Source organism: Marmota flaviventris, chromosome 6 (assembly GCF_047511675.1).
Source record: "Marmota flaviventris isolate mMarFla1 chromosome 6, mMarFla1.hap1, whole genome shotgun sequence".
NCBI lineage: Eukaryota > Metazoa > Chordata > Mammalia > Rodentia > Sciuridae > Marmota > Marmota flaviventris.
In genome coordinates, this window is record NC_092503.1 from 40,515,963 (window position 1) to 40,660,141 (window position 144,179).

The window sequence follows — 144,179 nt, forward strand, 5'->3', positions numbered from 1 at the left end:
CAATTTATAAAGACTTCATGAGGAAATCAGTTCATTAAAAAGGTACTCTGAAAGGTGTCGACTTCCAGAAACAAGATGCTTTATTATGATCATAGTTGATGCTCTGTGTTTGCCTTTGTAAATCTAATAAACCACTTGCTGGTGGCCTGAAGTGTTCATTTATGAAAACCATTATGTGAAAAGAGAATCATGCTATCCACCCCACTCCACCCTGACCTCCTGTTTTCCTCTTAATTTAATCATTTGTCACAGGAGCGTATGTGCTGATGAGATTCCAGCTTTATGTGTTTTGTAAATAACGTGTCAGCAAGGGAAGGAAATCACTTCTTATGCTCACTAATTAACACAGCATCAGCTCACCCTAACACAGGTAGGCACTCTGGTTTAGTGATCTGCGTGAAGCCAAATACAGACATTCATGTTTCATGGAGACAGAGGTTGTCTGCTGTTTATTTCATAAGAATTTTTTTTTATTTGTGGCTTCTCCTAGATGAATGATGATCAGTATTCATAGTATTCTTGTACTTTTCCCATACTTAAGAGATTTTACTTGATTTGTTTCTCAAGGTATATCATGATATGACCACTTGATACAGGACAAAAATTCTCATTAAATTTCACATACAAGCAGGAAATGATCCTTTCAATACTGCCCAAACTAGCACCTTTGGAACCACAATGGTTGAAGCTTTCCTTACCTGTGTTCCATATAATGTACCTAAACCCATCAATGGAAATCATAGGTTTGTGGTCTGCCTATAGAGCCGGGGAAATAAGAGACTAAATCAAAAGAGTAAGTTGTGAAATCTATCAGGATTTTTCAAACCTTTTTTATCTTTTCTGATAGAAAAAACAATGTTTATTTTCTAGTTATAATGAATTAAAGAAGTATAAAATTACCCTAAGAGAAAAAAAAAAAAATTTGTCCAGAAGCTGGTAGCCCTGGATGACCCTGAAAGAGACTGACTATGATTTGCCTTTGCCTAAGCATCTGCGAAAAAACCACCATCAGCTCCTAGAATAAAGACAGGAAACACAGAACTACAGTAGCTTTCCCAAGCTCTCTTAACAGCCTGGATAAGAGAGATTACATTGAGTTTCTTCATGAAAGGGAAGAAGTCAGGTTATCAAAAGGATACATGACAAAATCTAGCTCATACTGTTGGTGAAAATAGTGTCCTATTTTACAGGTGAGAAAACAGTGCCCAAGGTCACACAATGACATTAGTAAGTCTTAAACCCACATAAGGCTCTTATGTGTGTGTGTGTGTGTGTGTGTGTGTGTGGTGTGTGCTAGGGATGAACCCAGGGCCTTGTACATGCTAGTTAAGCACTCCCAGCCTGCTCTTTATCTGTTTATAATGTGTCATCTCCATCAGAATGTGACTTTTTGGGTGACTTTTTTATTTTGTGGTTTTATTTACTCCTATGCTTGTGACACGGTTAAGTGCTCAATAAATTTGTAAATATGAAAACGAAATAGGCTGAACTCATCACCCTATCTACTCCACTGCTTTCAGAGCAACAACTTAAAAGTGACACTGTATTGTATCTATTCTATTATCCTTAGAAGACAGGACAGTCTTCCTATAGATTTGAAGCTTATATAAATATTATCAGATATTTTTGATCCAATAAACAGTAAATTCAAAACAATATTATAACATATCCACATATGTTCAGAGTCAGTTTTAAAAGCATTTTATGTTTCCATATATTAACATCAATTTCATGTCTTGATACTTTAACATTTATTTACAGTTATTTGATATGTTTCCTACTGGTAGGAATTTAGCGTCTGATGAAAAACTGTGTAGACACATACACACCCCTATATTTGCAAATCCAGAATTTCATTTAGTGACATTTTATTTAACAGAACTCCATTTATCCTCACAAATCAGCAAAGACAACAAAATAGTTTCTTTTTGAATAGGAAATGAAATATTATCATTTTAATAACATAATAAACAGTGACCTGGTTTGGAAAAATTTTAAATCCATTAGAAGGGGATGTAATTAATAAAATTCACCAAAGAACATATTCTTAGGATTCAAACATAAAGATAATTATAAAAAGAAACAAAATTCAGTAAAAGAGACAATGAATGGCAGTATCTTCCACGTACTGTGTATACTTGAGCTTGAACTCGTTATTTCTGAAGTGATGCTAAACGCATTCTTAAACGCTGGCAATGAAAAGGACATCACAGAGGGAAATGGCTTCCATCATACAGACTGTCAAGGATCAAATAGTAAGAAACACAAGAAAATTCTGCCTTTTTCCTGAGCAAGAGCTATTAAACTCTTCTCTAGAGAAGGTTTTCCCAAAGTATCTTTTGACCCTGATTGCCGTGTATTCCTTGTGAATGACAATGCACACAAGTGAAACTGATTATTGACATCCTATGAAATACTCAAGGTGAAACCCCTTAGATCCTAAAGCCACTGAAAGTCTGGTTGACTTCTGAAAACTTTTTCAAACATCTATCCTTAATCTTCAGGTTGAGCTTCCTTCATCAGGACCGCCTGCCAAGTCTTTATTTTCAGTGTCTTTTTCACAGAAGGCCTGGTAGGAGATGAAAACTGAAGGTCTGAGCTATCACATTGAGGGAAAGGCACAAAAATGTAGGCGAGTAAAAGAAATATAAGGGTTGGTAAGAACAAAAAGATAAACAGTGAAGGATGAAAATCTGAAACCCCTCATCCAAAAATCAGTATCTAGGATATTTAATTAGTAAAAATATGGAGAATACAGAACAAGTGGTAGGAAATAAAACTATGGAGATAGGTGAGAATAACAAATAAGACTGTAAAATTCTAAAAAGTATACCTAGAATTAAAGAGGGGAAGGAAGTTGGGAAGCCAGTTAGAATATTATGAGGGTAAACAATGCCTGTTATTGTACATCGGAACTATAGATTTTCAAAATAAAAATATATGCGAAATATAAAACCCATTTGATATGAGACTTCTGTTAAAAGGATTTATAGACGAAATGGCTCCAACATATATATTTCTAGATTATGGATAGATCTTTAAAACACCAAAATAATTTCCTATTCATCTTATAATTATGACTCAAAGGGAATGATCATAATTTCTGTTCCTTCTCCTCCTCCTTCTCCTTTTCCACATCCTTGTTTTCTCCTTTACAGTAAAGTAACTAACTATATGGCATAGTTTTTAAACTAGCTTCTAATGTTGGAGGAATTATGGTCTTTAACTCATGGCAACTTTTAAATTTGAAATGAACTGGAATATTCAACATAGAGCAATTCAGTATGGTTTTGATCTCAAAATGATGTTCTACATGAAGATTCTAGTCTCAAAGAATAAATATAAGCTATGTGCATGATGGGTATAGGGCCCAATTACTTTAGAGTCATTTTCAAAGATAAACCTGAAAAAAAAAATGTAGAAGTTAGGCCCTGGGATAGAGATCAGATTTAGAGAGCGGAAGATATAATTTCTGTTTCATGATTTCATCATTTTCAGAGGCAGGTTTTCCCTTTGAAAGAGGAATAAGATTTTTTAAGTTAAAAAAAACAAACTACAAAAGTTCCCCTTAAATGCATGTTATTGGTTACTGTATAGTGTAACTTGAATAAACCAATTAAAATTTTGATGAAATCTTTTTTGGATCTGCTACTATGTTCCAGGCACTATTCAAGGCACTGGTAATGCATGAGTAAACAGACTGACAAAAATCCCTGCCCTTGTGGGGTTCATATTCTATAGGACAGAGATGTTAAGTAAGATAAGTGAATGAGCTATGTGGTGTATCAGGTGATTAATACTATGGAGAATGAATAGAGCAAAAAAGGAGAATATGAACAACTATAGGGCTCTTTCATTTTAAATTAGAAGAGAGAGATCTCACTAAGAAGGAGATAATTGAACGTAGACCTGAAGGAGATGAGGGAATGAGCTATGTAGATATCTGGGAGAAATATAAAGACTATAGAAGAGTGAAAGTCTTGAAGCAGAGGTGCATTTGGCAGGCTCATCGAACACCAAGATTCGCCATAATCTTGAGCTCTTCTCAAGAATAATAAAGGAGCTATTCTTAAGAGATGGTGTAAGAAAAGTCACAGCCAGGAGAGAGAGGTCTTTAGAAACAAAATATAAAAGTATTTAACACTTCTTTTGCCTCCTATAGGTAAAAATGCCAGCCCAATCAGAAAATATGCTATTCTGCTACACTGGTGCTTAATGACTTCATATCTACTCTCCTCATACACGTTTGTAAGGACTTCGGGTTTTGTTCTTTCAAAGGGGTTTGAGAAGAGTATAATGAGTGCTTACATTTTAGAAGGCTTATGTTAGCTAATGTTTTGATAATTGACTCTAGCAGCTAAGGGCATAAGAAAGGAGAATCTTGGCCTAGTGTACTGATGATGGTTAGAAGAGCTGTCAGTGTGGGTGTATTTTGAAAGAGAGAGACAGTGTGGGTGAAATGGGTGGATGTGATTTTGAGGAGGGATATTTCAAAAGATTTAGCTCTAGAAACTGTAATGTTGGAGTCAATACTTGGTGAGAGGGAAAAGTAAAGGGAAGCAGGCTCAGGATGAAAGTGGTTTTGTAAATTTCAAAACCAAGATGTCTTTACACATCCAAGAAAATGGCATATGACAGCAAAAGAAAAGATATTCACAGCCTTCTCCATGAATCCCAGATATAAAGAACATGTAATAATGTTCGAGCACTAAAATGTTATGCTCATACTATTTTTAAAAACTTTTAGGTCATAATTTATAAACCATCATGCAAATATTTCAATCATATGCAGCTAAGTAAATTGTGTTTATATTCAAATGATATGGAATTTTTTTTTAAAGGCAGCAAACAAAGTATGTGTGGTTCTGACTGATACTTTGGTAATAGTGATTAGGAAAAAAAAGGAAGAAGAGAGCATACTACTTTTTATTTTTAGGGGAAGAAGTGATGCTCAGACATAAAGCATTTGAGTATAATGTTGCTATGGGAAAACCCTCCACACCTGAGCCCTGACTAGCACTTCCTCATGTCTCTTTCCATTGGCCAAACATTGAACACATGATATCAGAAACCCCTGACCTTCTTAAATAGATTTCTGTATTAATTATAAATATTTTCCATTGTTGCTCCTAAAGAAGGAGGTAACAAAAGGTCAAAATGCATCTCTGACTTTTTTCTTGCATTTTCTGATTACCCTGGGTGTGGTCTCACTTGGGATACTTCCCCAATCCCTGCTCGAAACTGGTCCCTTCCTAGCATGGCTTTAGAAAGGAGCAGCTGTGTACAGGAAAATCCTCTGTGGTTGGGCCAAACAGTGCCATGGTCCACTATAGAAGTTTTTAAGTAAATTCAAGTGTCAAGGAGTCTTTTACTTCATTAGCTGAATTTTCATCCACAGGTAAATTAACAGAAAGTCACTAAAGATGTAAAGTTGTACTGACTCAGTAAGCATTCTTTCTTAAATCAGACTGAATGGTTTTATTTATTTTACTTAATATTTTTAACCTGTGATTATTTTTAGCAGATTAAAAAAAAAAAAAAACAGACGTAGATTTTCTTTTCTTTTTACTCTATTTTCTCTCTTCCTTTATTCTTCATTTTTTTTTCAATTCAAACTTTTGAATTTAGTCTCTCATCTAATCTAATAGTTTTATGAAGGGATATTAAAATCTTAAATTTTTATTTAATGATCAGTCCTCTGTTATATACAACTTAAAGGTTGACTTCTTCATTCAAATTATCTTTTGAAAATTTGTCTAGAAGTTATAGAATACTGAATATTTTTAAAGGAAAAAATACATAACAAATTGTTTTTCCTCTTAAACCCAATACAAATAATGGAAAAATTGAAGTATCCCAACCTAAATAGCCAGCTATTTCTGTCAAAATAAAAATACTGTCAATATTTAGATGCTGTATTATAAATCTCCAGTTTATAGATCTAGTACCTCCAAATTTAACATACATCATATGCAAAATAAATGTATTTTTAAAACTGAAATGTATACTTATTCCAAAATTATATTACATTATTTACAATAGTCTATTGGAATAAAGAATTTCCTTAAAAGATCAAATAGTAAACAGTGTATAGTAGTACATAAATAGTGTATAGTAATAAAGAGTTACATCATTTGAGCCCAATAATAAATAGTGTGCTTAATATTCTTCAGAAGCTTGTATAACTTTCTCCTAAACATGTTTTTTTTCCTGGAACCATTGAACATTAAAAAAAATTGACTTTTGAGATTTTATATATTTTAAAAACAAACATGAAACCTGAAAAAATACATCAGAAACAAGACAAACGCTTTGAATCTCTGTGACATGCATAACAATTGTAGTTCATGGTAATTTTTCAAAATGGTTAGAAATTGGTTCATGCTTAAAAGTTTTGTTAAAATTTAGTTCAATTTTAATCTAGGTTGATCTCTTTCACCACAAATAGTAATTCTGACAGTATTGATGTAATTATATTATTAAGGACAGAAATATTTACATTGAGATTTGAAGCTAAATCAAATACTGACCAAATACCATGTAAATTGTTGACATTTTCCAGTATTTGCTTTAAAAGTGCCTTTTTGTACCTATAAGTATTTGGTTTATAATTTTTTATGACATTACCATTCATACTCCTTTTTTCATTGAACTCAAAGCCTTATATGAGTGTTTCAATACACAGAATTGCTATTTTATATTTTTCCAACAGTATTGAGGAATTCATTCTCCTATTTACACAGAACAGACCTTGTAGAATTACTTTTATGTGGGGTTAACCTCAATATAGTTATATAATTAAAACTTGAACTTGTTTTCAAAGAAAGACAATATTCTCTAAGTTTTAAATATTTTGATCTGATAATGTTGGAAAGTCAAGTTTTTTTTTTTTTTTCTATTTCTACTTATTTACTGCTTTCAAGTAGTAAACAGTGCCAAATAGTTCCCATAGCATATGAGAAGCTGGTTTTTCAACAGAGACAAAATAAGACAAATAAATGTTTTCCATTACTGAAGATTATATTCATCCTGGATATTCAGCCAATCCTCTTCTTTTGTTCTGATACATTTGTATATCTTTCTATTCTTGCATGATATAATGAATGCCCTCACAAATTAAAAAAGCACTACTGTGTTTTAGGCTCTGCATCTGTAGAAGAGGTCGAAATAGAATATATGCCTATGAGCCTACTGATTTCAATCTTTCATATATGAAAGTTCAGATATCATACAAACTTGGCTCATTTGATTTTGTTTGTTGAGACTCTTTCTGGAATACCTCCATGGCTGATAGCAAATTTTTATGTAAATGTTGATAGATGCACAAACAAAAACAAAAATAAATAAATAAATAAAAAAGAAGCAAAGAGACATTATCAGCCAACCAAAGAAAGTAGACCTTTAAATAAAACAACAGAAGGGTGTATAGCCTCTCACCAGGTTTTTCTTGATACAACTTCTTTAAAAGTCCACAGATACATCCAGAAACCTTTAGACTGTTTGTAGAAGCACAAGAATCCTGTGCCTGAAGACACATTTCCATGGCTCTAAAGGTTTCTTTTTGTGAAGAGTCAAAAATTTGTTCCCATAGTCTAAAAACAACTCTCCATTATCTTAATGCAATAGAGTGAATTCTGTTCCCTCAGGAATACTGCAGAAACTTTCAATGTTGATTTAACAATGTGACCTAGTTACCAATATTACAGAGAATCTACTTGCTTGGGTTTCCTGTTCATGAATGTGTGAATTTTAATGCTGTGAAGCAAACAAGAATCTTATAGGAAAAGACTTAGGAAATGCCTCTGCCTACACTTATGCAAACTACTATTAAAATGAAAGAAATCATGCATGCCCACTTCAAAGCCTTGCTTTGAAAACTCTATTTAATACTTTGTGTTATTTTAGCATAGTACTAGTTTTGTAAATAGCATGGGTTAAAGTTACTCTATTGAACTTACACAACAGACTTAATACTGTAAGAGGATATTCTAAGCAGGTCCTCAAATATCCTTCTTATCTGTTTTACCTTATAATATCGGTGTAGATATTGACTTTTTGAAAGAGCGTACAAATAGAATGTAGATGCCAGTGTCACTGCTTTATATTATTTTTAAAGAGGCACTTATTCATAGTTCTTAAAAGTATATTTTTATGATAACCTCTTATTTTTTAACATAGTAGTCAAAACATAGGCAAATATCACTGGTGGAATGATAACAAGAATTATTTATTTTTAAATTAGTTTTGGAAGCAGCTTCCCTGAAACTATGGGCAGAAAAATGCAGTGGCACACAGCTGCCTGTAATCCCAGCAGCTCTAGAGGCTGAGATAGGAGAATCATGAGTTCAAAGCCAGCCCCAGCAAATGCAAGTTGCTACACAACTCAGTGAAACCCTGTTTCAAAATAAAAAATACAAATAGGGCTGAGGATGTGGCTCAAGTGCCCCTGAGATCAATCCCAGTACAAAAAAAAAAAAAAGGAAGAAGAAAGAAATTAGAAATCAAAGATGGTATAGTCTAGCTGAGAGAAGAAGTACATGATGGAGTGTGGGCTGGTAGCTGAGTTGTTGACTTTAGTGCTTGCCTAGTGTGATCAAGGCACTGGCTTTGATCCCCAGCACCACAGAAAAGAAAAAAAAAAAAAAAAGAAGAAGAAGAAGGAGAAAAAAAAATTAAATGGACTACTGTACTATTCAAATAAGTGTGATAACTCTTTAAAGTCCACAATTTTCAAGTAACAAGATGATTGAAAGAGTGAATTATGGCTCTCAAAGTAGAGAGGCAGAACTACTAGGAGACTAGTGTAAATGTGAGTATCAATGGGGTACTATTGCAATTAAGGTGAAAAAATATAGGGATGTTTATTTACTAGGTTATATAACAGTAGATAGCTACATGATGTAAAAAAAAAAAAAAAATCACATGAGGAGAAAAAATTGCCTAAATAGCACTAGTTAGATGATGCTGAGGGGAAATGTTTTAAAGTTGAACGAAAATCCCTTGACTAAGCAGCTTCAGAACTGCTGGGAAATGAGTTTACTCACTGACTGAACTAGATATAGCAATTTCAAAAGGCATCATTGCTGCGATTTGTTCATTCATTTTTAACTATTTTACACAAACTAGCCAACTTTCAATTGCTCATTTGAGCAAGATCAGGCACACACATGGCAATGCCAATGCAAAATTTCCAACGTGGGGTAGGGAGAGAGTACAAATGATACTAGTTATTTTTATATATGACACTGACTATATGACAGGGGAAAGAAGCTGACTGTGCTGGTTGACATCTGAAGCTGGTAGAATTCTGAAAACTGGCAATAAAGGGTGCACATTCAGAGAAATTCATAAGAAAGAACAGTTGATTGCCCTTCTGTACTTCTCTGATTTCTATTGGATTCCAATAGATCATACTGCCTACCACATATTTATGTAGTACACAAAGCCAGAACTATAGCATGTATGTCAGGTAAACAGAAACATAATTACATAAAGGGTTGTGTTCTTAGAAAATTGCTGTAGCTTTGAATCCCCCAACCATTCTAATCTCTGTAACAAGGGTGGGTAGAGTTCTTGACAGTCCTTATTCTTTTGCTCTTGATAGGAAGCTGCCATTCCTAAAGTGTCTTTTATTCATGTTAATTTATGTATTTTTATTAATGTCAGACAGTTTTGGTATGTTGCAGAATGTTGTACTGGTTTGATTTTAAGATTCTTAGTAGAATTATAATGGGGAATTTTTGAAGCTTCTGGCTAGAAGTATGTAAAGGTCATTCATTACATGCCTTTACTTATGTTGGTTTCCCAGTTATTGCAGATATTTGTCTTTCAAAAGAACACATCAATGGTAAATTCTCAGTCTCAAAATTCATCGTGATCATGCTGAAAGGGTGATAAAAATCTTGCTTTTTCATGCTGGAGTTTGAGATTTAAAATAAGATCTTAAATTTGCTATATCATAAAACTTTCAGAAAATAAAATTTTAAATAATATACAGATTTTAAAAACAGATTTAAACGATCATATGCTCAGATGCCCTCACATGCTTTCATTATAACCTGGTTGCAGCATATTCTTTCAATCTTTTTGGGGGAAAAAAGCAGACATACAAGAACTCTATGACAACTAACTAAAACCGAGAAAAAATAATTTACTTTTTGTTCACCTACACAATGTTGAGACCTATTGTTTGAAGGAAAAACATATTTCAGAAAAGTGGCACATATTCAAAATATATTATAAAGTATATTGTATGTCCCTTATATAGGTACATTAAAGTGTGTTTCACTATTTCTCATTTTCATTAACTTCAGTGAAGGTGATTTTCCAGAGTTAGTATCCCAGGCAATTAATTATCTGCAACATCTCTAACATCATTAATATGCATGATTTATTTTATAAGCCTGTCACATCAAGGATTTATTAGAGCTCAGTAAAAATATATATGTTGTATGTGTGAATATATATATATATATTTCAACAAGTGCACAACAATTAGAAATTAGCCACTTATTTGTAAGTGGCAAATTTTGTTTTCCAAATTAGATGTCAAAATGCTAGTCACATATGGGTTTTCATTTTCTTGGCCAAAGAGTTTTGAAGGGAAACATTTTTAAAGTACATCACATTGGGGAACGAGGGGGTCTTGAATAAAGGACACGTGGTGAAGACAGCAGTTCAAAATTCCACACTTTAAGTGGGGAGACATCTTTTTGCAAGACTCCAGGAATGAACATGAAAGAGTTCAAGTGTTTAGTTCACCAGCTCATCTGTCATTCTCTGTCTCCAGAATGCAAAGCCAGTGATAGTCCTAGGACACATTCTGTCTGAAGTGAATATCACTAAATAGGAATACATTAATTACAATAATTTCTATAGTTTCTTGTGCCCAAAGTATACTTGAATATTGAGTTTCAGAGACAAACAAGGAAACTATTCACTATGAGAGCAGAAATATGGCTTCATAGGAAACAGGGCTACATTTAAGTTACCTTTGATACTTCATGTGTCTTTTCTGCTTTTTGTTATAGCTCATATCACTGGCTTCAATTTTTGAGTCAATCTTTCCCAAAGTAAATCGCTACTAAAATTTACAAACTTGACATGAAGATTACATTGTATTTACAAAGAACTTGGCACTTACAGAATAAATTATTGACTTTTTTTTTTTTTTAAATCCAGCCCAGGGCACCCATGGTTCAGGCAAATGAGAAAGCCTGATGCCTTATTATATATTATGCTACATTAACATGAATAAATAGATTTCCAGCTGGTAATTCCTCCACAGTGCTAGCCCTGTTGCTGAAAACTAGTACCTTCCATTTCTAATCCGTGGAGAAGTTACTAGTCCAGAGAAAGCAAAGGTTGCATGTTTTCTTCCTCGTTTTTATCCATGCGCTTTAGTACAGTGGGGTCCACTACTGATTGGGATCTGCAAAGGATATAGAAAGCCAGGGTCAGTGATTGGTACCAAATAATTACCTGATGACATTCTCTTCTCTGTCTTTTCTTTGCCATTGCTTCTCCCGTGGATGTGGATTATCCTCTCCTACATCAAGGAATTTATGAACTGTGGATGTTGCAAATTTAGAGAAACACTGATGGTGGTGTTTGGTATCAGAGTGAGGAAACAGTTCCCTCTGGCCTCTCAGTAGAGTAGTGAGAAGAAAAGGATTCTAAATAGATAATAGTAGGTCTCCGTTCTCCTCTTCACCACTGAACAAGTCTCCTTTTTGAGATACTGAGAATTTCTAATGTAGGGCAGATGCTTTCTTATATATTCAAATGGAATGAGAAAACACTATAGTGAAATGATTGTTATTAAAAAATGGATAGAAATGATAGGAGGCTTGATTCCTGCCTTCAAAATACCTATGAAACAAATTCAATGTGAATGTGTTTTCCTTAACCATCATTTTTACATTAACGATTATATCAACAAAAAATCAGAATTCAAATGTTGCTTTTGTTACAGTTCCCAGTAGAATATTCAATAAAATCAGCTTTACTCTTAAAGCTTTTTAAAAAATGATTAATGACTTTAGAATACATATATATATATATATACATATATATATATATATATATATATGTATATATATATATACACATATATATGTATATATATATATATAAACTTAAACACACACACACATATATATATATATATATATATATATATATATATATATATACTCTTGTTGAGGAAGCAACACACTATAATTAAGAAACCACATAATTTGAAAACTTACTTATACCTGCTTTTGATAGCAGGTGGGAATTATATTCTGATTCATCATTAGGAAACAACATGAAAGCAGGAAGGAGGAAAATCAGTGAAACATGCTACAGTTGTGGCAGGATGCTGCACTCTTAATAGCCACAGCATTAAGGAGGCAGCTGCCTTTTAAAATTCTCCTCTGTAATGAATTCTCCCCTGCTGCTGCATACCAGCCAATTGGCTTCTGCTGTGGCAATATGCCTCTTAGCAGACCTCATTAACTTTCCAAAAGAGAGACTATAAGCTAAAATACAAGCACACATGCTAATGAAAATGAACAGCAATGGAACTAATTATCAAAAAAAAAGAAAAATTATAGGATTAACTGGCAAATTATCTCCTTCATCTAAGTAAACCTAAATTTGTTTCAAAAGTGGGTATGAAAATAAAGGTGAAAGGATTAATTAAAAAAAAGAGGTTTGTTTTGTTTTCTAACTTATTTTCTGCATTTAATCTGAATATTAAGTAGGCATTAGATAGATATTTGTCTCAGAAAGAAAACTGACTGAAGTTTTGTGTCTTTGTGTTTTCAAGAGAAAAAATGAGACAGGAGGAGAAAGGATGAGGAGGAGAAGGAACACAGAGAGGACAGCACACCACAGGGTTTCGTGAACAGCAAGATCTCAACTTTAATACATGATTTCCATACTAAAAGAACTTCAGTGTTAGGTATTCAAAATGAAGAGTAATGAGGATAATGAAGAAAGCATTTATAGTAAACAGATTAAAAAATCCCCTTAAGTTATATGTATTAAAAGGTTGAGATCCATATTGATTATATCAATAAGTAAATGTCAAAGCTATTCAGACTGCATAATGCAGACAAGGTAAGTATTTGCAGCTGCCATCATATTCTGTTACAACAGATAAAGAAAGTCACACACACATATACACATTCTTTAAGTCTATATGCATCGTGGCTTCTAAAAAATATTATTAAAAGTTATGGCAATTTTAACAAAATATTTTAAATTATATCACACTTGAACTTAAGTTCCTAGCTTGCTTTCTTCATGACTTCCAGATAACAAAATTGTTGGTTAATGAATGCTGCTTCTAAAGTAGAACAATTCCTCAGCAAGAGGGAATAAAGCCACACAGTAATGGTTTGCAATTAAAATATTTTTCTGGTATTTAGTTGCCCCATGTATACTGTTATTTAGACTAGATTTGTTTTTATTTTTACTTTTTTTTTCATGTGGAAGAGGAAGATAGTTTTTGTGGTATCAGTTAATGAATAGGTTTATTCTAGCTGCAGTGAGAGAGCTGCCTACCATTGACTTATAATATCTCAGGAGTCCCCACACAGCCCATACTGTCCTTTCAATGAATAAATATCCAATAATTTAAATTTGGTTGTCAAATACTCATTTATTCATTCATTGTGCATCCACAATATTGTGCTATACCAAAATGCTTAAGAGGTTAGAATTTGGAGAGAGGTAAATTTCAATTGTAACAACTTCCTAGCTCTGTGATCACAGGAAGACAATTTAAACATCCTAAGAACTTTGTTCTCTTGTTTGCAAAATGGGGAAAAGATCCTTTACATTAAATAAGTATAGTGAGGACCCGACACAATAATGCATAAGCCCAGCACAAATTTTTACAATAGTGCTTAAGGAAATGGCTAATGGAACACTGTTGCCCAAGTACTGAAATTAACATTGCTTCTCTATAATTAGGCAGCATATGGAAGGCATGTACCTTTCCTGTGTTCTGTTCTCTTTAATAAAATGGGGACAGGACTACTTTATTAGCTGCTTCAAGGGACGAGTCCCCATACACAAGTCAATAGAAAAAGTTTTGGCATGTAGTAATAATAAATGTTTGATACCATTCAATAAAATCAGAAGCTCATATCACATGACCATATGAATATAAGTACTCACTGCAACTGTTCTATGCCAGGCACTATCCCAAGCATTGGGTACACAAGGTTAAAGAGACTTCCTAGATCTAAAACACTCAAAAATCTAGAGAACTTGGTATCTTTTCACATAATTGTTCTCTTCCTCTGCAAATGTGCACAGGAGGACAAGTTCGTCTTTTTATGTGTCTGGATAAATATACCCAAAGGAATAATTACAAACAACCTTTGGTAATAGAATTATTTATTCCTTCTCAACCTAAGGATAATATAAAACTGAAAAGACAAAAGGACAAGGGGAGTTAGAGGGAAACTCAGAGGCAATCCCCTCCTATCCTTGACTGAGAACTGCAAGTCCTGACACAAAGAACAAGAAAATCAAATGAAACAACTTTCATAATGCCATTCTTCAGGATTTTGCCAACAGGATTATAAAACCTACACTGAAGGACATCTAAAAGTCTAATCAGCCCCTGTGAGAAGGAAGACACAGGATTGGGGCAATGAATGTGCTGTAAGCCAAGTCTGCAGGGGACAAAATGACCTAATTACTTGGAGAAGAGAATCAGGATCCAGAGTAACTTCAGAAGGTGGATAAACTAAGCCAACTCTAACAAGATGGTGCTAATCAATTAAAAGGATTTTTTTGGGGAAAAAAATCTAAATATAGAAAAAGAATTAGGAGATGACTTGATAAAAAAGGCACTTCCCAGTTTCACAAAGGACATTAAGAGTTGACAGTGTGCTGTGGCCACCTGAGAAACAGTGAAAGCAACAGAAGATGCCAAGGAGACCCACACTGGGAGCCAGAATTCTGGAACCTCAAGGCCTGTGGTGACACTAAGGTCAGATGTCACCTATTCAGTTTGAATACTGAACTTAAATATAACCACTGACAGACAGAAGTACTCCTTCCTTTACCCGACTGGAATTTAGTGAGCATTTGCTATAAGCAACTCTTTCCTCCAGACACTGGGGAGTCCTATCCAAAGAAAATAGGATAGACAAAGCCACCATGACTCCATTAAGCTTACACTGGGGGACTGGATATCAAATTAGATAAAATCAGTCATTTCACAAACCTAATGCTGCAAAAAAATACAATAAAATAAATGCAGGAAATTAATAGATTGTAACTAGAATTGGATGCAAATACAGATAACCAAGACCAGGTATCAGAGAAAGACCAAAGACTGGAGGAGGTGACCTCTGACTGGGACCAGCCATTTGAGGATGCAGGAAAAGATCATTTCAGGCAGCAGTGACAAGGGCAAAACTCCCTAATAGGAATAAGCTGAAGAGGCTGAAGGAAGAGATAGGAGCCTAGGGATCTGAAAGGTAGGAAATGTAGGTTTGCTAAACGAGAGAAGAAAGGAAGGCAGGGGCAGATCACAGAGCACTGTTAGCCACAATATGGAGTTGATTTTATTCATCACATAATAAGCAGTCATTTAAAATTTAAGTCAGAAATATGAAAAGATCTGAATTATCTTTTTAAAAGATTTTTAAATTGCCATGTGGGTAGTAAATGGGGCCTAAAAGAGCAGTTAGGAAAGGTTTGGAGGGAGGGGTGCAGGTGAGCAGAGTGTAGGCGTGGGTGCTATTGTGGGATAAAGAGAGAAGCAGGCTCACGCAATGGTCCACAACAGTGCATGTCACAGGACAAATGGACAAAGGAAAAGGACTTTATTAACTGGGAAAGGATAAAGGTAGGGGGCATACATGACACCTGTCTCTAAATCATTATATAGCTCAGTTCCAAAGAGAGGGAGCTGGTGCCATGCTGTCATGAAGGGGTAGAAAAGCTTTATGTCATCAAGAAGAAAGACAGTATTCCTCATAGGTTCGAGCCTTGCTCTGCTAAATATAGAATATGTTACATTGAGGATAAAATATCTGAGTAATAGGATTGCTATGAGGATTAAGTAAATTAATGTGAAAAAATATGTAAGTCTCACTTATGGTAAGTACAGAGTGAATGATAGAGTATAACAATGATTATTATTATAATTACTTTTATTAGAAGGGAGCTATTCACAGATAATTACTTTTAAGAATTTTTGCTTATGAAAGTTCTTTGAAAATTTGATAAAGCTTATGTTTTCTCTCCAGAAAAATAAAATGCTCATGTGTATACATACTCATTGATACATATGCACACTCTTAACAGAATCCTTTGAGATCCCATCAATAAACTTTTTAGATTAGGAGAGCATAGCTCTGAAATCAGGAAATGCTATTCTAAGAGAAGAGAGTTGAGAAGTGAAGGGTTGGTTTAAATACAAGTTTTTTAACTAGTGGGGAAATTATAGCAGGTGAAGTTTCTAACCTTTCCATTTACTTCAAGGTCTGCAGAGGGAAAGTTCTCACATACACACACAAAAGCAATATCATGAAAGAGACTGGCCTTAAGGACCAGGCATGCTACCAAAGCAGACTTCCATCAAAAAGTACACAGGACATGGTTTGGCATGACAAGTGATATGTCATTGGGTCCTACTTGAACTAGTGAAAAAAAGTCTTGCTGGAGCTGCAATTTCCATTATTTCTGTGGGTGGGAAGTGAGCCAGAGAAATAATATTTGTTACCATTATTGTATTTTACTCTGAGCTGGTGTAGTATGGAGAAGCCTAAACATTAGGCATTTGTGTGTGTGTGGTGGGGGTGGATGGAAACACTGAGCACAGGGGCATACTACAACTGCAATATATCTCCACCCTTTTAATTTAAATTAATTTAATTTTTTGTGTGTGTGTGAGTGACAGGATTTCACTAAATTGTCTAGGTTGGTCCTGAATTTGCCATCCTCCTACCTCAGCCTCCTGAGTTGATTTGTTACATGCATGACTTAGATGTCTTTTTTTTTTTTTTTTTTTTTTTGCCACAGGATGCAAACTCAGAACCAGTTATGCATATGTGTGCATTTGTGTCTTTGACTCCCTCATCCACTGATTGAAAGAAAGCAGACATAAAAGTACCATGAGCCAAAGCAAGTGATTCAACAGTGAACTTTATAAAGATCAAACCTGTAAAGAAATAGAATGCTTGGCACAGGAAATATTAGATCATTAGACAAAGACTTGGAAAAGATACTGAAAATGTAGCATAAACTTTGAACCTAGTGTCTGAATTGAAGTGTGTGTATGTGTGTGCATGACATGTCTGTCTACATGTGCATCTGTGAGTCTCTGTGTGGTGCTTTTCTTCAAAGGAAATCTTACAAGTCCATTATATTAGCTAAGAAAGTTGCTAGCACTACAGGGGAAATGGGTACTCTCCTCACACCCCCTGCTGGCCTGAGGTACCCCATCAAAAGCCTGGATTCCTCAGGGTATCATTTGAAAATTACTGGATTTGGTGATTTCTAAGAGTCCTGCTAGATTTGTCTATGAATCTGAAAACAAACAAACAAACAAAAAAAACCCACTAAGTTGAGGTTACCTTGAATGACTTGACCTTTTTTAAACCAACAGATAATAATTGAATGTATTTATGGTGGACAAATTCTATATGATCTCACTTACAGGGGGAATCTAAGATACCTCAACTCATCCCTTTACAGAGCAGAATGTGGTTGCCAGCAGTTAGGAAGGGATCATAGGATAAACAGGGAGGCATTGGTCAAAGAGGACAAACTTTCAGTTAGAGTGGAAGAATAAGTTCTGGAGATCTACTGTATAGTATGGGGACTTAGTTAATAGTAATGTGCTTTATATTTGAAAACTGCTAAGAGAATAAATATTAAATGTTCTCACTAAAAACAAAAGACTTTATCTTTGATTTAAAATTCAAGAGAGTCAATATTAAATGTTCTCACTGAAAAAAAAAAAAAGAATTTGTCTTTGACTTAAAATTACTGAACATCCAATCATGGGGACATGCAAGGTTTTAAAATTACCAAAGAAATATATACATATAGGAAAACTGTATAAAACTTGGAGATAGACTTAGGATGCCTCCCCAACCCAGCCCCAGATCACCTCCCAGTCACCTCCCACATACCTCTTCATGGACTTTGGGGAGAGCTCCTTGTCTACTTCCTTCACAGGCATGCTGTAGGAGTCCACGTTGTACTCACTGTCATCGTCATACTCGTGGTCTAGCAGTGTTCTTGCCCATGTTCCCATGTCATAAGGGGGCAGCATTCCTCCAAACTCAGAGGGCAGGATCTCAGGATGAATTAGTTGGTGTAGACTGTTCAGATTGTTACCGTGCAGAAATATCTAAGGAGCAAGAAAAGGGTGATAGAAAATTAAATACCATTCCAAATGCTCTGGGGAAGAAGAGAAGATGGGAAAAGAAAATATAAGACTCTCCCATGTCTGTTAAAATATTTAAACCTCTCATCTCCTCTTTGAAACAGGTAAGGCTGCTACTACTGTTCTAATATTTCATATAAAATCCTGAGGTTCAGGACTGTTAGGTAGTTTCTGGAAGATCAGATAATGAATGCCTAAAAAGCTAGAACCACAAATAAGGTTTTCTGCTTCATAGTCCAGGGCACGGGCAGAATAAGATGTCTGTGCTGATCTGCACACAGTCCTGATATTGGCTGTGCAAGCCTGGTGATTCGCACAATGAATGCTGTTAGAACAGACCCTGCTCATGAGGGACTCATCAATTACAGAGTCTATCTGAATTATTAAGCCCAGAAGCTGTCTCCAGTATGGCTTTCTCTTTATCATCAATAAAAACAAGAATACTGTAACCACAAAATTACTGCTTTATAATGCAAAGAAGGTGCTGTAAATAAAAGAAGTAGATTAGTATCCTCATAATGAAAGGCTGAGTGAGGTTCTTGTCCCAAGGGATGTATGTTCTGCAACGCTGCCAGCATCCCCTCTTCTAGAGATTTCCATATTTATTGTCCAAACAGAAAGCCCAACAATGGGTTGAAAATGCAGCATTGTATGTAAACATTAATTATTGGTATTATTGTCTACAAAGTGCTCATTTATTAAATGGAAGACTTATCAAGTCACATATTGAAGATTTATTTCTCCGTGATTTTGCTACCCCTTTCTTTTTTTCATTTTAACTTCTCTGGTATAGCATTATTGTCATTCATATAAATTTATGTAATATTTAAGAATGATAGTTGATAATTTACATCATAGTTTCATATTTCAGGTTCAAGATAAACAGGGTAGCACATTAGTATTTGCTTTTTGTAATTTTAGAATCCGCAGAAGTAAATACATAGGACAACAAAGAAAGATTAGTCTACAACATTAAATAAAATCAGAGAGATGGGAATCAACAGTTACCAAGCATTTAAAATGAATTATGAAAGAGTAAAACAGAAAACAGCAGGTCACTGGCCAAAGCAATAAAAGCAAGCAGCAGCTATAATACACGATGCTGGGGACCTACAGTGGTGGAAGGTACCATCTGCCCAGATAACACCGAGTTAATTGCAAACTTCACACTTTCCTGTTCCAGTCTTTGAGCACAAGAGACAATATTTATTTCCAGGAAAATAATATTCTTCTCTCTCTACCCCCACCCCAGGTTCCTCTTATCAGAAATGAAAAGAATTTTCCCAAGAAAGCACCTGAAACTGTTATTTTATTAGATATGTAAGATTTTTTTAATCAAGTGCATTTCTTCCTTCAAGTCATGCAAGAGTTATGATAAAATAATTTTTTTTAAATCCTTAGAACAGTAAAATAATCCTAGCACACTGACTTCCTTTCTCTTCCCTAACACTCTGCTATCTCCTCCCTCAGAAACCCTCTCAGCTTTGCCCTTGCTTACACTTACACTGAGAAAATAGGCCAACCAGAGGAGATCCAACCAGCAGCATCTGTGTCCATGTACTCTGCCTTCACTGCTGGTACAATGTGGGGGATAAACCCCACCAAGGCCAAACTTTCCACATGCGCACTAAAATCCATAATCCATCCCCCACTCAGCTATACTTCTCCCAAGTCTGTCTTATCTGTTTCTCTCTCTCACATCACAAATTTCCTCTCTCTACTGGATCTTTCCCATCTGAAAGAAAAACAAGCTAACTCCACTATACCCCATGCAGTCATGTAAAACCTCTCTTGGCTCTGTACCCATCTGCAGTTGTTACCCTACATCTCTCCTTCCCTATGTTGCAGAACACTCCAAAGGAGTTGTCTGTTCATTGCCCAAATACTCTCTTCCAATTTTTCCTAAATCCAATCCAAACAAGTTTTGTCCCTTACCACTGTATGAATATAGCTTCTGTCAAGATCCTGCTAATTGCTAAATACAGCATTCCGTCCTCAAGTCTAAGTAGTTATAGATGACCGTAGAATGCATTTTGACACATCATACACAAATGGAATATAACTTTTCATTCTTCTGATTGTACATGATGTAGAACCACACCTGGGGTATAGTCATATATACACATACGGTAATAATGTCTGATTCATCCCACTGTCCTTCCAACCTTCATACCCCATGTCCTCTCTGTACTCTTCTCCGTCTAATCCAAAGTATCTCTATGCTTCCCTAGCCCCATCTCCTTATTGTGAATTAGAATCTGCATATCAGAGAAAATATTTGACCTTTGGTTCTTTGGGTTTGGCTTATTTCACTTGGAATAATATTATCTAGCTCCATTAATTTACCACCAAATGCCATAATTTCATTTTTCTTTTAAGGCTGAGCAATATCCCATTGTGTACATATACCACATTTTCTTTATCCATTCATCTGTTGAAGGGCATCTAGGTTGGTTTCATTGTTTAGCTATTGTGAATTGAGCTGCTATAAACATTGATGTGGCTGAGTCACTGTATATGCTTATTTTAAGCCCTTTAGGTATAAATCAAGGAGTGGGATAACTGGGTTAAATTATGGTTTCATTCCAAGTTTTCTGAGGAACCTACATATTGATTTCTATAGTAGTTGCAACAATTTGCAGTCCCACCAGCAATGTATGAATGTACCTTTTCCCCCACATTCTTACCAACAGTTATTATCACTTGTATTCTTAATAATTGCCATTCTGACTACAGTGAGATAAAATCTCAGTGTAGTTTTGTTGCTTTTCTCTAATTGCTAGAGATGTTGAACACTTTTCATATATTTGTTAATCAATTGTATTTCTTCTTCTGTTGAAGTGTCTGTTAGTTCTTTAGCTAATTTATTGATTGGGTTATTTGGTGTGTGTGTATGTGTGTGTGTGTGTGTGTGTGTGTGTGTTAAGTTTTTTGAGTTCTTTTTATATCCTGGAGTTCAATGCTCTATCTGAAGTTCATGTGGGTCAGATTTTCTCTCATTCTGTAGGCTCTCTCTTTACGTTATTGATTGTTTTCTTTGCTGTAAAGAACCTTTTTGTTTGATTCATCCCATTTATTGATTCTTGATTTTACTTCGTGGGCATTGTGAGTCAGAATCATATAATCATCTCAATAGATGCTGAGAAAGCATTTGACAAAATACAGCACTCCTTCAAGCTTAAAACACTAGAAAAACTAGGGATAGTAGGAACTTTGTAGTACAACTTTGTAAAAGGTATCTATGCTAAACCCAAGGCCAACATCATTCTAAATGGAGAAAAATCGAAAACATGCCCTCTAAAAATGGAAACAAGACAAAGATGCCCTCTTTCACCACTTTTATGCAACATCATCCTTGAGACTCTAACCAGAGCAATTAGACAGAAGAAAGAAATTAAAGGGATACGAATAGGAAAAGAATAACTCAAACTATAACTATTTGCTAATGATATGATTCTATATTTAGAAGATCCAAAAAATTCCACCAGAAAACTTCAGGAACTAATAGTGAATTCAACAAGTTAGCAGAATATAAAATTAATACCCATAAATCAATTGCATTCCTATACACCAGTGATAAATCCACTGAAAGAGAAATTAGGAAAACTACCCCATTCACAATAACCTCAAAAAATATTTGGGAAATCAATTTAACAAAAGAGGAGAAAAACATCTATAATTAAAACTTCAGAAAAATAAAGAAAGAAACTGAAGAATGCCTTAGAAGATGGAAAAATCTCCCATGTCCTTGGATTGGCAGAATTTTTATTGTCAAATGTCCGTACTACCAAAAGCGTTACACAGATTTAAAGCAATTCCTTTTAAAATCCTAGTAACATTCTTTGCAGAACTAGAAAAAGTAATCATGAAATTCATTTGGAAAAATAAGAGACCCAGAATAGCCAAAGTTTTCCTTAGCAAGAAAAGTGAAACAGGAGGCATCACAATACCAGACCTTAAATTATACTACACATAGAGCCACAGTAACAAAAAATGGATGGTATTGGCACCAAAACAGATACATAGACCAATGGTACAAAATAGAAGACTCAGAGACAAACCCACATAAATATAGTTGTTTCATACTAGAAAACAGTGTCCTTGACATACGTTGGAGAAAAGATAGACTCTTCAGCAAATAATGCTGGGAAAACTGAAAATCCATATGTAACAAAATGAAATTAAACCCTTCTCACCTTGCACAAACTTAACTCAAAGTGAATCAAGAACTGAGTCACTAGAACAGAGACCCTGTGACTGATAGAGGAAAAAGTAGGCCCAAATCTCTTCCATGTCAGCTTAGGAACTGACTTCCTTAATAAGATCTCTTGGCTAAAACATTTCCTTCCAGTGTCCTACCTTGCTAGACTTTTCTTACTCTTCCAAAATTTTAACATTGGAGAGTTCCAGGTCTCAGTTCTTGGAGCTATTATCTTTTTAAACCATGCTCCCTCTTTGGTGTTCTCATTCAATCCATTTCTTTCAGTCAGCAGCTTTACAATATTGTCCATATACTAAAAAGACGTCTGGAATCCAGAACTCTTCCTTGAACTCCATATCTGAATTTCCACTCTACTTGATATCCTCATTTAAATGTTTAATGGGGTCCTCAAATTTAACAATTCCAAAATTGAACTCATAAATTTCCTCCCAGATCTTCTCCCTATTTTCAATATCAGTTAATGGTATGACTATCCTTTTAGAGCTTCTCAAACCAAAGCCTTTGATTCATCCTTTACTCCTCTTATTATCTGTCAGCTAATCTTTTTGGTGCTGTTTTCAAAATGTACCCTGAATACAATCACTGTTACCAAGTCCATCCCTATAACAATGACTCGAATTACTATCATCTTGTAAATTGTATTACTGCATTAGCCTCCTGATCAATTCTCCCGCTTGTGCTTATCCAACTTCTCTCCATTCTGAAGATGGCAGAGTCCATATGAAAATATAAGTAGGACAATATCATTCCACTCACAATTCCCACTGACTTCTTTCTCTGAGTAAACGCTGTAAGACTCTGTAAGAACAACTTCTCTGAAAACATCTAATTCTCACTCCCCATAGGGACATAGTGCCTCAGGGCATTTGCAATGGATCTTTGTTCTGCCTGGAGATTTCTGTCTGCAAATGTTGCCACAGCTTATTGTTCCACAACCTCATCTTTGTTTGAAAATCGACTGTTTAACATTATAGCCTTGCCCAACCTGGAAAGGATTACCCACTTTTTCTACACCATGTTTTTATAGCATCTTCCATGTATGATATGATTTATTTACATTATGAAGATGCTACTTTGAAGATTTATAGAAAAACAATACCATTGTTTCTACAAATCCTAAATTTGTTGAAAAATGCATATCATATGAAGATGCTCTTTTTGAATTTACCTGAGTTTATGGAAAAAGGTTAAATGTGACTAGCTCATCTGGACTCAGCAAAAAGGATGCACTGCAATTGCCTAACTGGTAAATTTTTGCCCTTAGACTTCTTTCTTTCTTTCTTTTTCTTTGAAAAATTTTGTGTAGTAACAAACTTTGTTTTACTGTTTCTTTTTTCTTATGCTGTTTTTTTTTTTTCCATTTCAAGCAAGAAATCTGGTCCTGTTCGCTTCTTTGCCAATTTTAAGAATTAAATTGAATAATACTTTCAGTACTATTTTGATTTCCTACACTATGCCATTAAAGAGATTGTGCTAGAAAGGAAGAGGGTGAAAAACTTTTGAGAATCAACAAGCAACAGAAAAAGGGGTTCACCATATTGAAGAAGAAATAGAAATGTGTGCCAACTATTGAGAAAACCTGTTTCCTGTCAACTCTTGGAAAGTAACAAGGCCACAGCTATGGCTGAGTGAAGAGTGCTAGTTGTGGGTTGAAGCTGAGCCCTTGGTTTCCAACTTGAACTGGGATGTACCTCTTTAACAGACAATTTAAGAGCAGAAGGAAATCTTAGTTCCAGAAACAAATATTGGCTTGATCAGTGGGGATGTCGGAAGTGGTTATAATGGAGGAGAAGTTTGGTGTGAAAGATTCCAGATCCTGGTCTCGAATTTGAGAAGGGACTTATAACACCAAAGATTAATATTATTATCATCCCACCATATTGGAGGATCAAACTCAGATTTTATTTAATTTGATAAAATGAAGAACTAGATGTTTTTAACATACCTGAGTTTATGGGAAAAGGGTCACAATTCTTCTTTAGGTTTTCTTTCACCACTTTTTCAGAACACAGATTTATAGCATCTCAAGTGTGAAGTGTTAAGTAATATTGTAATGCTGAGTCATTTGTAATTCCATTAAGAAATGTAATAATAGCTTTGCATTATGCATTGACTTTATAAGTACAAATTAAAGGCATTTAACCTATAATTATTTTTATATGAAAATTTCCAAGTCATATAATTTTAATTAAAATGGTAAATTTTGGATACCTCATTTCCATCCAGAATAGTACCAGAAATGTAGTCTTCTAAGCACTGCTAAAATTGTCAAATTCAATCACAAAACCCCCAAACATGTTGCTTTCCTAGTTTTCTAAACTTGAACTTTTTCAGTGATTTTGATTTTTTCCTTTTAATATTGCAGGATCATGTTAAAATTATGTCCAAAAAAGTCACCCCTGTAGTCAAAACCCTTGAAGTATTTCCCATTTCACTCTGAAAGTCCAGATCCTTGCAATTAGCTACATGGCCATATATGATCTGATGCAATGGGCAACGTGGCCATATATGATCTGGTGCACCATAGTACCTCCTATCCATTCTGTATCACCATCCCCCACAGTTAATTCTGCTCCAGCTTTTCTGGTCCTCTTGTTATTTGCCAAATGCATTAGACAACTAGACGTGTGTTTACTCTCACAATCCCCTCTGCCTGTAACTATTCCCCATAAATCCAGATATCCAATTCTGCTACCTACTAGCTGTGATTCACAGCAAATTGCTTAATCTTCTATGCCTCATTTTCTTATGTATGAAATGAGAAAAATAACAATTCTTACCCTAAAACTTTGTTACAAAAATAAATGAGTTAACATATGTAAAGTTGAGAACAGCATGTGACACAGAGTGAACACTACATAAGTACTGACTAGAATACTTTGTACTAAAAGCCCCAGCAGGTGCTTTGGATAACCTGATCACTCTTTCTTAGAACAACCTTGAAAGAGCATTTGTGAGGCACTTCAACATACTTTCTGAATTTCAAAATACCAATAATTTGATTCTTGGTGGTAGAAACAATTCTTAATGTAAATTATAATTGAAATGTTTTCAACAAATTCATACACAGTAAGCTCTCTGTTCACTAATGTTTGATATGAACCCATAATTACTGCACATTCACACTCAAAATGAGGGCTCTGCAACACTGAAATACCTGAAGCACCTTCTCGGTCATTTGACAAACAGGGAGACTTATCTTCTCATAATTGGTCTAGAAGTAAGTATATTTTCCTGTGCAACTAATCATTGGGACATGGATACGCACAAAGAGGTAGGAATAGGTCTAAATATGGAGTTGGGTGATTTGGGTTTTCTTATTAGCTCTACAACTTTACAGCTGTGTAGATGAGTAAGACCCTTACTTATCCATCCCAAACATTTCATTTCTTTAGCTCTGCAGTAGAAGATGCAATTTACTAAATTAACTTTTCAGAGTTGAGAGTAGAATAGTAGTTACCAGAGGCTGGGAAGATAGAGATGGAAGAAGGTTGGTTTATGAGCATTATTATAGTTTGATAAGAAAAATCAGTTACAGAAGGGTGCCAATAAATAAGAATAATGAGTTTTGTATTTCAAAACAGCCAGAAGAAGTGATTTTGAATATTTTCACTACAAAAAATTAATAAATATTTGAAGAGATATGTATGCTTCTTCTGATTTGAATATTATATAATGTATACATGATTTGGAAAAATAAATAAATAGTTGGCCAATATTTTTAAAATGTACATATTCAGAGCTGTTGCAAAAATTGAATGAAAGAACATGTACTAAAAGGCATTTTAAAATCTGTATTTATTAATAATGATAAACATATTAGTATGTATTATATACTGTGCAGTGTTCTAAATGCTTTAAATAAATTATTATCTTAGTCTTAGAAAAATGATTTTGTTGTTATGTGCTTTAATTATCTCATGTTAGATAAAACTAAATCTTCAAGCAAGTAACATGTAATTTAAAGAAACATTAAAATGTCTAAATATTATCATTCTTTTTAAAATGTGTGATTGATCATGATAATTATTACAAAATTATATCAGATATTGCAAAATTTATTATATTTATTTCAGTGCATATTATAATATAACAAACACCCATTTACCAGCAAATACTATTTTATACTCTGTAGACCTCGCCTGAAATTAAGTACAGCAATATTAATGTAGTTACTTGGCAAAAATTCTTTTGAACTTTACACTGAGGCTTTCATGTGTAATGAATGTGCTAATATGTCCTCTTATAGTACAAGAAAGTAGGAAAGCTTGTTTTTTAATGTTTCATTCACAAATGCAGCATTGAGAATTACAAGGTCTATAAGAATTTTAAGATGCTTTCTATGCTAAATATTTATATGACAACCTAGAAACCCATTTCAGCATGGCCAATATAATACACATGTAATGTGTATCACAACTCATTACATGGGGCAGATTTAAAAACAAAGAAAGCAACCTACCCTTTTCCGAGTTTTCTCCTTCAGGAAAGGCCGAATCACAGTGTACAGGGCATGGATGTACCAAGGTTGATTGACAAAATGAATTCCTCCAAATCGTGCTGGGAAACTATCCTAGAAGAACATGGAGGAAACAAAGTCAAGACATGCTTTAACATGCTGAAAAGGTTTAGGAAAGGTCAAATTTGTTATTCCACATACTAAAATGAGATCATCTGTGCAGCTAAGAAGGAAGAGCCTTCCTACATTGTAACTCTTGTGCTGAAACTGAACCACTTTATAAGAAAGCAAACCCTTCTCAAGAATAAGTTGTTGAAAAGAATTTCACCACTAACTGCTGTCAATTTAGTCCCAGAAACATAAACAAAAGTATGAGAGATATGTCAAATAATGAATGTATGTTATATAAATATTTTACCTAAATTATTTATAATGAAATTTATTTAAATTAAAATGCTTTATTAAATTTAAATGTAGTCATTTACAATATATATGCTACCAGTTATCAAAAAATCACTTTATTATTTTTTCTCTTACTATTTATAAACTATATTATAAAAATTGTCCTTTCTTTATTTCAACTACATAAAAGAAATCACGCTTAAGCAAAACAAAAGCCTAGAGTTGTACTGTAGAAAATCTGAGGATATATTTCATTAGATTAAATGAAAGTAAAAACCTTCTGAGCTGATCTCACTGGGGGATAATGGGTCTCTGCTAAAGCCAGCCTCCTTCAGCAAGAAATGACACAGTGTACATTTGAATCTGAAGTGATGAACAGAGGTATTTTCTTCCTACTTATAACTAATGGGTGTGTCCCTACCTCCTGCACAATGTGAAGGGAATTCCTAGGGCACATCAACTGCAACCTTTGATACTGCAAGTAGCTATGCTAAGGATGCCACATCAGTGCACTTAGGTGTTGCTACCAGCTCCAATTTCCACACTGAACTGACTGCAAAAGTCTTCTCAAAAAACACTAAATCACCAGAACTGTCTCAAAGTGGGATTATAATAACTGGCAAAAATATGGGTATTTTTTAATTTAAATGATCTATTTAAATGAGTCATAGTGTGTGTGTGTATATTTCAGCTTTACAAAATCAGTAAGAAGTTCTATCAATTTATATCCCTCCTTTCCATAGAATTGTAAGATAGTTCCAGTTTTCCCCCATATCATATCTGATATAGTCTATCTTTCAATTATTGCCAATCTCATAAATATAAAATAGATTCTCATATGACTAATTTGCTAGTATTTGTCTTTGCTCATTTTTATTACTTTCATCATAAGTAACACTTTTATAACAAACATTTTGAACATGTTATATTATTTTGGAATCCTTGAGAGTCTTAATTATTTTCTGTCTCTAGTGACTGTTTTCAAGATGTCTTGTTGATGGAGGACTCACAGTGGCTAATATTAATTATCAGGTGACCTGATGCAGCTGGCTTAAGGAATCCTTTCTCCAGACAAGATCCGTTTTATCTCCTACTATACATAAGACATTAGCAACCTATATGGTTATAATTTAGTTTCTCATCCTATAATTTCTCTGACTGCATTATATAGAAAATTTCAGGCAATTTTAAGGCTATTATGGCCTCAGATAACCAGGGGAGACTGATCATCATCATTAGTTTTATGGATATTATTCGTTTTCCACCTAGATAAAAGAAAGACCTAGTGATTTCTTTGAAGTTTTCCTGTCCACCCAAGGCTTTCTCTCAAAACCTTTTCTCAAAGGAAAAGCACCTAGAGGAATGTGAACTCTCATGTCCTGTCCCCGTCTTCAAGGTTTCCAAGCCTACTTCCTGCTAATGAGCATCCCACTCCCCAGTATTGTGCTTGCCTTCTTACCTGTCCCCGCTTCATCTACTCTCCTGTTTTTCCTAGAGATTTTCATGTGATCCTTGGCCCAGAGGACTTTTCTCATGTTCTGAGAGTTCAATAATACATCTGGAAATATCTTGTTGCTATATAACCAACACTGCTTCTTCATGACAGGAAGACCTCTGAGAATTTTTAGCCTACTGCATTGCCTGAAGCCAAACTGCTTAATATTTTTAAAATATATTCTTGAATGAACATTTGGTCCCCTAAACAAATGAATGAATACCAACTATCAAGGTTATTAAACCAAGTCCCAGCTCAGTGATTCTCAAATGTTGAGAATACATGTAACTTACACACAAAGTCAAGGGCTTTCTTGTACACATTTTTCCATATACAGTGACTCTATCAGTACCAAATCACAGCTAGGGCTGAGTGAAAGAACAGGGAAAGCTCTGACTTTGCAATTAAGTAAATCTATTACAAAATTCTGACTTAATCCACCTCTCAAGCATCAAAGTTCAAAACAAAAATAACATCATTGATTCCTTCTTGCCCCACTGTGGTCTTCCCTTTTTTTTTTTTTTTTTTTTAATCATGTTCCAGGTTTTATAATATTTACCATCCTGCTTCTGTGGAGCTTCATATTTGCTTCCTGAATCATGCCAATGTGATCCAAGCATGATATATGGGAATATAAAAATAAATCAGGCACTCTTGGGTCAGTAGAGTACACAGAACAGTCACCATCTCCATCACATGTCACTTCCCCGCATCTACTTCATGCCTGTGGTCACCATGCTGTTTTATAGCTTGCGGGAGTTGTTCTGTCCCATACAGATGTGGGCTCTTTGAGTGCAGAGGCTGTGTGTTCTATATGTTCTACTCATGCTTAGCTTGGAATCCATGTCCTGCTGTACAACCCTGAAGTTAAGGGACTGGAAGGTCAAACATGAATATCGCAGTGGAATTCTGACAGAAAGAGTTCCTCCAATGACATATTTGAGGAAGATTCAAACGCTCAAGGAGAGCAACAGCCATCCTCTTGGTGCTAAGAAGCTCTTGGGAGATTGTTAGCAGAATTCCGGAGCTGGACCTGCCCACCTTCCACTTTCTAGATGTCACTAAGAAGTAAAAGGCTTTGGGACAACAGCAGCAAAGGTGGGTATAGTAGCTCATAGACCTCTAAATCCCACTGGAGTTCTGGAGGAATGTGACCTCAAAACCAAGAGCTCAGGAGCAGTCCTAATCTCCCATTGCTCTAGCTCTTCCAACAAGGTTTTGAACAATTATGACCTTTAATACATCTACCTGGTTTTGGAATTATCCAGAGAGATGACTGTTTTGTGTACTCTACTGACCCCACAGTACCTGATTCATTGCAACATTCCCAGCATCTTGTAAATGCACGTGTGTATCCCAGCACAGAGTTAGATGAATTTAGCTGAATAGAATTGATTCTGATATTTACTATTTAAGAAAATGTCTTCTCTGAGCCACAATTTCCTTACCTACAAAGAACAAAATTGAATAGGAATGCTAATAGCTAACAGTATGTGTTACTTAATGAGAACTCCTCACAGATACAAGCCTACCATTATTCACTGTCAATCCCACTTTGCAAATGTGGAAATGTTCATGGAGGTAATTTTATAATGTGGCTTAATGGGCAGTTGTCCAGTCCTAAACAGCTCTGTATAGTACAAAATAACAGCATACACCACTCTGATCATTGACTCCGTAAGACATACCACTCTGCACCGGAGACAGTGACAGAAAAAGTGCCCCGCAATTAGTGAGAAAAACCTCAACAGAATTTCTACCTTCCAAAAGCATTGGCTAGCTTGCCCATTCCCATTTACATTTTTTCTTTTTCCGTGAGCAGAAATTTTGCTCTAGATGCATAGGTCATCTTGCCTGAATGATTAGATGAATGGAGGAAGAGCCCACCAAGATTCTAAAGTAAGTCAGCATTCCTCCAAGCCTGTGTCGACGATAACCTCCAACAAATACCCTTCTGTGGCAGAAGATGAGATTTAGAAGTACCCAGCAGGCAGTATGTGAGTTTCTCCAAGGATGAACTTTTAATTCAAACAATCCTAAAATGAGGGTCAATCAAAGCAAATTATCTATCTTTTCTTCATGGGTACTACAGACACTAAATTGGGGTAAATATATTTCTCTCTCTCTCTCTCTCTCACTCTCACCACACACACACACACACACACACACACACACACACACACACCAATATCCCTACTCCTGAGTGCCCACATCCCAAGCAACCACTATCCTCCAAAGCTGGGTTCCCTGCACTGGCCCTTGTCTCCTGGGCTGTCCACACTCCACCTACTCTCCCGTTTTTCCTGTAGATTGTCAGGAAGATCTAAAAGAATTTTTAGCTTACTGCATTGCCTGAAGCAGAACTAATTAATATGCTTTTAAAATATATTCCTGAATGAGCATTTGATCCCCAGAACAAAACTGAATGAACACCAGCTATAAAAGCTATTAAGCCAAGAGTCTTAGCTCAGTGATTCTCAAACTTGTGTACAGTACTGAGTAGATACCAGTGAATTATTCATTTATCTATAGCAAAGATATTTGCTTCAAAAATCTAGCAATTGAACAAAAATTGGAGAATCTGAACTACTACCACATTATTCAAATGTAAGGGTTAAGTTTGATGAATATAAAAATCATGTGTTACAGTAATATTATTACATATTGTATCAGGTTTGGGAACAAAAATACTCAACAATTTCTGGCACAATCCAGGTACAGTTTATAATCACAAATGATAGCAAAGTGGACTTTTCCATGAGAATTAAACCTGTAACTCTAGTCTTATTTCACAATAAGATTGTCTAGGATTCCTAAACAAAGCAGTCATGTTAAGAAGTGTTCTTAATATGAACATAGGAGGGAATTATATGTGTAACTCATGCATTCAAAGTTAAATCTATCAAGATTCTATGAATGTTCTTTTCTTTTTCTTCCTTTCATATACTTTTTTGAAGCACTTCAAACTACTCTGCTACTTCCAACTACTAACGATCCATAGTAAAGCACATGTAGTGATAAATTGTAGCAATCATCACCTAGAAATTACAACCTTAAGTCTGTAGCTCTATCTGTAAGGTTATACTAGAATAAAAATATATAGCATTATTCCTTCATGACTCTTGCAGTGTAAACATAAATCAACTCTTTTGTAGAAATGTTAACTACAAAAAAGCATAATAAAAAAGTCACTGATGTCCTTACCATCAGAGACAGGAAGTAGATTCTAAGTATCTCAGTACATGCTTTCAATTTTTTCAGTTAAGTTTTAATATAGATGGCATGAAACTCTATATAGCAGTCTTAATTGTGATAATATTTATTTATAATAGCTCATAGAGATAAAACATATACAGCATCACTATCTCTGAAAGTGCATCTTAGTATAGAGATTAAAAGTGATTACAGCAGCAGCTGATGCAACTGGTATCTTGATAGCATCACCATTAGTCCTTTTCAGCTGTGTTTAAATATACTAAGATTGGTCTGCTGACCACACTGTGTTTTCCTTAATATGTCTTTTGGGGATAGCTTTTCTAGATAGATAAAATATTTGTATACCTTATATTCATCTTTTAGAATTTTTTATTAATTATTTGTGTTTATATCTTATTTATCTACTTCTCGATTCCTGAAGAAAGTCAGGTTTGGTCTTGTTCTAAATCCCTGTTCCATTCCCCCACCATTGGCATGTGGAACTGAAAAGAAAGGGATTATATCTGTGATTCTGAGTATTCGGTCACATTATGAGTGGACAGATAGATCCAGGCAAGTCATTAACTTGCTTTCATGACAGAAACAAAAATTTTTACCCAAACAATCCAAATAGTTAGTGTCTTCTGCCAAATCAAGAAGATCCAGCCAGGAAACTGTTTAATTACTAGCTAATTGGAGTGTCTTTTTCTGTGCCCATCTTATAAGTGGTAATGAGCCATATTCAAATGAATGCAAATAACATATTAAAAACAAAAAATCTTACCCCTCATATCACACAGAGATAAGAGTTTAAATTAAAATCATATGCATGCAAGAGGACACTTCACCTCTATCCTGTTAACTTCTAATTGCTCATTAAAATCTCATACGATCCAGGTAGATGTACAAAAAAAAAGAAACTTGGGGAGATGCAAAGAATTGTGTAAAAGCATTTTTTTTTTTTTTACCAAAAAGAAAATAATTGCTTTGGTACATAGAGAAGAAAGATACTAAATAACGATTTTTTTTTTACAACCAGGTTATTTAATACTTGGGAGTTTTTCATCAGAAAAAAAGTGAAAAAAATTAATTGCTTAAAAAGGTGAATAGTCAATCTTTTTACAGGAAAATAAGTCAGTCTCCAAAGACATATGACATTGTGTTTCAAAATAAACACCTAGCAAGGCTTTATACTTGATGATTAATCTCTGAAACAACATACAGGTAAATCACATATTTATATTTCCATCAATCCTCAGAAAACAGCATCTTAATTTTAACAAATCTTTGGAGAAAGCAGTACAAATTTACCATGATGTATTGTTTAAAAGTGACTGAAAGGAGCCAGGTGTGAAGGTGCACACCTGTAATCCCAGGGGTTTGGAAGGCTTAGGCAGGAGGATGGCAAGTTCAAAGCTGGTCTCAGCAATTTAGGAAAGCCATAAGCAACTTAAGGTGACCCTGTCTTAAAAGATAAAAAAAAACAAAAACAGTGCACTGTGCTCCCCACAGATGTTAAGCTGTTAAGCACCCCTGGGTTCCATCTCTGCTACAAAAAAAAAAAAAAAGTGAATGAAATGATACATTCATTTCACATTAATATGTGATTTTGTAGGTAAAATTGTTTTCCAAATTTTAATTTTTGAAATATCAATGTATTTTGAAATGATTTGGCCCTCCCCAATGTTAATTCCTGAATTCCAATATGCACTAAAATATAGATAGCATTTAGGTTCTAGTTCTAAATTTGAAAACTGATTTTGTAGGTGTACACCTATGTGCTTTACAATGTCTGTCTGTTTTAAGATCCTTGGCAAAACACCAAGTATGGTTGAGACTGTCCATCATGAATACAAGGGTGTGAATGTGTGTTTCTCTTACAGGTAATCAACAGAATATGTTCTGCTTAAAGGCATGCACATCCCTTCTGATATTTCTATTTAAAAAGCCATTTCCCCATCCTCTATAGGTTAATATTTGTCTAAAGAAGACTTCATGGTGCTGTAACCCTTAGAAAATCATTCTTTTGCTGTCATTCTCCTTCTATGAAATTTTGTTCCCGTTATAAAGATGTGGTAGCTTTGCTCTTTTTAAATTTTGTCCGAGATTTGTCTTATTTTTGTTAAGTTAGTTGGAAATAATATTTGAGTCTAATAATGTTGACTGGTAGTCTCCTCTATTGGTGACATAAAAGAAATTATAGAGGGATTTAATGGAGGGACATATCTTCTTAATACCTACTAGTAAATTTACGATAAGAGACGGAGGTTTTAAAGAATCATGTCCTTTAAGCTGTGATAGCTGGGTCCTGGGGCAGAAAGAGGTCTCAAGGACACATTTTGAAAGCAAAAGTGTTTTTGATTGCATTGCTTTGGTAATCCTATAGTCACAATTTATTGTTTGGACAGGAAAAAAAAAATTCAACTTTCACTCAAGATGACAAGGAGGTATCTTCTTAGGCCACTCAGATCACAGTGTTTGTCAGTGATGCTCCTTTATGAAGCTGTATGCCCTGAATAAGAGCACAGGATTGTCACCTGCCCACATTAAAATAAATGAGAGGTCCATGATGTTGTTATCATTATTATAATTCTAATGCTGACTATAATTTTTAATTTTTTTCTTAAAATCTGAAAAAAAAAAAACTCTTAGTATAGTTGGTTTGTTCAAATCTGCAAATAATAACCTTATTTTCTCTTTCACCACTAAATCAACACATGGAAATAGTTGATATAGATCGATTCCATAGGAGAAAAATCACAATGCTGCTCTGTGTTTTAAATGGAAGTACTGAAATAATCTGTAAGTCTCTTGGCTTCTAGGCTCCAGTGATAAATCACTGTTTACCAAAGTAAACCAATACAAACAAGTAATGTGCAACATGCGTACTCATCATATAACTGAATGGGCAAGAAGCTCTCTCTTTCCTGAGCAGAACAGGTGTGGTGTTCTCACAGGCTGCTTTTTCTGTCAGAGAAGGTTGAAAACAGATTGGAGCAAATCACAGCCCCGCAGCCTCAACACAAAGACACAGGCTTATTTAGGACAGTCACTGCTGGTGTGTGTGCCTGACACAATCGGGCAGTGAGACAGCTGGAGAACATGACAGAAAGCTCCTCACACCTCCTCACAATCCATGAAGTGCCAATTTCAATCTAGTGTAACAGCAGGAGAGAACCCAGAGTAAAAACTCCTACCAGACAAAAAAAGGTGACATCATCATGTTCCTAACTTGGGCTCTTCTATTAAAATTGAGTACATAGCAAAGGTATGACATAATGGTTCCATTACTAACCAAAATAGAAAGGGGTAATTTTCTGTGGTCTGTATAGAGGCTTGCAGTCTGTGCTGAGGAAGGCCTCACTATTACTTCAGCTAGGACATTAATTAATGAATTCTATCTCTCCCTCAACTTTTATCTGCTTTAGATAACACATATCTATGTATAAGCAAGGGCTGATGTCCCATATCTACATTGCCAAAGGAGAGGTAACCAGCAGAATTTCTGCAAGAGCAGAACAGAAAAGAGCAAATTACAGAGAGAATCAGGAGAAAGTCCTTACGTGGCGACTCCAGTGAGGAGTCAAGTAGCTTCATCAAGTGAGGACTTGGCCAGGATTGTGTCTAATAGTGAGACAATGCTGTAAAGGTTTGGCACAACAGGATCTGTTACATTCTGCTGAAAGAAATATCAGTCATAAAATATTCCTGAAAGAAACTTCAAAACCTTCTCCTTAGGCTCTATAATGTTCCTTCTAGATATTAATTAAAAGAAAATTAACATTAATTGGGGCAAAATCTTATGTACCAGAATGTTTGCTTCATTTTTATGTTTTGTAATTAAAAAGTTGGATCAATTTAAACCTACTTCAATAGGTATATGAATAATTTATTATTAATATAGAATGTTAAAGAGCCATTAAAATGGCAAGAATTCCTAGTACAAAAAAAAAAATAACCAAAACATAACATTAGGTTAATAAATTGGGAAAAATTCACTTATTATCAAAAGGGATATAAGACAAAAAGACTTGGAAAATACATTAAAAGATAAACCTAATTAACTCTGTAATGGAATAATAAATGACTTTTAGTTTACCCTGTACATTTCATATTTTTCGCATGTTCTGAAATGACCAAGTACTACTACATACATGTGTGCTTGTATATATACTTAGACATATGTATTTTAGTAAAATATTACATTTTTGTTCATACTTGTTCAAAATCAGCACAGAAAGCCTGTGTCTTTGTGTTGAGGCTGCGGGGCTGTGATTTGCTCCAATCTGTTTTCAACCTTCTCTGACAGAAAAAGCAGCCTGTGAGAACACCACACCTGTTCTGCTCAGGAAAGAGAGAGCTTCTTGCCCATTCAGTTATATGAGGAGTACGCATGTTGCACATTAGTTGTTTGTGTTGGTTTTACTTTGGTAAACAGTGATTTATCACTGGAGCCTAGAAGCCAATTAATTATCAAGTAAGTTTAACAAATATTTATGAAAGTTACTCAAGGCTGGGAAAGGTAAAGGAAATGTAGATGAAGAGTCCTTATCTTAAAGGAATTTCTATTCATAAAGGCAATCATAACATAAAACAAGGAAAGATTTTTACAAGGTGTTATTAAGTTTAAAAGAGAGAAAAGAATGAGATCAAAAAGTTGGAAGGATAAGGAACAAATTCACAGAATAGGTAGAGTCTGGAAAGGATCTGGGGCTGTTGATAAGAATCTGGTAGCAGAGTGTCCCAGGAGAAGAGCAATAGGAACGGTGTCAGGAAGGACTGGGCCACCATTAGCGCTTGGTCACCAGGCTGTTTGTCTGGAGTTAAAAGTAACTGTGAGGAAGTTGTGGCAATGTGGGGGAGAAAGTATAATAATAATAATAATAATACACATAGTTTTGAAACTACTTGGACAATGCAAATTGGCAAAAACCTTTGCGGTGAATCTTAACATTGGAAATCATGAGAAGACTGGCATGTTGGAATTGTGCTATAGAAACATTAATTTAGCAGGAGTATGTAGTCTGGAATAGAAGCTGTATTTTAATATTTATATTTTAGTACAAAGTGTGTGGAGTTATTTAGTTTCAAATTAAAAAAATAACTATAATTTTAGCATAGTCTTTAAAAAAATGACCAAATAACACATGAGATAGACATTCATACCAGCTAGGACATTCATTAATGGATTATTAACTCCTGCCATGACCACCCACCATTGGGCAGCAGAGATGAGACAGTGAGGGTTAGGGATGGACCAGGGTTGAAAAGAGACATGGGAACTGATGGATATACAAGTTGAATAAGAGTGTCTTAGATGTCTCTGAATCAAATTTCTTGGAAAAAAAATGTGATTTTATGTTTTGACATGATAGTTGATGAAGATTTTAAAAATTATATACTTTACATTTAAAGTAGAGAGTAAGTTTGGAGATGTGAGGCCAAAGCATTAATACCATGCAGATAAGAAGAGCCTAAATCTTAGTAGTATTAAGATGTTAACTATAAAAAGAAAACAAGGTACATGTTAAAACATGAGAATATAGCAGCTGTATGACTTGAAAAATGATTAGAGACAGAAGAGACATAATAGAGAAAGGCCATTTTATACTCAATTAGTGGAGAAATCACTAATTTACTAGAAACTGAAATAGGAAAAGGGTCATATTTGAGGGGAAATATGATGTGCTAAATTTCAATGGTCAGTAGGCCATAAATATATGAAGCTATCCCCAAACTGTGATAGCACAGGCTACGGCAAATACACAGAAATCAAAAACAGCAAACATTTAAAAGTGTCATTAATGCATGTGAAGACATGATACAGTGCTATAATAATCTGTATATTTTAAAATAATAATAATAATACACGTTTTTCTCCGGAATTTATGCTCTTGACCAATATGGAACTGGGTAGAGTAAGGAGTTGGAGGAAACAGGTTACTGAAGCCAGAGTGATGATTTCCAGTCACTTGCCAGAACATTTTTAGCTGTACCACCTCCTTCTAGAACTGTGTGGTGTCCATATGGATTGTGAAGCAGTGGATTATAAAGATAGCTTGAGAGGATCTAAAGATGTTCTAGCACATGTTCCTCAAAGAAGCACACACGAACAACAGAAGCCCGGGCTTTGGACAGCCCCTCCAACTGGCACTTCTATGAGAATCTCCCATTCAGTCTCTAAACTAATCTCCTGCAAGGCTGGGGGCAGGTAGGAGGACACCTCGGTTTACTTAATCTTCCAATATTTACTTTCTCTTATCAGTTAGTTTTACCACAAGAAGGAAGCCAGGGTTCATCTTTGGATCAATACTTCCTTTTCAAAACCTAGAAATACTTAATGAATGTACCTCTACATACAAAAAGAAAAAAACTCCTAAATCAATGCCTCAAAGATTTTACTGTGCTTTTCTTGCATTAGTACAAAATTTAGTAGATACTTATTAATTTTGTTTAATTTAAGAACATTTTAATTAAACCACCAGGAAATTCATGTGGCCAGAGTAGGATTCATGTGGCTGGGTATATGCGTGTGCAGTTGGGTGCTTAAAAGATCTCTTTAGTGGATGTGATCACTGAGCAATATATGCATTTATGGAAATGTTAACAGTGAAAAACATTGATTTGTACAATTAATGTTAAGATAAAAAAGAAGTCTACCTAGCTTATCTTCCTTGAAATTAAAGAGCAGAAGTAAAAAGAATGATATTCCTCACCTTTCCACCTACCCTTGATTCCTAATTGAACACAACAATTCTGAAACTAGTAACAAAGCTTATTCAATAACCTATTTTCCATAACATGAAAATCTGACACTGAGGCAATATATGTCATTTTAAACATGGAACTATATGACTTATACCGGCTGTTATTTAGATCTGTGTCAGTTTATAAAACGCACTCTCTACTCTTTAGAAAAGACAGTATTACAATGAAATATTACTCAGCATTAAAAGAGAGTAAAATTATGGCATTTTCAGGTAAATGGATGAAGTTGAAGAATATCATGCTAAGCGAAGTAAGCCAATCCCAAAAAACAGAGGTCGAATGTTTTATCTGATTAGTGGATGCTGATCCATAATGGAGGAGGTGGGCATGGGAAGAATGGAAGAACTTTGAATTGGGCAAAGGAGAGGGTGGGGTGGAGAGCAGGAAAGGAAGTAGGAAAGATGATGGAATAAGACGAACATCATTACCCTAGGGACATGTTTGATTGCACAAATGGTGCGACTACATCGAGTACAACCAGAGAAGTAAAAAGTAGTGCTCCATTTGTGTACAATGACTTGAAATGCATTCTGCTGTCATGTATAACCAATTAAAACAAATTTAAAAAATTTAAAAGACAGTATGACTCAACTGTGAATTACAATTTTGGTGAATTCTAGAAATTTATAGGACAAAGCACAAACACCTTTTCTCCATCTTCAACAGTCTACCCTATTTCATTCATATAGTTTGTCAATGGTTCAAATCTTGATATATATTTTTTTTTCTAACATCAATTTCCCAGCCCTTAAACATGGGTCTTATGGGTCCTCATGTTCATGTGCATATGGGTGTACCCAGTAGAAAGTTTCATTATAAGGATTATGTATATTCTAAAAGAATACCCACATTTAAAGGGTTATTTAAAAATCCCTTTACATGTAAATTCTAACAAATAGTTTGAAAAATTTTACTTTTATCTAATATTATTTCTGGCATCTATGTTGTTGACCAGAAATAACAAAACACCAACAAAATGACATACTTTTGTTAATAATGCAAAATAAAACTGTTTTCTAAATGTAATCTTATGGTATTCTCCAAAAGAAATAATAAGAATGTTTTTCCTCATTCAACAATTATTTATTGTGCCTACTATATATTATCATAATACTACCAAAAGAATGCTGATTCCATCAGATTTCTACTTTTTTTAACCATTTATAAGTAATGATAAGTAGATAGATAATATAAGTAGATAGATATAAGTATATATATATATAAGTAGATATAAGTAGATAGATAACTGTAATATAAGTAGTAGATAGATAACTGTAAATATAAGTAGATAGATAACTGTATCTATCTGTTGACTCATGGTTCTTTTTTACAAACTACTTTATGTAATTAAAGACTCACCAGGAAGTTGCAAAAATTCAAGTGTGTGATTCTCCAGCTCCCCTAAATGAAATGATTTACTAGAGTACAGGACCAAACCTAGGAAATCAACATTGATAGAATCTTCGGGGCCTATTTGTATGTCACCAGGTTTGCAAAGACTCATTTAAAAAAAATGTTTTAGATGTTAGTGGACCTTTATTTTATTCATTTATTTATATGTGGTGCTCAGAATGGAACCCAATGTTTCACATATGCTAGGCAAGTGTTCCACCACTGAGACACAACCACAGTCCTGCAAACCCTCATTTATTAATGTATATTTACTTCTACATAAATTTATCATCGGTGTAGCTCAGTGTAACCACCACCATATTTAAAATATATACTGCAGTGTTCCGTCAGGGAACCAGAGGCCATCATGTTAAGCTAAATAAGCCACATACAGAAAGACAAATACATCATGTTTTCTCTCTCATATGAGCAAACAAACAAAAAATAGAAGAGAAACTATAAGGGAGAGGAAGGGAACCAGGGAAGGGCTAAGGGCTAAAAATGGGAAGCCAAAGGTAGTAGAAGGGAGGTAAACAGGATCAAAGCAGGAAATATGTATCCATGAAAGTACCACAGTGAGACCCATGAATGTGTACAATTAATCACTATTAGTAGTTCTAATAATAACCAAAGAAATGTTGATTCAACAAAAGGATTGTTCATGGAAACCCTTAGTATCCTATCCAATGCATCTGATCCTAATTCCTAGCTCCTGATAACCACTAATTTGTTCTCTATCTCCATGATTTTATTCTTTTGAGAATTTGATGTACATAGATGGTGCATTGTAGTGCCTTCGGACTGTTTTTTCTCACTTACGATAATAACAACCTTGATATCGATCAAAATTGTTGTTTACATAGGGTTTGTGTAGGATTTAAATCTTTTTTCTTTCTGTTCCATTGACCTTTTATTAGTTCTGCATGCTAAATTATCTAATGTTATTGCTGCTATATAAATTTGACAAAGAATAATAACAAAATTTACTTATTAAGTATCTAAAATAAAAATATTTTCTAAATATGCTGTTAGAGAAGATAGATAAAAGTTGATTTTTTTGTGTGTAAGGGGAGTATCAGGTATTAGACCAAACGGTGCTTAACTACTGAGCCACATCCCCAGCCCTTTGATGTTTTATTTTTGACACAGGGTCTCACTAACTTAAGTGTTTAGGGCCTCTCTAAGTTGCTGCGGCTGGCTTTAAACTCACCATCCTTTTGCCTCAGCCTTCTGAGCTGCTAGAACTACAGGTGTGTGCCACCGCATCCTGCTAAAAGTTGATTTTTAAAGAAATGATTCCTTCCCAGTAAAAGCTGACAAATTAGCTTGTCATTTTAAATCTTTCAATTTTATGAACCAGAGAATATGAGTTTGAAATGTTTCTCTTAAAATAATAAAAGATTAATATGCCAACAGGAAAAACATCAACCATAATCATGAGTCATATATAGATATAAAGATTGAGACAAATTAGTAGAAAAAACACAACTAAGCAATGACTAATTAACCAAAATCTCTGACATATATGTAGAAATAATAAGCATTAAGCAAGTCTTTGGTGTTTTTCATTTACATAACCTCTTGTACAAACCTGTCATTGCACGATCTTAATTTTATTCCCAAGGAAATGTAGGTACAGAAACCTTAAATTCCTACCTAATCAAGAAGTTGTTAGCCATTGTAAGCATGGGCTTTACCATAGTTTCAAATCAAGTTCTTACTCTATTTGATTGTTTTGTTTCACTCATTGATAAGTGGAAAAGAGGTTAAAATTTGAATATTATATCAGAGCTAAGAACAATACTAAGATTGTATGTCACATACTCCTATAGCAGTGATGCTACTTCATCCACTAATCTATAACTGGCACCATCTTTAACATTTGTCTAATTTTGTGAAAATGAGATGTTTTATTGATGATACATTAATTTAGGGAATATTTGTTGAACCTCATCCTTTTTCCTACTAATTATAAGATACTATCCTGTCATTCATGAATTTCTCCATCTAACTGAAATACAATATTTATATTCTCTATTTGACCAGAAAGCTTTTGGTGGCTTACAATGATATGTCAGTTATTTAAAAGTAGGTATTTTTTTAACTTAAAAAGACAGCACACATATTTGTCTCTCCTACTCTTTAGACTTCATTAAAAATGAGAAAGAAATATTTTTTTAAAAATGAATTGTAACAGAAATTGAGGAAAAATATTTACACAAATTGTAACAGAAATTGAGGGAAAACATCATCATAAAAATTATTTCCAAATAATGTACAGTTTTAGATGATAAAATGATTGACTTCAAGATGACTCATTCCTGCTTTTCACTATGAGAGTACTGAGGACATTAAAACAACGTTAGATAAGGTTGTTGGATAACTGGGACTCCACCAAAGATTAAACATTACACAGTAAATTAAAGAGCACAATCTCTTATCTGCCTCTTTTAATATCTCCAAAGGGCAATAGATGAGATCAAAGATCAGACACAGAAAGAATTGAACAAGAACTGAATTCACACATTTTTATTAACAGCCTATTTAAAAGTCTATTTCATAGAAATAAGAAAAATTATACACAAAGAAACACTAATATTACAAGACCACACTGTGATGGTGATAAACTATACTTCATTTTTGTATTTTATTTGTTCTTTTTAGCTACACATGACAGTAAGAGTTGATTTTATTAAAATTATACATGCATGGAATATATCTTATTTTAATTAGGGCCCCAGTATTGTGGATGTACCTCCTTTTTTGACAGTGGGCATTTGCACAGGTTTTTCGGTACTCTGTGTGGCTTGCTAAACATATGGTGTTCAGAGGTTATGAACAGTTCACTAACTGAAGGCAATACTTCTTCAGGTCTATCAGCAATCCTCAACATTAGGATGATTAATGAAAACTGGTTAGACAGTGCCTTTGACAAAAAATGCTTCATCCATCTGTTTTAATGCACAGGCTCCTTGCTACCTATGAATTCCATCATCAGGCATTATTTATTAGAAATATCAGTGATGCCACAGTGAATCTCACTATTGTGTACATCCACTAGATTGGGATTTTAATTAGAATAAGTTACAGTCCATGTATGTATACTATGTCAAAATACACTCTATTGTCATGTATTTCTAAAAAAAAAAAAAAAAAAGACAAATTGAAAAATCTTTTACTATAAAAAAAAGAAAAGAAATACTCATGATGACATGTTCAAAGTGAACCAATAGCATTTTGCAACTGAGGCCAGATTTTCTGTTTGGCCCATATTTTATCATATGAGCACCATACTTATATATTAAAATACACTTTTCTATCAATTCAAAAACTTACCTCTATATGAAAAATTCAAATTTAATATTTTAATGTCCTCAGTACTCTCATAGTGAAAAGCAGGAATGACCTTCTACTATTTGGTCTCAGCTAAATTTTGCAATTCTTTTTCCTACTTTGTTTTTTCAAAAATGCTAATATACAACCAAATAAATATACTTGTTAATATCCAAATGCACCATGTGCATAATCATCTCTGCCACCCATCCTAATTCTCCCTCAGCACATAATGTTTCTAACAAGGTATTTCCTTTCTTTCAAAATCCTTCTAGAGCCTTCTATGGGTACCTTTTCTTTGTCCTGTCCCTAAGATATAATTGCCTTTTTCTTCTTGCCACTTTGGTAGGTTGTTTGCACTTTTAGAAAGCATTTTACGTTTCAAATTAACATAGTAACTGGCTATTCAGTGATAAACTTTTCTAATAGTGGTAAATATTGGCCACATGGGGCTGGGGTTGTAGCTCAGTGGTAGAGTGCTTGCGGCACACACATGAGGCCCTGGGTTCAATCCTCAGCACCACATAAAAATAAACAAATAAAAATAAAGATATTGTGTCCATCTACAACTAAAAAAATAAATAAAAATATTGGCCACAATGATCAAAACATATGTGGAGTGATTATTTTTCTATTTCAATGTCTTAGACAGTTTGAGCTACTATGACAAGAATATCATAGATTGAAGGATTTAAATAACATTTATTTCTCATGGATCTGGGGGCTAGAAAGTCAAGATTATGGTGCCAACATGCTAAGGTTTTTTCCTGATTTGTTTCCCATGAGAGTGGGGGAGGGAAGAAAGCTTTGTGTATCTGTGCATTAAAATGTTTAATCTCATCATAAGGGCTTCCCCCCTATTACCCAATTTTCTCCAAAAAGCCCCATTTCCAAAAATCATCATTATACTGAAGAACAGCATTTGAACGTATGAATTTCATGAGGACATATTTAGTGCTTCTCATTGGGGATTAACCAATAAAAGGTGAATTTTGAAGAAGGCATTCAGAATTATATATGTTAGAAACTATATCATGAGAAAAAGGGATAGAAGAACGGGTCATAATTATTTAGGGAAAAAATTACAAAACTAAGAAATATTGGATAGCTTCAATCATTCAAAAAAACACGGACTTTCTATGTTATTTCAATTGTGTATACAAGATGTTGCATTAAGTAGTGTGGCATTAATCTTCTGTTCAAGAGCTGGTATCAAGACCAATGGTGAAAGAGTCACAATCAGGTTTTAACTAATTTACAGGAGATCCTTTTGCCAGACTCTTAGAGTGGAAAGGGTTACTTTGTGAAGCAATGCCCTGGTATTCTCCAAGCACAAACAGAAACTGCAGAGCCATGTCTTAAGGTTATGATGGGAGTGATTGTTACAGAAGATGGTCTGTGTGACTTCTAAGTTCCCTTTAGACACTCAGATCTTAAGATTCCAGACAAGTCTACAGGAAGCTTTTTAATACAGAATCTGACATAGCACAGCACGTGCATCTGTGTTGCAGTTCTGCTAAAACTGATTTAGATCTGTAGAGCGCAGCCAACAATTCCATACAGAATCACATATAATGCCAAGAAACAGCATTACTATTGGATGAGGAAGAGCACGCATAACTTTCTGATATCTCAGTACTTAGTTTTGTAGCCATATGCACTTAGTTATTATTCTAGAAAGTCTACAGAAAACTGTGTCCAATTGTGAATCTCTAACCCCTGAAAATTTAAAGTATACAATTAGCTATTTATAATTTACCAATAGTTGATCAGATTTTAGAATAAAAACAAAAGCTTTTATTAAACGTCCTATAAAGTATCATACTATTGATGTACTTCTCTGAAAATGCACAGCACGTTAATATGATGAATGCAATTTATCATTAGATGTTGAGCAAATCCAAATATAAACCCTTTCAAGCAAATCTTTTCCACAAGAGATGTTAGCATGCATAATAACTTACTTCTCTTTAAACAGAATACTAAATTAGGTCCCAAACCATTGTCTTGCCAAAGTCTCTAGTTTATTTCATCAGGGAAGCCACGTGAGCTCTGGGAATACACAGCATGGTAGAGCCCTTATTTCTTGTCTATGCAGAGGGTACCAAGTGAACAAACATATAGGTTTGGGGATCATGTCTGGTGAGAAAGAGCATGCTTTAGAGAGCCACTGTGATCACCATGTAGAGGAGGGACCATTCAGAGAGGCAGCTGCGGGCTGCCGGCCCTGCCACTGAGAAAGCCACCCTGAGTCATGACAGAGATTTAAATGAGAACAGATTAAAATGTGGATGGGAGAGGACATGAACAAAATGTATCCTTCTGCTTCTTTCATGATCACTTGACTGGCACTAATGCAGATTAATGTCTAAGGTGGATTGTGATTCAAGTCTTCAAACTTCTTAGATTTTCTTTCTTTAAAATATCGCACTCAATGAGGACTAAAATAATGAAAGTATGATGCAGTGAATGGTGCCATATTAATTGTTTTTATTATCCTCCTTCCATGACTTTTTATATTCAAAATACTCATCAATTTTCCATTTTTCATAAAATATGGCTTAAAATCAAAATCCCTCCCATTTTTCTCCAACTTGCTAGTCGATTTCTTAAATTTATCTTGCTTGCCTTTCTTAGACAAAGCTTTCACGTAAGATTGCTTGGGTTTTTCATTATATCCACAATGCAAGATACACGTTTCACCTCTACATGCCATTGACCCCATGCCATTTCCCCTCTTGTCCCTCCACCTACTGAAGTCCTGTCATCTTTGAAGATTTAACTCAATTTCCAACTCTTTTATGAAGTTTTCTAACATTTTAATCCATACATCATTAACCTATCCTCTGAACCCTTAACCAATTCCTCTCTGTAATACTTATTTTTTCATTTATTAATTTTAATATTGCAAAGATACAACAAACAGAAACAATATGTTGTAAAAGTATGAGTGTCTTTATAAGATGTATTCCTTTCCATTATTTCATCTTTTTAACTCACCTGTGGCTATCTTATTCAAAATTTTCATGAAATATTTTTTAAATACTGCTATTGATGGCTATTGGACCAAATTCAATTAATTCTTGCCTTGACTCAAACACACAGCTGTTATGACTCGAGGATAATGGAGAAAACCCCTATTTCTGCAGTGACCTCAACCTGTTCTAAGAGTTCAAGCACCTACTATAAAGGCTTTGGTGGCTAGAGAAAACCAGGACTGGAAAGCAGAAAAGAACAAACCATAGATCAATTCCTGGGAGCTATCCACAGTGCTGCTCAGGTCAGCTGGGGGCCTCCTGGTGGGTCTCTGGTCAGCAATGAAGTCACTTTAACTCTCCCTTGAGTTAAGGTCCTCTACCAGTTCTGAATATTCATAAACTAGAACACAGTTCTCTATTATTTACAGACAAGTGCTTTTACATCCCTTAACTAACAATCTATTTCACCATTTAGCAACATGTCAGTATCCCTACTGTGCTGCTGATCTTCTGCTCCACGCTGAGACTCCAGACCTCAGCTACTACTAAATGTAGTCTGCTTTCCAATCCTGCAAAAACCCATCATTGTGCTATGTGGGGCGAAATCTCTCCTAAGCCATCTTAGGAGAGATAATGAGCTGAACAGAGGCATCTTTCTGATTCCTTTTTTGAAATTAGGTGATAAAGTTTCCTATCCACCTGAGTCACTACTTAGCTGTAACTAAATACAGTTTTTCAAGTGTTAGAGTCAGGTCAGGTCTGCCCATATTTAATTCTTATTTATTTGTTTTTAGTTGCATATGAACAGCATGCTTTAGTTTATTTGTTTATTTTTATGTGGTGCTAAGGATTGAACCCAGTGCCTCACTCGTGCTAGGCAAGCACTCTGCCACTGAGCTACAGCCCCAGACCAGGTCTGCCCATATTTATTAGTCAAGAATTATAGGTTCAATCCTTGGAATTTTGAAAATGAATTTATTACACATTGCACCCCAGGGGAAAAAAACTCTCTAGAGATTTATATAAAAGAATGTCCTCATCATCATCATGATTATCATCATACAACTATTTACCCTAGAGAAGAATTAAGGTCTCATAGACCCTTTTGCTAAATTGAAAACAGTGATTCTTGACCTTCGTTTCTATTGTCTTATGATCATAACAAGATAATGTGATTATAACTAGATAATGACCAAAAAAAAAATCAAAAACAAAATAGACCAAACACAAGTCTTCCACAAATTTAAATGACAGTTAACAGTGTAAATTCTAATCAGTTTACAACATCACTAAAAACCAAATGAGAGACAGTAACATTAGTAAATCAGATATTTTGATAAAATTTTGGAAGATAAAAAAATATATGTTGTTCTGACTTTTGTTTCCAGGAAAATGTGATAGTCATATTTTCCCCATTACTCCAAATAATTATAAATAAAAGACCACATCATTATATAAAACAAACTAGCCACTAACCTTAATACCCAAAGACAGACATGATGGTAAGTCCCCTGGTTTGATTTTGCCTCATATATCTCAAATGTAGAGCTTACATGCAACAGCCTTAACAAAAATTTACTCTGATAACAAAAGGACCAGGAAAGGTACATACTAGCAGCACACAAATTTTTTAGGCAGTAGGTCTACCCTAGCCAAATTCTATAGTATATATATATATATATATATATATATATATATATATATATATATACTTATCCCTACCTATACCAGCAAAAAGCTGAGACAGGAATCTAAAGATACAGTTTCACCAGGCTGCAGTGAAAAGCATCTCACCTTCTTCAGTGTGGTGCCAGAAAAGCCTGAAGAGGAATTCAGGACTCTTGTCCCTGCTATATCAATATTAACATCCTGTTGGTGATATTGTACAATAGTTTTTGTTACCAGCAAAGGAGACTTGCACAGGATTTTTTTTGTATGATTTCTTCCAACTGTACCTAGATCTACAATGATTTTTAAAGAAAAATTAAAGGCTGGGGTGTGGCTCAGTGGTAGAGTGCTTGCCTAGCATGTATGAGGCACTGGGTTCAATCTTCAGCATCATATAAAAATAAATAAATAAAATAAAGTCATTGAATCCATTCACAACTAAAAAAATATTGAAAATAAAAATTAAAATTTTAATAAAATACATGTTATTTATAAATCATAATCATTATGATATGTAGTACAGAGGATTATGAACACAAATATGAAATCCCTGGGGCAAATACATAACATGATCCAATCCCAGATGCATGCTTGTAAATGACAAACATGAAGATCCTAAAACCTTTTACAGAGAAATGGTAGGTTCCTACAAAGTAGCAAGAGTTTTTTTTGAAACCAGTCTTGTTGTCAGAAATAATGGATGTCTAACAACTATGAAATAATGATCTCAAAGTACTAAGGAAAGATTATTCTGGACTCATATTTCTATATTTAGTAACACTATCAAACAAATATGAAAACAGAATAAACACATTGTAGATAATTCAAATACTCTGCAATTTTACCTCCCCTGCATCCTTTTAGATTAAAGAAAGCAAAAACAACAACAAAAACCCTTAAGATTTAGTATGTCAAAGACTCAGGAAAAGATACCCAAGAAACAGCTAATAAAGCATAAGGGTGAAATTTTTAAAATGTCAAGAATGACAGCTCTAATAAAAGAAGAGAAAAAAATCATAACATAAAGCACTCCTAGAATACTTTCAAGAGGAAACTAAATTGCTTATAGTACATGATGTGATTTAAAACCTAGTTAATAATAATGTAATTCTTCCTTTTATTTATTAATTTCTGACTGATTAATAAAAATTGGCTTTTATACATTTCACTATGCAGCTAAACAATAAGTAAAATTCCAACTGTTTCTTATAGCACTTGATAAGCATTGATAATATGGTGAACCCAATAGATTATATATTACAAAATTTGACAGTGACTCTGTTTTCTAAGTTCACACAAGACTCAAGTGTGAAACTTCTCTCATATAGCCACGCACTGCACAACATAAGTTTGATTAATGATGGACCATATGCATCAGAGGTAACATAAGATAATAAATAATACAGCCTAAGTGTGCAGTGGGCTATGCCATCTAGGTTTATGTAAGTACACTCAGTGATGTTCAGAAAAGAATAAAATCACCTAACGACACATTTCTCAGAAGGTATCTATGTTGTAAAGTGAGACATGAGCTGTATAATGGCAGCAAATATTCTTTTCTAGAGGTTTCTGAAGTTAGGCCACCTCATTTTAAAAATGTCTCATTCTCATTTTATGACATTAAATCCGAAATTCTGATGGTTTTTAACTTAAAGGTAAAGCAATAACAATATAACTATAGCTGTTGTGATAGTTAATGTGTCACCTTGATTTGGCCCAATGGTGCCCAGATATATGGTTAAATATTATTCTGCTGTCTCCTGAAAAGATTAATAATTGAAATGGTAAAATGAGTAAATTACATGGCAAGCTCTTTTGCTTCTCAATCCTTCAGACTTAAACTAAAATTTTAGTATCATCTCTCCTAGTATCAAGTTGGCTAAATGTAGGTCCTGCCTGGGACTTATCAGCATCTGTCTCTTAATAAATATATACCAAATTGGTTCTAGTCCTCTGTAGAACCTAAAGTAACACACCTGTCATAGAAATAGTCTTAAGAATTTAGATGAATGATTAGTCTTTTTTTTTTTTTTACTTTTACATTCAAGATGTCTGGAAATACTCATTATAGGGGAGTCAGAGTAATTTGCAGAGTTGAGTTCATTAAATAGTGGCTGTTACAGAGATATAGCTATACTAACATAGGTATATAGAAATTGACAGCTCCCTCATTTATGTAAACCTTATAGGGTACATATTAGCAGTGAGTATGAAGAATGCATTGTAAGAAAGGTATATTTATTCCTTTGTACTTGAATGTAGAAATTCAAGTTCCTTGAAACGGTGTCTAATTATCACCTCTTCCTTTCACAGAACAAAAGCAAAATACTTCTTAAAGAGCTGATTGAAGACTTATCAAAGTTATTTTAAGAAATCAGCACTCTAAAAGGTGTCCACCAATGTTTCTTCTTTCTGGAATCATAACTAAACTCCATTTCTTAGCTTTCCTTGTCATAATGAAAGTCACTTGTTTGAGTTCTAGCCAATGTAATGCAAATAAAACAATGTATACAATTCCAGGTCTAGCCTATAGAAATCTATGATGTAGGACCCTCCATGTTTTTTTTTCCCCTTTCAAGGCAAAGGAATAGAATGGAGCCAAGAAAACTTGGAAACTATATGGAGAAAATGGCAGGGCAAAAATGAGGAAGGAATATGGGAGAAGAATCACAAGGAATGGCCCCATCTGCTGATCAAAAATGCCCACCAGACTTCATATGAGAGATGGTAGAGCCAATATACACATTTTGGTTTGTGTCTTACAGCAGTTATTATTATATTAAGTACCTATCTCACATTTACCCATATTTCAACATTCCAATTGATTATAGGATTTAAAATGAAATTCAATTTAGGCCATAGAAACACTGTTATTAATTGTGCATCAAATAATTTCTCAGTAAAAAAATCCAAAGAGGCATTCTTCTTATGAGTTTTTTATGATTTGCACAATTGAAGAAAGAAAAAAACTAAGCCCACTGAAAAACTTTCCTCAGAGTAGTTATAATGAAGGATAAAAAACTATTTTAATTTCCAGAACAATCTTAAGAGAATACAACAACAGGAGTACTATTCACAGATGAGACAATAACATCACTTACTCTCAAGATGCTAGTAATATGGCACCAAAATTTTAAAATACAATAAAAGAAAAATAACTACTCTAATTGATATTTCCAAAGATGTTAATTAAACATTCTTGAGATAACATTTGGGAAGAGGAACTGACTAAGTATTTGAAAGATAAACATGCCAATTTTAATACCTCTAGTTAAACCTGATGCCACTTGGGTCCTAAACTAATTTTTTAAAAGCATAATTGGATGTTCATAGTTTGCAACTCTGATTTGAAGACACTGAAAAAAAATTAGGTTCTGCTGAGAGAGAAGGATACATCAAGATGTATTTACATTGCTGCTAAAAATCATGAGAGAATCTGTACTCACTCATCTTTTTTGTTCTCTATTTCAGGACATGTCTAAACATACCAAATAAAATGAAATGTAAAATGACTCATACTGGTCCTTCAATTTTTCATTATGGATAATTACTTTCTATTCATTCATCATTATCTCAATGGCTCAGACCAGAAAAGTGTTATTTACTTCTTTCTCTTTTGTGGCTTCAATTATTTGGCTATTTGAAACCAAATGATAAAAGCCTCTTTGTCAGTAGTGGAAAGGGTAGAAGTATTAAATTTTATTGATAATTTCTAATACTCTTTAATTCAGTAAAAATGTGTTCAATAATTCTAGAGCACTCATCTCTTCATTTTTTTAAGTTTAACACCTACTTCTTATAACTAGACAATTTTAACACATTTAGGTGCTAATCAAAGGAAATGAACAGCTATTTAAATGCAAGGAAAAATATATAGAGGTTGGGGAATCAGGAGGAGGAGGGAGGGTAGGACACAGTGGGGATGGAAATGATCAAAATATATTATATGCATGTATGAATATGGCACAACGGAACACATTATTTTGTATAATTAATATGCACTAATAACAATACAGAGAATATACACATAAAAATACATCTATATGTACAAAATCAATCTAGCCCATTATCAAAGGTTACATGACCCCTGAACTGCTTGCTGAAAATGATATATAAGATTTAGATACCTACTGTAGATTTTAAGAAAGACTTAAAACATCCTAATTCTGAGGATTACATTTCTCAGCCAAAACACATTCTCACACCATGAAATTACAGAAAATTCAGGTCTTTCATTCATTTTGCTTTAGGTTAAGTGACAACTGAAAGGAAGCATACTTAGCTCAGACACTTATGCATGTGAAGAGAAAAGCTGCTTTTTTTTATTTTTTATTTTCCCACATACTGCCCTCGACACTGTTTCTCATTATGGTGGTTATTCCTTTCCCCACAAAACGTGGAAATGAATGATCCCAACTCCAGGCTGTCTGAATGAATACAGGTCACGAATCCATGTGTTCATTTTCCAAGAGACAGTCATGGTTTCAACACCCTCCTATCTGTACTGCCCTAAGTTTAAAAGGTAGCTTGCAAGCAAGAGATTTCTGCTATTGTTCAAAGCATTCTACATCTGAAAACTATTGGTGGGTTAACAACCAATACAAAGAACACTGTTGTAAAGCACAGACTCCTTTTGTTTTATTACGAATTTCTAATTTAGTCATTATCATACCAAATTTCTTATTCTTCCTTAACCACCTTACACACCCACACCCACATGCACTTTCAAATCTGCCAAAAATTACAAGTAGGATTTCAAAGACTGAATAAGCTAAGGCTGAACTGAAGTAAAGGAGCTCCTCATTCGCTAGCCTTGAACAGTGATGTTCCAAGTCATTAGCATGTCCTCTGTTTCTGGCACATTTCCCTAGGTGGAACCGGGCTCCCAAAGAGCCTAAGCCAGAATTTGTAGAGGCAGCACTTTTTGCCTTTCACATGAATGATCAGAGCTCTCAGAGCTAACAGATTGTTGGCTGCTGGTAACGCTGGGCCCTTGAGTCAAATGAAAAGGCCAGTGAATTGATTACATATTCTTTATTGTTTCACAAGTTTGACTTATTAAGTGCTCTTGAACTATCTGGCCCTGTATTAGGCACTTTACAATGGCCCTATGTCCAAGGTTTATGTAGCAGTTTAAACCCTTGTTACCGTCAAACCCTTTTGCCAGCAAGCCACATCTTGACTATACTATATACTTTTCAGCAGATGGAGTTTGGGGATTGCTGTGAAATCGTGAAAACAAAAGCAGAGACAGCAGGATAACACTAGGGGAATATCAGATAAGTATACCTAAAGAGCAATGAACAGTACAGGTAGGGTTAGAATAAGGTTTTTTGTCTTGTTTTGTTTTTAATTTACAAATTGGGAGATTCTAGATTCATGGACCAGTTTGTGTTGTGCATTTTTAAAGAAGTTTCCGATATTTTGTAATTAAAAAAAAAAGAGGAACAGAAACCAAAAATATTAAAAGTACACCCTTTCATTGTAAATTCAGAGTCTAAGCTGTGCCAGGTATTTTCAAACATTTCATATTTTAATTGGCTTCCCAGGCAGACACCTTACAGTCTACAAGTCACATTCACTTAATCTTATATTGATTTTCTAAGAAACATCCTGTTTCTATGACTACACCAATCAATTAGCTGCTCATAAATAGCGAGACAATTTTCTCTTTTCTCTCCAATGAAGCCTGAAGAGTTTCTTCCCACAAGAATATCTAATGTCGCCCCTTGCCCATAAAGAAATGACATTATATTATATTAAAGACGGTTGATGTTTTTCTTATTTTGAAAATATTTGGAGATTCTGCACAGAGAAAACATACAAAATTGCCTTGGACCAAAATGTTGAATGGCTTATCAATCTGCAGTTGTTTTTATAAAAGGTCTCTATGGTTACCAGCAAAAAAATGGCCTTCCCTTCACCTTCATGCTCTATCCCAGAGAACAGGAAGACTGGTAATCACTCAAGGAGTCTGCTCACTGGGAAAAAGACAATGGTTCTGCTACTTGGTGTGAACAAAGTACAAATCCACAGGCTAGTCATGTGTAATTTCTTTAGTTAACACTGCACTATCTATTCCAATAAGGAAATTCCATTCACATTAATGTGTGAGGATTTGAGATAAATATGCACATTCTTTTTCTTAGTAATATACTAGGAATCAACAGAAGTAGCATGATTAATGAATGATATTGGTCTCTGGAGTCAAAAAACCTAGACCTGAGTATTAATATCAGCTGAGAAAATTTGGCAATGCATCTTAAACTCTCTGTGGTTCCATTTCCTGTCCTATAAAATGGGATTGATATAATTAACGCAAGGTTATTTGGGGGATTCTCTAGATCTAATCTATCATAACTTCAATCAAAGTCCATTCTTCTATACAAAATATCTTTCCACAGGAAAAAAAAAAAAAAGATCAGAACACTTTCCTTTCCCAAACCTCCCTATGTCTGGAGAGCACAAGCCAAACCACACAGCATCCAGTCTTCCATCCCATGCAACTGGTTTCCAGACTGCTTTTTCAGGGTCATTTCTGGTTAATTCTTAATTCATGCCTTATCTTAGCCCCGTCAAAACAGATTCATTATGCACTTCCAACTACATTCTGCATTTGTCCAATGTATTTTCCCAAATTCTCCCTACCTGAAATACCCTCTATCCTTGTCTCCTTAGCAAACTTTTTCTCAACTCTTAATTCCAAGGACACCTTCCCAACCACCAACTTTTTAGTTGAGTTAAAAACTTCTCTCCCATAAAGCAAACATTAAATTTCAACAGGTAAAATAATATTGTTCATTCTTTCAGCTTCCAATATGAAAACATATGTTATTTGGCATCCAGCATAAAAATATCTAGATGTTATTTAAACACAGAGAAGTCACAGGGAAAAATTAAAATGTCTTTACAATCTGAACATCAAAAGAAAAAATATTATTCAGATTCCCAAAATCAATCAATAATAATTCATCACTTAATTGCTAGATAAGAAGCACATATCCAGATAAATATGCCACCTGAATAATGAGCTAATCCACATTGACTTCAATCATCTGTTAAGTGCAAGATATATCATTTCCAATGTTATAACACTTAAATTTTTAGATGAATAAACATACACATTCAAACCAATTAAGTAATTTGTAAAACTACTTGATATGTGGCAGGGTGCCATCCAAATTCAGATGTGTCTGACTCCTCAGTGCATTCCACTATTCCATATTCTCTCTCACTTGACCTTGCCCTTTGATCACATGTGGACCTGCAGTAATAGTCCAAGGATCCTTATACAGGGTCTCAGGTGCTATCTTCAGCTAGGCCACTCAAAATACTCTTTGACTGAGGTTTGAAAAGGAGATTGGTGCATTGATAGATTGTATAGTCAACTCAAGAGGAAGACAGAATCTCTTCAAAACAGTAACATCTCATTAATAAAATTACTCATTAAAATAACTGCCCTGATGCTAGATCTACTTGTAGCCTTTCTTACTTTTGGTTCAACTCTCTAAAATATGTTTTATGTTTACCTATATAAAAATAACATTATAGAATAATTATGATATAACATTAATCCTTTCTAAATTGCCTTGAATTAACTGGAAGACATTTACTATTTTTATGGTGTCGGTGGTCTTGGTGATAGTAGCTGTTAAGCAAAATAAAATTGTATATGTATCTTTAATTATTTTTTGATGAAGATTCCTTGAAAACTGTTTATTAATGTCCTGGATGAAACATCCAGCTACATATAATATTTCTCACATAGAAAATGTGAAATAAAATAGGGACTTGATTTTAAAAGCTTGACAATGTTAATTCAGTATGAGACTATGTATGAGATCATACATGTCATAATGGAACATTTTGAGCAATCCTACAATCTAGGATTCAGAATTACCATTGTTTTTAGGAATGGTTACATAGGCATGAACACAGGCATAGATATACAGTATTAGACAATCAATTTGAACTGTAGAAAATTTGAGTTAAAAGGTCAGTAACATATAAAATTTATTTCCTGGGAAAGCTCCCTTTTTAAGTTGCCTCTGGACTGGTGATCAAGAGGAATTAGACCTGTTCATTCACTCCACTCTGGAAGAAAGGAAAAGAAGACTAAAATATTTACAGGGAATAGAATGAAGGCAGGTCCCTATGTGCAGCAGAGGTCCACACAGGAAGAGTATCATTTCCCTCCCTACATACAAGCACTGAGGTTTAATCTGACTGCAGCTTCTCCTGTGCTCACACTTAAAGCAACTCTGACAGTGGCCCTGGCTAATGAGAAGTTCCCAAGCATCTCTGAGTCATCAGTTTGTTCTTCAGCAATGACGTATCACACACTATTAAGTAAGTCTATAAGTGGGTAAGTTGCAAAATAGCAGAATATTAGATCTATCTTTGAGGTGCTTTTAAAACCTTCTTGGGTATAATGAGTTCTCCAGTCTGTCTCACAGCTGAAGGATAGGCTGCTCCTAGTGCAAACATAGGTTAAATAAGGATAACAATTAGGCAGGTTACCAAATACGTTAAGTTACTGTTAGTTTCTCATTCCTGTGACCAAAATACCTGCTATAAACAACTTAGAGGAGAAAAATTTTATTTTGGCTCATGGTTTCAGAGATTTTAGCACATGGTTAGCCAGTCACCTCTATTGCTTCAGTCCTGAGTTGGGACAGAACATCATGGCAGAAGGGCATGGCTGAGGAAAGCTGCAGAGCTCATGGAAGTCCAAAAGCAAAGAGAGGGAAACAGAGGTGTCAGGGGCAATATACCCTTCCAGAACATAGCCCCAGTGACCTACTTTATCTATCTGGGTTCCACCTCCTTCAGTTTCTCCACCTCTCAGTAGTTCATTCAGCTCTCAATGAATGAGGTCAGAGCCCTCACAGTCTAGTCATCTCCCCAAAGGCCTACCTCTGAACATTGCTGTATAGGCTTGGTCAAGCCTTCAACACAAGAGCATTTGGGGGACATTTCAGATACAAACTATAACGAATAACACAGCTGATGAGAACCAATTTCTTTTACAAACTGAAGAACAATTTATTCATTACTGAGAAATAGCAGAATTAGGTCTCATTCTACATGACATACATATTGCCAAACATGCTTTATTCTGCGCCCTCTCTCAGCCCTTGTTAACTGTCTCTGTGGAGTTTTAAAAAAAGGTGTTTTTTAAGATAAGAAAGGGGAAAGCCAGACTCACCAAGAGCCAGTCAGGAAACTTGCAGTGGGAAAAACTTATGTTGAAAAGAAAGATCAGTGTGTCTTATTCAGTCTGGAGGCAGAACTCAAACTGTGAATTCAATTTGGTTAAGATGCCCTGCCGCCTGCAGCAGTGGCCCATTGTTAGGGGTTCATCAGTCATCAATTTATGTGCCAGAGACACAGTCAGAAATTACTATGGAGTGAAGATCGGGATTATTTGGACTTATTCAACACAAAAATGCCTAACACTTTGACATGATGAATAATACATATATAATTCATTAATTTGAAATAAGAGATAGTATCAGTGATGAAAATTAGAATAACTGTTAACTCACAAATTTCAAGAATGAGTAAAAAATAAAAAGAATAAACATGGACTAATACCACTCAAGTGAACATGAAATCTTTCTAGAAGCTTAAAATCAATTCCATAAATATTGTACACAGAGTAGCATATATTAGAGATTGAGCCAAATGACATCCTAAAAGTAAAAAATTTGACAACAGCAAGATTATGACAGTAAATTATAATCCACTTCCTTTTTTATTATCTCCAAGTCAATAATCATTCCCTAGAAGATGCACCGTAATAATACATTCCATGTAACAACTCCTCCCACCTAAAAAAGGAAAAAAAATAGGTCTAAAGACATAATTCAAAATGATAATTTGTGTGCTTTTGAAATAAAATAAACAAAAATAATGTTGACCAACTTTAGGCCAACTTTTGACCAACTTTGCAGATCCTTCCCCGATTCATTAGATTATATGGAGTAATAAAAGATGCATTTAGTTAATTAACCAATAAACACAGAAAAGGAAAAAGAAATAAAAACCATGTCCCACTATCTAATAATTCAAATTTTAAAAAGTTACATGTCTTGATTATAGAGATAAAAATCTCAGTCCCTCACCTATATGTTTAGACATAATGAAGTCTTCTAAAAGGCTAGCATCCTTCTGCTCATCTTTTAAAATCCTTTTATTCAGTTAGTATTTTAATGTTTGTACTAAAAAAAAAACCTATGCTTTTTGTTTTTATTATTCTGTAAGCTATTTTGCATTTGAAGTCATTGGATAAGAGAAGTCAAACATGGGAGAGCAAGGCACAGTAACTGGCATCTCCTACCTGAAGACCTTCAATAGCTAATCGCAGCATGCTTGGCGTAAGTTTAGAGGCTTGCTTGAAGGTGAAGTTACTCCAGTCTATGATCAAAACAAACCCATTGACTTGAAGCTCAGGATCTTCAATCATGGCTTCTAAAGAAAGTAAGATGGCACGCAGAATATCCACCAGTGTGTACCTATCAGTAACAGAAAAGTACTCAATTAGATCTGACAACTCTTGTAGAATCTGTGGAAAGCTTTTTTTACCACACTAAAGAGTTCCTTTAAAATACCTCAAAAAATCTCAAGGAAATTATTTTGCCTAAAAAGCTTATTTTAAGAAGTTTACTTTATATAGGCTCTGGGGACATATTAGTATTTAGCATATATTCTATTTAAACAAGTAGCAATGATTTTGAAAATACTACAGTTTTTTTTTTCATACTTTGTAGTAATTTAATTTGCAGCTAGGCCTTCCTATGAGTTTCTAATATCTCATTTCTGCTATCCCCAAAAGTAGGCATCATAGTTTGGAAAAGCTTAAGAATGCTGTGGGTAATTCTTACACTTCTTATATAGTCAGCCCTCCATATTCTAGGGATCTGCAACTCTAGATTCTGTGTGTTGAGGATAGAATTTGAAAAAAAAAAAAAAAAAGACACTATGTCTGTACTGAACTCATACTGACTTTCTTAAGAAATACAGTATAGCAACTATTTATATTGTAAGTTATCAAGAGATATTATAAATATAGAGGAATGAAAGTATACAGGAAGAGGTGCACAGATTGTAGGCAAATACCATGCCATTTTACATAAGAGACTTGAGCATCTGCAGAATTTAGTGTCTGCAGGGGATCCTGGAACCAATATCTCAAGGATACCAAGAGACAACTATATTTGAAAAATTCAAGAATGAGATCTGAAGGAATTTCATCAACAACAAAAGTGTATGAGATCACTATGGATAAAAGTATCAGCAGACTTAATTACTTGTGTTGAGTTTGCATCATAAAGATAAAAGAAAGAAGAGAAGATGGATGGGAGGGACAGATAGAGAAGGCACACAAAGGCAGAGATTCAAAAAATCATGGAAATTTGCCTCTTTAATATAATGCAAGTCATCCAAATTTAGAGTTGGATCTTTATTTTTTCCTGCCTTGCTCCTTAAGACAGTATCAGACACATTCTAGAAGCCCAATAAGTGCACTTATTCCTGCAAAATAGGACTAGACTGGGGAACAAGGAGACTAGTTGTAGACTAAGAAACTGATTAAATGAAGACAGCAGAAGTAAGAACAAAAATAAGAAGCCAAATTTGATAGGTTTTTAGTGGTAAAAATAATAATTTGATATTTAAATAGATGTGGAGAGTAAAATTGAGGAAAGATTAAAGAATGACACACAGATTCTAGCTTCAGAGACTGAGTAAATATCAAATCATTAATCAAAATCAATAACACAAATAGAGAGTATTGTTGGGGATGTCTGGAAATACAGAGTTTTGAACAGAAACTGTTGCATTTGATAAACATGTAATATATCCAGAAAGATACATTAAGTAAGCATCTGGAAAAATAGATACTAAGCTCAGAAGAGAGCTCAAAGCAAAAAGTTCTAGAATCAAAAGTACAAGCTGAAAGATCAAGGAAATAAAGTGGTTACTGCAGTCAAAGCTAAGAGAGATATTAGATAATTATTCAAATAATACAATCATTAAGAAATCCCCAAATTTTAAAAGGAGTCAGAAAATTTATGGACAATGGTAATAATTTTGATTTTTTTATATAATCTGTATTTTAAGAATTTTTCTCCTGAGACATTCAGGTGAAGATGTCCAGGAAAAGCATACAGAGAGAGAGATCTGCACCTTGGGGAATAAGTGGGATGGGGTGGAAGGGGAACAAGAATAGAAATCACCTGTATTTAGTGGAAGTGATATACTCACCAAGGAGACAGTATGAGATGGAGGTATTGAAGAGGGAGTAATTCTATTTTTCCTTCTAAAAATATCTGGAGGTGAATGAGAAAGTATGATAGTTTGGAAAGGAATAAAAAAAGAACATTGGAGCTTTAGATAATTTCTCATCCATTCATTTCCCAGTCTGTAAAACTATCTGTGAGGAACAGAATCTTTAGGATTCTAGCATGAACCAAGAATAGGGCATGATGTCAGAAGACTTCTAGATGGCATCTCTGCCCTGCCTGTCATTAGTTGCATGGCCCTTGAAGTACCATTAATTTAAAATTCTAAGGACCAGTTCCCTTATTTGTAAGTATAGTGGTAGCTATGCCTATCTCACAGGGTGGGAGGTGGGAGTTGGAAGGCAAAGAATCATACAGATAATTCTGATGAAATAATCTGCACAATGCTAGGTATACAGGAGGTATTCAGTGAAAGTTGGCATACATACCTAACTTACTTTGGGTTGTAATGGTAGCCCTAGATATAGTGCACTAAGCAGGGTATAATGAGAATTGAAAAATATTTTCCTTAAAAAGTTAACTATGATTTTTAGAATAGACTATTAATTACTATTTTAAAAGACAATAATTAAGAGATTATTTTTAACCATCTAGAATGAGTCCAGGTATTACAGGCCTAGGGATATGCAATCCAAAACTATTTCTTGAATACATAAGGTAATAAAACTTTTTGTAGAGCTCTATTATTTATTTGTTATTAGTGAAAAGTATATGACATGATGCCTTAAATGTCACTTGATGGCTGGCCTACCATCATTGTGGACATAATGGCCTGCATGTGTTATAACCTAAAGCCTATAAACCTACAAAGGTGGATAAGTTGAAACAGAAAGTTTTAAGTTAAAATTAGATTTTAAAATCTAAAATTAGAAATTAGGTAAAAATTAGACATTACCCCAAAATCATTTTACTTTCTGAAATTCAAACTAATATCATTCTGGGCCAGGGTTGTGGCTCAGTTGTAGAGCACTTGCCTAGCATGCGTGAGGCACTGGGTTCAATCCCCAGCACCACATAAAGATAAATAAATAAATAAACAAATAAAATAAAGGTAATAAAATAATAATATCATGCTAAAGAAAATTAAAATCAGAAAAGTCTAACTTAGGATGTTTCTTCATTATGAGACTGATTTATTCTATTACCCATAAGAATATAAAATTGCATTAATATCAAAATGCCATAAAATAAAATATGAATCTTAAATCAGTTTTGGAAGGATGATGCATTTGTATCTAGTAAAGGTAAATCATGGTACCAGTAATGCTAAAAACAAGAGGCAGTTTGTTTAAGGAATACACCTGAAGTATAGTTCTTTCAAACTATATCAAAATCAAGGATTATAATATATAATTTATCTATATAAATAAATATATTTTTATTTAAAAATATATTTTATATATAAATTTATTTATATAAATATATAAATAAGTATATTCTAAGTAAAATATATTTTAAGTAAAAATATATTTATGTATATAGATAAAATATATAAATTATAAAAATTGTATATTATAAATTATACATATAAAATGGGTTATAAATTATTATGAGTTATATATAATATTATAAATTATATATATGTGCTATATATAGAGATATATAATTATCCTAGAAGAAGTAAAATAAGGAAAACTTCAAGATCACAGGGAAGAAAATCAACTTTGCAAAGTTTTCAAGAGAAATTCTAACCATTTTTTTAAATTCAATAACTTGTTCCAAGAAATCTAAGTGATCTTTATAAAAATCATTTGAATTTATAAGCTTGAGAAAGTAAAAACATCTTAGCTAACATATTCAAAGGGCAGGCCAACACCACTCTTGACTTACTCCTGTCCTCTGTTGTCAAACATGTCATATTATTACCATTAGCAGCTCAGCAGGCTACTCCTTAGAAGAACATGATTTCACAGGCTCTTGCCAAAGTCTGTAAAATACCTTCCAAAGAAATGTAGCATCTATGAATTTATTTCTTCAGGAATCCTACAATTGCTCTCCTCTTTAAATTATTTTAACTGTTATAATTTGGAAATTAGAAGTTACTATAATGAAAATATGTTACATATTCATGTTTGGTATTTATACCCAAATTATATGAGTTTCATCATTGCTATTCTTCCCTTGTGTGTTGGAAGAAATCCTCTTAAACACACACACACACACACACACACACAAAACAAAGGTAGCACATTGTTGCAGCTCTTGACTCCTGATTGTGCTCCCCAAAATAGCATTAGCTAAAACTTGAATTTGTAGAGAAAAGGATGCATAGCTCATAGTAAGAAGAAATCATAACACAAGCAAGGACTTTTACAACTGACATCTGACTATGTAGACCACTGTCCCTGAATGAAATCAAAGTTGCCATAATATGTTAAAAACATATGGAGAGCACTTTGACACCAGAGCTCCTATTTACTCACTGTATACTCAGAAGGAAAACATCTAATCCCTCTTGAAATTTTATAGCTATAAAACCAGTCTGAAAAGATATATGCAAAATACAAAGTAAAATGTGTTTGTTTAACTTAATCAAGTCTTTTTAATATACAACTTACCACTATCCTAAATACAAAGTGAAAATGAAACACTTGCCTATTTTTCTAATCTCAGGTTGTCTGTGCACCTTGAAGAAGTTACTGAACCTTGCTAAGCCTCAACTTCCTCTTTTCAAAATGGAAATGGTAGTTGTTACCTCCTAGAACAAAATGTGAAATACAGTCCACTGCCTATCACATAGAAAATACTTTAAATGTTAACTTTTATGATTTCTATAATTATATAATTTTATCACCTCATATTCTACAGTTGCTTTTGTACTTTTGAACCATGTATTCTTAACTTTGCAGACTTGTGAGAATAAAAATTAAATTAAATAATATATGTAAAGTTTTTATCATCACTTGGCATATAATATAGCCAATGAGTATATGTGCTATAATCATTGCTGTTGAGACTCCTCTATTTTGTTCCATGACACTACAATTTTTTTCCTCCCACTTTCTGGATACTCTATGTCTTCCATCATTGGTTCCACTCTTTCTTCAATCATCCAAATGCAGAAATAGACCTTGGTTTCCTCCTGTCACCAGGTAGTACCTTATAGAGTTCCTGAATCATGCACTTTTCCCACTGGCCAATACACAAGTAAATGTCTCACCTGTATGCCCAGAGACAGTGTCACTCTTAAGCAACACACTCATCCTTCCAGTTGCCACTTAAACATCAGCACCTTAGTAAATGTTACCTGAAATATTTCATATTAATGATACTTATATCAGTACTTCCACTACTCACTTCCCCTCTGAGATTATTTGCAATGATCAATTAATGAAGAATCATTCTTGGATATCCCCATTCCCTTCTCCTTCTGTGTATTTTCACCAAGTTCCAACTACTTTTCTTTTTATTTCATATGTCTTTGGCCTCCAACTCTTCTTTGCCAGTAGTCTCAGGTTCATTGCCTAATATAATGGCATTTCTCTTTTGTTTTTCTCCCCTTTATCTTGCCAACACCCTACTGTGATATTAATCATCCTGCACATAACACTGCTCCCCCATGGCTCTTCTAAAACCCCACTATTCCCTTAATAATTATACTTCTTACCTTGCACATCCATGCAGATTCCCTCTAGCCTTCAAGGTCTTGTTACATCTATCCCCCAGCAAACTGGTACACTTCTCTACTGTTCCTTCACTTCAATCTGTTAAGGACACCTTTCCTTTTCATTTTCCCTAAGTTCTACCTTTCTCTGGGCTTACCTCTGGCATGGTCTCTTCTGTGAGATTCTTTCCATCTGATAGGGACCCTTTCTTTCTCAGTCTATGGCTGCAGACATGTAAGCTTAACTTAAAAACTGAGTTTTACTGTTTAATACTACTCTCTGTCCTCATTGCCCAATAGTGTACCCAGAATACTATAGGTACACAAGAATATATGCTATGATCAATTTTCCAAGGGTAAAGGCCATGTTGCTTTACTTCCTCCCACAAAGGATATCAAAGTGCCCTATTTGGCATCATTTTTTTTTAGTTACATCATTCATGTATGGCTTTTCTCTCCACCCAAAGGGCAAAGCAAAACACCTTCTTGGACTGAGGGCAGACAAGACCTTGCCATGCAGCAGTACTGAGTAGAAGAACACAACCTGAAGCCAAGAGCCCTGGCTAATAAAAGAAGTTATTGCTTAAAGTGAATTCAGAAAGTACTTTGAAAACTTACTCAAGCACATTAGAGCAGCTTCTTCTCCTGTTTCTGACCATGCAATTTTTGGTGGCTTCTTGGCCTATGTTTCCCTCCTGCCGTTCACAGCACCTACTCTCTCAACACATCTTATAGTCGAGCAAAGATCAACTGAAATCACAAGCAAGTCGTGTCCTTCTACTCTCCAGTCTTTTCAGCATGACAGGGAAAACTGCCATCCCAGCATCATATACAACAGCACAACAGCCAACAACTTCCTTTTGTCACTAAATCAATCAGCCATTATTAAATTGTTCATTAAGCCTGCCCAGCCCCTCACTCTTCATTAAACAACATTTTATAAAGTCTAAAGCATGTCTTGTTGGAAAGGTGCTTGGGAGAGAGACAAAGAAGAATTAACCTTTATTAATACCTCAGGGTGTGGTTAGTGCCAAAGCTGAGGAACCTATCTAGGTGTTTTATACTACTGTATTGTAATGATAGTACCTCTATGGGGTAATAGCTTAAGATTTCCAAAGCAATTTTAATGTATTGTCTTAATATCAAAATAATCACCAAAGTCCCTGGGCTGGCTTTCTTCCTATTATTAAACATATGAGTACATAGAGTCTCAGAGAATTTATACAGTTTGCCCAAAATCACTAAGGAAGAAAGAGGGAGCCTAGATTACAAGCCATGTCTTTCTGACTCCATGTAAACCATGTTTCTGTCCACTCCCCATTGTGCCTCATATCTAGAACAGTTTGATGAATAGCTGCTCTGCTTTTTCATTTCTCAGTGGCATAATATGTGTGTCAGAAGATAGGTGATCAGGAAATCAATATCAAGGTGGCACAGTGGCACATGGCACTGTGCTGGGCACTCTCCAGCCAGCTCCCTGTTGGGACTCTGGTGAAGGGAAGCACAAAGACATTCACAGGAGTCAGAATGGGAAGCAAAGCAGCTAAGTCTACAAGCCTCAAATGAAATAGAAACTCTGAGATTTTCATCTGCCTGGCTTCTTTTACTGAGCACAAAAGATTACCTGTCTGAGCCTTGCTTTAACTTTACTGCTGTGGGAACATATGTGAATAAGAACAAGAGAAGCACTGGAAATGAGACATCTGCAGATAAAATGTCACTCTGAAAAAAAATAATTGTACAACTATTGCTACAAAAAAACACTTAACATTGGACTGAAGTTTACTGGAATAAATAAGTTCATCAACCTTTCTTTTCAGGGACAGATACTCTATGCAAGTGTCTGTTAGTAAAGTCTTTGCCTTCAGAAAATATATTCTTACACCTTAACTTTAGTTCTTAGTTATCTATATTCTTTTGTTTAATCAAGATTTTTTAAAGCAGCCAGGTACAGTGGCATACACCTGTAATACCAGCGACTCAGGAGGCTGTAGCAGGAGAATCACAAGTTCAAAGGCATCCTCAGCAACTTGGCAAGGCCCCTAAGCAACTTAGCAAGACCCTGTCTCTAAATAAGAAAAGGGATAGGGATGTGGCTCAGTGGTTAAGCACCACTGTGTTCAATCCCTCGTATATATAAAAAAAAAATTGAAACCATAGATTGGTTTTCTTTTTTGTAGTTATCAGAGCTCAATTTTTATATAATCACATTTAACTGTCTTTCCCTTGATTTATGTTGATAACTGTCTTTACACAAAAGAAAGTGACAGATTCACTTACTAGCTGTATGATCATAAGGCAAGTATTCAACTGCTATAATACAAGCTTCAAAGTTTTTTTGAATATGTGAATGAATAAGTGAATGAATGAAAAGGAACAATAAAAAGTTAGATTCAGTTAACCACACAGGTGATGAGTCCCTGCATAAGCTTCACCTATGCTGAGAACTTCCAATGCTGATCAACTTCCAATGCTTTATCCTCTTAAAGTGTATGCAGTCTCCCTGGTAAAAAAATAGATTTTCATATTTTTTCTTCTTAAGGAGATTATATGTCTCTTAATAGTACAAAGTTTGTGTTGTATCTCTATAATACCTGCTAAATTTCTAAGTATAGGGCAAATATTCAACTAAAGTTTATTTTTAATCAATTCAAATGAAATAAATATTAATTGATTCCTATTATTTGATGTCATGATGATCCAAACTGCAGGAGTATCTTTTGTTTCATAACATTGCTTATTTTAATCACTATTAAAATATTCGCACCCCTGGTTAAGTTAGAAGAGCTCTGTCTTTTCTCAAAATGGGGGAAATATATTAACTTACTAAGAATACCTTGTTAATATACAAATTGTTGGCCCAGTTTTTAAAATATCTTTAAATATTTCTTTAGAGGCCTCCTTTTGGGCATTTAGGTAGCCCAAAATACCTTGCTCTTCTTCAACCTTGTTTAAAGTTGCACATTTGAAACATGGAAATAGTCTGATTTAAAATAGACCTAATCAATGCTGTACTGAAGTTTGGCCCTCCAGTGTTTGCAGTTATTTCGGGATTATTTCACTAATTACTGCATAGTTGCCCCAATTTTTAAAAAATTTTCTGTAGTTGTAGATAGACAGAATGCCTTTATTTTATTTGTGTATGGTGCTAAGGATCAAACCCAGTGCCTCATACATGCTAGGCAAGTGTTCTGCCACTGAGCTACAGCCTCAGCCCTAATTGCCCCAGTTTTTAGAGGCTAATCTTTTATTTTCAGAGATTTTTCACAATATTCCTCTAACATTTCTCAGGACAACTGTATTTTTTTTTAACCTCTCCCATTTTCCCATGGTCTGTATTAAGAGAAGAGTTTGGAATAAGTGGCAATTTCTAGAGAATTTGTTCAGGGAGCCTCCCTACCACAGATTCTGTTGGGATCCCGTGGAATGTACACCTGAAACTTCTACTTTAGCCTAATGGAAATCTACCCATCACACAATGCAACAATTCCTCAAGGATTTTGAACACAAGGATTCCTGATCCTGCCACTAAGTGTGACAATGACTTTATAGTTGAGAAATGGTTTAATACTTTAACAAACTGAGACAAGAAATCTTGAAAAATCAAGCCAAACAATAAAGTCTCTTCTTTTTAAATTTGTTTTAAAGACTACTAACTGTGAGTAATTCTACCTATCTTGTTTATTACCCTTGACTGTTTTAATCCATTCCTTTTCATTTTAATCTCATTTAATTTTATTCATTTTACCATACTTCCAGAGAAAATAAAATCTTTGTAGTTGACATTAAAGCAAATCTGCATTGTCTATGGTTATTTTTAAGTGGTAAGACATTATTATCAAAATCATCATTTTGAACATTGACCACACTATTGAAAGATATGAGAGCATGATCATAATTCAAACTGAAACCTCAAATACCTATCATTTACATATTTTCTTTTTTATGAAATACTGATTACTAGGCAAAAACAGACAAGGAAATGTTTTCTAGGCAAATTCCAGGATGAGTTAGAGGATCACAGCAATGTCTGACCAGCGAGTTTTAAGCCCCTTCCTGAGTTTCAATACTGTGATAATCAATGTCCATTATGAAAACCAAAGATAGTGCAAGGTGGTCTGTGCTTTCTGAATTGCCACTATATTAATAATCACTTTAATTCTAGCTACATTTAATTATTTTCTAATAACTATTAACCAAATCCCAGATAAATGGTTGTTTCTTCTACTAAAGTATAGAGAACTACTTTATAAGTGTAATGAGGTCTATAGAAGTAAAATACTACTGGCAGCTAACCTATCATTTACAGGCCAACTCTCAGGCTGCATGTCATCTGTAGGTTTCAGGTAATACAATTTCACTCATGAATATTCCCAGTAATTATGTGTCAGTGGATTTCTACTTCTCAGTTATCTGCTCTTATGCCTTGGGGCCTAGACTGCCATCTCCTTTCACTCCAAACTTCCTTTTCTCAAGTGGTGCTATATCTTCTAGCTTCATGGTCCATTATCTTCACACTCTGTTGATGAAATCAAATGGACAACTTGGAAGTATCTGCTGAGCCCTAAGTAGGGCACTGTCATTTGGGAAGGAAATATAGCATGTGATGCACTGAGAATCCCTGAATTCTAATGATGCAATTTAACCCTCAAATTATAATTTTGTTGTGTTTGCTTTTGTTTTCAGATATTATGTTAGACAACCTGAAAGGAAATAAAATCGTATGAATTTCTTCCAAGGTACAGAATGCTCAATGAATGTTTCAAATCATCTGAGCCTGTTTTATTTCTTTTTAGAAGACCACAGACCACAACACATTTTGACATTTCAGTATTTCTTCTTTTTTTTTTAGATTTGTCAGAAGGTGAGTATACTGTAAATATTTTTATTTTACCTTAGTTTTCCTTATGACTTTATATCTCATAAAGATTTTGGAAAGGGCCCAATTATTCATAGAATCTAAAACTATCTTGCACTATGTTATAGTAGAAAGAGACACACTATTTTATATTTATTGTTTTCAGTGTCTTCAGGCACATAAAAAATTCCCCTACAAATTTAATATAGCAGAAAGCAGGTAATAGAGAAATTTTTACTTAGAATTTGTTTTAAAAAACTGCATAACTCTTAACTTACCTCAAATATTTATTGAGCATCTACTGTAGCTCAAGTGCCATTATAAATATAAGAAATGTCTTTTGTTACACAAATTAACACTTGTGGGTGGGTTTGCAAATATTTTCTTCAAAATTTATGAATCATTTTTTCTTTGTACTTAGGAATTTGGAAATTACCTTTTTTCCAAATAATAATTTTTCTTCTATTTCATTTCTGAAATTTCCCTTTATAATACTATTTTTTTAAGTTTCAACTCAAGGCATGTGCTCAAAATTATGTTCAGCTGTACAGTTTTCTTGAGAGATGCAGGTGGTTTTGAACTGGCAGGATGAGGACAAGGAACACAGCACTTAACTTACACAGCAGGGGAGAGTAAGATGCAAGGAAATTTGTTACCTAACCTAACAGCCATGGTTAAGTAAGCATGTAGAAAAGGTGGCCACGGCTTCTGTAGGAGGCAAGTCAGAGAAGCCTTGAGACTTAGGGTGGAAAAAGAGGATTCATACTGAGAAGGGATCATAGGACTCTGGCACTACCAGAGACGCAGTTGTTTCTCTAATTTCAGGGCAGGGACCAAAACAGTTCTTGTGCACATACTCTAAAGATTAAGATTTACAGAGGCTGCCAAAATGGCAGAACTGCCCATCCAGGAGTCCCTGTCATTTGGTATAAGTGGGCTTGGTATGGGGAACAAGTAGGAAGAGGGAGGGATTTGTTACAAACAAACAAACAAAACAGAAGGTAGAAACAACTGAAATTTAGGCAAGCTGTAAATCACTTGCATGTGATTTAGATGTACTACAGTTTCTTGGTATACTACAACTTCTTGTTTATATCTGTTCCTTTCCAATCACAGAAATAGAATTCACAACTATTAGTCTATAGGTCCTGACAGGGTGTTTCTATAGGACATAACTTCTCACATTTTAATTTTAAATTTATAGTATTTTCATATTGATAATTTTGTGGAAATTTAATAAAAATGTCCTACATGTCAATCAATATCCCTCCTGTTGTAGATTTCCAAAGAGAAAAGGTTTGTTTCATTAGAATGTGTCCTTTATAGAAACGCAAGAGATAGACAACTGAAACAGTTCCTTAAGTATACCCAGAATAATCTTCCCATATAGAAGAGAACTATAAGTGACTTTCATCTTAATTATCTGAATAAATCATTATGAATGTTAGTTCACTTATAAAATAAATGAAATAGTTCTGATGTATGTATATGTGTCTTTGAATAAAATCTGCCTCTCTAGGGATATTTGTAACAGACTTTAAGATGTATTTAAATATAAAATTTCCATAGCCATCATATCACTAAAGCTTAATAAATTTCTAAATAAACTTTAATATGGAATATTAGGTTCTTTCTCAAAGTTTTCAGTTTTGCTATGCAATCGTCATTTGCATGACTTCATAATGTATTCAGATGAAGAAAAAAAACACTTCCTAAAGAAAACTTATAGTGTTGGATAGAATTTCATAGTCCTTTGATGTTTTCCACATGATAAAAGGTGTAGTAAGGTCTAGCCAAAGTAAAGGAAGCTCCATGTCCTTCCAATGGCTAATTTTATCTATGAGTTTCTTAAATTTATGATTCTTCAGATAGTATTTTGTCTCCATATTCACTTTAAAAAATAAGAGTACCTCTCAACTTGGAATTATAGGGGAAAGTAACCAATCAAATGAGAAAACTGTTAAAAATCAGTTTTATTTATTATGTTCTAATATCCCAAGAAATTCAGAAGCCTATCCAGAAATCCATAAGTTCTATAAAATCTCTCACTAATTGTAAAACTCATTACTGTTGCTCCAGATGTAGTTTAAATTAACCAGATGTACCCAAAGTCATTATTCACAAAACTAAAATACACCAACGTTTTAACAGCCATCTTCTTATGATATTTAGCTTGGGAGCATTTCCAGGTTCCATGAAATACACTTATTTAACTTTGAAGTTAATTGAAACTACCTTATCCAAGAGGCTTTTATAATTTCTTGTATCTTACAGCCTGGAAATGAAACCTGATTGAAGAAGTAAAAGTGCCTGTTGCTTTTTCCCCATGTAGATGAAATGCAAATATTATTTCTCCTCTACTAAACAGCCAATGAGCTCAAAAAGCCTACCAACTGATACATCCCAACATTTTCCACTTCTTTCTAAAAGATGAAAAATTATATCAGACAGGAAACATATTCTTCAGATTAGTGACAGGTGTAGAACAAGCACACCACTCAGCCTTTATTTTCAGTGTTGCTAGGCATGCTCAGCGACAGAGGGTGCAACTCTTCCTTTTCACTGAAGTGACACACATCATATTATACCTTTATCTACACATCACCAAGCAGAAAAGTTCCAAAGCAATAAAACTACCTGCTCTTGCTTGAGCACCGGGCTATTCTTAGAAAATAAGAAATAAAGAATACTAAAGAGAGAGGGTATTGATGACAATTATGATGTTGATTGTCTTAAGTTTAAGAATTCCTTTATAAGGAAGGAGGAAAAGTTGTCTCCTATAATTACTCATTTTCCCAGACCAGTAAATTTATTCAGGAGGTGAAAATTTTGTTTGCTTTATTTAGAAGTTTAGTGATTTAGATTTCTGTGTAATAAGATGGTTCAGGAAACACTTAAAGCTGCAATAGGAAAATGGGTGTTAGTGAACTAAGAGTTTTAAAAGTAAAAATAAAAGGCCTTCTCTCTTCCCAGGGTGCACACCAAAAACTCATTTCTTAGTCCCAGTTTCTCTTTTCTCCTAGCCCAATAAACAAAAAACATCAAACCTGCAAAAATATGACACCACTCTTCAGGATAAATTCTGGAAATTGGGAGGGAAACAGGATCATGCGCAAGTTTGGATTTAAGATTTACCTGCTCTGATCCCAGTTGGCAGCAAAAAGGACTAGAATCTTCCTGCCATAGTGGTCCAGATTGGCTAAGCCCCCAGGGAAGCCATCTTTCAGCGCCTGCTTGATGCCAGGGTCAGTGGCCTTGAAGCTTTTGAACATGTCCAGGTTCTGCTGACGGTACTCAAAGTATTGGGCCAAGAGGCGGAAGGCCTCAAAGTGATGAAACTTCCTTGCCCGCAAGAAGCGTAAGATGAAAGCATCATCAGTGCGCAGGAAGCCAATGTCAGGTCTAGTGATGACCATATCCCTCACCTCCTGGATGTCCTGGTGCAGCGTGTCTGGGTTCTCATTCAGTTCCAGGCGAGCTTTCTCCAGGGTCTCAGGGGAGAGGCCAGCTTGTAAATGAGTCATTGTTCTGTCTTTCCAGAGCCTTTGCTCTGAAGCTCTTGTTGACTGTCCCACAACAAACCTGGCCTTTGCCACTTCCACACTCTGGCCCCAGACCTCGCTGCTGCCTGCTTCTCCTTTACAGGAAAGAATTGATCTTCGTGATTAATCAAGTACCCTGTTGCACTTGCTTTCTAACAGCTTTACTGTGGAGGATATAAACTTTCCACCCAAACCCCTAAAAACAACGCCCCGTTTAGTTCCCTCTTTAAAGAAACGTGGACCTCTGGAGGGCCCTGCTCGCTGCTCCTTCTGGTCCTTTCTCTCTCTCTGAATGAAACACCCCTAATCCCACCTAGCACGAGGGGTTCTGATCATGGTGCGGTCCTCTTCTCTTCTCTTCCAAGATGTAATAAAAACAACCCCCACGCACATCTCAGCCCCAGCACTGTGATGTTTCTGCAGTTCCTACTGAAGGATGCGCCTGCCAGGGATAACGATGGGAATTCTGATTAATAATAAGGTGGTTCTTCAGCGCTGAGATCCAGGGCGGGGAGAGAGTGTCTTTGCCAGAAAGAAAAAGAGAGAAAGAGGGTGGGGGAAAGGAGCTTATTTCCCCTCCTGCTTATTCAAAGATGCTATTTTTAAAAGACATCTTTGTGGGATTTTATTTTTTTATTATTATTATCATGATGATCCAATTAGGGAACACTGCAAATAGTGCACCTTCCCTCTGCCCCTCTTAGGTATACACCGCGATCTCATGAGGCACCAGGAGAGATTTTGGTGGCGTTGGCACCAGCGTGGGCTCCCCCCACCCCACCCCACCCCCAACTTCTGCCCTCCTCACTCCCTTTATTTTAAAGGACTTGTCGCGGGGATGGGGTGGGGAGGGAAGGTATCTCTCTGGGAAGGTGCATGTCAAAAACAGGGGGGTGGTGAAGGGAGTTGTGGAAAATGAAATAAAAATGTCTCTATCTTTTCTATAAACCCCAAAGCAAGAAAGAAGAAAGAGCAGCTGGCTCCTACCAGCAAACCCGGAGGCGGGGACGCTAAGCAATGCGGCACTCCCTGGCATCCATCAGCCCAGGCTTCGGCGGCGGTGGCGGCAGCGGGGGCGACAGCAGCATCAACTCCTCTCGGCGGTATGGAACGAACAGAGAAGAGGGGCGGAAGCGGGGACCCGGGCCGAAGACTCACTCGGGAGTAGCTGGGGCTGCATCCTCTGAGGGCAACCCGCTGCCTCTCAGCAGGAGGGGTGGGGACGGCAGAGCGAGGGCCACCGCTGTCCCAGGTCCCCGCCCGGCCCTGCCATTTTCGCCTTCGGGAGAGAAGGGAGGGAGGGGACCCGAACGCCTGGATGGAAAAGGCCACGCAGGCGGCCGCTGCCTTTGTGCACCCAGAGCCGCCGGGGCGGTGGGCGCGGCACCCGCCTCTCCCTGCGCGCTCCGAGTGACCAGAGTCCGGTGCACCCCTCCGGGTTGCTGCTGCGGCTCCGGCTGCTGCTGCTAAAAGAGGACTCAGCTCAGCTCAACTCCTCTCTAATTATCCCAGCACAGATCTCGCTGCGACGTAAGCACTCAGCTCGCGCACGCACTCAGCTCTTCTCTCCCTGCCTCTTTGGGAAGGATGGCAATTTTTGTGACATTCAAATATCCCAAGCCTCAAGTTTATCTTGCTTCAGGCCCCCACTCCCCAGCAGACTTCTGGGGCGGGTTTTGCCTGGCGAGGCGAGGTAGGGACGCCTTCCAGCCTCCCCACGCCCCTCTTTCATCCTTTGTGTGCAAGACCCGAGAGTGTCAGGGCGAGTAGCTCCTGTAGATGGTAATCCACATTGACACACATTTTCTGGTTCCTCTAGGAGGTAATTTTGATGAGGAAGGAGTACAGAAACATTTTGTACTTTCTGCCTTCGTTGTAAACAGAGATGTTTAATTTAGTAAAGAAGATCAGAGCGGTTTCAACTCATTGTGTTGATATTAAACCTCTGGAGAACTTACATAAAGTTTTTCAACCATAAACTCTTCTCTGTTAAATTCCTATTGAAGAAGATGAAAATGAGAACCGGGACCAGAAAAAAAAAAAAATAACACAATTGTCAACGAAGGAAAACAGGCATTTAACTCATTTCTGTTCTCATAAAGGCAAATATTTCTAGAGCCATAATCTTTCCCTCAGTTTTATGCATCTGTATATCAGAATCACCCTAAATGAAGAGTCTTTGTGTGTAAGGTGGCTGTAAATGAGTTTGAGAAAAAGAATTTTTTTTTTCAAAGTACAGTATATATACTGTCACTAAGCCTAACTCTGGCTTTGCAAATAGTAGGATGGGATCATGAGTTTAAGTTAGCTCCATGCAAAAATATTTAATTAGCACCTCTACATATGGGGCATTATTCTAGAGTATATGGATTGGAAATGGTATTGAAGATTTTTTAAAAATTGCATTATTTGTCAACTATTAGAACCTTCAACTTACAGACATACTTGTTTTATTGCTATTTTCCTGAAGATGCTATAGACAAAAAGAAAAAAAAAAAAACTTGTATGGCAGACATAACATTTCATTAATTAAACTCATGCAAAGTGATGTAGGGATCAGAATAAGAGAACAAATTACACACGTATACTAACATGCTCATTACTCATAAGGAATTTGTAGTTGGTTGAGTTTTGTTTTATTTTGTTTTTGAACCAGGGACTGAATCCAGGGACATTTTACCACTGAATCACATCCCCAGTCCTTTTTTTTTATTTATTTATTTTAATTTTTAGACACTAGATTGCTTGAAACCTTGGCAAATTGCTGAGGCTGTTCTCCAACTTGTGATCCTCCTGCCACTAGGTTGCTTGAAACCTTGGTAAATTGCTGAGGCTGTTCTCCAACTTGTGATCCTCCTGCCTCATCCTTCACAGTCACTGGGATTACAGGCATGTGCCACCATGCCCAGCAGAATTTATGTTTTAAGTAGTGGTGAAAAATAAACCATATAGATATGTGTGTACATTATATATAAATGCATGTGTTGTGTGTGTGTATACACACACACACACTATATAGGTGTCTCTGAGAATCTATCCCAGATTGGTTCCAGGACCCCCTGGGCTAACAAAATCTACAAATGCTCAAGTCCCTTATATAAAATGGGCTAGTATCTGCACATAATCTAAGTTCAATCTCCCATATACTTTAAATCATCTCTAGGACTCTTAGAACACCTTACACAATGTAAAGATATGTAAATAGATTTTAGACAATGTTTTCAGGGAATCATGACAAGGAAAAATTTCTGTACATGTCCAGTTCAAGTGGAATTTTTCTCCAAATATTTTTGTTCCTTAGTCCTTAGTTTGTTGAATCTAAAAATACAGAATGCATGGATTCAAAGTATATATATAATAATGCCCCACATGTAGTAGTGCTAATTAAATATATAATTCTGGCTTTGCAAATAGTAGGATATATATAAATAGTTTTATATATGTATATATAAAGAGAGAGAATATGGATTGGAAGTGGTATCGAAGATTTTATATATATATATATATATATATATATATATATATATATATATATATTTTTTTTTTTTTTTCTCCTTCTAGGACTTTATATGATTATGACCCTCATAAGCATTCTGAATGCAACATGAACCATAAAATAATCTGGTTCTCATTTCAAAAAAGTTTGAAGAATCATTTTGGCCAATATGTTAAAAAGAAAATTTCTATCTTATATCAATTCTATGAAGAGGCTATCACCAATAATGAGAGACAATTCTCCATTTTGTTTCTGAAGGTCTACTAAGTTTTCTTTTTTCCAGATTATCTTTTCAAGGATATCTGCATAATGAATAGCCTTGGAAGAGCCTTGAAAGATAGAGATAATAGTACCTCCATCCAGAATGAAGAGAGAGTTTATTTATAGCATTTGAAGGGGGATGTTTTCCTACTGAACAAAAGGCAAGCAGGTATATTTGAATCCCTGAACTTAGAATTACTCCACTGTAACATCACCATTATGTGTACAAGTGAATCACATGATTCTCTTCTCTTAGCCTTGTGGAATTGGAGCTGAGAGGCCAGTGCACAAAACGTTGATGCTGTTATTTCCTGCAGCACCTGAGTGAGAAAGTCCTTTATCTCTGACCCAGGAGTTTGACATATTCTACAAGCATCCATGAAACTACAGCTTGTATGTAAGATTAAAACTCAGATCCTTCACTGTATTTAAAAACTATTGCTTAAATTTGTTTTCTAATATGGAACAATTAGACTATATTTTTTAGAGGAATTTACAAGATAAATTAAATTTGTTGTTCCATGATCTGATGTAACTGCATTTAGTAACAATATGTTTATTATAACTTGCTAACAATAGAATTGCTTCAAATAAGCTTATTTTAATATATCAATATATGATATAATAGTCTCTGTCCTGCAATGGGATTTTTAGAATAGAGCAGTTAGGTAGATATAAAAAAAAAAACAACTTTTTATGACATTTGCAAACTATTAGTCTCTTTTTCCAATATTATACTATTATCTTTACTAGTACTTTTGAAATTAGTTTTGGAACCAAAATAAACACAAAGTCATCTATGAATTAAACAAGGTATTTATCCAGAGGACATCAGTGCATTTGATTCCATTAAATATTAATTTACCTTGTTAAATGAATGCAAAGTAGTGTAAGAACTAGAATATGAGAATAAATTAACTAAACAAAAGGATTAATTAAAGCATTATTGGAAAATAATTAAATCAAGAACTTCAGGTGTTTTCAAGCAACTGGAAAGAAAAGTCTGCTGAATTTAAAATGGATAGAGTAAGTAGTTGGTGTTTTAAAATATTTTATTGGATTTATTGTATAGAAAGAGGCACAATGAAAAGACGCACAGTTCAATTACATACTCTAAAGTAAACACTTGTTTAAATATTTATCCAGGATAGAGAATAGAACCTTGGCAAGAAAGAGAAAGCCCCCATTGCTATCTCTTCCTAACTATTGGCCACATCTTTCCAATAAGTGAAGTCACATTATCTTCCTTTTGAAATTAATTCTTGTTTTTACTTAAATTTTATAAGCTAAGTAACCAGTGTAGTTTTTCCCATTTTTGTACATAAATCAATATCTCTATGTAATTTTTTGATTGGCCTTTTTCCTTCAATAATACGTGAGATTAATCCATGTTGCTACTTGTAGTTAGTTAATTCTTATTTAGTGATGATGCATGTTATGCAATCTATGCACATACTAGAATATATTTTTCCTCAGATGAAGATTTGAGATTTATAAAATTTGGGCTGTTATTATTCATGATGTATGAACAGTCTTATATGTATCTCAGTGCACAAAGACTTACTTAGAAATGAAAATTGCTGGATCATATGGCATAAGCATCTTTAAATTTAGTAAACAATGCTAAGCTATTTTCCAAATGGCTGTACTATTTCACTCTCCCACCCCCACAGCAGATTCTGAGTTTTCACTGTACCACATTGTCATTATTTTGCATTACTATCTATAATTTAAAAATTTAGGGCTGGGGTTGTGGCTCAGTGGTAAAGTGCATGCCTAGCATGTGTGAGGCATTGGGTTCGATCCTCAGCACCACATAAAAATAAATAAATAAAATAAAGGTATTGTGTCCATCTACAACTAGAAATATTTTTTTAAATTTATCCATCTGATTTCAATTAAGGATATTGCATTATGGTTTTAGTATCTATCTGTTTCCATGATTAGTATGAGGTTGAACAAATTTTTGTGTTTTGGAGAGGCACTTGTATACCTTTTGTGGGAAGTGTCATTTCAAAGCCTTTGCTCATATTTAAAGGGGGTTATTGTTTTGTTATTGTCCTGTAAGAAGTATTTGTTGTTGTGTGTATGTTTTTTATAGATTCTGCATCTATCTTTGTCAGTGGCATATGTTGCAAATGACTTTCCCAGTCTTTTCTCTTGCCTTTTCACTCTCTTTACTGTGTCTTTTTTTAACAGAATTGTAAATTTTAATGAAGTTCAAATTTTCCTCTATGAATGGTGCTTTGGGGGGGGTTCCTGTTTAAAAATCTCTAGTTACTCTGATATCCTTCAGTACACCGTTGAGAAGACTTATGGTTTTTCTTTTTACATATAGAATTGCAGAAAATCTAGAACTGTCTTTTCTGCACAATATGAGAAATGCATCAAGTTTATTTTTCTCTATGAATATAGAATTCACTTAGCATATTTATGGAGGCAACTTATTAAAAATACCCACCTTTTGTTTTTCAACTGGAAAGATGGACAATCATTTTCATAAAATAAATCACCATAGATACATGGATTTTAATTCAATATAAATTTTAAACTTTACATCATTTTATATATCCTATAATCTTCAGTGATTCTCTAAGCATGGGCCACAAGCCAACAGTACCAATAACACTTGTTAACTTGTTAGAAATGCAAATTCTCTTGGTTGACTTATTGAATCAGAAATCCTTACAAAGATGTAGGAACTAAAAACATTTTCTGTCCAGACCAGACCTTTGAGTAATTCTGTTTTGCCCTTAAGCTTGAGATAATTGCTCTAGATTTACCCACATATTTATATTGTACATGGATCCTTATTCCTTCTTATATCTCTGAGTTTTCATATAGAATTGTTATTAATTTATTTGAAGAATACTTTTTAATTTGTACTTCAGTCCAGATCTTAGAGTTATAATTTTTTTTTTGTTTTGTTTGCTGAGATTCACTTTGTTTTACTTTCATTCTCAAAGAACATGTCTGCCAAGTATAAACAGAGATTTTATAGATTAGCAGCTATTTTCTTTTAACACTTTAAATATTTTATTCCATTTTTTTCTGGTTTTTCTTATTTCTGCTTCAAACTGTCAGTCTTTTCATTGTTCCTTTGAAACTAATCTCTGTCTTTCTCTAGATGACTTTATCTTCTCTATTTTCCAGAAGTCTTCATTAATTTTTTTCTTACTTTCCTCTTACTATTACTTTATTCTTCTATTAATTTATACATTTTTAAAATTCTGGTTGGGTCGTATACTATGAATCCTAGCCCCTATTCTAATGACTTTTATTTGTTTTGGAATCATCTAAGTCGTAATATCATCAAATATTCATTCTGTTCCATTTTCTTTCTCCTCTGCTTCTGGAATTCCAGTCATATAGAATTTATATCTCCTTACTGTGTTCTCTGCACATCTTACAGAGCATTTCCATCATTTTTCTTTCTTTTATTTTCAATATTTTATATCTAATATGCTTTCAGTTTATTGAACCTCTCTTCAGCCTTTTCTAATCTGTGTTCTACCTCTTTGCTATCATTTCATTACATTCTTAATTTTAATTATATTTTTATTTTTTTTAGTATTTCAACTGGATATGTAGAGACATGTCAATTATGTTGTAATTGTTAATCTTAGTTTTTTTTATTATCTTCATAAAAAATTTGGTGATTTTCAAGTCCTTATTTATACCAACATTTGGGTTCCCAATGTATCTACCATATTTTTTATTGTTTTGTCTATTGCTTCTGCTTTTCATGAGCATTATATTATCTCCTTGAGTGTCTAGATATTTTTTATTGCAATGATGTGTCACTTACTGGCACGGATACTTTCTGAGAAATGTCTTGTTAGCTTATTCATCATTGTGCAAACATTATAAGCAAACCTAGATGGTACAGACTACTACACACATAAGTTATCCAGAATAGCCTATTACTCCTAAACTAATCACCTGTACATCCTGTTACTGCACAGCACAGCCAATTATAACATAATGGTATATATCTTTGTATCAAACAGTAAAAAGTTACATAAAAAACAGTATATATGGTTATATAAGATAAAAAGCCTTCTAGCTGCATAAAGCACTAACCATGAATGAAGTTTGCAGAACTGAAAGATGCAATGGGTGGCTCTTTTGAAAACCTTTTAATTTTCAATTTTTTTTTTTACTTTTTTGTAATAACACTTAGCTTAAAACACAAATTTTACCGTTATATAGAATCTTTTGTTTGTATTCATATTCTTTGAGCCCCTTTCTGCTTAATTTTTGGTTTTACATTTAAAAATGTTTGTAAAAAAAATAAGACACAAGTAAACACATTAACCAGGGCCTACACAGAATCAACACCATCAATATCGTTGTCTTTCACATTTACATCTCATTCCACTGGAAAGCGTTTGAGGGACATAACATGTATGGAGCCATCATCTCTTAGGATAACAATGTCCTTTTCTGGAAACCCTCCTGAAAGACCTGTCGAGGTTGTTTTACAGTTAACTCGTGTGTGTGTGTGTGTGTGTGTGTGTGTGTAGATAGATAGATACAGATATATAAAAAGATGACAACACACCAAAATAAAGTTTTAAGTATAGTGTATTAAATATAGGAAATAGTCACATGGCTTTTTATTATCATTATTGAGTGCATGGTATGTAATTGTGTATGCTTTGCCTTTGTATGAATGACAGTAGAGTAGATTTGTTTATATCATCATCACCCCAAATTATATAGGACTGTGATATTACAATGGATACAACATCACCCCCAGTGATAGGAATTTTTCAGGTCCATTATAAGCTTATGGAACTGCAGTCATATATGAAGCCCATTACTGACTGAAATATCATGTGGTATGTGACTATTATTACATTTGTCCTTGCTTTTGCAAAACTATTTATAGGCATATATTGAAACCTTGGATAATTTTATCTACCTCCAAAGAGTTTTTATATTGGATTTTTTTTTAATTTTTTATTGTTGGCTGTTCAAAACATTACATAGTTCTTGATATATCATATTTCACACTTTGATTCAAGTGGGTTATGAGCTCCCATTTTTACCCCATATACAGATTGCAGAATCACATCAGTTACACATCCATTGATTTACATATTGCCATACTAGTGTCTGTTGTGTTCTGCTGCCTTTCCTATCCTCTACTATCCCCCCTCCCCTCCCCTCCCCTCCCCTCTTCTCTCTCTGCCCCCTCTACTGACATTCATTTGTCCCCCTTGTATTATTTTTCCCTTTCCCCTCACTTCCTCTTGTATGTACTTTTGTATAACTCTGAGGGTCTCCTTCCATTTCCATGCAATTTCCCTTCTCTCTCCCTTTCCCTCCCACCTGTCATCCCTGTTTAATGTTAATCTTCTTCTCATGCTCTTCGACCCTACTCTGTTCTTAGTTACTCTCCTTATATCAAAGAAGACATTTGGCATTTGTTTTTTAGGGATTGGCTAGCTTCACTTAGCATAATCTGCTCTAATGCCATCCATTTCCCTGTAAATTCTATGATTTTGACATTTTTTAATGCAGAGTAATACTCCATTGTGTATAAATGCCACATTTTTTTTTATCCATTCATCTATTGAAGGGCATCTAGGTTGGTTCCACAGTCTTGCTATTGTGAATTGTGCTGCTATGAACATCGATGTAGCAGTGTCCCTGTAGCATGCTTTTTTTGGGTCTTTAGGGAATAGACCAAGAAGGGGAATAGCTGGGTCAAATGGTGGCTCCATTCCCAGCTTTCCAAGAAATATCCATACTGCTTTCCAAATTGGCTGCACCAATTTGCAGTCCCACCAGCAATGTACAAGTGTACCCTTTTCCCCACATCCTCTCCAGCACTTGTTGTTGTTTGACTTCATAATGGCTGCCAATCTAACTGGAGTGAGATGGTATCTTAGGGTGGTTTTGATTTGCATTTCTCTGACTGCTAGAGATGGTGAGCATTTTTCCATGTACTTGTTGATTGATTGTATGTCCTCCTCTGAGAAGTGTCTGTTCAGGTCCTTGGCCCATTTGTTGATTGGGTTGTTTGTTCTCTTATTGTCTAATTTTTTGAGTTCTTTGTATACTCTGGATATTAGGGCTCTATCTGAAGTGTGAGGAGTAAAGATTTGTTCCCAGGATGTAGGCTCTCTATTTACCTCTCTTATTGTTTCTTTTGCTGAGAAAAAAACTTTTTAATTTGAGTAAGTCCCATTTGTTGATTCTAGTTATTAACTTTTGTGCTATGGGTGTCCTATTGAGGAATTTGGAGCCCGACCCAACAGTATGTAGATCGTAGCCAACTTTTTCTTCTATCAGACGGTGCTTCTCTGATTTGATATCAAGCTCCTTGATCCATTTTGAATTAACTTTTGTGCATGGCGAGAGAAAGGGATTCAGTTTCATTTTGTTGCATATGGATTTCCAGTTTTCCCAGCACCATTTGTTGAAGATGCTATCCTTCCTCCACTGCATGCTTTTAGCCCCTTTATCAAATATAAGGTAGTTGTAGTTTTGTGGATTGGTTTCTGTGTCCTCTATTCTGTACCATTGGTCCACCCGCCTGTTTTGGTACCAGTACCATGCTGTTTTTGTTACTATTGCTCTGTAGTATAGTTTGAAGTCTGGTATCGCTATACCGCCTGATTCACACTTCCTGCTTAGAGTTGTTTTTGCTATTCTGGGTCTTTTATTTTTCCATATGAATTTCATGATTGCTTTCTCTATTTCTACAAGAAATGCCATTGGGATTTTGATTGGCATTGCATTAAACCTATAGAGAACTTTTGGTAATATTGCCATTTTGATGATGTTAGTTCTGCCTATCCATGAACAGGGTATATTTTTCCATCTTCTAAGATCTTCTTCTATTTCTCTCTTTAGGGTTCTGTAGTTTTCATTGTATAAGTCTTTCACCTCTTTTGTTAGGTTGATTCCCAAGTATTTTATTTTTTTTGAAGATATTGTGAATGGAGTGGTTGTCCTCATTTCCATTTCAGTGGATTTGTCGCTGATATACAGGAATGCCTTTGATTTATGCGTGTTGATTTTATATCCTGCCACTTTGCTGAATTCATTTATTAGCTCTAATAGTTTCTTTGTAGACCCTTTTGAGTCTGCTAGGTATAGAATCATGTCATCTGCAAATAGTGATAATTTAAGTTCTTCTTTTCCTATTCTGATGCCTTTAATTTCTTTCATCTGTCTAATTGCTCTGGCCAGTGTTTCGAGAACTATGTTGAACAGAAGTGGTGAGAGAGGGCATCCCTGTCTTGTTCCAGATTTTAGAGGGAATGCCTTCAATTTTTCTCCATTCAGAATGATGCTAGCCTGAGGCTTAGCATAGATTGCTTTTACAATATTGAGGTATGTTCCTGTTATCCCTAGTTTTTCTAGAGTTTTGAACATAAAGGGATGCTGTACTTTGTCGAATGCTTTTTCCGCATCTATCGAGATGATCATATGGTTCTTATTTTTAAGTCTATTGATGTGGTGAATAACATTTATTGATTTCCGTATATTGAACCAGCCTTGCATCCCAGGGATGAATCCTACTTGATCATGGTGCACAATTTTTTTGATATGTTTTTGTATCCGATTCGCCAGAATTTTATTGAGGATTTTTGCATCTAGGTTCATTAGAGATATTGGTCTGTAGTTTTCTTTCTTTGAATTGTCTTTCTCTGGTTTAGGTATCAGGGTGATGTTGGCCTCGTAGAATGAATTTGGAAGTTCTCCCTCTTTTTCTAGTTCCTGAAGTAGCTTGAAAAGTATTGGTATTAGTTCCTCTTTAAAGGTTTTGTAAAACTCTGCTGTATACCCATCCGGTCCTGGGCTTTTCTTAGTTGGTAGTCTTTTGATGGTTTCTTCTATTTCCTCAATTGATATTGGTCTGTTTAGGTTGTCTATATCCTCCTGACTCAATCTGGGCAGATCATATGACTTAAGAAATTTATCGATGCCTTCCCTATCTTGTAATTTATTGGAGTATAAGGATTCAAAATAATTTTTGATTATCTTCTGTATTTCTGAAGTGTCTGTTGTGATATTGCCTTTTTCATCCTGTATGCTAGTAATTTGAGTTCTCTCTCTTTTTCTCTTTGCTAGCATGGCTAAGGGTCTGTCGATTTTGTTTATTTTTTCAAAGAACCAACTTTTAGTTTTGTCAATTTTTTCAATTGTTTCTTTTGTTTTGATTTCATTAATTTCAGCTCTGATTTTAATTATTTCTTGCCTTCTACTTCTTTTGCTGTTGTTTTGCTCTTATTTTTCTAGGATTTTGAGATGAAGTATGAGATCATTTATTTGTTGGTTTTTTCTTTTTTTTAAGGAATGAACTCCAAGCAATGAATTTTCCTCTTAGAACTGCTTTCAATGTGTCCCACAGATTCCGATATGTTGTGTCAGTGTTTTCATTAATCTCTAAGAATTTTTTAATTTCCTCCTTGATGTCTTCTATAACCCATTGATCATTCAGTAACCTATTGTTCATTCTCCAAGTGATGTATTCTTTTTCCTTCCTTCTTTTATCGTTGATTTTCAGTTCCATTCCATTATGATCAGATAGGATGCATGGTATTATCTCTACTCCTTTGTATTGTCTAAGAGTTTCCCTGTGACATAATAGATGATCTATTTTTGAGAAGGATCCATGTGCTGCTGAGAAAAAAGTGTAAATGCTTGATATTGGGTGGTATATTCTATATATGTCAATTAAGTCTAGGTTATTAATTGTGTTATTGAGTTCTATAGTTTCCTTATTCAACTTTTGTTTGGAAGATCTGTCCAGTGGCGAGAGAGGTGTGTTGAAGTCTCCCATGATTATTGTATGGTGGTCTATTAGACTCTTGAACTTGAGAAGAGTTTGTTTGATGAACATAGCTGCACCATTGTTTGGGGCATATATATTTATGATTGTTATATCTTGTTGGTGTATGGTTCCCTTAAGCAGTATGTAGTGTCCCTCTTTATCCCTTTTGATTAACTTTGGCTTGAAATCTATTTTATTTGATATGAGTATGGACACTCCTGCTTGTTTCCGAAGTCCATATGAGTGATATGATTTTTCCCAACCTTCCACCTTCAGCCTATGTATGTCTTTTCCTATCAAATGTGTTTCCTGTAGGCAGCATATTGTTGGGTCTTGTTTTGTGATCCATTCTACTAGCCTGTGTCTCTTGATTGGTGAGTTTAAGCCATTAACATTTAGGGTTATTATTGAGATATGGGTTGTTGTTCCAGCCATATTTGTTTATTTATGTTACTAACCATGGTTTGTTTTCCTCTTTGATCATTTTTCCCCCCTTTACTGTTGTACCTCCCACTGTTGGTTTTCATTGTTATTTTCCATTTCCTCTTCCTGTAATGTTTTGCCAAGGATGTTTAGAAGAGATGGTTTTCTAGCTGCAAATTCTTTTAACTTTTGTTTATCATGGAAGGTTTTAATTTCATCTTCCATTCTGAAGCTTAATTTCGCTGGAAACACAATTCTTGGTTGGAACCCATTTTCTTTCAGTGTTTGAAATATGTTATTCCAGGATCTTCTAGCTTTCAGAGTCTGTGTTGAAAGATCAGCTGTTATCCTGATTGGCTTACCCCTAAATGTGATCTGCTTCCTTTCTCTTATAGCTTTTAATATTCTCTCCTCATTCTGTATGTTGGGCATCTTCATTATAATGTGTCTAGGTGTGGGTCTCTTATGATTTTGCACATTCGGCGTCCTGTAGGCTTCTAGGATTTGGGATTCTGTCTCATTCTTCAAGTCTGGGAAGTTTTCTCATATTATTTCATTGAATAGATTGCTCATTCCTTTGGTTTGGACCTTTATACCTTCCTGTATCCCAATGACTCTTAAGTTTGGTCTCTTTATGTTATCCCATATTTCTTGGATGTTCTGCTCATGGTTTCTTAACAGTCTTGCTGAGCTGTCTATGTTCTTTTCAAGTTGAAATACTTTATCTTCATTGTTTGATGTTCTATCTTCTAAGTGTTCTACTCTGTTGGTAGTATTCTCAATTGAGTTTTTAAGTTGGTTTATTGCTTCCTGCATTTCTAGGATTTCTGTTTGTTTGTTTTTTATAACCTCTATCTCCCTGTATAGTTGATCTTTTGCTTCTTGGATTTGTTTATGTAATTCATTGTTGAAGTGATCTTTCATTGTCTGATTTTGCTGTCTGATGTCTTCCTTGAGACTCCAGATCATCTGAAGCATGTATATCCTGAATTCTTTATCTGACATTCCATCTGCTGCAGCTATTACCTCTTCTAACGTTGAGTTGACCTGCATTGCTTGTGGTCCTTTCTTTCCTTGTCTCTTCATACTGTTCGTGTTCCTTTCTACTTGGTGAAACTGTTGTGCTATTGAATTTTCCCCCTATATATTTATATTGGTCTTGTATAGTTGCAAAGTCTCCCTCGCAGGAGCGAGCGGCGGCTCTACCCCTCCTCCAGTTGGGGCAATGTGCCTACCACTGGGCCTGCTCTGCCGGTCGGTAGCAGGTCCGCCTACCTTGCAGGCGCGGGCGGCGGTTCTGTCTCTCTGCGGGCCGCTAGGCTTGTTCTGTCGGTGGTCGCAGTTCTGCCTACTTTGCAGGCGCAGGCAGCGGCACTGCCCCTCTACAGGCCTCTGGGGCTGTTCTGCCAGTGGGTCGCAGGTCCGCCTACCTTGCAGGCGCGGGGGGTGGGGGGCGGCCCTGCCTCTCAGCAGGCCGCTGCTCCTCTTCTGCCGGTGGGTTGCAGGCCCGCCTACCTTGCAGCAGTGATTGGAAGCTCTGCCCCTCCGCGGCCCACTGGGCCTTTTCTGTCGGTGGTCACAGTTCCTCAGGCCACTGGGCCTCTTCTGTCTGTCGGTTGCAGGTCTGGCCTGTTCTGATGGTGGTCACAGTTCCGTCTACCTTGCAGGCGCTGGGGGAGGGGGCGGCTCTGCCTCTCAGCAGGCCGGTGCTCCTCTTCTTCCGGTGGGTTGCAGGCCCGCCTACCTTGCAGGAGTTTTATATTGGATTTTATCAGTCATCTGGGAACACTACCATTCATGGACAATTGGGCACTAGATTTCCTGATAAATTTAACCCACTTTCAATAATGAAATTATTTAGAATTGAACTGCAATCTCATTGAGGGTAAATATATTTCTTGCAGAGGACTGTTTATGTCTCCCTAAAGCTCATACATTGAAACTTTGTTCTTAATGTGATAGTATTTGGGTTAGGGCTTTTGGCAGGCAGATATTTAGGACATGAAGGCAAAGCCTTCATGAATGGGATTAATTCCCTTGTAAAAAAATACCTCTGAGAGCATGTGTATGCCTTCAGTCATATGTAATTACAGCAAAAAGATGGCCATCTGTGAACCAGGAACAGGTCCTCACCAGCCACTGAATTTCCTAGAGCCTTGACCTTAGACAATCCAGGCTACAGAACTGTGAGAAATAAAATTTTGTTGTTTATGAGTCAACCAGTTTATGTTTTGTTTGTTTTAGTAACCAGAATGAATGAAGATACTTCTAATACACTTTATTTCAAATACTGTCCCTTAATGGGCCACTTTATTTCTACACCTATCCCACAGATCTTCAAAGATGTTAAAAATCATGGTCAGCTTCTCAAACTGTAAGCTGCTCTTTTCCAATCATAAAATACCTCTAGGAAAAAGTAGTCCCCAATTCTGGATTTACCTCCTCCAACCTTTCTCTGATTCTGTCTTCTTGGCTTTCCGATAGCTTCAGGTTGGGTTTTCTTTTATTTATTGTCACTTCTAAATATCTTCAGCAGAAAGGTTGATCTCCAAAATATTTAAACTGAATTTCTTTCTTAATACACTGTGGAATAATTTAAACACGTTTCCATATTTTATTGCTGATAGACATTTTTAATGTCAGAGATCATAATTTTATGTCTACATCTACATCCTTATATGTAATTAAAAGATATACACAAACTGTTTTGCCAGAAGAAATAATGTCTGCATTATACTCACTACTAGTAGCTCACATGTTCATAACAACAACAAAACAACAGAAAGCCCACAAAATTTTGATTTAAGCATTTAAAATATATTTCTAGATATTTCCTTCATTATTTCTCAAATGTTCATTTATTTCATTACCTGCAAGTTATCACTTACAGACAAGTTATAGTCGATCCTAAAAGTATAAGAAAAAGCTTTTAGTTTTAACATTTAATTTGGTTAAAATTTAAAATTGGGACTTTTCTTTAGCTTTTTATTTTGAGATAATTGTAGATCCATATTTTTAATTTTATAAAATAATGAAGAAACTTTCCATGTATAATTAGCCAATGTTCCCTCAGTGGCAGCATCTTACAGATCTATAATAGCGTCACAATCAAGATGTTGACTCGATACAGTCAGTAGTCAGAGCATTAAAATCAATGCAAGGATCCTTCATGTTACCTTTTATAGCAATACCACATCCTTCCTCTAAGCGCTATTTAACCTCAGACCTCAAAAGACCAGTGCTCCTAATCTATATAAATGCACCAAAAACTGTAGAGTCATCTTTCTGCAATTAGGTTCCTCACTAGCAAGCAGCCTCCCAAACACGAAGGAATATTAAGAACATTAAAATTAAAACTTGGCAATCTTCAGTTTCATAATAATTCACAATGTCTATTGTGACTGTTGTAGTTAATATAAAAAATTCTTTTTCTCTTGATATTTACTCATTTTTTTCATATCTACCTCCTACTAAAGATAAAAATCAAAACAAGGGTATTGCCCTCATTTTATAATGCCTTTTAAAGCATTGCATATAATATGTGTTGCAGATGTAGTTAGCAAACTCTTGCTTCATCTTAGTATTGTTAGCAATAACATCACACCTTCAAAGTACCCAGAAATAACAAATTGATCCAGTTATTCCCCTTGTGATATGAATGCTTCACAAATAGGCTGTTAGCTGCAGTGGAAATTGTATTGCTCGCCTTTCTTTCTAAGAAGTAAATGTTATCAAAAAGGTGACCATATTAAACCTTATTAAGCTGGCAAGTTTTATTTAAAGATTTTAATATATATTACATACAAATATTTTAATAATATTTCATTCCATAAATCTATATTAAGCCAATTTTTTATTATTTTATTTTGCAGCATGACACTCTACTGTTAATAACGACTTTCCTAAGAGGTTATAATTTGCCTAGGTCACTTCATTGCATGTGTCAATAGTTCGAACACACCTAGTTATACAGGTAAAACAACAAGCACCCCAGCAAGGAAAAACATTCCCTCAAAGTTTTACCACAATCAGCAACCAAGCACTCACTCCTTGGGCAGCAGATTGGTATAAGTAACACTAAACCCCCTAAAGTGAGTCTGTCCAGAGTGAAGATATTTGAGCAAATAAACAAGTGGAAAAGTGCTATATTGCTGAATTTTCCAGAGCTGTCATTTCTCAGATGAATGCAGTTATAGCCAGCCTTGTCAACGGCAGTAAACATAACTGTGACTAAATGTCACCCTGTTAGTGATATCTCGTCAGCAGATAAGAACGAATTCAGTTCTGCCTCATTGCTTTTGTTTTGAGGCATGTCATTTCGGTTAACTTATTTCCATGCCCACCGTTCAAACTTAAATATTTTCATTTTCTTAGGAGTGATTTTGATCTCAAAAATATTGGCAATCTTATTTGTACATTATATCTGTTAATAATCATCTAATGAAACCTAGGTTTGTTTTAGTTGAACATAATTAGCTAAACTTGATAAGCATTAGAAGTAAATTTCCTACACAAGCACATAGGAACCATATGTCCGTTTGCTGTGTCTCATAGCTCTCATGCCTAGCCTACACTAAACTATTCATACAGGCAACCAAGGGGGTGGGGGAAATGGAAGAAAAATTAAAAACTTATTAAGTTAAAAAATTATATTCTGGTGTGTTCTAGCTACAGATAATTTTTTAATGGAAATTGCCCATATATTGTTCAAATGAAGCATTTTAGATTTTTGATAAGAGTTGTTTTTGACATTTGATTTAATGTGTTCTATGTCCAAAAGATTTTTTTATTCTTCAGTAAAATCATCCTTTGAAAATTCTTCTGCTAGATTTCTATTGGTTCACTTTCTTCCTGGCTGTTGTGCAGATATTTATGTGCCTTTCCCAAATAGTTTATCTTCTGACTTACTAGAGAGGATTACCTAATAGGAGAAACCTTGAGTCTGTCCAACTGGATATATAAAAACTATTAGGATAGCATTCTTAGGTGATACAAACAGCACATTAAAAATCTAGTAATTCATGGACTGAAACTTCACATGTCATTTCATAAATATTGAATAAAATCTTGTGTGAAGTTTCATCTTTACCAACTCATCTGCTCTTTCATCAAATATTTATTGAGAATCAGTTATGATGTAAGTCCTGCCTCTCTGCGTCATGTTTAACTTGCCATCATGGAATACTACAGGTAAATTACCTGAACTATCAGAATCATATTTTCCAAAATCCTCATTTCGAGGGATTATATTATAATGGTCATGTTTTCTGGTTTAAGATGGGCACAGATACATAAATTCAAACCAACTCGTTTATATAATGGCTGCCACCAGTGATACTGTAGCTTTTCAAGTTGATGTTGTAACCAAAAGGTATCCTTATAGAATCTCTTTAGGAGTAATTTAGTGTTCTTCAATCATCTGAAATGTGTTTTCTCAACCATTTTAGGTAATAACATATATGAGGATACCAATAACATACATGAGCATGCGGAGAAGATAGAAGATAGGCCTATATATTTTATGCAATCTTTGGAAAGCTTTTTTTATCCAGTATTGTTCCACTCAAAAAAAAGTAAATTATAAAATGAAAGAGTGACTTATAAGAATGTAATCTGGACTCCTACTGTCAGTTATATGTGTGAAGGTAAATGATTTCTAAACTTCAGAACTGTAAATTCTGGTCAGACAAATTACATGTGCTGTATTACAATTGATCACTCACAAAGTGTCTGTTGACTCCTTGTAATTAAGAGATACAAGTCTTGGCTTCATCAATTGATGTGAAGCTTTGCTAGTTTTTATGTCTGAATAATCACTCCTTTGATAACAGTACTTTTGATGACAGTTTTCTCTTTAGCAGTGTCAGCAGCTACCTTATTTTCCCTGCCTCTGATTGACCCAGCTCTTCCTAGCAGAATCCAATGTTGGCTGCGATGGAAGGACTGCCTTTCTCTGCGTCCTTAATCAATCAAAGCAAAAGTAAGGTATAAACCAAAGATCTGAAAATCAAATGTTATTAGGAACTCAGCAGGGACTCTTAAAATGTGAAGCAGGCCACATAAGGCCAAAGAGCATGCTGGTAACTGTGGCAGACTCACCCTCCAGACATCCTGATTTCTTTTCACACTGCATAAGACATCAGAACATCAGCTGGACTAGCAGTTTGTGACCCTTAACATTAACTAAAATTTCCTGCCCACGCTATTACTCTCTCTAGTTTCAAATCTGAGATTATGTGGACCAGTATGGATGGACCAATTGTGGACCAAATCTATATGCTCATGTGTTACTGCTCTACTGAAGACCCTACAGTTTCAGTTACTTTAGCTGCCAAACTCCCTGGAACATTATGTGACAGAAGATGGCCTTAGCCCTAGCATTTGCATACTTGTTAAAATCAGCACCTTAGAAATCCCTTATCTGACCTCAGGTTCCAATCCACAGAACTGAGCTAGAAAGCCTGCCCCAGACCCTTAGAGACTAACTATCAATCTGTTCTTTTGTTCTGCTCATTCTGGTTGCTCTCTCTATGGCTAGAGCATTTCTTCTTATTTGAAACTAGGCAGCAGTGATATGCAGAAGATTATTTATCGAGAAACTGCCCATAAGCCCTCTGACATCTGAATGTTTTCTCACTAGTTTGAAAACTAGAGGATGCACCCTGCCTACTTGGACATGCAACTTGGGGTTCAGAAACTATGGGTACCAGGTTCTTACTCAAGAGCATGTGTCTCCCCTGATACTATACCTCAAATTTGCACCCTCCTACATATAAGAAAATGAAGTCCAGAAGCCAAATATTTTGTTACTTTATTCAACATGGTTCCTGAGTCTACTAAAATTATAATTTTAGATAGAATATACTTTGAATAGTTGTGTGTGTGTGTATTCATATTTCAAGAAACTATGGAAAGGCTAGTGTTGACCACCAGATGGAAAACCATGCATTGTACACAAGCCAGTTTACTCCTTCTAAAGGCACCATCAACTTGGTTGAATGACTAGCTACCCACTTTCTCACTGCTTAGTTAAAAGGTTAAAAGGCATTGTTAGTACAGATACATCCTCACAACTCAGCAATGATGCACTATATGCCTATCCAACTACTATGGGAAAAATTGGTACAGCTCTCCCAATGAAGCAAAATATAATAAGAAAATAACATCATTGAACCAGTAGTATAATGGCAATTTTCTGTAGTCAGTTTTTAAATTGTTTATCGCTAGAACACCAATTGCTGAAAATCATTCCCATTTCTATCTTCTGATCCTATAATCCTCAAGAAGGTACAAAAAGGGACACTAAAGATAACTACAAGTGTGCCAAAGTCCAAGTTAAAAAGGGATAGCAAAAGAATTTGATTTATATTAATTGCAGAATTAAAAAAATAAAATATTGGTGTCACAATTTCAAAATTTATCAAAGAATAATGACTTATTTCTTTTATCAAAGAATAATGACTGTGGAAATTCCTCAAATATAAAAACAACTGAGGAAATCTTTCCAATCAAATCTTCACCATATCCCCTGTTTCATGCAACTAAGTCTATTTACTGTCCCCTAGAATTACCATATATGTAACCCATTAGTCTTTGCCCCCAAACTTAGAATGCAGTTAGTCAAAGATGTGGTCTGGCTTCTCAGCAGTGGGAGCTACAAACTTGATAGAGCTTGATTAATATCCAGTGGTCAAAACTCAGTGGTTACTTAGAGGCTGGGCTCCCTAATGCCATTTAAAATTAACATTGCAGGATTTAGGAAAGAAAAGATGCTCAGATACATTTGAATTTCAGATAAATAAAAACATTTTTTAATTAGATAAATATGTCCCAAGCAACATTATAGATATATTTTATATTAATTTTTTTTAAAGTTATATTCAAATTCTAACTGGACATGGTATGTTTATCTGACAAGACTAGCTGAAGAGTCTATTGGTTACTTAAGGAAAGAACAGTAACCTTTAATTGTGAAGAACACAGCCTATTTGATCAATACTAGAAATCAAAGCAAGGATGAAATAGGGAAAGGAGCTGGCTGGCAGCAGTTGCTTGGTGGTGGTCTCTGAGCCTGTCATGTCAGCTGATCAACTGTCTGCAGCGAAGTGTCTGTGGAACTACAGGATGGTCACTGTGGGGAAGATAAGGAGTGAACTTGAGAGGGACTTTGCATAGGAACTCAGTCAGTGTGTCCTCAACATGGGAAGCAGTCATTTGACTTATCTGACCTATGCGGTGTAATTGCCCTGAATTTTGAGGATAGGTTAGAGACTTTGGAATATTCTCCTGTCTCAAGACTATAAGGAGTTGAAAGTTCAGAGAAACTGGATGAATGTTTCAGTTATCTGTGTCTCTGAGTATAATTCAAGCCAAAATGTCCTGTGGCTTAAATGAACTGAAAATAGCAAGCATGACTGGGCCTGTTCTGCATCTAGAGGAGATTCTTGGGCTTTTTAAAGAAAAGGACTGTATTCAGTCCATCACTAACTCCCCAGTACTTGATGCAAGTCTGTCTCAAAGGAATTGCTATGGATGTCTATATTTGATTTGGTATGATATGATTATCAGATGTGAACTAGTATTTCTCCAAAAAAAATTAATGAATCTTTCAGACAATCATAAGGTAGGTATGTTTACAAAGTAATCAGTAAATCAAAGTGTAATTGAGAGTATTTTTTAAAGGAAGGGTTAGGGATGGAGTTTAGAGGTAGAGCACTTTTGCACGTGAGACCCTAGATACAATCATTAACACTGCAATGTTTAAAAATGGAATTAAAAGCAATCAGCTAAAAATAATTGCATATATTCATTAAACTATTTCTCTGAACAGTGAGAACTACTGAAGTGCTCTCTGTGCAAAATCCACACACTCCACCCTTATAGGAAATGGTTAGCCATGTTCTGTTGGCAGAATGATCTCAATGTGACCAGGATTTAAAATATTGGGTGGTTGAGGCTTAGCTCATGGAGTAGGAGTGAGATTAATATCTGATGATGTGCCTCCAGAATAATGTCCCATCTCATCCTCCTTCCACCTCACCGGCCCAGTGTCCCAACTTATATTGTTAAGAAACTCAGCATGAAATCTCTAAACAAATGAACTGAAAAATTTACAAGGAATACTGGTGCTTCTGCTTAAGAGGATCTACCTGGAAATACTAAATTATCAAATCACAAAATATTGTATTAGATACCATGAGTAACAGTTGGAGCAAAAGTTTTAGCTATGTGCTTTATCTTTTACTGTAATGCCCAGACTCTCTGGTTTACATGAAAGTTCACATAGCGGGTGAGGTTTAAGTCACCTTGTGAAGTTCATTTTTCAACTTATATAAAAGCATATTTTTTAAAACTTTTTCCAAATTAACATTTTTTATACTGCCAAATAATTGACCAGTATTATACTACTTTAAGATGGCATCTTATTTACATGAAAATGGCAAAACTTTTAAAAAGAATTTTAAATCTTGCACAGACAGGATTCTGCAAATCATACCTGTAACTATTCAGTGGAAGGTATAGAGGTGAAATGAAGGTATAGAATTGAAATGGAACATGAATTGATTTGGTACTATCTTGGTTGGTTTTGTGTTGCTGTAACAATATACATGACACTGGCTAATTTACATAGAAAAGAGACTGACTTGGCTTATGGTTTTGGTGGCTAGAGAGTCCAAACAACATGGTGTTGACATTTGTTTAGGGCCCCTTTGGCTACTTCACAACAAAGCAGAGAAACAGAAAGAGATATGGCCAGATACAGAAGAAAGCAAACACCTTCCATTAGTCCCTACCTCATAATGGTTCTGCTACCACAACATCGCTACACTGGGAACCAACTCGCTTTCTAATATCTGGACCTTTTGGTGACAAGCTATATCCAATCCCAAGGTGTCACATTTTATTTTTCAGAATTATAACAACAATTTTTCTTATAACCTTCTTAATATCTATTTCTGAGACTTAAGTGTTTTGTAAAAAGCCTTTAAGAAAAAAGAAGAGGGGCTGGGGACGTGGCTACCTGGCATGTGTAAGGCGCTGGGTTCGATCCTCAGCACCACATACAAATAAAAATAAATAATTAAATAAAGTTGTTGTGTCCACCGAAAAAACTAAAAAGTAAATATTAAAAAAACTCTCTCTCTCTCTCTCTCAAAAAAAAAAAAAAGAGGAAGAAAAGAAAAAAGAAGAAATCAGAGTTGCTTTGGTCGTACACATACTATGGTAACCTATAAACAGGTTGGAGTATGTGGTACATTTTTGGTATGTTTTTTGTCTTTGATAACAAAATCACTCATCCTCTCTGATGCTTCTAACTCATGCAATTGCAAATCAAATGAAAATATTTTGACGGGTTATCAGAATGGCTTTAGATCTTAAAATCTATTGTCTTTAAAAAGTGATATTGATTGTAGGCTTCTTCAGCCCCATAAACCTAACTATCACTCTGCTGCTTTCCTCTCCTCCACTCCAATCATTTTGAAAATGCTGTTTTAAGTGACCATCTCCTAATTCACTCTCAGCCATGTGATAAAAATTACACTCACACATAGATGTTTGTTGTTAACAAGTTCTTGCCAATTCTTCTTTAATTACCATAGCATTTGCACTATTAATCTCTCTAGCTTTTTTACATCATTCTCTCATCTTTAGGCTTCTATGACATGACATTTATTTTCCTTTTCTCTTTCAAGTCCAATTTCTACCTCTTAATAGTTGCTACTCCCCCTCAATAATTTTACTCCAAGCCTGATTTTACCTGTAAGTTTAATTTTCTTTACTATAGAGTTTAGTCAATGCCACATTACTTACTGGATACATACAATGGACTATCAGTTAGTTATTTTAGAATAAATCAGATTTAAATCATCTGGAAAAAAGTTAAATGCACAAAATTCACTAGTTTTTTTTTTAAAGAATTATTAATACACACACATATACACACACAAACACATATACATACTATTGGTAATTTTATTGTTTTATATATATATTATATATATAATATATAATAGAAAAAGTTAGAGGAATATGCACTAGAGTTTACTAAAAATTGTTTTGGAGACCAGATTACATAGTATAATTCCCTTCTAAATTATGTATTTTTATTTTTATGAATTTTGTATAAGCATATAGTAATTTGAATGCTATAAAATATGAAAGAGAATATGAGACATAGTGATATAATAGACTTCACTATATTGTCAAATTGATTAAATGACATTAAATGACTTGGCTTGGAATTATTGTGGTCTTAAAGGTCTATAGGATATAGTAAGGCCACAATAAATGTTAACCATTATTATTACCTCACTGCACATTTGTAGATTCATTATTATTCTCCCAATCCTAAATTATTTGTGTTCTTCCACATTGCTCTTTTCTGGAACTCTCTATACTTCCCCTGCCACAACCTTGCCAAAGACTCACATATTTCTAGTGCAATTACCTTGCAAAGTTCCTATAGTCTTGAGATTGTTTCTACCTCTAGAGTCAACATTCCCCCAAAAAATCCTGTATCAGATATCAGTATTTATCTTGATCCCACATAATCTCTGGGCTCCTACTTTAGTGCTTGAAACTGGCATCAATCCGTTGTACAAGCCAGAAACTGGCAGACCAACCAATATCTTCCATTGATATCATGTCCCAGGTAATTCTTCTCCTTTATCTTCTTCATAGCTCCTGAATCCTTCTATCTTTATCTAATTGCACTGTCATTACCTTGGTGAGAGGCCTTTTATCACCTCTGTAACCACCTCCTATTGGTCTCACTGCCCCAGTTTATACCATTCCAATTCATGGTTTATTCAATAAGCATTTGCTGAGCAGAGTTCATAGCCAGTAGGAAGAAAAATAAGTAAGCTTGTTATCACAACTTCTCTTTTCATCAGTGTTTGTTTTGTTAGTCTTATTTTTAAAAATGTTGTGTACGCTTATATTATTCTTGAATATTTTTTTTAAAAAAATACAAACATTTTAATGCAATCATGCTATAGGATGCACATGCTATGATGGTGGCAAAATCAGTGTTCTTTAAGATATGTAGTAGATGCCGGGTGGGGTGGCACACACCTGCAATCCTAGCAGCTCAGGAGGCTGAGACAGGAAGATTGAAAGTTCAAAGCCAACCTCAGCAACAGCAAGGTGCTAAGCAACTCTGTCTCTAAATAAAATACAAAATAGGGCTGGGAGTGTGGCTCAGTGGCGAGGTGACCTGGGTTCAATCCCTGGTATGCACCCACCCCCTCAAAAAAAGATATATGGTAGACAATAACCAGCTCACAGTAGGACAGGGTGATCTCAGGGACAGTCTTCTGGCAGAAGTGACAAATAGGCTGAAGACTAAAGTATGAGGAGGTACTGGCTGGACAAAGGAAGTGGAGAAGTGTCCCAGGGAAAAACACTATTTTTAAAGAACAATCGTGTTAGCATGAAACATTCTGTTCTAGGGTAGTTCTTACTTGCTGTTAGGATGGACAAAATAGAGGCAGATTCTTGTAATCTTTGTAAGGAGACTAGAATCTGCCTTAATACATAATGTGAAGTAAGAAAGTTCCACAGTAAGATGATCACCCCAGATATACTGGTGCCTGTTTTTGCCATCCAATCAGAGTAAAAATTATACCTCCTATGTAAGAGCCTTTCATACATCACCATTTATCTTAGTTTTAAGCCTAAATATTAATTGATGCCTGATAACTTCTTTATTCACATCTCGTTATTCAGCCAGCTTTTATAAACTCAGATTCAGTGAGATAAATCTCATACCACATCCTTGAAAACAAAAGTACTACCACCTCCTTTTGCTTCTCAGCCTTTGCATACTCTGTCCCATACTTTGCTCCCTAATACTGAAACACACTTCTGTGCTCCTTCACTGTGGTAACAACTACTAAGAATTCAGATATCAACTTGAAGTCAACCCATTACATGTCTTATCTGCCCCTATCCAAGTTTGATCCAAGCTACTGTGATCAAAACACTGCACCACAATTCTCATATCTTAATGCTGGTCATGCTCTGGTATGATTACCTGCTTTTTCGTTTTTTTAACCTTGTTCCATAGTGTGCAAAAGTTCTGTAAAGTTAAGACTTTGTCTGTAAGAATGTGATAAGTAGTGAATTGATGAGTAACATCATTTGGTTTACTTGTCAGAGAATACACCAGGTTTCTTAAAGAATGCAAAAGCTCCAGTAAATATATTAAATGAAATACTATTGTATAATTAATTTAAAACACATGAGAAATAGCTTTATGAATTATATGCTAGAAATTGCATTATTAGGAGGTAAGAGACTAGATATTAGGTTTCGTTTTATTTTTTACTTGCTCTTTTATTAGCTCTGGTTATCCAATGTCTCTTAACCACTTTTCTTCACTTGTCAAACAGTGGTATTCTGAAAAGTGAATTTAATATTTTTCTCAAATTTAAAATCCTCTACTCTGATAAAAATATTGAATGTACATAAAGTTGATGTAAAGTACAAATGTTTCCCAGATAATTTAACTAATAATACAGTTACTTCCATTCAGTTGTCTAAAATGAAAGTCACACACACACACGAAGTAGGAAGTAAGATATATTATATATATAATATTATATATATTATAAGCTATACTTGTAGTTTATAATATATATGTATTATAAACTATCAGTGTTTTACTTAATATCTTTCATACTTTCCTGATAAACTGGTTTGTTTTTGTGATTATGCCCTTGAATGGAAAATTTTATTCTTAAATACAATTGAAGTAGAAAACAATTTGTCTCAACCATAAGTGGTGCCTCAAAACCCACTCTTAAATCTACTTTTAGTAATTTAATTCTACCCACCATGATTCAACCTTACATAGAAATTAACTTATCAATTGAATGGCCTTTTCCCCTCACTCTGTGTATTTTATTAGTATCTTTTCATGCATTACTTTCTTTGATTAGAGCAATACAGAAGCAAGAATGTAGCATTCAAAATGTTAGTATTATACTTCTTCAAATGAGTATGATTTAATGTCAGAACATTGCCACATGAATATAAAACTAGAATTTCTAGTTTTATATGAACAAGGTAATATCACCTTTAAGAATCCACAAACTGCCAGAGCAAAATTAAAAGCAATTCATCAAAAGAACATACTGATTGTCTTAGGAGCATGGACATTGATTGTGTACCAATTAAAGCAAACATGACTCACATTGAATGGAAATCAATTGATTCTATCTGTATAATGAGAATGATCTTCCCCTCACTATCTTGGAGAATGAAGTTACAAGGACAACTTGGGAGAAAGATGCTCTGAAGGTCACGTAAGTGTTATACTAGAATTCAGAAAAGCTAAGGGTGAGTCTCAAATAACGTGTGGCCAAGGGAACAGTGGAAACTAGCCTGTGTGCATCCTCTCTCCATCCACTCAGCAGCCGGCTGGCCTGAAGAAGGGACTAGAGAGAGACCTCAGTACACTGCTGGCCGAGAGATCCAGGGCTTCTCTATGGAAGAAATGAAATTAAGACAAAAAACTATGGGAGGGGCAGAAGAGGCCCTTCTCCCTCTATAGCCAGGCATTGTACATTCCTCGGGGAAAACAGCATAAAGTATGAGCTTTTAAAGGAGTGGGTGTCAGCGCACACCTCATTCTTCCTGAATAGCAATGGGAATTCACAGCATGTCCTTCAGTTGACACTGTGATACACTCAAAGACTCACCAACGTTTTTAAAACAGAAAAAGCAAATTCTCAGCTCCTACACACTTTGTTATATGACACTAGAATGACAATAGTGAAGGCCTTAAATCTGATCAGCTCCGTTTATCAGATGTTGTAAACCTTTTATTGTTTGTACAGACAACTGAGCATCGCAGTGTAATGAGACAAGAGCGACTCCAAAGTGCCTGAGAAATCTCTTTGGGTGTGTGAATTCAGTAAACCACATACAATACATGAGAGCAGCAGCTCTAATTTGACTAAAAAGTTTACATAGTTCTATGTTATTTTTTTCCAGATAAAAGTATCTAATTCAGCAAAGAATTAGAGTAGGCTTTTTATTGCTTCTCCCTATCTTCACTTATTTATACCTCTTTTAAAGCACTTAGGTTATTCTAAACAGACATTCTTTTTTGCATGTTTTTCTTTTTCTTTTATTTTTGAATTTGTTCCAATTAGTTGTACATGAGAGTAGAATGCATTTTTACACATTGTACACCAATGGAGCACAACTTCTCATTTCTCTGGCTGTACATGTTGCAGAGTCACATCAGTAGTATGATCATACATGTATATAGGGTAATAATGTCCATCTCATTTCACCATCCATCTCACCACCACGTCTCCTCCCCTCCCTTCACTCCCCTCTGCCCAATCCAAAATTCCTTCATTCTTCACTACCCTCCCCTCCCCATTATCAGCATCTGCTTATCAGAGAAAACATTTGGCCTTTGGTTTTGGGGGATTGGCTTATTTTGCTTAGTATGAAATTCTCCAACTCCATCCATTTACCTGCAAATGCCATAATTTCATTCTTCTTTATGGCTGAGTAATATTACATTGTATATATATATATATATATATATATATATATATATATAATATTTTCTTTATCCATTCATCTGTTGAAGGGCATCTAGGTTAGTTCCATAGTTTAGCTATGGTGAATTGAGCTACTATAAACATGGATGTGCCTGTATCACTGTAGTATGTTAATTTTAAGTCCTTTGGGTATAAAACAGGAGTGGGATAGATGGGTCAAGTGGTGGTTCCATTCCAAGGTTTCTGAAGAATCTTTATATTGCTTTGTATAGTGGTTGCACCAAGTGATTGCAGTCCCACCAGCAATATATAAGTGTACCTTTTCCCCACATCCTCGTCAACACTTATTATTGCTTGTATTCTTGATAACACTAAAAGGGTATGATATTAGCACCAAAATAGACAAGTAGACCAACGGTACAGAATAGAAGACACAGAGACAAACCCACATAAATATAGTTATCTCATACTAGACAAAAGTGCCAAAAATATACATTGTGGAAAAGATGACCTCTTCAACAAAATAGTGCTGGTAAAACTGGAAATACATATGTAGCCAAATGAAATTAAACCTGTGTCTCTCACCCTGCTCAAAAATCAACTCAAAGTGGATAAAAGATTTAGACACTAGAACAGAGACACTGTGCCTGATAGAAGAAAAAGTAGGCCCAAATCTTCATCATGTTGGCTTAGGACATGGCTTCCTTAATAAGACTCCTAAAGTGTAAGAAGTAAAACCAATAATCAGTAAGTGGGATGGATTCAAACTAAAAAGCTTTTTCTCAGCAAAGGAAGCAACCAATAATGTGAAGAGTAAGCCTACAGAATAGGAGAAAATCTTTATTACACACACCTCATGTAGAGCACTAATCTCTAGGATATATAAAGAACTCAAAAAAGTTAACACCAAAAATACAAGTAACTCCATCAATAAATTGACTAAGGAACTGATCAACTGAACAGACACTTCATAGAAGAAGAAATACTGATCATCAACCATAAAAACAATGTTCATCACTTTGGGAATTAGAGAAATGCAAATCAAAACTACTCTAAAATTTTATCTCACTCTAGTCAGAATGGTGATTATGAAGAATACAAGCATGTTGTTCTTTATGGAAGTGTCTGCAAGATTTGAAAGGGTAGTGTTCATGGCTTTTTCTTCTTTATATCCCCCATATTCCTAAAATATAAAACCCCCTAAAGAAACAAAATTTAATAGTTTTCTGTCAAATTGAACTGAGAGTTTAATTTAACCAATTTAAAGCAATCTTGTTTTTTGTCACCTAGAGAAAAATATTTTTTTTTTGCAAGCAATCTCCATGGTCATTATGAAAAACCAATGATCAATAGGAGTCTATGACATAAGATCCTTTTAGTGACCATGTTAGGCAGCAATATGCCCTAAACACACTGCTGAAAAACTAAATCTTAGAACATGACATTGAAGGTAAGTATAAATGTGCAAAACACATTTTTCTTATTCTTACTTCATAAGAATAAAGCAGTCACATAAACATGAAAATGTTTGTCAATTATATGGCTATTTTATTGACAAAAGAGTAAAATGTGAAATAGTCATAAAGTACACTTTATAAACACTATACATTCAAATACTGTTTCTAAATAGCTGTCTACTCAATGTTAACTAAGAAAAATATTTGTTAAAGGGATTCAATTTTTATACTTTTCATACAACCTCATACAGGTGATATCTTCAATTCATTTTTATGTATATCTTTTTCATTTCACATGTATTTATTTGCTGTTTCAATGCTCAAGGCTTTATAAAATATACTTTAATATTTTCGTTTTGAAATTTACAAAGTGAATTTGTACATTCACTCTTATAATAAGCCAGTATTTTTCTCTGAGGCAATGGCGTTTTTTAATTCACACGTTAGAAATAGAGCTAAGGAACAAAAGTCAAGATAGAAGAACAAATTCCCACTACTAATACATCTCTGAGTCAAGTTTTCCAACTCAAAAATATCAGAAGCTGGCCAACAACTCCTTTCTGCTTTATTACATGGACACATCCAGAGGGATAACTTATTGTCAAATTTTTTGAATATTTTCCTTGAAAACTTTTTCAACCTTTAATGAGAGCTCTATGTAAGTAATGTTATTTACAGCTAAAATAATATGTTGTCTGGGATTTACTTTAAAACATTTTATGACAAAAGTGAGGATGGTGGGAAGTTAAAAAGTAGTTGGGGCCAAACATAGTGGAACACGCCTATAATCCCAGTAGCTCAGGAGACTGTTGCAGGAGGATCTCAAGTTCAAAGCCAGCATCAGCAACTTAGTAAGGCCCTGAGCAACTTAGCGAGACCCTATCTCAAAATTTAAAAAATGAAAAGGGCTGCAGATGTGGCTCAGTGATTAAGCACTCTGAGGGTTCAATCTCTGGTACAAAAAAAAAAAAGTTGTTGAAGCTGAGTTATAGATATCTGGAACTTTGCTATTCTCTCTAATTTTGTGTATGTTTGAAAATCCACATAGTAAAAGAGTTAAAGAAAATAAAAATAATTCTTAAACTGTCACTTGGCAGCACAGATGGCAAATTATTCAAGTAAATGTTTCTTTCTGGTGCTGACAACAGAGTGATACTGGAGGAATCCAGGGCTACAACTCTTTAGCTTCAGACCTAGAGATTCCACTTCAAGTCATCCCCTTTCAATACATAAAACATATTCTTTTCAAAAACACCAATTACTTACATTCTCCCATGTGTTAACCAAACAAGGCCATAGTCAAAGGAAAAATTATGCACATAAAACAAAAAGTAAAATGCCTTTTCAGAATTATGAGTGAGAAGATCTATTAGAAGGAGAAATGATTGAAAACAGCTATTTGAATGTATTATTCTTGAATTCTATCTAGTATGGCTTGGCACATGCTAAATTTATTTTGTTATGAAACTTACATAATACTTTTTAAAATAATACAAGAATAAAATCAAGCATATGAAGAAATTTAATATTTCATTGAGGAACGAACTGTAGAGCTCAATCTTATTAACTGGAATGTTAAATAACTGCTTTACTCTGGGAACCTTACATGGCAACATAGAGGAAGGATAAAACAGGAAGTTATTATAATTTCCTTATGTATGCAATACAAGGTAATTGTGACTGTGCTCAGTGCGTCACCTGTGCAGGGAAGGAATTCTTTTCCTAACAAATTAAAGTTAGAAATGGGAAGGATTAGGCTTGTGTCCACACATGGTGACACAAAAACCACAGCACAAAAGACTAAATGTCCTCTGGAGAATCTGCTGATATTGGTCCATTAAGGCAATTTGTCCAAGTTCTAAAGAGACACAGAAAAATATTTCTGTAGAGAGTAACTAACTACCTTGAATGATTTATGACCATTGCTTTGAGAATTTAATTATATTCGGTGCCTATCAAAGTAGACAGAATTTGAAAAAGTGCAAACATTTAGTTTCTTACGGTTTCTCCATTAACTCACATCAACAGAATTCACACAAATATCAGTAAATGTTGGCAAGAATGTGGAGAAAATGGTACACCCTACATTGTTGGTAGGACTACAAATTAGTATAACCACTCTGGAAAGCAATATGAAGATTCCTCAAAAACTAGAAGTGAAACCGCCGTATGATCAAGGTATCCCACTCCTCAGTATATTTCCAAAGGATTTAAAATCTGCATACTACAGTGATGAGCCATATAAACATTTATAGCAGTATAAATCACAATAGTTAAATTATAGAAAAACCTAGATTCCCCTCAACAGATGAAAGCATAAAGAAAATCTGGTATATATGCACAATGTAGTATTATTCAGCTATAGAGAAGAATGACTTTATGGCATTTGCTGATGAATTGATGGGACTGGAGCATATTATGCTAAGTGAAATAAGCCAGTCCCCAAAAGTTATGGCTAGACGTTTTCTCTGATATTCAGAAGTTAATGCAAAATAAGGGGGAGAGTATAAAAAAAGAATAGAAGTCAGATCAGAAAAGTAAACAAAGGGGAATGAGAGGAAGAGAGAAGGGGTAGGACAGGGAAGACAGTGGAATGAATCTGAACTAACTTTCCTGTGTACAAATCTGAATATACCACAGTGAATCTCACCAACATGTGTATCCACAAAACACTAATTAAAAAAAAAACTGTAATTTCTCTGACTGCTAGAGATGGTGAGCATTGTTTTCATGTACTTGTTGATTGATTGTATGTCCTCCTCTGAGAAGTGTCTGTTCAGGTCTTTGGCCCATTTGTTGATTGGGTTATTTGTTTTCTTATTGTTTAATTTTTTGAGTTCGTTGTTTACTCTGGATATTAGGGCTCTATCTGAAGTGTGAGGAGTAAAAATTTGTTCCCATGATGTAGGCTCCCTATTTACCTCTTTTATTGTTTCTCTTGCTGAGAGAAAACTTTTCAGTTTAAGTAAGTCCCATTTGTTGATTTTTGTTATCAACTTTTGTGCTATGGGTGTCCTATTAAGGAATTTGGAGCCCGACCCTACAATATGTAGATTGGAGCCAACTTTTTCTTCTATCAGACGCAGAGTCTCTGATTTGATATCTAGCTCCTTGATCCACTTTGAGTTCACTTTTGTGCATGGCGAGAGGAGGGGATTCAGTTTCATTTTGTTGCATATGGATTTCCAGTTTTCCCAGCACCATTTGTTGAAGATGCTATCCTCCCTCCATTGCATGCTTTTAGCTCCTTTATCAAATATAAGATAGTTGTAGCTTTGTGGATTAGTCTCTGTGTCCTCTATTCTGTACCATTGGTCCACCCTCCTGTTTTGGTACCAGTACCATGCTGTTTTTGTTACTATTGCTCTGTAATATAGTTTTAAGTCTGGTATCGCTATACAGCCTGATTCGCACTTCCTACTTAGAATTGCTTTTGCTATTCTGGGTCTTTTATTCTTCCATATGAATTTCATGATTGCTTTATCCATTTCTACAAGAAATGCCGTTGGGATTTTGATTGGCATTGCATTAAACCTATAGAGAACTTTTGGTAATATCGCCATTTTGATGATGTTAGTTCTGCCTATCCATGAACAGGGTATATTTTTCCATCTTCTAAGATCTTCTTCTACTTCTCTTTAAACCACCCTAAGATACCATCTCACTTCTTTAAGATTGGCAGCCACTATGAAGTCAAACAACAACAAGTGCTGGAGAGGATGTGGGGAAAAGGGTACTCTTGTACATTGCTGGTGGGACTGCAAACTGGTGCGGCCAATCTGGAAAGCAGTATGGAGATTCCTGGGAAAGCTGGGAATGGAACCACCATTTGACCCAGCTATTGCCCTTCTTGGACTTTTCCCTGAAGACCTTAAAAGAGCGTACTACAGGGATACTGCTACATCGATGTTCATAGCAGCACAATTCACAATTGCTAGACTGTGGAACCAACCCAGATGCCCTTCAATAGATGAATGGATAAAAAAAATGTGGCATTTATACACCATGGAGTATTACGCAGCACTAAAAAATGACAAAATCATAGAATTTGCAGGGAAATGGATGGCACTAGAGCAGATTATGCTTAGTGAAGCTAGCCAATCCCTAAAAAACAAATACCAAATGTCTTCTTTGATATAATGAGAGCAACTAAGAACAGAGCAGGGAGGAAGAGCAGGAAGAAAAGATTAACATTAAACAGATAGATGAGGTGGGATGGAAAGGGAGAGAAAAGGGAAATTGCATGGTAATGGAGGGAGTCCCTCATTGTTATACAAAATTACATATAAGAGGTTGTGAGGGGAATGGGAAAATAAACAAGGAGAGATATGAATTACAGTGGATGGGGTAGAGAGAGAAGATGGGAGGGGAGGGAGGGGGGATGGTAGAGGATAGGAAAGGTAGCAGAATACAACGGTTACTAATAGGGCATTATGTAAAAATGTGGATGTGTAACCGATGTGATTCTGCAATCTGTATTTGGGGTAAAATTGGGAGTTCATAACCAACTTGAATCTAATGTATGAAATATGATATGTCAAGAGCTTTATAATGTTTTTAACAACCAATAAAAAAAAAATTAAAATAAAAAAAAAAAAAACCTGTAAGTAAATAGCAGAAATAACCATAGAGCAGAGGGAATAAAACAGTGGGTAGGAGGAAGGGAAGAGAAGGGAGAATACTGGGGAAAAAATAGAACAAATTATATTTATGCTTTTATAATTATATAATAGTATATTTTATTGTCTGTCATGTGTAACTAAACTGAACTAAAAAAAAGAATTCACATCTCTATGTGATTAAGTCAGAATCATACCTGACTTGAACAGAGAAGGGGAAATGAATACAATTTGGAACCACATGAGAAGGAACAATATATTATTATCCTTACTGACGATTCTTAATCTTCTCTTTACCTGCAAGTTATTACACAAGGTGTTGCAAATGATTTTGTCAATATTTTAAAGCAAGATAAATCTAAAGCAAGTTTTCTTATATTAGAAAACTCTGGCCTTTATTTTGAATGCTTTAAGGGAGGAGACTCTACAATTATACTGCTTGGGTTAGAATTCTTCTTCCATCACTCACTTAGTTTGAATAAACTTCCTAAATTATCTGAACCTTTATTTTCATATTACTAAAAGGACATAATTCTACCTACTTCAATAAGATTTCTTCAAAGATTAAATGAAGTTACAAATTTAAAGGTCTTAACAAAATATTTTATATGTAGTATGCACCCACAAAGTAGCAGTTTCTGATATCATGCCCAATATAACATACACTCCCATTATAAAGTAATTTCTCTTCCTACTTTAAATTAAAACAGGTTTATAAAAGACCAACACTTTAAGCTTCTGATACTGAAATTCAATTTTGATTCCCTGAGAGGCAAAGATCCTATTCAAATAAAGTGTAGTACCATTATTGTTTATTTACTGAGAATACACCCTACCTCCCTTCTTCATTCCTGAAAGAACTCAATTTCAAAAATGTTAAATTGTAATTAACAGCACATAACATAAAATCTACTCACTTAATTTTTAAGTATATAGTTCAGTATTGTTAAGTGTATGCACATGGTCATTCATCAGTTCTCTAGAACATTTTCATTTTTGTGAGGGAAACTACACCCATTCAACAACTCTCCCTTTCTGCTGTTCTCAGTCCTGGAAGTCACCATCCAGCTCTATTGCATTATAATTGGCAAATCAAAATTGTTTATATGCAATGTGTAAAACATGATGTTGTATATGCACATACATTGTGAAATGATGTCTACAATCAAGAAAATTAACATATGCATCACCTCACATACTTAACCTTGTGTATTAATATTATTATTTAACTATTATCCCTAGGCTGTATATTAGGTATCTATAGAAAATTTGTACCCTTTAACCATTATCTTTCCATTTCCCTCAACCTCCAAATACTAGTAACCACCCTTTTACTCTTGTTTCTATGAATTTGACATTTTTAGATTCCATGTGTAAGTTAGGTCATGCAGTATTTCTCTTACTGCATCTGGCTTATTTCACTTAGCATTGTCTTCTAGGCTCATTCATGTTTTCACAAATAACAGCATTTCCTTCTTTTAGATGACTGAACAATATTGCATTGTATATATGTTTACCATGTTTTCTTTATCCATTAATTTACTGATGGACATTAGGGTGTTTCCACTGTTTTGATATTGTGAGTAGTGCTGCAATGAACATGTGAATATAGACATCTCCTTGGGATAGTGGTGCATCATCCTTCCTTATGTTTCTGTGAATTTGACTACTTCAGAGACCTTATATGAGCAGAATCATATAGCATTATCTTCTATTGATTTTCTTATTTCCCTTAGCATAATGTCTTTCATCCACTGATAAACATTTAGATTGTTTCTTCCTCTTAGTGGTTGTGAATAATGTTGAGAGTATAAATATTCTTCAAGAACCTATTTTCAATTATTTTGCATAAACGTCCAGAAGTGGGATTGCTGTATCATATGGTAGTTCTATTTTTAACATTTTGAGGAAACTCCATACTGTTTCCCTAGTGGCTGTGTCATTTTACATTCCCACCAACAGTGGAAATCCAATATTTCCACCTCATAATGATTATGGTTTAGTTATGAGGACTCCCCACCCCCTGAAAAAAGTTCTTATGTAAGACAATACAAGGAAAATTAAAGGTTAAATGATTGGGTTATGAGAGCCTTAACCTAATCAGCGAATTGATCTACTTGAATGGATTAACTAGATAGTAATTGTAGGCAGGTAGTTTGTGGCTGAAGCAAGTGGGCCTCTAGGGCATGCCTTTTGGGTTTATGTTTTGTCCCTGGTGAGCAGAGATCTCTCTCGGCGTCCTGGTGCCATGTTCTGAACTGCTTTCCTTGGCTACATTCTTCCACCATGCTGTTCTGCCTTACCTCAAGCCCACAGCTTTGGAGTTCGCTGTCTATGAACTGAGATCTCTGAAATCATGAGCACCAAATAAACTTTTACTCCTCTAATTGTTCTTAGCAGGTCCTTTGGTTACAGTGGTTAAAAAAATAAAGCTAATTAAAACAATTATCAACACTTATTAATTTTTGTTTTTATTGTTGTTGAGGATGTTATTGTTCTTGTATTTGAACAATGTCAATATGAGAAAGTATGAGGCAATATCTTATTGTGTTTCAATTAGCATTTCCAGATGATTAGTATTGAGCTTCTTTTCATGTACCTGTTGGGCATTTGTATGTCTTCTTTGGTAAAAGTCTTTTGCTCATTTTTCAATTGAATTACTACTTTGAGGTTTTTGTTTATTTTTCTTTGTTGCTTTGTTTTGATATTGAGTTGTAGGAATTCCATATATACTAACCCCTGATAGAACATATAATTTGCAAATATTTTTTTCCCATTACTCAGGTTGCCTTTTTACAACTATTTTGCTACTTCATGAATTGTGGAAAATTTCTAAAGTTTTGGAAGATATGTAAACATCCAGATCTATAAAGCTCAAAGGTCACCAAATAGGCTCAATCCAAGGAATCCGTCACCAGTGTATATTATAATCAAAATGTTAAAAGTCAAGGACAAAGAAAAAATTTGAAAAGAAGGAAGAAAAGAAAAGGAAATCTTTACTAAAAACTATCAACATATTTCTTAGCAATAATCTGCAGGCCAGGAGACGATGGAATGATGCATTCCATCCAAGTAATACAGGAAAAAAAAAAATCTTGTTACCCAAAAATAATATACCAAAAAAAGCTGTCCTTAAAAATGAAAGAGAAGTAAGTCTTTCCCAGACAAGCAAAAGCTAAAAAAATTCATTATCTCTAGACAAGAAATGCTTAGAGGAGTGAACTGCTTCAACTAAAAACAAAATGGAAATAATTGCTATTAAAGAAACACATGAGTATAAAACACATTGACAGAGGTAAAATTATAATCAAATTCAGAGTATACCATTACAATAATAGTGATGTGTACATTTTTTTCAAATCTCTATTATAATTAAAAGTCAAAGTGGTCAGAAATAACCATAGCTACAAGTTGTTTAAGAATACACAATATAAAGAGATAAAAACTGTGGCAATAAAAATATTCATTTTGCAGGGAGGATAAAAGTCTGAAGTAGTTGTGTGCAACTGAAGGCAAATTGTTATAAGTTTAAAATGGTCTCTTATAAGTATAGGATGCTTTGTGCAAGGCTCCACGGAAGCCACAAAGCAAAAACCTGAAGCAGAAAAACTAAATGATATAAAAGCATCAAAGCTCATCACTATAGAAAATCACCAAACTACAAAAGTAAACAACAAGAAAGGAAGAACAAAATAAAAGATATAAAAACAACCAGAAAATTGTAAACAAAATGGCATTAGTAAGTACTGACCAATTAATCATTACTTTGAATGTGAATGGATTTAATTAAAATCCCCACACATCTTCTTCAGCTGTCATCCAAATCAGTGGTGACTGCAGAGGTCTCAGTCACCTACACCACCTGAATGGCAGGGGTTTGGGGACACAGCGGTAGCAGGTAGATAGTTCAGGTTCTTGGTAGAGGGAGCTTGAGGGATCCTTCTGTTTTCATTTTCCCACAGTGGGAGGACTTAGATGAGGGGATCCATGCTCATTTGGGGTCTGAGATGGGCAGCACTGTGTTCCAACACAGAGGTATTCAGAGTGTCTATGGAGCTGGAGTTCAATGTCTTGTTAAAAGACTGTGAAACCTGTGATGTGAACACAGATGGACTTCCTTAGGCTGGACTGGATGTAGCTCTCCCTCAAACCTAAAGATCATATGACTCTGAGGCACTGCCCATTAGCTCTGGCTATAGGAGGAGGGACGCGACTCTGATCTTGGAGATCAGACTGCACTACTAACACAGCTCCAAGGAAAAATGAGTATTACAAAATTCAGGCTCTGAGGATCAGAGCATAGTAGCTCTCTGGGTTTCAGAGCCAACCGAACAGAGTGGCAATTTAGCTACCAGAAGAGAGGTTACTGTAGTGGTGACTCCAGACCCTAGTGTGGTAGGCTCAGGCTCTCTGAGGGGAGAGGGGTGCAGTGGCAGCAAGGACTTGGGAATAGTGGGGTACAGTTGTGGCTAGGGATCCAGTAAGTGGGGAGCAGTACAATGTTGGCTTCACTTCCCAGAATTTTAGGGTACTTCCCCACCTCAAACTCAGAAAGACTTTTCTAGATCCAGGAAGGTGAGATAGTGCAGCTATTTAGCCCAGAGAACAGGGTGATAGAGATTAGTTTAGGCTATGTTGTCCTGGGAGACCAAGTGCCACAGAGGTTGAGGCTGCTCCCCTATACCAAAGTTTCAATTCCTCTAGGCTGAGTCCCTGGGTTATTTCAGGCACCGAAGCAGCAAGTCTTACTTGCTGGTTGGGAGCACCTGGTCTCAAAGAGACTGGGTATGTCTCTTGCAGCTACTCCCCTAGCTATACCTCCATTTCTCTCCGTGTGGGTCACTCTACTTGACTCAGGTTCTTTGAAGGTACACTTCCCCCACTGGATCTGGTGTAGCTTCAGACAGAACTTCTTGTTACTCAGTGGGGCAGGGTGCTGAGTGGGCTCAAGTTCTGAGGTCATGGCTATTCCACTCAGCCAGGGTGAGTGGTTTAGCAGCATTTGTAGTAGGGGAGATGGAGGGTCTCCAAGGCCACTACCCAGCAGCAGCTCAGTTGGAGGATGGGGCTCTATTGTGTATGAATATGGTATTATCATGGCAGAGGGGGAGAGCAGGATGGAGAGAAGTAATGACTACTGGTCCCATCTCAGGACCAACTCTATAAGTGACTCTGATTTTATTTTGGTGTAGCGTAGTATCAGTTTGGACCTTAGGAGTGTGGAGTACAACCCAGGCTCTTCTCTTGAGTAGTGCATGTGCTCTCCAGGCAGCTCTCTAGACTGGACTCAGGACATGAAAAGTGATTCAGGATTCTCCAAAAGTGAAGACTGCAGTTATTTTGGCACTAATAAAGATTTTCTAGGGGTCTCCTTCTTACCTTTCGCCTTCAGGGTAGATCCCTCCTTGTTCTAAATAATCCATCTGAACTGAAGCAACAGGATAACAGAGGCAAGGTGCTTTATTCCCATCTCTTGCAGTCACCTAAGTTTCTGTGCTTCACAGAGTTGCTGACACTTCCGCGTTGTATTTCAACATCGTCCTGTAGTCACTCTGTCAATGTATTGTTTGCCATTGCTTTTGCCTAATTTCGTAGGGAGGATGAATGATAGTTGGCCATATTGCTGGTGTCACTTCTACTTTGTTTTTGAAGGACAGTTTTGCCAGATATAGTCTCCTTGGGTTGACAATATTTTTGTTGTTGTTCAGCACCTTGAATATGTCATCCTGCTCCTTTTTGCCCTGCATATTTTCTGCCAAGAAAGCTACTGATAGTCTTATGGAGGTTTACTTACAAATGATGTGTTTTTCTCTTGCTGCTTTTAAAATTCTTTTTGACTTTGGACAAATTGATTTTAATGCATTTTGGGGCAAAGTTCTTTGGATTTATCTTAGTTAGAGTCTTTGATCTGGATATCCATTTCTTTTCTCATTTTCTTTTAGTTGGGAAGTCTTTGGTCATTAGTTCTTTAAAGAATCTATCTGAGCGAGCCTTTCTTTCTTCCTTCCTTCCTTCCTTCCTTCCTTCCTTCCTTCCTTCCTTCCTTCCTTCCTTCCTTCCTTCCTTTCTTTCTCTCCCATAATGTATGTATTGGTCTGCTTTCTGGTATTATATAAGTCCTTTCTAGTTTTTTTATTATTATTATTTCTTTTCATTTTGCTTCTCTGATTGCTTCTCAATGACATTTCTTTGAGTTTGACGTTCTTTTTTCTTCTTCTGCATAATCGAGTAAGCTGCTAAACCCTGTAGTAAATCTTTAAATTCTATTATTATATTTTTCAAAATTGTGACTCTTTTCAATATTTTCTATCTCTTTATTTTCTCATTTTGTTTTTGCATCATCTTCCTGAAATTGTTAAACACCAAGACAGTTGTTTTGAATATTTTCCAGGTAACTTATATCCCTCAGTTCCTTTAGGGTCAGTTTCTGGACATTCATTTTGTTCCCTGATTTCCACATGTCCCCTTTTTCATGCATCTTGTAAATTTGCATTGGAATCCATGCATTTGTTAAAAAAATCGAAAAGAAACTGCCACTTCTCTTAGTCTTTATGATATGCTATCCGTAAAGGAAAAGAGCTTCATAAATTAACTGGCCAACACATTCTAGATGCCTCTCAAATCTTTTCTTTTAATACTTCTTGGAAAATAGGAGGGTTTACTCAGTTCTTTTTTCAGGAGCTCATAAACTCTTGCTCTTTCTGGTGTCTGTCAATTGTATTGCAGATTCTTTGTAGCTGCCATAAGCTAAACTGCTTCTCTTTTTATCTCTCAGCAGCTGTCTGCCTTATAAAGTATGCCAGGTCCCATCAGTGCTTTTAATAGTTGGGATATTTATCAGTTCTTTGGGAAGCCACTTGTAAAGCTAGAACTTTGGATGAATACTTCACTCTCTCACTTCCTCTCAAAAGAATGGTAACCAAGCTATATTACTTTCTGTCTGCTAAAGCACAGATCCTTTGGAGGAGGAGCAGGTCACTCTTTTTTTTTTTTTTTCTTCTTATGTCCAAGATATCTCTACTGTGGCCTTCAGGTACCTTGAGTATGTGAAGTCCTCTCAGTGTTCTTAGGTAAAATACTTCTGACACAAGCTCCTGGTACCAACATGTTCAGTCTCACCATAAGCGCAGAAACAATGGTGCCAGCCAAACATGAAATGAAACATCTGAAACAATGAGTCAAAATAAATCTTTCCCCCTTTAAGTTTATTTCATCTGGTATTTTGTCACAGCAATGGAAAATGGACTAACCACATAAAATTACCAAGATGTGGGGCCATGGCTGAGTCTATACATGACAATGTGGTTCAGAAATCTTTGAAACTGGATTGCAAGATGAATTAGGAAATTTTTAGAGAAGCAGTCCAGTAATCCCTAGAATACTATAAGCAGAACTAAACTCATTCTGTTATGAGATCAGAAAACTAGAATGCTGATAGGAACGCAGACAGTACAGGCTGTGCTCATGAGGATTCAGATGAAAATGAGGACTGTACTAGAAATTGGACTAGAGGTCACATATGACATTACAGCAAATGATTTATCTACATTTTATGCATGCCCTGAGACTTTATGTGAAGTTGAATTTAAAGGTGCTGGGATAATTAACCCGGCAGAGGAAGTTTCAATGCAGCCTAGCATTCAGGCAGTGGCATGGGTATTGGTGGCTTCTGCTATGCAAATTTACAGTAAGAGTCACAAATGGAAAGCAGAACATAAAAACTTGAAAATTTTGCTGTTTTGTCATAAAATAAGCACATGTAAAAGTTGGAGTCAAGAAAGTGTATTGCTGAAAAACAAAGAAGAAGAAAGAAAGTGTATTGCTAAAGAGATTAGTACCATTGAAAAAGAGCCAAGTACTTTGGAATGGGATAATAGAAAAGTTACCTTAAGGGCATCTCAGGAATTAACAGACCACATACACATTAGTCTCAAGGATTTGAAAGTATAAACTTATTTATAAGATTTATCTTGAGATGAGAGTCCCTGAGTGCCTTGTTTACATAGTTCTGCTGAGGAAATTTTTTGCCCAGTAGTGGTTTTACTATGTTCAGCTGCCCAGGCACTCAAAGGCTGCTGCAGTTTTGTTCCAAGTAGGTATGGATACTGGGAGAATTAGGAGTAGACCTTGACATTGTCCCCTAGTTTTGCAGGCATGCAGAATGCAAAAGTTGTGGGATCACAAAAGCTTCCACCCAGACTTCAAATAAAGGTTGTGGAGGCCAAGCAGTGTGTAACAGGGTCAGGATCCCTATGATTAGCCCCTGAGAGAACAATAAATGAAGCTGTGAAAGAGAAGCAACAATTGCAATGGAGACCCCATCAACTCAGAGATGCCAGGAACTTGTCTATAACAACAAACAAACAAACAAACAAAACAAAACAGTGAGCTGAGTCAGCCTAAGAGGGTGAGTATGTGGGCTGTAGTTGGTCAGGGTTGCTAAAGACCTTTGGAGCTTACATCATGCTATTGTGTGGTGCAAAGCAACAATATTTAACGTTTGTTCTGCTAGGTTTCAGTATTTCTTTGGTCCCATATTTCCTTTCTATGCCCCCACTCTTCCCTTTTGGAATGGGAATGTCTATTCTGTGCCTGTATTACCATTGTGTGTTGGGAGTATATAGCTTTCTTTTTCATTTTTACAAGGGCTCACTGCTGAGGTTCCTTGAGTCTCAGAGGAGACTTTGGACTTGGACTTTTTTAGCAATGGTGGAATTGTGAAAACTATGGAAAATTCTTGTTAGTGGACTGATGGATTTTTCATTGCAAGATTAGCATGAGTACTGGGGGACCAAGAGTGAAATGTTATAATTTGGATCTTGAATATCCCGAAAGTCTCATGTGTTGGAGGTTTGGGGTCCCAGCTGGTGGTGCTTTTGGGGGGTGGAAAAACCTTTACAAGGTGGGGCCTAGTTGGAGAAAGTAGGTCAATGACAACATGCCTTTGGGTGTATATTGGGACTCCAGACTCTCCCCCCATCCCTGCTTCTACGCCATTACATGCCTGCCACCATGATGTTCTGCCTCATCAGTCACAGAAATAATTGCACCAGTAACCATGGACTGAACCTCTGGAACCATAAGCCAAAATAAATATTTTAGCCTGTAAGTTTATTTTTTCAGGTATTTTATCACAGTAACAGAAATCTGACTAATACAGGTTATAATAAGTTAATACACACCAGTCCAAGTTATTACCTTTGCTCTCAGCAGCCTTAAACCTAGTTCTGTTTCTTGTGAGTTTTGAGATACAGACAAGACAGAAACAGTCTCTCAGACTGCCTCCTCAGAGAGTCTCCCCAAAAGTCTGAACTTTAGAAATATACTCCAGAGTTTTCCTCTTCACTGAAAATGGGGTTAGTGTTTCCTCCCAATTGCACTACACTGTGCTAGGATTTGAGAAACTATGGTGAAGGAGTAGCATGCTCTTTCTACATGTTTCAGTGCAGATGTTTCCATAGTTGCCTGAGGTGCAGGAATCTTTAAACTGGCATTATGGTTTGTATATGAGGTAACCCCCAAAAGTTCCCATGTTAATGCATGAATGTTTGGAGGTCAAATGATTGGATTATGAAAATTATGATTTGTTCGATCCATCATAGCTTGAATGGACTGATTGGGTGGTAACTGCAGACAGGTGGGGTGTGGCTAGAGAATATATGTCATTGGACACATGCCCTGGAAGGATTCATCTTCTCTGCGGCCCCTTTCCCTTTCTCTCTGCTTTCCAAGCCATCCTGAATGGAGCAGCACTCTTCTACTAAGCTCTTCTGCCATGATGTTCTGTCTCACCTGTGTCCACAGCAACAGAGTTGACCCACAGTGGACCAAACCTCAGAAACTGTGAGCTTCCTGTAAGTTGTCCTTGTCAGGTATTGTGTTTACTTACAGCAATGAAAGGGTGACTAATAAAACTGGTTTCCGAATCTCTCACATAAGATGTCTGAATGTTGAGTCAGTGTCAACTTGGAGTAAAGAAGCTTCTGGAATTTCCTATTTTGCCATCTCAATTTTTCTCATTTATGCACCCTACTCCATTCAGTCTGTGACTCTGAAGGGAAGTGACTTGACTACTAGCTCAAGAATGCTGTCAGACTGCTCTAAAGGTCAACCCATCCCTTTAATCAGCTGTAAGATTAGTTATGTTTAGGTTGATAAAATTAAGGAAAATTTTATTATTATTTGGGGATTCTAGAAAAGTCTGAAAAAATCATTAAAAAGAAAATGAGGGGTTTTTATATTTATTTTTTAGTTTTAGGTGGATGCAATATTTTTTTATTTTCTTATTTTTATGTGGTGCTGAGAATTGAACCCAGTGCCTCACTCATGCTAGGCAAGCACGCTACCACTTGAGCCACATCCCCAGCCCAGAAAATGAGTTTTTAACAACATATATGATTCATTGAATTGATGATGCAGTCCACCTTCAGCTTTTGAATTTTTACTATGGGAATCCTTTTGGTACAAGTTTGAATCACATATTCTGATACCTGTAAATCAAAGCATGTGGGATAAACTAAAAAATGTTAACATCTCTGGTGCTCAGTTCTCTGATCTGTAGGATTCTTTTTATGATGAAATGTGATGATGTGTATAAAACTTTTTTCAGAGCATCACACACACTCAGTTCTCAGTAAGTATCCATTTCCTCTCCTCCTTTCAGTATGGAAACTCAGAATTTCTTTCTTCACATATCCTTAGACTTAACAACGGAAGTACTTTTTGTTTCCCATTTTCTAAGACAAAAACAAATAAATCTCACATTGTTCCCAGAGGGAATTTGAACTAATCTCATTCCCAACAACGAGATTAGTTCAAATCCCTTTTCAATTCCCACCCCTTTACTCCATCCCCAATTTTTCTACAATTTTTAAACTTGATGCCTGAGAGAAATATTGTTCTTTATGTTGTAAAAACTGAGTCAAGTTATATCTGCTTCATTCCACTGTCTTCCCTTTTCTCATTAATAAATGGGATGGCATCAAATTAGAAAATATTTTTCACAGCAAAGAAAACAATCAAGAGCACGAAGAGAGAGCCTACAGAATGGTAGAACATCTTTGCCACCCGCATCTCAGGTAGGGCATTAAAATCCAGGATATACAAAGAACTCAAAAAACTTAACACTAAAAAAAAAAAAAAAAAAAAATCGATTAATAGGCAAAGGAGCTAAACAGACCCTTCTCCAAAGAAGATATATAAATATTCAACAAATATATGAAAAAATATTCAACATATTTAGCAATTAAAGAAATGCAAATTAAAACTATATTGACATTTCATCTCACTTTTGTCAGAATGGCACTTATCAAGAATATAGTTAACAATAAAGGTTGGCAAAGATATGGGGAAAAGGCTAAAAACACATATTGTTGGTACAGCTACAAATTTGTCAACTACTCTGGAAAATAGTATGAGGATTCCTCAAAAAACTAAGCTCTTTTCTACCATTTAACTCAGTTATCCTATTCATGATACATATGCAAAGTATTTTAAATCAACATACTACAGGGACACCGCCATATCAATGTTCATAGCATCACAATTCAAAATAACTAAGTTATACAGTCAACCTAGGTGCCCTTCAACAGAAAAAAATGGGTAAAGAAAACATAGCATGTATACATAATGGAATATTACCCAGCCATAAAGAGGAAAGACTTTATGACATTTTCCAGTAAATAAATGAATATGGAGACTATCAAGCTAAATGAAATAAGCCAATGCCAAAAAAATAAAGGTCAAATGTTTTCTCTGATATGTAGAAGCTAACTCTCAATAAGGGGTGGGGCAATAGAAGTTCAGTCTAGTAGACAAAGTGTAATCTACATTAATTCTTAACTCATCAACCTATTATAACCTTGGGCTCCTGAATTGGATACTTATATAGAAATCTATAAAACAGGTATGGTATGCTATGATGCAAATATAAGTAAGTAGTATATTGTAGGAATACCTATTTTCATGCAAGATAAGTACATGGTCCTCTGTGAATTCTGATTAAGCAGTCTCACAGGTTAATAAACTTTTTTGTATATGTACTGGGGATTGAACCCATGGGCACTTAACCACTGAGCAACATACCCAGCCCTTTTAATATTTTATTTTGAGACAGGGTCTTGCTAAGTTGCTTAGGCCTTTGCTAAATTGCTGAGACAGGCTTTGAACTTGCAATCCTCCTGCCTCAGCCTCCTGAGCCACTGGGATTACAGGCATGTGCCACTATGCCCAAATGACTAATAAACTTCTTAAAGTGACTTATTAGGAACCAATAGTTACAGAAAGGGCATAGCCACCTCAATGTACTATTGAATCAGAATGTTTTGTTTTAGATTTGTGTACTTCTTTTCATAGGAGTTTGGGTCAATTCTAAAAGCTATGGACATTGATGGATTAAAAGGTAATGAGGCCAATATAGCTTGAAACACTTCAGTCCTAAACTGCTTTTATTGATACTGCTTAAAGTAGTGTAACTCTTGTTTAAGAAGAAAATGTAGGTAGGAAAGTAAAAATTACTTGGAGGAAGCTAAATCTACAAGTGAAGGGCAGTAATGTGTATTTAGGTGGAAAAAAATGGCTTCAATGATGTGTTCTGAAAGCAAAAACCTATAGTACACATATATTAGGGCTAGCTATCTCTTCAATTACAATTTGTCACTGGCTCTGTGGAAATTTTAAAGTACTATAAACACTGTCTGACAACAAACAGAATTTTTGAATCTCCCAGTATCACACAGAAGACACTATTTGTATCAGTGTCATTTATCCAGTGACTTCACAAGTCGTATAAATAATACAGCTCATAAATTCACAAAAGTACTCCACCAGGGGACATGAAACACTCAGCTTTTATTATATCACCTTAAATCTGTTCTGGCTTATTGGATGACCTAGTGTCCACCTGACTGATACTCCAAGTCTATGAAAAAAGATGGACGCTTAAACCACAATTTGCAGGGTGGTAGTTACTAAATATATCACTCTCACAAATGGTGATCTGCAAGAATTCTGCTACTTCTTTTAAGTTAGTGCATATTAATTACAAAAAATAATGGATTTCATTGTGACATATTCATATGTGCATATAGCACTTGGACCATTCAAACCCCCATTTATCTCCCTTTCCCAGTCCTTCCCCACTACCCTCTCCTTTCCTTTCCACTAATAGTCCCCCTGTACTTTCATGTTGTTTTCCCTACATTCCACACCCTTATTGTAGAAAACAGGCAGTGCTTGACTCTCTGAGCCTGGCTTTTCTCACTTAACATGACAATCTCCAACTCCATCCAGTTTATATGAATTAATACATTTTTGACTGACATGAACCCAGTGGTTTAGTCTCATACTTACCACCACTGTCCATTTTTTCCTTTATTTTTAGGTAAAGACTACTGACTAACTACTGTCAATTGTCATGTGCAACTAAAGAGAACCAATAAAAAATAAATGAAGAAATAAAAACAGTCTGTGGAAAATTTCACAGACTCACCATCTTATACATCCACAAGAAATTGATTAAGAAAATAACTGCAGGTAAATGGCAGACAGACCAATAGGGAGAATGGAGCTCGAGAGGGAAGAGGAAGGAGAGGAACTGGGTCTGAATTAGAACAAGATATATTTCATGCTTGAATAATTATGTCCAAATGGATTCTACTGTCATGTATAACTAAAAAGAGCAAATAAAAAAAATTTTAAAGGAAAAAGGAATTAATGTAGATTAAACAATTTTATGTCAATTCCAAGTATTAATTGAGTACTTCTGCACCAGGCTAAATTGAGAAAAGGGTAAAACTATAAGGCAAAGTTTCTATTTTAGGATTCAGTAATTAGAAAAGAGACTAAAAGTAGTGGATGCACACGCACATACACACACACACACACACAGAGTATACATTACATAGAGCTGTGGTTACATATAGCTATATTAGTTATATATAATAATAGTTATACAATTTTACATTCATAGCATATAACATACTTTTAATATATATTTAATATACACATAATATGTATTCTATCTATATATGATCAGTGTGTATATATAACATGTTTTCTATACATGAAATATAGTACAACATATATTATGTAATATACTTTATATTTACTTTATATTGTATATAATAATAAAACTATGTACAATAAAGTGCCAATATTGAGTAGTTTTATTCATTTGCTCAACAAACATTTTTGGAGTAGAACAGAGGTTGGCAAACTTTCCTTGTGCACATTTAGGTTTTGTGGGTCATATACTCTTTGGAAAAATTCTACTCTGCAGGTGTATAATGTGAAAATGAATGAGAGTGGCTGTGTTTCTAATAAAACATAAGCTCTTCCTGTAACCTCAAGGCTCTGCAGGACATAGCTTCTTGTTTGATTACTGTCAGCATCAAACCCTTGCTGCCCACAAGCACAGTGAGTCCTTATTTATTGCAGCCACGATTGGGTTTAGGATTTATTTCTACTTGGAATTTTTTTCCCTCAGTTATCTTTAAGACTTTTTTCTTTGCTGCCTTCAAATTGTTACTCAAACATCACCTTCTGAGTGAGGTCTGTCTTATCATATTCTTTAATATCATGGTAGATGACTTTGAGACTCCCTGACACCCTACCTCCTGGCACTGATGAAGCCCAGTGGTTAAGAAGAACATAGATTCTGGAGCAAAAAAATCTGAGTTGCATTCTGATTCTTTTATTTGCTGGTTACATGATGTTAGACAAATTATTTAATCTCTCTGTGGCTCATTTCCCTTTACTGATAAAATGGGTGTACAAATAGTGTATGCCTATGGGGCTGGTCTCAAGTATAAAATGCTTAAGGAGATTACTAGAGATTAAAGAGTCTCATATGATTGGTAGCTACTATTATTACTAATTTGTGTACTAGTAATAGTAACAGTACTTAGTAAATTTCTCCCTATCAGAGAATATAAGCTCCACAAAGGAGGGTTATGTGTCTTCTCTGGTCATCCCTGCCTTATCAGAGTAGTGACTGTCACATAGAAGGAGCCAAATTAAGATTGAGTGGAGTGAAATTTCTGAAACAGTGAGGAATGAAAAATAAACAATCTAGGAGAAGGCAGGGAAGCAGAAAAAGAAAATAAGAAAAAATATGAAAAACAGAAAACATAGAGTAAGTTGTTGAAATAATTACTTATCATTAATCATAATCATTAACTCCAATATATGAAAATAAATTAAATCCATCTTTTAAAAATCAGATTACTGTGTTAGAATTTTAAAAGAAATTTGGCTCGATGCTACTAATGAGAGATACTTTTTGTATGTGCATACACACACACACACACACACACAAATACACACAAAGCACAACACAGATAAAAGGTAAAATGATGGAAGAGGACAAATCCTGCACAAACTAACCAAAAGAAAGTTGAGGCAGAACATCCACTTTAGACAATATACAAGTTAAGGCAAAATCCATTAAAGAATATAGAGAAATAATAAAAACAAAAGTATAATTCCATTAAAAATACAATGATGAACTTGAAAGTACCTAAGACATTAGTGCAAATAGCAAAAAGACATTCTTTCCTATTTTAAAAAATCACAAGATGAGAAATAAATAGATGTTTCATAATATTAGTGTTTTTCTTTTTCTTTTTCTTTCTTTCTTTCTTTTTTTTTCTCTTTTATTGAAAAGAAGTACTCATTAGAATGCTTGTTAAACTACTACCACCAATAAAATTTTTAGCCATATACACACAGTAGTTTTTTTTGTTTGTTTGTTTGTTTGTTTTTTACATACTTATATTAGTATTCATTCTCATGTCTGATTTTCCTCCAGGGAAACCTTAGTCCATACTATTACCCACCCACTTCAGGCTGTCAGCTCTTGAGTTGTTCCTCATGATGATGAAGGCGTCATTTATTTCTTCACACATATATTTCACACATTTGGAATAGCATGAAGACCCCCTGCTCTCATTTTCACTTGTGAAAATATTTTGTGCCATAAGACATCCCTTCTCGGGGGTGGATTTTAGTTGTTATATTTTTAAGATTTAAACAGAAATGTTTGGATGATTTTTTTAAACTATGTTGTAAATGTCATTCCATTGTCATACAAAAGAGAGATTTTCTACCCCCATAAGTGATTACTTCAAATAGTTACCTCGCATGTTTATCTAGAGTCTTCTCTTCAGTTCTGTGTCACTGTTTCTCTACTGCTGTCTTTTTCTGTCTCCCTGTTTCACTTTCTTTCTCTCTCTCTCTCTCTCACTCTCTCTCTCTTTCTCACTTCTGTTCTCAAACCTTGAGTTACACTTGAACTCAAGGAAGGAAAAAAGTCTCTAAAACTGGAGATAGAATTCAGATGTTAATTTAGACTATATTTTATTTCAATATCTGAAAATAACTAAAAAGCTATGAATTAATTCTCTCCAAAATACTGAGAAAAAGTAGGAGAGATGGATCTTAGAGAATGAATAGCAGTATTTTATCCTTGTACTGAAAAGGTTAAGAATGTAAGAATTAAGTTCTGTTTTCCTGGAACCTGAAACTCATGTAGAAGTTGAAAACAACTCCCGGAAATGCCCACTAAATGTATGTTGAAATCTCCCCTGATCATCTGGTTGCTCTATGAAAACAACCCCTCCCAGAAACCATGCAATGATTGGCTATGCTGTATGTGAAGTCCCTGCCCCCTCCAAGAAAAGTATATAAGCTCTGCTTAAGCTGTTCCTGGGGCTCTCTCTCTGCTCTATTCAAGTGAGCTCTGAGCCCCAGCATGCTGGACCCCCAATAAACCCTTTGCTGTTGCATGAGACAGTCTCTTGGTGGTCTCTTCCTCCGATGCTTGCCCGACCTTTACAGTACCCTACTGAGTTCAGTCTTGTTAAGAACCAATTGAAATGCACTCTGAGGCGCTAGAGGTATCCCTCAGTAGTAGAGTGCATGCTGAGCATGTATGAAGCTCTAGAGTTCAATCCTTACCAGCGGGGGATGGGGGGAGGAATCACTTCTGAAGTCTGAATTATCCATCAGCAGCCCCATCAAGGCCATGCTTACTGTGTCCCATGAGGTCTCAGTCTCACTGTGCTTCCACATGGACATGAGTTCTGTATGACTTCCCTGTTGTCTTAAAGTATCTAATCCAAATCCTCTGTAATCAGTGATTCAAAAACCCACAGGAGACAAGTGCAATCCATAATTCTGTACAAAACAAGGCAGTCTATATCTAGCCTTTAAAAGGACCTTTTCTTGATGGGACACAAATCCCCAAGAATAAGCTCTGCACTCTGGACAAGCTTTCTCATTATTGCAAGAAGCAGCTTAGTGTCTACAATCCATCAAAACCTCAACCTTCTCTACACAAATATGTCTTTGCTCCACATGTGTCACTGGGGTCATTTTCCCAGTAGACAGGAATCATTAGCCCTAAAGGTGAAGTCCCATCTTGGCCTCACGCAAGGAGAAAGCTCCTAAGCTATAAGCACTTAAATTACATCTGTTAAGTACTGCTTTAAACTCAGAAGTAAGCAAGTTGTTTTTCCATCTTGTATGTACACACAGTTCCCTGTTATATATGCCCTGCCTTAGAACTTCCATACCACCACTTTTAGCAAACAGGGGATGCATATTTTCTTTGTTTGACTTCTAAGGACATGACCAAGTTCAAGGATTTTAATGTCATTATTTTATTCTTTATTCATAATGTATTTATCAATGTTTATCAAGTCTTAGCCTGTTCCTAAGATAACATGGGACCTGGGATAAAACTGGGTGATGTTATTCTTTTCCTTTACTGATCTAGAGTCGAAAAGAAACATAACAAGTTAAGAGGAGACTACAGAGCACTCTCATGGGCATCCTGTCCAGATCTACCATTTACTCACTAAGTATTTAAGCACTTTACATTTTTTTGAGACTTTAAATTTTCAACCTAAATTTGCTTAAAATGCCCAAACCACACCAGCTTTCCTTGTCCTGGTTTTCCTGTGTTACTCTTAAACTTCAAAATCTGTTCAATCCCCACTCACAGCTTTTATTGCTACTGTGCCTGGTGAATTTTCAGGACAAGGAAATTTAGAGTATATTGAGAACAGTGAAAAATCTTATAGAATTGGAGGACAGACAATCTCAAAGGTAAATCTCAAATTTAGGGACAGAAGCAAATCAGTTAAGAGCAACTTGGGTATTGTTTGTTAGAGTAAGCCAGCATTCCAGAATAGAAAAGAACAATGGCTAATAGCAATGTTCAGTGTGAAAAACTAGAGTTGTTGCCAGCCGGGTAAGCAGTTATAATGGTTCCTGAGAAGAAATTGAGACAGGTCTGCTAAGGGAAAATCAACTCAGTGTTTTTATACAAAAAGAAAAAAAATGTGAAGAGTGAATATACAATGCTGATCCATGAAAATTGTCAATTAGCTTATTCTGGCAACTAGGCAATCCTGTTGGAATGCCTAACAGTTATCTGACCTCAGGAAAAAAAAATGAATTTTGAAATACAGAGCTTAGAAGCTTCCCACACATACAATGAGCAAGATTAATGAAATTAAACATACTTACAGAAGAAAATTAATTAAGATTATTTTTCCTAAATAAAAGATAATCCTACATTTCAGAAAATCATACAAGTATTATTTTAACACACCTGCTTTGCAGTGTATTAAAATAATTTATAACGTCAGACATCTATCCACAAAGGAAAATGTCCATTTTTCCTCAAACTTTCAACAAATATTACAACTGATTAACATTGAGGTGTTAACTACTCTTGAGTAACCTCTTGAATTCAATGAAAGAACACAAAATGAGTGATGTTATAAGTGTATACAATGTGCCCCAGGAACCTGCATGGTGTGGTAAGGCTGCTCTGCCCAGGAGAGGCTAACCTTGAGTAGTTAGGATTTGCTAGATTACTACTTGTGCTTACAGGGATTAGAACCTTAAACACATTCCTACACATATAACAGAGGTTTCATTACTAATGGCCCAATGTTTGTCAGGATTTACCCACAAATGATTATGGAGGATTTCAGCCCTTTTGCAAAATACCCCTGTACCCCATTACCCCAGTTTCCCAGAGTGCCCCACATGTTCCCACCAGTATCAGATTTCTCTCACAAAATGTCTACTTGGAACAACAAATCCCTCAGAAGTCAACTGTCTCCACTAAAGGAGCTGAACTGCAGCCTAAAAAATGCCAACGTTGCACAGTGATCTGATGTTGACTAGAGAAGAATTCTTAAGTTGCTTACTAGGTCAGTCTCTCATGCATTATTCCTCATGCTCTTACAATGGATCACCACTCATGGAAATAGACTGGTACATGATTGCCCCACCAACCCTTCAAGAGTGTTGTCATGTATCTGCTTTCTAGATATGAATGTAGTATGGATTCAAGTTGAAATTCTCTATTAGTCAAAAAGGGATGCCTCATTGTTATTTAAACTATGTTTTTTAACAAAAGGATTTACTTGAAAATAGCCCAAAATAAACAATGGGCCTAACATATATGCATTTTTGTTTATATTATATATATATATATATATATATATATATATATATATATATATATATATAAAATATTGTACTATATATTATATATTTATAATTATATATTAAATATTATATATTATATATAAGATATTATTAATTGTACAGTATATATGTATGTATTTATATTATGTATAATATATATTATGTTATACAATATTATGTTTATACATGTTATATATGTTTAGATTATATATATATATACATATATTATATATGTTTAGATTATATATATTGTATATATAAATACATATAAACATATATACTGTATAATTAGTAATATCTTATACCACTGGATGATACAACATGCAATTATGATTCTTATATTTTTCATCTTTCTGGAAATTGTGTCAACAATCATTTCAAAAAACATCAATAATACATATTCTTTCAATATTACCAAAAACAAACACTTTGCATTTCCCAGCTCTTGTGAATAGCAAGTAATAGATTTCTTCACTTCAAAGCCTCCCACTCCACAGTTGTATTACAAATACTAAAATGTCATCATGGATTGTCTGAGGTTACAGAGAAATGGACAGTCATGAGATTAACATGAAACTATAAATTGGTTATGTTTGGAAATGGATAGAGTATATGGTTAAAAATAATTCCAAAATGAAAACCTAGATCTAGGCTTTCAAAGTACATGTTCAGCCAGCACAGTGGCATACACCTGTAAAACCAGCTACTCACAGGTTGAAGGAAGGAAATTGCAAGTTAGAGGGGCCTGGGCAACTTAGTGAGACTCTGACTCAAAATAAAAAACAAAATGGGTTGGGGGTGTATTTGGTGGTCAAGAACCTCTGAGTTATTACCCAGTACCGTAAAAAAATATATACATTTTTGGTGACATCTGTATTACAACAGAAGAGGTTGAATTTTTGTTAAACATTCAAATTTTGATATTTGGTTTTATTGCTTAGCAGTGATTTTTGTATTTTAAATATATATATATATATATATATATATATATGTGTGTGTGTGTGTGTGTGTATATATATGTGTGTGTATATATATATATATATATATATATATATATATATATATATATATATATATTCTCCTCTTCCTGTCTATTTTGTTACCAAATCACCTACAATAATTCTAAGTGCATATATTCATGTCAGAATTTGCATAACTAAGTACATTTTTTGTACACATGCATATATAACAGTGTAACTGTTTTGCAGAAAACATTAATTTACAAGTGTAACCTGTGAGAATAGAAAAGGAAGAAATGGCATATTTTTAAGAATCTTCTATTTGACAAGACTAAAGTTATAATCAATAAATTGCCTCATTTAACTGCCATAGCCTATTAAGATTACTTACATGTTGTTTTTGCTAATGAGTAAAATGAAATTCAGAGAGGTAAATTGAAAAGTGTACATATTAGATAATTACAAAAGTGGGATTTAAGTCTCAGTCCAAAAGCAAATCCTTATACCTTCAATTGTACAATAATTTCGGTTTTGTGCTTGCATTCAAATACACTATGGAATGTGTGTGCTGAACAAATTTTTTCTTTTCAAGATATTGCAATGAAAATAGAAGGGTTATCAGTGGAGTAGAGGAAAGTAACTGAAGGGGAGGGAGAAGAAAAGGGAAAAATGAAGTACTAGGGACTGAAATTGAACTAATTATATTCCATGTATGTTTGCTTATGTCAAAATGAACTCCTCTCTTATGCATAACTATAATGCACTAATAAAAACATCAAAAATAGATATTTTAAAAAGTAGATGTTTACATGTAGATAAATTACATGATCACAAACACTGAAATCATCAAATAGACTCTCCCAAAACACAAGTCTTACCCAGCACCAGACTTTACCAATGATTAGCAAAAGATATGACAAGTTCAGTAGCTTGTCCAAACTCAATGTAGCAAAGTCCTTGAACTGTGAGACACAATTTCTAAAGCTCTTTCTTGCATTGATATATGTTTTATTTCTATGATCATGAGTCGTCTGAAAGCCAATGCAATTTTAAAAGATTATTTGGATGGTACTGTCTGTGCACTTTATATATCTTGCTGGTTTCCTAACTCCATTATAGTTGTATGACTGACCTACATTGTTCAGTGCATCTACAGGTTTTACAAGTTTGTTTACATAAACAGACTGAACAATTTGTTTATGATTCTAAATGCATTCTTAGGTCATTAGAATTTAACAACACATGCAAGACCTTCATTTATCTTCTAGCTAATAAATTTCTTTAGTCAATATTATCAAGGACTTCAAGTTGGAGTCAAGCTGGTATCAGATGTTGGTGAAGAAGAATGTATTAGATATAGGATTCCCTGTTAACTCTTTCTCTCGACCAAATTTACTGTGTAAAGATTGACTGTAATTTTTACCAAGATATTGAAAAACACAGTAAGATAAACTCACTCTTCTGATAGAAAACAGTGGGTAGTTATGATTACCCATATAATGCATATGTAGATTTATAGCAAGTGAATATATTTACATATCACTTTTATTATAATAAGGCTCTTTAGAAATTAAGATGTTAAGTTGCTGATTACTGTTTTAATGTGGCTGGGACAGAGCTAATGAGAGTCTGCCTAGAGGAAATAAGAGGCTCTGGAAAGGCTCTCAAAAATATTCTCCTCTCTCAGGTAGGCCAATTAAAGATTAATGAGTTTTCAAGACCTCTCTTTGGACTATCAATCATTCACACCTCATCATGAATTCATCAACTCATTTTCATGATTTTTTTTTACTATAGATAAGCAGATGTGTTAGAAAAGAATGGTTTATATAAACTAGAAATATTTGGGGGGTAAAGAAAGTCCATAAGATCTCAGAGTGAGCAAGAAGAGAACAGGGATCAATTTGAAGATATAAAAAATTAGTAAAATGGCCATAAGAATAAGAAAGACAAAGGGATCTGGAAAAATGTCCAGCCTGAATGGAGCTTCTTAACCCTTTGGCAAAGGGGAGATGTGATGGTGGCCTCCAGGCTTCACCAGTGAATCAGCATCTCCACCATCCAGTGGCATTGGCTCTTTCTGACATCCTTCTTCACTCCACCTAAATTTATCTTTTCATTCTAGTTAATGAAAGTTAATATCTATGCATAGAAACAAAGCCATTAAACTTTCCCTTAATTCCTATTGTAGTTCAAAAATGCAGAAAATGCATTATCTATGGACAGTCAATGATAAGAGTAGCTGACTTTGGTGCAAATGTAGTTCTGACTGGGCGAGATTTTGTGTCCAAACCTGGAACAGAATAAGTTGAAACAACAACAACAACAAAAAAAAGAGCAATGAGAGTAAATAAAAGAAATCATGCATATTAAATATATGCTTATATACTCAAAATGTAAACTGAGAATTAGATGATAAAATGGACAATTGTAAATAAATGAAAATGTAAGTGAGAAGAGGAGAGAAAGCACTAAAATCTGAAAAGAACTATTCAGGCTATCAAACTTATAATTAATAAAAATTCTAAAGAAGAGAATGAAGAGAAAGGGAGGAAATAACTTAAGCAATAAAATCACATACCCCAGAGTAGAAGAAGGTCACAAAACCCTAGACTCAATGGCATTGAACAGAAAACAAAACAACAACAGAAACACAAAGCCCACATTAAGAAATGCTAGCACTCAAAAATTCTACACAAAGTTTCTCATCATTATCACCTGGGAGACATACAGTAGACCCTTCTAAGTTTTGAGGAAACGCTTTTTCATTCTATGAGTCCATAACTATACCAACTATTCATATTTGAAAGGCAAAAATGAGACCTTTTCACACATACAGGTGCGCAAGATAATTTACCTCCACACAATTTTCCTTAAGACACTATTGAAGACAGTTTGCTGGTCTTAGTCAAGAAAAAGTGGAGCAGACACTTTTTTCAAAATTCACTCTTTCCCTTATTCCTGTTTGTTTTCTGGTTCTTACCTGTTCCCCAGGTGATCTGGAAACAGCAGTCCTAACTCCTGATTTGTGGGCAAATTTTGATTATTTAAGCCAATCACAGTAATTTCATTTTCATTGCCCCTGACAATATTCAGTTAAGGAATGAGAAAAGAACAGTAATCTGAAGAATGGCTTCTAGAGAAGATGTTGCTATTCCTGATATAGAGAAATAAGAAAGAGACTGGATATTTTCCTGCTGGGATGTGAGCCCAGAGTTGTGGCAACATATTTTCACACCAAGAGCTGAAAGACAATTGGACAGAGAATATGCAGAGGACAGCAGAGCAGAAAGTAATTACATCCTTGTTGTAAACTCCTTTTCTTCATTAACATTACCATGCTTTATTGTCTTCATTTCACTCATTAACATTTGAAATTTTCACATTAATTCGTTTACATGCTGATCTCTCTCCTCAATGGACCATATGTTCTTTGAGAACAGGGACCTTATCTGTCTCATTAATTTCTTGTATTCCCATGACCTGGCTTATTCTATGCCCTCAGTGAATTTTTCTTTAATGAATAAATAAGGAAGGATGGATGCAATGGTATATATAAGCCAGCATAGGGAGAAATCCAAATATAAGGCATAAACCTGAGATAGTAAAACCTATCAATATGGTCATATTATTTAGAGATTGTGAAGACAACCAGAAAATAAATAGTTAAGAGATTTAAAAGTGCTTAATTTATCTCTTGGAGACAGTATTAGCATTCAAATATAGATTTTCTATGGTGTTTCAGACTGTATTTATGATCATTTTTTTCTGTTTTCTCTGCATTGACATTTAATATCCTCAATCTATTTTTTAACCATTTACTCTTATCTTCCTTGTCCCCCCACACTGAGGCTGAAGATCACAAATCAAGGAACATAATACAACAAATTCATTTCATATGAGTGAATGTAGTCTTTGGATAAATCATTACCCTGCAGGCAAGGCCATCACTGGTATTTTATGTCTTGAATCTTTTTCTTAGAACTGAAGGACTGAGGTCTGAAACTGACTGACCTAATGGAATGTTGACCTAGTCTTAACTTCTAACTAAGAGCTTAATCTCCACTTTAAATTTAATGTAGAGAACAGGAAATTTAAAGAAAAAGTTTATTGATAAGCACACTGGTGTTCCTTACCTATCTGCAGAGAAAAAAAAATAATAATTTTGCAGAGGTCATGAAAAGATAACATTTTGACTTGAGTTTTATGGATCCTGGGAAAAGTAACAAAGATTTACTTAGTGTTTAAAAATAAGGAGTGAAGAAAAATACCTACTTTGTGGGTGGGGGGGGTGGGACTGGGAATCAAACTCAGGGCCTAATACAGGGTAGGCAAGGACACTACTACATCCCCAGGCATCTTTTAAATTTTGTTTTGACACAAGGTCTAGTCACTGAGAAGGATGTTGAGCTTGAGATCCTTCTGCCTAGACTTCTGAGTAGCTGGGATTACAGGTGTGTACCACCATACCCAGGGGGACAATACATACTTTTTTATTGAAAAATACTTTTAGTGATAATAAAATTAAATTAAATTACCTTTGGGTTTTAATTTCATCCTAGGCCCAAATGAAATATTGCAGAAGGAATTTTCCTTTAATCCCATAATATAGGCAGATTTAAGACTTTTTTCAGAATGCCATTTACTATCTATTTATTCTAATGTCTCTTATATTGCAAACTTTGCTCTTGTAAAACCATAGAATTTTCTATCAAATTGGAATTATGCCTTAACATTGAAATGTTTCACATGAATTTTCTGGCTTGACCCTCATCAGAATAAATGACTTATGAGACAAAATTCCTTGATGCACTGTGTAGACACCAATTTTATATGCTTAATAATAATAATGCACATTACACTCACCAATGAAAACAACTTTTCCATGTAATACTAAAATAGAATGGATAGAGAAGGATATAAAATATGAAAATAATCAAAGAGTAAGCAAAAATGATATCATTTCAAGCTTATTTAAATTGGCAACAAAATATAAACAGTAGTTCATTATTTTTTAAACTAGGTTTAGGGACTTTCATTTCTAGCAACATGCTGGAATGAGTACCTAGTTTACCCTTCTTATAACTAAAATCTCTCAAGTATATTCATGAGTTTTTATGTAATAGCTAATTTATACATCAGTTTTCTTTCTTCAATTAAAGTAGAAAATAGAGGACAAAGTCAAGGGCATATTTAGGATGGAGAGTTTATTTCCCTCATAAAATGGGAAACTTAAGGGACTCTAGCCACTGTAAAAGGATTAACTAAATGTAAGTCTCTCTGAATCTCAGTAAGGACAAGTATCTGTCCTAAAACTTGTATTGAAATTTAAGAAAGCAAAGGGACATTAAAAACTAAAACAAAAACAGCAATGGAAACATACACTTAGAACAAGATGGAAGAATTTGCTCTACAGGTTAATTCTATTTTTAAGCTTATCTATTTATTATAATATTAAACATAACCTAAGAACAACCATAGATACTACTTATATTTGCTTTTTTAAAATCTCTTAGAATTTTCTGATCATTAGGTACATTTTCTTCCTTTAAAAATATTTCAAGGCATTTATTTTGCCCTCGGCTCACCCAGCTAGCAGGTCTGACATCCACCAGTTCCTGGAGCCCACCTCATCTGGCACTCACAGGTCCCAGCACTAGCCTGATCCCAAACTCCCTCTCTCCCCAGTCTGTTATCTACCATTAACCTGGTCCTTTCAGGTCCTGGCATTAGTCCCACAACCAAAAGGACCCTCTGACTCCCCAGTCCCCAGGCTCCCAATGCCTTCCTAGCCCTTGACCTGGCCCATCACTAACAGTTTTGCAGCCTCCTGCAGCACCTGCCTGCAGATTCTGTCCCTAGCCTTGATCTGGCCCATGCAGAGAAGTTGTAACTCCAATGTAGCTGAGCCTCAACTTGTACCACACACTGCTTAGCTACAGAATATCCCCAGTTCAGTGTGCAGCTTTCCTGCAGCCTCCAGCTCCCTGCCTTTATATGCCCTATGCCCTGACAACCCCACCTAACTGCTGAGAAGAAAAGCTGAGAAACTTTTGAACTCCAATGGTGAAAAATGTTCAATTTTTTTACAGAGATCTTTTTTTTTTTTACCCTTGTCTTTTCTTTTTGTTCTCACATTTCTATCATTTTTGAAACCAACTATTTTTCATGCATCAGTGTATTGAGGACTGGGGTGCCTGAATACTACATTTCACTTTTGTTTGGCAATCTTTTATTTATATCATTTTCATTCTATTTTTTTATAATTTTTAGAAATTATATTCTATATATATGTTTTTCTCTCACTTATATGTATCCTTTGATTCATTTTCTTTCTTTTCTTCTCTTAACAATCAACCTCAATTATTTCTTCTTCATTGCTCCTACAATTTTTACTTCTATCTTCTCTCTTCCTGCCTCATAAAAATTACATGATGCACCTCTCCTGTTCTCTATTTGTCTACCATGTAAAAAAGTAAACCCTTTTACAAACATACTATTTTTCTTGTAGGCAATAACTGAACACATCATTTCTGCTTATTGCACCAAACTACAGATGTTATAGTAGGGGCTATTTGTTTTAAGCCTGTATATTGTTTGCATTGATTGCTGTTATTATTTATATCTCTTTCAAAGGCAAGGTACTGGAAACCTTCAGGGACACTATAAGTCTATAAGGTAGAAACTGTACTGGTTCAGATCCACAGTGCTAGATGTAGACACACACACACACACACACACACACACAAAATAATAATTAATTAATTAATTAAAAAACAAGGGAAAAATCACCCCAGATAAACCCAGATGCTTCAACAATATAATATAATGACACCACAGTGGAAGAAATGTCAGAAAAGGGTTTAGAATGCACATACTTTAACTGATCCATGAGGTAAAAGACAATGTAAGAAGTAAAATCAGAGATAAAATTCAGGAGTTAAATATAACTTCAATAAAGAGAGATTCTGAGAAGAAATCAAGTACAAATCCTTGAAGTGAAGGAATCAATAAACCAAATTAAAAAATCAATGGAAACATCACCACCAGAGTAATCACATGGAAGATAGAACCTCAGGCAAAGAAGATAAAATATATAATCTTGAAAACAAAGTTGACTATGGAGAAAACATGTTAAGAGACCATGAATTCCAAGAATTATTGGATAACATGAAACAACCAAATTTAAGATTTATTGGGATAGAGGAAGGCTTGGAGATACAAACCAAAGGAATGCACAAACCAAAGGAATATACAATCTTTTCAAAGAAATAATATAGAAAAATTTCCAAAATCTACAGAATAAAATGAAAAAATCAAATACAGGAGGCTTACAGGAACCAAATATACAAAATTACAACAGACCCACACCAAGGCACATTATAATGCTTAACATACAAAATAAGGATACAATTTTAAAGGCTGCCAGAGGAAAACAGCAGGTCACATTTAGCGGGAAACAAATTCAGATCACTGCTGATCTCTCAACCCAGACCCTTAAAGCTAGGATGTCTTACAATAATATATATCAACTCTGAAAGCAAGTGGATGCCAGCCAAGAATAATATACCCAGAAAAATTAAGCTTCAGATTTAAAGATGAAATAAAAACCTTCTATGACAAACTAAAGTTAAAAGAGTTTGGAACTAGGTTGCCTGCACTATAGAACATTCTCAACAAGAAATTCCATGAAGATGAAATTTTTAAAAAGTGAAAACCAGCAAAGGGAGGAACTACACTAAAGGAATGGTTTATCAAAGAGTCTAATTCAAATTAAAATCCATAAGTGAACCAAAATGACCAAGAATACCAATCATATCTCAATAATAAACTTGAAAATTAATGGCCTAAATGCATCAATCAAAAGACATAAGCTGGCAGATTGGATTAAACAAAAAGACCCAACAATATGCTGTCTCAAAGAGACTCACCTCATAGGCAAAGACATCTATAGACTGAAAGTAAAAGAATGGGAAAAAAAAACAAACAAACATATCACTCACATAGATCATGTAAACAAGTAGAGGTTTCCATCTATATATCAGATAAAGTGGACTTCAAGCCAAAATTAATCAGAAGTGACAAAGGACATTTCATATTGATTAAGAAATTATACATCAATAAGGCATCATAATCATAAATATTTATGCCCCAGACAATGGGTCTTCTACATACATCAAACCCTTCTCAATTTCAAGACTCAAATAGATCACAACACAATAATAATATTGGGTGACTTTAAGACACCTTTCTCATTACTAGATAGATCCTCTGAATAAAAACTAAACAAAGAAAATATTAGACTAAATAAAATAATCAATAATTTAGACTTAACAGACATATATAGAATATTTCATCCATCAAGAAGCAAAAACACTTTTCTTCTCAAGAGCACGTGGATCCTTGTCTAAAACAGACCATATCTTATGCCACAAAGCAACACTTAGCAAATACAAAAAAAATAGATATAATATCCTGCATTCTATCAGATTATAATGGGATGAAATTAGAAATCAACAATAAAATAAAAAATAGAAACTACTTTAACACCTGGGAACTAAATAATATGCTATCAAATGATGAATGGATAGTAGAAGAAATAAGGGATGAGGTAAGTGAGAATAGCAATAGAACATATCAAAATCTCTGGGACACTATGAAGGTAGTGCTAAGAGGAAAGTTCATTGCAGTCAGCTCTGTCATTAAAAGAATAAAAAGTCAATGAATAAATGGCCTAGAATTCCATCACAAAGCCCTAGAATAAGAAGAAATCAAGACCAAAAGTAGGAGAACACAGGAAATAATTAAAATCAGAGCTGAAATCAATGAAATTGAAACAAAAGAAACAATTTTAAAAATTGACAAGACAAAAAGTTGGTTCTTTGAAAAAATAAATAAAATTAATAAAACCTTAGCCATGCTAATGAAGAGAAAGAGAAAGAAAACTCAAATTACTAAAATCCATGATGAAAAAAGCACTATCATGACAGACACTACTGAAATACAGAACATGATCAGAAACTATTTTGAACACTTAATCTGCAATAAAATAGAAAATCTTGAAGGCATCAACAAATTTTTAGAGACTTGACCTACCCAAACTGAATCAGGAGGACATACATGATGTAAACAGATAAATTTCAAACACTGAAATAGAAGATGCCATCAAAAGCCTACCAATTAAGAAAAGCCCAAGACCATATGAATTCTCAGCTGAATTGTATAAGACCTTCAAAGAAGAATTAACACCAATATTCCTCAAATTATTCCATTAAATAGAAAAGGAGGGAAGCATTCCAAACTCATTCTATGAAGCTAATATAACCCTGATACCAAAACCCAACAAACACACATTAAGGAAAGAAAACTTCAGACCAATATCCCTGATGAACATAAATGCAAAAATTCTTAATAAAATTCTGACAAATGGCATACAAAAACATATCAAAAGATAGTGCACTGTGATCAAGTGGGATTCATCCCAGGAATGCAAGGTGGGTTCAACATACAGATATCAATAAACATAATTCATCACATCAATAGACTTAAAGACAAGAATAATATGATCATCTCAATAGAGGCAGAAAAAGCACTTGACAAAATTCAACATCCATTAATGCTCAAAACACTAGCAAAACCATGGATAGAGGGACATACCTCAACATTATAAAATCTACATCATACTAAATGGAGAAAAATTGACAATATTGCCTCTTAAAACTGGACCAAGACAAGGATGTGCTCCTTCACCATTTCTATTCAACATAGTTCTAGAAACTCTAGCAGAGCAATTAGACAGATGAAAGAAATTATAAGGATATGAATAGAAAGAGAAGAACTCAAACTATCCCTATTTGCTGATGACATGGCCCTATATTTAGAAGATTCAAAAAACTCCACCAGAAAATTTCCATAACTCAAAAATAAATTCAGCAAAAGCAGGATATAAAATTAAACACCACAAAGCAAATTCATTCTTTTATATCATGATAAATCCTTTGAAAGAGAAATTAGACAAATTACCCCTTCAAAATAGCCTCAAAGAAAATTAAACATTTGGAAATCAAATTACCTTTAACAAAAGAGGTGAAAGACCTCTAAAATGAAAACTACAGAACACTAAAGAAAGAAATAGAAGACGACCTTAGAAGATAGAAAGATTTCCCATGCTTTCCCCTTAGATAGTCAGATTTAACATTGTCAAAATGGCCATACTAACAAAGTGTTATACAGATGTAGTGCAAATCCTATTAAATCCCAACATTTTTTATAGAAATAAAGAAAACAATCATGAAATTTATTTTGTAAAATAAGAGATTCAGAATAGCCAAAGCAATCCTTAGCAAGAAAAGTGAAGCAGGAGGCATTACAATACCAGACCTTAAATTATACTATGGAACCATAGTAACACAAACAGCATGATATTGGCACCAAAGCAGACACATAGACCAATGGTTCAGAATAGAAGACACAGAGACAAACCCACATAAATGTAGTTATCTCATACTAGACAAAGGTACCTAAAATATCACTGGAGAAAAGATAGCCTTTTAAACAAATGGTGCTGGGAAAACTGAAAGTCCATACATAGCAAAATGAAATTAAACCTGTATCTCTCACACCCTACCCAAAACTCAATTCAAAGTGATTTTTTTCCTCAATTCAAGGACTTAAGCGCTAGGACAGAGACCCTATGCCTCATAGAAGGAAAATTAGGCCAAAATCTTCACCATGTTGGCCTAGGATCTGACTTCTTTAACAAGACTCCTAAAGCACAAGAAGTAAAATTAGGAATCAACAAATGGAATGGTTCAAACTAAAAAGCTTCTTCACAGCAAAGGAAACAATCAAAAACATGAAGAGAGAGCCTACAGAATGGGATAAAATCTTTACCACATGTATCTCAGATATAGCATTAATCTCCAGGGTATATAAAGAACTAAAAAATAATAGCAAAAAATAATAATAATAATAACCCAATCAACAAATTGGCTAAGAGACTGAACAGACAATTTACAGAAAAAGAAATACGAATGATCAATATATGAAAAAAATGTTCAACATCACTAGCAATTAGAGAAATACAAATAAAAACTATACTGTGTTTTCATCTCACTCCAGTCAGACTGGTAATTATCAAGAATATAAGCAACAACAAATGTTTGCAAGGATGTGGGGGAAAAGGTACACTCATACATTGTTGGTGGGACTGCAAATTGGTGCAACCAGTATAAAAAGCAATATGGAGTTTCCTCAGAAAACTTTGAATGGAACCACAATTCGACCCAGTTATCCCACTCATGGTTGATACCCAAAGGATTTAAAATCAGTATACTACAGTGGTGCAAGAACATCAATGCTTATAGCAGCTCAATTCACAATAGCTAAACAATGGAGCCAAACTAGGTGCCCTTCAACAGATGAATGGATAAAGAAAATGTGGTATATATACGTGATAGAATATTACTCAATCTTAAAGAAAAATAAAGTTATGTCATTTGCTGGTAAATGGGTTGAGCTGGAGTATATCATGCTAAGTGAAATAATCCAATCCCTAAGAACCAAAGGCTGAATGTTCTCTGTAATATGCAGATACTAATTCAGAATAAGGAGATGGAGGTTAGGGAAGAATAGAGGTAATTTGGTGTAGATAGAGGGAAGTGAAAGAAGGGGAGGGTGTACAAAGGTGGGAAGAACAATGGAATGAATTGGACATCATCACATATGTACATAAATGATTATACCACCAGTGTAATTCTACATCATGTACAGGCTCCAAAGAATAAGAAATTTTATTCCATTTATGTAGAATATGTCAAAACATATTCTACTGCCATGTATAACTAATCATATACATATATATAATTTATATGTATAATTTTTAAAAACTTGTTATAATTATATATATATATATAATTATATACATAATTTCTTAAAGTTATATGTTTATAATTTATTATCATGACAGTATAAATTATATATAAAGTAAAATTTTATGTAATTTATATATATATTATATATTTATAATGTATATGCACATATAATATATGTCAAATAATATATAGAGAATATATATATGTATGTATATATGAATATATATATATATATATATATATATATATATATATTTATATATTTATATATATATATTTCAGGCAGCAATTTCACAATGTATCCATAGTTATATGGTTACATGGATTACCATTCTTCTTGGCTCTCATGTCCACTGATGGCTAATAATCATTAAGCCAGTGCCACACATTTTAAGTTTCTTTTCAAAATGTGTAACAGAATTTACTTACTGCAATTTCTGTTTAAATAATAGTAATGGAGCTTATGTTGTCATAGCAAAAACAGAAATTTCAGATAATTAATACAACAAAGGTTTATTTTACATTTATGCTTCATATCTAATATTAATGAGCAGTAATACTTTATCCATTATCATTACTCAGAAATTCAGTCTGATGCAGACTCTATCAGAGGTATCCACAACCACCACAGAAGTATAAGAGAATATTGCAGACTGCACAATTCTTAAAGCTTGAGGCAGAAAAGGAGCACATATCATTTCTCTTCATATCTTACCAGTGGTGAATGTCAATAGACCACATCAGACTTTCAAAGGGATAGAATTGTTTGTGACTATAGATAATCATGGAAGACATTTTATTAAATGGAATAACAGGCATAGAAGAACGAATACCACATGATCTCACTCCTGTGGATTCTAAAAACATTTTTCTCATAGAAGTTGAGGATAGAGCAATGGTTTACCAGAAGCCAGGGAAGATGAGAGGGAAGGAGGATGGAAAGACATTGGTCAATGTGTGCAAAATTATAGTTAGGAGGAATAAATCCTGGACTTCTACACAGTAAGGTAATTATAGCAAAAAAAATGTATTGTACACTTTGCAAGAGCTAAAAGAGAGTTTTTTGAATGTTTAACCACACAGATTATTATACAATGATCATTATACAATATATACATATACCTAAACATGACTTACACTTTATAAATTTGTACAATTATTGTTCACCAATTAAAATAAAATAAAACTAATAGAAAAAACAGAAAAATCAAATCATAATGTCCCAGAAGTAGAAGAAACTGGACTACTTATGAAAAGTTTTGATTCATATCACACCAACAGAAACAATGAACATCAGACTGGAATAATAAAATTTACACAAATTAATTTTTAAAAACTCAGTATATCCTATTTATTTATTATTGCTGCTGTAAAAAAAATTACCACAAACTTAGAAATTTAAAAAATACAAAGTCATTACAGCTCTGGAGATAGGAAAGCTGACATGATCTCACTGCTGTAAAGTTCAGCTGTTGGCAGACTGTGTTTCTTTTAGAGGCTTTTAGGTGGGGACCCCGCTTCTAGACACTGCTGAATTCCTTAGGTTGTGGTCCCCTTCTATCTTCATATCCAGCAATGCCCAGCTGAGGGTTTTTGATATCAAACTGATACTGATTCTTCTGCTTTATTACATTCATCCATCCAAGTCATCTAAGATGATTTCCCAATACTATGGTTATTGATAAGCAATCTGATTTCCACCCACAAACACATTTTTTTCCATATAACAACACAATTATAGGTTCTAAGGATTAGGATATGGACATCTTTAGGAGATTTTTATTCTAATTATTACAGAGCATGCAGATTTGGAAAGTGAAAGATGAAAACAATTTCTAGATATAAATACTAGAATATAATATATTTGAAAATTTAGTTCACTGGCTTAACAAACAAACAAAAATGTGGAGTAGGGAGGGGGAGCACAGAAGGAATAGAGGAACTCTAGATAAGGGCAGAAGGGTGGGAAAAGAGGGGCAGGGGATTAGAAATGATGGTGGAATGTGATGGACATCATTATCCAAAGTACATGTGTGAAGGTACAAATTGGTGTGAATATGCTTTGTATACAACCAGAGATATGAAAAATTGTGCTGTATATATGTAATATGAATTGTAATGCATTCTACTATAATATATAAAAAATTAAAAAGAAAAAAACTAAAGAAAAATGAGTGAATTTTAAAAAACTGAAGAAATTACTCAAATCACCTAAAAGTAAGAACAGAAATTTAAAATATTGAAGGAAAAATTAGAGACAGTGATGACAGAGTAAGAATGTGTGTATTGGAATGGGTGATTGATATTTTGTAGGAATGTAAAAACAGGTCAAATCTCATATTCAAAAGGCTCAATGAATTCCAACATAGTAAAGTTAAATACATGTAGATATATCATTATATAAATACATAATAACCATATTGTTAAAATTCAAGACAAAGAATAAATTTTTAAAAGGAAGTAAGATTGCCAATTACCTTCAGTGAATGATGGTAACAATTATAGCATCTTCTTGAAGCAAAAATTTGCAAATCAGAATACAAAGGAATTATATCCACAAAAAATATAATGATACAACCAAGGAGTTTTACAGTCATTGAATATATCTTTCAAGAAAAAATAGACATTATCAAACCAAAAATAAGAAACCTGCCAACACATATCAACTACAGAAATTTCTGAAAATATATTTCAGATTGATATAAAATATACAAATATAAATGTTTGGGATGCTAGAGAAAGTGAAAATCATAAGATGTGTTGAATAGCTATGTCTAGCTACACAAACACTGATTTATGGAATAACAATAAAATATTCTGTTATTAAAAATTATATATAAATTCTGTTATTAAAAACTATTTTATAATTTTTATTGAAAAATTCTGGCATTAAAAGTCAAGTATTTAGGGGCTGGGATTGTGGCTCAGTGGGAGTGTACTTGTCTTACATGCATGGGGCACTGGGTTCGATCCTCAGCACCATATAAATAAATTTTTAAAAAGGCATTGTATCCATCTACAATTAATTTTTTTTATATCAAGTATTTAAATATCTAAAGTTAATGTTATAAAAATCAGGAGTGAGATGAATGAAGTGAAAATATGTAAGCTATTGTATGTTTCTGAAAAGGGTTTAAACATTGGTTAACTTTAGATTTTAATAAATTAGGGGTTTATATTAACATATCTAGCATAATTTCTAAAATGTTAAGCATTTAAAAAAATTTAATGGAAAAAATACAGAAATAGAACTAATTAATTAAATTAACATAAGAAAGAGGAGAAAACATAATAGAAAAAAATGGAACAAACAGGAAAACAGAATAATATAAAATAAATATAACCATATAAATATACCACATAGAATACAAATGCACTAATGATATTACATGCAAACAAATTAAGTGTTCCAGACACAAGACAAAGATTGTCAGTCTGGCTATTGAACAAGTAAAAACCAGTTATAACTAGTATTTAGTTATAGAAAAGTTAAAAATACAAAATGAAAAATTATATATCAGACAAATATTAGGCTAACTCATAATAATTTACAATATTCCAAAATTTTCAGACTACAAAACTGGTCATTGTGTATGATTAAATCTATTACTAACCTAAGAATCCTACCATAACTAAAATATCAAAATTAGACACATAGGTCTTTTAGCAAAAAGCATCAGTAGAGGAATAAAGGAGCTTGATACCTAATGATAATAATTGCAAATCAACAATAATATGTATATATATATATAATTCAACACTTTGCATTCCCAATAATGTAATATTACAATTAATAAAAGATAAATTGAAAAAGATATAAGGAAAAGCGACTTTCATCATAATAGGATATGTTAACAATTCTCCCAGTAACTGGTGGTCCAGTGGACACCTTTACAAGTTATTAAAAAATATATCAATAAAATATAATCAAAGAAAACAGGACAGAAGTGATAAATAAAAATAGATTGTAAAAGAAAAAATATAAAATAGGGGGAAATCAACAATTCCAAATGTCAATTTATAGACAACACTCTGGTGAATTTGAATTTTAAGTTTGGAAACACAATTTAAACATTAGCAATAGAAAAAAAAAAGACCTACAGGTAAACAAGTGGTACACATATTTAAACGACAAAAAGAGACAATTATGAGTAATATTTTGCAATAAATTTTAAAACTTAATGCTACAGTTTGGATATGAGGTGTCCCTGAACAACTCCTCTGTTAATTCAGAAATATTCAGAGATGAAATGATCCTGGATTGAATGGACAAACTGAAGGCAGATGGGGCGGGACTGGAGGAAGTGGGTTAGAGGGCACCTGCCATGGATAAGTTCATCTTCCCTGTAACCCGGTCACCTTTCTCTTTTTGCTTTCCAGCTGCCAGGAAGTTAGCAGTTTTCCTCTGCTGTGCCCTTTGGCTATGATGTTCTTCTCATCTCAGACCCAGAGCAATGAACCCAACCCACCATGGAGTGAATATCTAAAACTATGAGCCAAAATATTCTTACTCTAATTTGGTCTTGTCAGGTATTTTGGTCACAGCAATGGAAAGTTGACTAATGTACTTAGTCAAAAGGGACAACATTTTAGGGAAAAACATTGCCAAAATTAACACAAGAAGATTGAAGAACCTT

At 34.8% G+C, this 144,179-nt stretch overlaps 1 protein-coding gene across 1 annotated transcript; it reads right to left on the reverse strand.

Moving 5' to 3' along the window:
* Nucleotides 1–11,343: 11,343 nt before the first annotated feature.
* On the reverse strand, nt 11,344–72,612 carry Clvs2 (clavesin 2). The gene is made up of 5 exons (XM_027953046.2): nt 72,224–72,612; nt 58,664–58,838; nt 27,094–27,204; nt 18,153–18,373; nt 11,344–11,431 (listed from the first exon to the last, which is right to left on the reverse strand). Exons 1-5 carry the CDS (start codon nt 72,610–72,612, stop codon nt 11,344–11,346), a joined length of 984 nt encoding a protein of 327 aa, XP_027808847.1.
* Nucleotides 72,613–144,179: the final 71,567 nt, after the last annotated feature.

What these genes read in the sequence shown, in the direction of transcription:
- Clvs2 (XM_027953046.2), bottom strand. Translation starts at nt 72,612, where the DNA reads ATGACTCATTTACAAGCTGGCCTCTCCCCTGAGACCCTGGAGAAAGCT. An exon ending in GCCAACTGGGATCAGAGCAG is followed by an intron (nt 58,839 to 72,223) that starts GTAAATCTTAAA and finishes TGTTACTGATAG; the next exon opens with GTACACACTGGTGGATATTC. An exon ending in TCCCCAAAGTCCATGAAGAG is followed by an intron (nt 11,432 to 18,152) that starts GTATGTGGGAGG and finishes TATCCTTTGCAG; the next exon opens with ATCCCAATCAGTAGTGGACC.